General features: G+C 36.3%; 5 protein-coding genes and 5 pseudogenes across 9 annotated transcripts; 8 read left to right on the forward strand and 2 right to left on the reverse strand.

Moving 5' to 3' along the window:
• Window positions 1-5,587: 5,587 nt before the first annotated feature.
• On the forward strand, window positions 5,588-8,459 carry LOC143560332 (uncharacterized). The gene is made up of 5 exons (XM_077048657.1): window positions 5,588-7,419; window positions 7,526-7,727; window positions 7,812-8,005; window positions 8,114-8,191; window positions 8,425-8,459. Exons 1-5 carry the CDS (start codon window positions 5,619-5,621, stop codon window positions 8,457-8,459), a joined length of 2,310 nt encoding a protein of 769 aa, XP_076904772.1. The 5' UTR covers window positions 5,588-5,618.
• A 1,830-nt stretch (window positions 8,460-10,289) lies between these two features.
• LOC143560334 (ribulose bisphosphate carboxylase/oxygenase activase 2, chloroplastic-like) lies at window positions 10,290-13,180 on the forward strand (annotated as a pseudogene). The gene is made up of 6 exons (XR_013140102.1): window positions 10,290-10,391; window positions 10,675-10,970; window positions 11,050-11,155; window positions 11,227-11,312; window positions 12,333-12,805; window positions 12,894-13,180. The product of XR_013140102.1 is annotated as a ribulose bisphosphate carboxylase/oxygenase activase 2, chloroplastic-like (transcript).
• A 2,533-nt stretch (window positions 13,181-15,713) lies between these two features.
• LOC143560335 (ribulose bisphosphate carboxylase/oxygenase activase 2, chloroplastic-like) lies at window positions 15,714-17,939 on the forward strand (annotated as a pseudogene). The gene is made up of 6 exons (XR_013140103.1): window positions 15,714-15,783; window positions 15,884-16,180; window positions 16,260-16,365; window positions 16,438-16,523; window positions 17,088-17,560; window positions 17,653-17,939. The product of XR_013140103.1 is annotated as a ribulose bisphosphate carboxylase/oxygenase activase 2, chloroplastic-like (transcript).
• Window positions 17,940-46,170: 28,231 nt separating this feature from the next.
• LOC143560319 (protein phosphatase 2C 37-like) lies at window positions 46,171-47,921 on the forward strand. Its single transcript, XM_077048645.1, has 4 exons — window positions 46,171-46,557; window positions 46,660-46,980; window positions 47,341-47,446; window positions 47,568-47,921. Exons 1-4 carry the CDS (start codon window positions 46,171-46,173, stop codon window positions 47,897-47,899), a joined length of 1,146 nt encoding a protein of 381 aa, XP_076904760.1. The 3' UTR covers window positions 47,900-47,921.
• A 5,476-nt stretch (window positions 47,922-53,397) lies between these two features.
• Window positions 53,398-56,321, reverse strand: LOC143560320 (putative methyltransferase PMT11; annotated as a pseudogene). Its single transcript, XR_013140101.1, has 9 exons — window positions 55,632-56,321; window positions 55,360-55,509; window positions 54,976-55,246; window positions 54,772-54,882; window positions 54,521-54,680; window positions 54,183-54,440; window positions 53,971-54,093; window positions 53,810-53,887; window positions 53,398-53,712 (listed from the first exon to the last, which is right to left on the reverse strand). The product of XR_013140101.1 is annotated as a putative methyltransferase PMT11 (transcript).
• An 8,548-nt stretch (window positions 56,322-64,869) lies between these two features.
• LOC143560321 (ultraviolet-B receptor UVR8-like) lies at window positions 64,870-68,173 on the forward strand. The gene is made up of 11 exons (XM_077048646.1): window positions 64,870-65,065; window positions 65,151-65,224; window positions 65,310-65,394; window positions 65,756-65,827; window positions 65,925-66,143; window positions 66,225-66,395; window positions 66,892-66,935; window positions 67,341-67,523; window positions 67,618-67,708; window positions 67,935-67,975; window positions 68,051-68,173. Exons 1-11 carry the CDS (start codon window positions 64,870-64,872, stop codon window positions 68,171-68,173), a joined length of 1,299 nt encoding a protein of 432 aa, XP_076904761.1.
• Window positions 68,174-69,680: 1,507 nt separating this feature from the next.
• Window positions 69,681-89,445, forward strand: LOC143560347 (wall-associated receptor kinase-like 20 pseudogene; annotated as a pseudogene).
• Window positions 89,446-91,455: 2,010 nt separating this feature from the next.
• Window positions 91,456-96,197, forward strand: LOC143560336 (wall-associated receptor kinase-like 20; annotated as a pseudogene). The gene is made up of 4 exons (XR_013140104.1): window positions 91,456-91,894; window positions 92,938-93,317; window positions 93,395-93,454; window positions 95,049-96,197. The product of XR_013140104.1 is annotated as a wall-associated receptor kinase-like 20 (transcript).
• A 12,483-nt stretch (window positions 96,198-108,680) lies between these two features.
• LOC143560322 (mannose-1-phosphate guanylyltransferase 1-like) lies at window positions 108,681-110,194 on the forward strand. Its single transcript, XM_077048647.1, has 4 exons — window positions 108,681-108,869; window positions 108,957-109,019; window positions 109,116-109,355; window positions 109,431-110,194. The coding sequence occupies exons 1-4, from the start codon at window positions 108,759-108,761 to the stop codon at window positions 110,100-110,102; spliced, it is 1,086 nt and encodes a 361-aa protein (XP_076904762.1). The 5' UTR covers window positions 108,681-108,758; the 3' UTR covers window positions 110,103-110,194.
• Window positions 110,195-110,432: 238 nt separating this feature from the next.
• On the reverse strand, window positions 110,433-112,325 carry LOC143560324 (CASP-like protein 5B1). The gene is made up of 3 exons (XM_077048648.1): window positions 112,036-112,325; window positions 110,801-110,933; window positions 110,433-110,698 (listed from the first exon to the last, which is right to left on the reverse strand). Exons 1-3 carry the CDS (start codon window positions 112,164-112,166, stop codon window positions 110,498-110,500), a joined length of 465 nt encoding a protein of 154 aa, XP_076904763.1. The 5' UTR covers window positions 112,167-112,325; the 3' UTR covers window positions 110,433-110,497.
• Window positions 112,326-113,180: the final 855 nt, after the last annotated feature.

Raw genomic sequence — 113,180 nt, forward strand, 5'->3', positions numbered from 1 at the left:
GTTTGAAACCGTTCAAACCGGCCGTTGGTTTGATTTCACAGTTAATTTTTTGTTACTTTAACTTTTGGTCAGCCGATTTCAATTTTCAACTGAGTGGTTTTGGTTTTCAACGACAAAAAAACGTTACTAACGGTTTGGCTCACACTTTAATTTAAAAACAATTAAAACCAGACCGCAAACACCCATGCATAAAATGTAGTTTTTTTTAACTTAAAAAACTATAGAAATATGAGACTCAAATTAAAGATAATAAAATGCCCGTTTTTATGATGCAATGTTTTATAAAAAAATATTAGCGTATAAAAAAGTTATGACCGCTCAATTTCGTTAGAGAAATTGGGTTAAAAGTGAAAATAAAAGGGCATATAGGCAAAAGATTAATGGCTATAGTTGTAAGTATTGTTTAAATTTACAAAAGATGATTAAAGTTAAGGGGGCAAAATTGTAACTATATTTAATGATTTGAAAGTGCACGTGATGCTTATCATTCAAAAGTTAATTTGCCTATCTCTCCCTCATTATATATAGTAAAGATAGGAGGGGTGGGGGTGGTCCGTTATACACCTTCCATCACGCGTGATGGCCTCACGAACACCGCCGCCGGTCCCCCCATCACGCGTGATGGGGGTCCGGCCGTGATGGCCATCACGTGGTGAATACCAAGATCAAATCCAACTCAAAATAAATTAACAACCATTTCAATCCAACTCAAAATCAAATCCAACCATTTCAATCCAACTCAAAATCAAATCCAACTCAAAACACTCTCAATCTTCTACTACAAAAACCTATTTCTTCACCACTTCAATTCAAAACAAAAAAATATGGATTTTCCGAGCAACTCGTTTCCGCTAGACACCGATAGCTCTTCGTCTTCGGACAATGACATTGTTGAATGGTTCCCGTTGTTATATAACGAACTTGAAGTCCCGAGCCGTCCAAAGAAAAAAATGGTGGATCGTGATTGTATACATGCCCACGAAGTGCTAATGAACGACTATTTTGTGGAGGAGCCGAAATACAATGACGAGACGTTCAGGGATCGGTTTCGTTTGCCGAAATCTTTATTTTTAAATATTGTAGCGGACATCGAAACAAGCGAAGAATGGTTTCAAGAATCTTACGACGCGAGAGGTAAACGAAGTTTTACGACGCTTCAAAAATGCAAAAATAAAAATAAAAAAATTCCATCACACCACACCACCACCCCCACCAAAATTCCATCACTAGTGATAGAAAGTGGTGGGGTGAGGTGGCACACTTATATTGATGGGAGCAAGTGATGGTTTTTTTAAACCACCCCCACCCCCCTAATTAAACATACATTAAAAAAACTACCTAGGGATACCAACAAAAAATTTTGTATTAGTATGAAACATAAATACAAAGAAAACCCCCAAAATAGCCCATCTACAAAATGAGATTCCAATTTTGTCTCATAAACTTAATATTTCCAAAAATGTCCCTCTCTAACTCATCTTTGACCATGCATTAGGAAATCTAACGCGTCTTTGACGACATGTTAGCATAACACGTCGTCAAAGACGCGTTGGATTTCCTAACACATGGTTAAAGACACTAACACGTCGTCAAAGACACGTTAGATTTCCTAACACATGGTTAAAGATGAGTTAGGCTTCTAAACACGTAGTCAAATATATGTTAGCATCAAACGCATAGTCAAAGATATGTTAGCTTTTTGTTTGTTTGTTTTTAATATTATATTTTTATAACTAGTTTAACTTATATTTGTTTTTCTTTTATAACTTTTAATATATAAAAGTTTTATATTATTTCGAATATACCGATGAGACATGCTTACTTTTACCTACAGATCGACATAAACTAACTCAAACTCTAGCTGTGCCAAATCAATATCGAAATATTCAATAAAATATGACCCTGCTCGGTTTTAAATAAAATTTATGTCGGTTCGTAGATAAAAGTTAACATTTCTCGTCGGTATATTCGAAATAATATAAAACTTTTATATATTAAAAGTTATAAAAGAAAAACAAATATAAGTAAAACTAGTTATAAAAATATAGTATTAAAAAAACAAACAAAAAAGGCTAACATATCTTCGACTACGCGTTTGATGCTAACATATCTTTGACTACGTGTTTGGATGCTTAACTCATCTTTAACCATGTGTTGGGAAATCTAACGCGTCTTTGACGACATGTTTGCGTCTTTAACCGTGTGTTAGGAAATCCGACGCGTCTTTGATGATGTGCTATGCTAACTTGTCATCAAAGACGCGTTAGATTTCCCAATACATGGTCAAAGATGAGTTAGAAAGGGCCATTCTTGGAAATATTAAATTTAGGGGACAAAGTTGGAATTTCATTTTGTAGATGGGCTATTTTGGGATTTTCCCCATAAATACAACACCTCTCTTTTAGGGGTGTTCGGAATTTGATTCGAATTCGAAACATTCAAACTTCGATTCGATTCGAATTCGATTATGAAGATTCGAATTCGGTTTTAAAATATTCGAATTCGATTCGATTCGTATTCGAGTATAGTAATCGAATACGAATCGAATACAAATTCATGATTTTTTATTCGATTCAATTTGAAATTCGAATTCAATTATATAATATAGTAATATATATTTAATTTAATAATTTGGGTCGGATTCGTAAATAATAAATGTTTAATAAATAATAAATAAACCCAATAATCCATACTAATATTTCTTAATTTTACGAATACTTTAATTTGAACTTATTATCATATGGTATTGTAATTACTTTAAACTTATATTTGTGTGTTTTACAATTATGATTATGGTTTTTGAAGATTTGACTAGGTAACATTTTAATCAAATCGAATTTATTCGAATTCGATTCAAATTCGAGTTACAAATACGAATATAATCAAATATCGAATATGGGATATAATACGAATACGAATCGAATAATCCCACTTTTAAATGAATACGAATCGAATACGAATACTAACAAAAAAATAATTTATTCGAATTATTTGATTCGATTAACTTGAAAATTCGTTATTCGATTCGATGAACACCCCTACTCTCTTTAACTTCAATTTAATCTCTTAAAAGGCGACAAACCACACAAATAAAAATTTATTTATTAATTTAAATTCTATATGTCCAGTACTTACATTTCATATAAGAGAATTTTAGTTCTTTTATATTGTTAAAAAAATAAAAATTAAATTAAACCGGTTCTAACAAATAAAAAGTAAAATAATCCATAGCTTAAGTAGTTTATTTAAGACATTCAAAAACTTCAATTTAAAATGGGAAGATCCCCACATATAACAACAAATAGGAGCTTTTAGGTTGGGCTGATAGGTTTCCTCACCTAAGGGTATAGGTGCTTGAATTGGGTTTTCAAATATCATGTTTCGGGTATGGAACTGGCTTCGGATATGACAGGTATTGGCAATACCCAGGTCGAGTTCGGGTATTGTCTCTAAAAACATACCCTATGCATCGGGTTCGGGTCGGGTATCGAACCGGGTATTCTAAAACCAGAATTTGAATACCCTATTTATGGGTATTAAAAAACCCTATTTTTGGGGGTTTTTTTTTTACTTTTTTTCCGTGTATTTCAGGAATAGATTTGATTTTTAAATGGTTGCACTTTTTAAATGTATTTTTCGGTAATTTTGGGTATAGATCGGATATTTAAAAAACCCAGTTTCGGGTATTAAAAAAAAACCCAGTTTCGGGTATGGATTTTGGTACTGAAATGCAACTCTATCCGTAACCTATGGGCAGTGTCGGGCAAGGGTATTAAACACATGATTATAGGTTCGAGTTTTTTATGCATCTCTACCTACGGGTGGTCTCCAGTCCTCGGGAAATAAAGATGAGCAGGTGAGGCTAGTGACTTGTCAGGGATTCAAATTAGTCATTAAGAAAATAAATCACGAGCCTCTATATATCATCCGCCAATACACGATCAAATAGTTACTTTCCAAAAAACAGACAATAACTAGAAATGATTATTAAAGAGAACTTTTGTTAAAACAGTTTTATTAATAGTTTAATCAGAAAGCTATAATTTTAATCTATCCACTTAAATTAATTTGGTTTAATTCTTTTAAATTCAATGCATAAAGTGTAAAACTCAACTATGTCTTATCAAAATAGTAAAAAATGTAGTCAAAGCATATAATAACATCTGTGATCATTTTCATTATCATAGCTTTTCTGTTTTGTCAAAAAGAAAATAAAAAAAAAAGAAGAAAAGAAAGATATAGTAATTGTCGGTTCAAGTTATTTAACCCAACCCGAAACACCCGGGTTTACCTTTCATAAAAACCGTCCATTTATAAATTATAACCATCCAAAACCGAACTGACGACTTTTGAGTTTGACCGCCCAATATTAAAACCCGGATTAAACTCAACCCGGATACATAACCGGTTTATCCGTTTCCCAATCGACTCATCATCCACATATATATTAACCCTAACCTCCATAACTCGGTCTCGCCGGATTCTCAACCAACAACATTCATATTCATAATAATTTCAAGTAAGTTTCAATCATTTATTATTATTATTTGCTGTTCATTTTGAATTGAAGCTACCACACATTTTTGCCCTTAAAATTGGTTTATGCTAATAATGTCATATAATTATTATTAGGAGGTAACAGAACCAGTGTTGTTCATTTTGAATTGAAGCTACAGCAAATTTTTGCCGTGTAGTTATACACCTTAAAATTGGTAGAAGCTTGGAACGGGGGGGGGGGGGGGGTATGGGTCTCAAAATGTATTTAAAAAATCATAAACAAGGGGTGGGGCCGGGCTCAAATTTTTGGTCGGACGGGTAAATTTACACTACGTATAAAAGGTTTTGGGCGAAAAATGGCTAAATTTACACTACTACACGAAAAAACAGGGGGTGGGCCCACCTTTGGTTCTCACTATGCTTCGCCCGTGTGTCTGCTAACAATGTTGTATATTATTATTAGGAGGTACCCAGTGTTGTTCATTTTGAATTGAAGCTACCACAAATTTTTGCCCTTAAAATTGGTACCTGCTGATAATGTTGTATATTATTATTAGGCTGTAACCGGTGTTGTTAATTTTTTAATTGAAGTTACAACACATTTTTGCCGTGTCGTTATACACCTTAAAATTGGTATCTGCTATTAACAGTGGCGAAGCTCGGACAAGAAACCCGGGGGGGGGGGGTTCTCAAAATGTAATTAAAAAAAACATAAACAAGGGGTGGCCGGGCTCATATTTTTGGAAACGGATAGATTTACACTGCGAATAAATTTTTTGGGCGCAAAACAGCTAAATTTACACTACTGCATGAAAAAACAGGGGGGGGGGGGCACCTTTGGCTCTCACTATGCTTCGCCCGTGTGTCTGCTAACAATGTTGGATATCATTATTAGGAGGTACCTAGTGTTGTTAATTTGGAATTGAAGCTATAACGAATTTTTGCCCTTAAAACTGGTATCTGCTAATAATGTTGTATATTATTATTAGGAGGTAACCAGTGTTGTTAATTTTGAATTGAAGATACAACAAATTTTTGCGGTGTCGTTGACACCTTGAAATTATTACCTACTAATAATGTTGTATATGATTGTTAGGAGGTAACTAGTGTTGTTATACGAAATGGCGTCTGATTTAGAACCGGTACCGGTAAATTCACAAAAACATGATCCGGCATGGAAGCATTGTCAAATGTATAAGAGTGGGGATAAGGTTCAGCTTAAGTGTATTTATTGTGGGAAAATGTTTAAGGGCGGTGGGATTCATAGGATTAAAGAACATCTCGCTGGCCAGAAAGGGAACGCGTCTAGTTGTTTGAGAGTGCAACCCGACGTTCGCTTGTTGATGCAAGAGAGTTTGAATGGGGTGGTGGTGAAGAAGAGGAAGAAGCAGAAGTTAGCGGAAGATATCGGTAATTTGAACTCGGGTGAGGGTGATGATTTGTTTGGAGATCAATGTGCGATGGATGTTGCAGCCGAAGGTGTGATGGTTCCCGTTACTGAAACAGAAGGTATTGAGCCGGGGTCGAGTTTGTTGGTGAATCAAGAAGAGGAGGGTGTTGTAAGTAATAAGCGCGGTGTTGGTAGGAGAAAGAAAGGGAGGGTGAGGAAAGGCTCAAATGCTTTAGCTTTGAGTAACGTTGTGTTTGATGATTCGAAAAGGGTTAACCATCAAGTTAGTTTAGCAATTGGGCGGTTTTTTTTAGACGCTGGTGTGCCGTTGGATGCCGTGAACTCTACGTATTTCCAGCCTATGATTGATACAATTGTGTCACAAGGGTCGGGAGCTGTGGGGCCTTCTTATCACGATCTTCGAAGTTGGGTTTTGAAGAATACGGTTCAAGAAGTGAGAAGTGACGCTGATCAGTGCATGGGAAGTTGGGGAAAAAGCGGTTGTTCGGTTCTAGCTGATGAGTGGATATCTGAAAACGGTAAAGTGTATTTGAATTTCTCGGTGTATTGTCCTGAAGGGTTAATGTTTCTTAAATCATTTGATGCAACCAACATTATGGACTCCAGTGAAGCTTTGTTTACTTTGTTTAAGGAAGTTGTCGAAGAAGTTGGAGTGAGAAATGTGCTTCAAATCGTTACTAAAAACGAAGGGCGTTACGTTGAAGTAGGGAAACACATAACCGACAATTTTCCTACCGTTTTCTGGACTCCGTGTGCAATTCATTGTGTTGATATGATATTGGATGATTTTAGACAACTTGAATGGATAAGCACTATTCTCGAACAGGCTAGATCAATATCAAGATTTATATACAATCATAGCCTTATTTTGAATATGATGAGAAAGTATACTTTTGGAGTTGACATTGTTGTAGTGGGCCCTACACGCTCGTCAACCGACTTCTCCACATTAAAACGGATGGTAAGTGTCAAACACAATCTTCAATCCATGGTAACTTCGGAGGAGTGGATGGAGTGTTCGTACTCCAAGAAGGAAGAAGGATACACTACTTTGGATTACATCAGCAATCCATCTTTTTGGTCAATGTGTACAGTAATCACTCAGTTAACAGATCCTTTATTGAGGCTTTTGAGAATTGCGAGCGGAAAAAATAGACCCGCAGTGGGTTATGTTTATGCAGGGGTGTACCGAGCCAAAGAAGCAATTAAAAAGGAGCTTGTTGACGAGAAAGATTATTTGGTTTACTGGAACATAATAGATCGTAGGTGGGAACAACTTCATCGCCATCCGCTTCACACTGCTGGATTTTATCTTAATCCAAAGTTTTTCTACAGCACTGATAACGATATTCATCTTCAGATCAGATCATCTGTTTATGATTGTGTTGAAAGATTGGTTCCCGACACTACGATCCAAGATAAAATTGTTAAAGAGACAGAATTATATCGCGAGGCTGCTGGTGATTTTGGGAGAAAAATCGCTATACGAGGCAGAGATACCTTATTTCCTGGTAATCCAAAATGTTATTTTTATATTCTGATTTTCTTATAATTTTTTTAAAGCTATAATTAGATTAGTCATGTTTTAATTATTGGGTTTGACTGGTTTGACAATAGCTGAGTGGTGGTCAACATATGGAGGAGCTTGTCCGAACTTGGTTCGTTTAGCCATTCGTATTTTAAGTCAAACGTGCAGTTTGGTCGGGTGTGAACCAAACAAGATTTCTTTCCAACAGATTCACGAAACAAAGAATTATGTAGAACACCAGAGGCTGAGTGACATTGTATTTGTTCAATACAACATGAGATTAAAGCAAATGTAAGTCTCGAATGACTCTTAATAATCTGTTCAGTAGAATCTTTTCTTAACGGGAAAGAATTTGAAATAGAAACGATCTTGTAGGTTTGATAACAAAGAGCATGAAAACCCTGATCCCATTTCGTATGACGCCATCAATTCTGTTGGCGCGTGGGTGACGGAGAAGGAGATTCACTCAAATGACATTGATAGGTCTGACTGGATGACGGTTGATCCACCATTAGGCAATGTGATGATTTTGGGCCCTGAAGTAGATGATATTGAAGCCCTTGGTGAAGGTATTTTAAACTTCATTGTTTTTAACTAATTAAGGAGAAAGAAGCGTAAAAGTTACCGTGCTTGATTATAGAGAAAATGTTAATTTTATGAGCATTTACTAAATGCAGGGTTTCATGATCATGAGATTTTCGAAGGGTTAAAAGATGGTGGAACTGAAAATGGTGAAAATAGTGTACAACAAGTAGGTAATCCTTGTTAGATTTCTTTCCTTTTGTTTTTTATTCTTAGTTTCAGACGTTTATTTTGTCGAATTTAATTATGTGAATGATCTATTTTTCTGTTTGTAAAATGTTTTTCTAAAGCCATATTTATGCTTTAACCAAAAGAATAATTTCCTCACATGCTCCATAAAGTGTAGTTGGAAGAGAGATAGCTACATCTTTTATGCTTGAATCTGTTTTTCAAATTTTAATTTTAGAGCTCGTTTTGTTGGATAACATGGTGTTGATGTAAATACCAAAATGGTTTCTGAGATCATTTTAAAAAAATTAGTGTAAGCTAATAATCTTAAAAAACTGGCTCAAACCGCAAAACTGAACCGGTTGTGGACAGTTTGGTCGCTTCAGCTTGAATTTAGTCACAAGGGGTAATCCACTAATCCTAGTTGCGAGGCAATCGTGCTCTTCTTTGTCTCACGATGTGGCATCAAGAACTTCACCGGTGGCGTTAAGGACCAGAAGCTGCAGCAAATCTTCAGTTGTAACACAGGTCCAGCTGCAAATAATTGCAATGATTCAGGTGGTACCGTGTTCTTAATTATCCTTTATTTTGATTAAAATCTTCATAGTCTGATTAATTAGAAGGCATGTGCTTATCCTAAAGAATTAACTGTTTGAATAAGTTCTTAATGCAAATTAGTGTCTGATAGAATGTGTGATGAAATCTTGTTTTGAATATATTCATATGTACTCATGAAAGGCTATCATTTGGCACTGCTGTTAATGTGTTAAGTTCTAAAACCATTAATGGTCAATTGGTCATGGTTCTATGTTTACATGGATATGAGTTTGTGGATGGGTGCTGCCAGCGAGAGAGAGAGAGAGAGAGAGAGAGAGAGAGAGAGAGAGAGAAAAGATAAATCAACTTAGCACGAGAGAGATGTGAGAACGACTGAATAATGGGAAGGTACAGAAAAAAAATGCTTTTACAGTTTCCAATCAATAATCTATATTATTGAGTCTCCTTTTAATAACTTATATGCGCAATTCCATTTGATAACCTATATTACATATAAGAGAATATTGCAGTCACTTGACCCTGGTCCGCGGTACCATCTACCTAGTTCCGCTTTCTTTTTTCTTTTTTTTCCGAAAGGTAAACCTTATTAAAACACCCCGACGGCGGACAACAGCAAACAATTACAACATAATTATGAAAAGTTGAAATTACACCAATCTAACAAAGTAATGGTATTAGTTTTGGATCTATTAAAGAACCATACGTAACCACTGGTCTTTTCTCCCTTCCAAACTCTTCCTCGTGTTTGCAACTGTGTTTGAGAAATGCGAGTCCTTCCTAGCCTTCCAAATGCACAAACACGCTATGATTAGAATGCCATGAATTATAAATTTATAACCTTTTCCTTTTCCTTTGGTATCTGTTTTTATAGATCAAGGATATCTCGAGTTGAGAAAACAAAGATGGGATTTAATTTACGCAAGTTAATTTATTTGAATTTATTTGAATTCATGTCTTATTTAATAAACAATATTTAATTTTCCACATTAGGAATTATGGCACTTAATCATATCAACAAAGTTAAACAACAAAATAAAAAATGTTGTTGGCTCATAAAAGATAACATGACAGCATTTATATGAAAATGAAACCATTATATCAACAAATTGCTAAGACTATCAAATTTAATGACCATATAATATTAATTCTTCTAAATGCTTCAACAATATCCTTTTTATTCCTAGGGAACTACCAAATTAGGATACTCTTCTAACCTCGCATGCTTTGAATACAAGTACACAACTTAAGTGTTTATTCTTTGTTCAAAAAATAGTTAATAAAATTGGAAAAAAAAAGTCTTTAAAAGATGGAAGCAATTAAGCCAAATCTACATTGTGTGGTGACAGAAAGACTGACCTCAAAAGGTCCTTCTTCACATCCAAGTCTATTATGGCCTCAATCCAACAAGCAATATTGTAATGCCACGTGGCATTTCATTCAATCTTGGTTATGTGGCCAATAAGCTTTCAAAAGCCAATCCTTTCCCTCTTAACAATTTTGGTACACGCATTACTACTATAAGTCACAAAACCAACCACCATCTCATACTCACTTCTATTGCTCACTCTTCTCCTTAATCTCTAGCCTTCACCGGAGATCATGGCGACCGCAGTCTCAACCCTCGGAGCCACCGTCAACCGCACCCCGGTACGCCTTTCATCCATCACTTACTATCTTAAAATTAATTGAGTTTTCAACTTTTCATACATATATATAGACTATAGTACTTAATTATAACTCCTAGACAGACTCTGCCAATAGCGCTGCTATAAATGCGTTTTCAACTTTTCATATATATGTAGACTATAGTACCTAATTATAACTCCTAGACAGACCCTGCCAATAGCGCTGCTATAAGTGAGACTATACATGGTACGCTTATTTTTATTAGCATACTAACTATAACTACACATGAATATTGTTATGACAGTTGAGCAGTGGTGTTCCAAGCTCAAGCTTCTTGGGCAGCAGCCTGAAGAAGGTGGTTAACAAGTTTTCGTCTTTCAAGATCTTGGCAGCCGACAAAGAGGTCGAGCACGAGATCGAGGAAACCACACAAACCGAGAAGGACAGATGGAGAGTACTCGCGTACGATATGTCTGATGATCAACAGTACATCACCAGAGGAAAGGGTATGGTTGACTCACTCTTCCAGGCCCCACAGGATGCTGGGACCCACTATGCCGTCATGAACTCCTATGAGTACCTCAGCCAGGGGCTTCGACAGTAAGGAAACTTGATTAGTATTCTATGAGACTATGAAAATGAATGTCTTTGGATTTTGAAAATAATTATGCATGTTTAGATACGATATGGACAACAAACTGGACGGATTCTAAATCGCGCCTGCTTTCATGGACAAGCTCGTTGTTCACATCTCAAAGAACTTCATGACTTTGCCCAACATCAAGGTCGGTTTCCTAGACTAAGCCGCGCAATTTTGAAAAATTCTGTTACATTTTTAAAACTTTTATTTGTTCAGGTGCCTCTAATTTTGGGTGTGTGGGGAGGCAAAGGTCAAGGGAAATCTTTCCAATGTGAATTGGTCTTCCGCAAGATGGGAATCAAGTAAGTCTTGTTTCGACAATCTTTCGGCTATTCGGTTAAACATTCTTTAACTATTATTCAGATTTTGTTAAGTATATTTGTGAAGGCACATATGTGATATCCCCAACATAGTTAAACATTGCTTAGTTTAAACAAAAGTTGGCTTATAAACTAACCGATCGTTCAATGAACTGTTTGTGAATTGGCCGTCAGAAATTTGTTTATGTTCGTTTATTCTAACGAATGAGCATGAATAAAAAATTTTGTTTATTTAGTTAAACTAGGGGTGCAAACGAGCCGAGCTGCTCGCGAGCTACTCGAGATTGGCTCGTTAAAAAGCTTGATCGAGCCAAGCTTCATCCAGCCCGAGCCCGAGCTTGAGCCTTAAAAATAAGCTCGTTTAATAAACGAGTCCGAGCCCGAGCTTCACTTATCGAGCTCGAGCCGGCTCGCGAGCCTAAACGAGCCTGTCATTTATATAATTTTTTTAAATATATATATTATTTTAGACATAAAATTATAATAGAAAAAATATATAAAAATAAATTATATAAAAATAATTGATAAATAGTAAAGGAGCCGAGCTCGAGCTTTGAAAACAGAGCTCGAAACGAGCCGAGCTCGAGCTCTGTATAAGTTAAACGAGCCGAGCTCGAGCCTAGTCGAGCTCGGGCTTGGCTCGTTTGCACCCCTAAGTTAAACTAATGAACAATTAACTCGTTCGTTTACAATAATTTATTTTCGTTTACATACTCATTTAAATTTATTTACTGGTAATTAGTAATTGACTAACAGACAAACAAGACCACGCTTATTTTCTATGCTTATGTTTGTGCAATTATGTTCATTTATGTTTGTTTACAATACAAAACAAACGAACACAAACACATTTGTTTTCTTAACGAGCAAACATGCATGAACACAAAAACAGGTTCATTTAAGTGCTCATGTTTATTCGATTAAAATATAACGACTAAACATAAGTCAACGTCATATTCTTGGGTAAGAGTCATGATTTTGACCTATGAGTGTCTTTCCCAGTCCTATCATGATGAGTGCCGGAGAATTGGAAAGTGGGAACGCTGGAGAGCCCGCAAAACTCATCAGACAACGGTACTGTGAGGCAGCAGACATCATCAAGAAGGGAAAAATGTGCTGCCTCTTCATCAACGATCTTGACGCAGGTGCGGGTAGAATGGGTGGAACAACACAGTACACAGTCAACAACCAGATGGTCAACGCTACCCTCATGAACAATGCTGATAACCACACCAATGTGCAACTCCCAGGAATGTACAACAAGGAGGAGAACCCACGTGTCCCTATCGTCGTCACTGGAAACGATTTCTCAACACTTTACGCTCCACTCATCCGTGACGGTCGTATGGAAAAGTTTTACTGGGCCCCCACGAGAGACGACCGAATTGGTGTGTGTATCGGTATCTTCCGTACCGACAGTGTCCCCAACGAAGACATAGTCAAACTTGTCGATACTTTCCCAGGACAATCCATAGGTAAGTATAGGGTTCGCAAAACTTACCGCCCATTCCAAATTTGAAAACATCAAATTAAGGCTGTTTTTCTTGTGTGTGTGTATTTTAGATTTCTTTGGCGCGCTGAGGGCTAGAGTGTATGATGATGAAGTGAGGAAGTGGATCTCAACTGTTGGTGTTGAAACCATTGGAAAGAAGCTTGTGAACTCGAAGGAGGGACCCCCAACATTCGAGCAACCTAAAATGACAATAGAGAAGCTTCTGGAGTACGGATTCATGCTTGTTCAGGAACAAGAGAACGTGAAGAGAGTCCAATTGGCCGAGACCTATTTGGACTCTGCGGCCCTTGGAGACGCTAACAAGGATGCCATTGAAAGCGGCAAATTCTTCAGTTAGTACTCTTACCTTCAATATTGTGTATGCTTTTGATCAATCATCAATCGTAAAACATATATTAACTTGTAAATTGGCATATGCAGGCGGCAAATAGAAAATGCAGCTGTCTGGAACACTTGATATGATGATGGAAGCTGCATTTATACATCCTAAGGCTTAATGTTAAAGTGTTCTTTTTTCCTAAAGATGTGAAATATTATGTGTTTGCAATGGATTTATAATGTCATTTTGTAAATTTTGTTTGCTGGTAGAACAAGTTGCTTTGGTTTCACTTTTGTACTTTCTTCATTCACATGGGTTCTCAAATGTTCTTCGGTTCCAGGATTCCTAGAAATCAAACTAAAACTGAACCAATTAAACGCATCATTCACCGTTGCTAAAACGTGTCCCTACAGTCAAGACCATAGGTACATACATACATGCATACATGCACACATACGTACTGTGAAGAATGACCAATATTACAATACTTATCAAACCTCATCATCAATGTCCATGCCATATCCTTCAAATCCTCATCCTCGCTTAATAAACATCCTATTTTTAACAACGTTTGGAACTACCCTCAATACCCGAATGACCCTTCCTGAGACGGGATGCCAACCGTCTATACTAATTTTGAGGCTATAGACCTGACTTAACCCGGAACACCATCAAGGAGAAAACCCACCACTATAAGAAAACCCCATTAAGTATGGTTTCGAACCTGAGACCATAGAGATCCGAAGCCCTAACCATCACTTAAATATCCATTTAAAACAGTATAAATGCAACTAATCTACTCCAAGTAAGTGTAACTAATCACTTAATAAGCATAACTTCTAGAATGCAACGATCGCCTAGTTTTACCATTTTGTGTATCATACAGTGACCATTATCGCTACTTGCATTATCAACGATAATAATCGACAACTAGTCAAATATCATGTCCTTGATGGCTAGAAATAAAAACAAAAGTTAATATATATAATTGTGGTTCATGTATAAGCTGTCAAAAGAAGCCCCAAGAAATTTTCTGGTTGAGCTTTAAGATTGGCTTTTCCAAAGAAACTCATAAAAATTATGTGGGCGTGTTTGATCCACAATTTTTTTTTTTGGTGAACTGAAATTTGTTAAAAGAAATTAGATTTGGAAATTACTGTCAAAAGAATTTCAGATTTGATTATAGGGGTAAAGTTAAGAGCCTCTCTGGCCTATCCACTTTCAAACACATTAAGCACGTCATTTCAATTTTAAAAGTTATCCAAACCTTCTTGTAAAATTCTTTTGATCAATCCTGACCCATTTCAATTTTAAAAGTTATCCAAATTGACCCAAAACAACCCATTTGAGTTTGTTTTGCCACCCCCAGTCATAACCCAAATTGCTACTCGCATTTTCACTCTCTTCTTGCCCACGTATACACGATACTAGTATCTCTCTTCTACTGAATCCCTACTTGCTCTCACTCAATATAGATCTAAACTTCAAAGTTCAAATCTTTTGTTGTAACATAGGTCCAGTTGCAAATAACGAGGCTGGGTGTTGTGGGCTAACTTCCACTCCACCTCAGCACACTTTTAGCAAAAATAACAGCCCGTTAATCCACAACATCATTCAAAGTGCCCGCCCCTGCACCTTTTTCATTAACCCACTAACAACAAATCAAACGTTTTCTTCAGATTTTTTTCTTTTGTTTATTTTATTTAATTCTAGTTAACTCACAACGTGATAGTTAAAGGGTGGGTTAGTTAAAACCTACAACGTGCTGTCTGCGTGACAATGACGTGACCGGACATTATGCACTTTTTAGTTAGCCCACAACACATAGCCTTCCAATAATTCAATTGGTACAATGTCCTAAATATTCCTATCTTCATAGTTCACAGTCTCATATTCCTTGACTCCTTGACATAAACTATATTCTTTATCAACTCCCAACAAAAATTTTATGACTAGTTCTTTAAACAAGTAAATTTATAATTTAAATTAGTGTTACATAAAATGTGTCAATGAAATCTTGTTTTAAATAGATTTATATGTACTCATGAAAGGTTCCACCTTATATTATATGCCATGAAAGGCTATAATTTGACACTAGTGTTAATGTGTTTAGGTCCACAACTATTAATGGCCATGGTTCTGTTTACATGGATATGAGTTTGTGGGTATGTGCTGTTTAGTAATATTCATGAAAACACAATTAATTTGAACAACATCATACCGATAAATTTGCTACGGTTGTCATTTTTAGAATTACTTGTTTGCTAAATATAAGAAACGAGTGTGTAAAAGAAAACCAGTTTAGCTTTATTATATGAAAAGCCAAATCAAGATTGTGTGGTGACAGAAAGACTAACCAAGTCTATGGCCTTCACCCAACTACCACTAAGTTGATGCCACGTGGCATTTCTTTCAATCTTAGTTATGTGGCCGTTAAGCTTTCAAAAGCCAATCCTTTCCCTCCTAATAATTCTGGTACACTCATACCACTATAAGTTACAATACCAACCTTCATAGTTCATCCCATACTCACTTCTACTGCAAACTCTTCTCCTCAATCTCCACCGAGAACAATGGCGGCCGCAGTCTCAACCTTCGGAGCCACTGTCAACCGTGCACCGGTACTCCTTTCATCCATCACTTCCTATTTTCAAATTAATTGTGCATTCATGGATGTAAAACTAGTTATAAGTTTATAACCATCTGCCATTGTTGTGACAGTTGAGCAGTGGTGTTCCAAGCTCAAGCTTCTTGGGTGGCAGCTTGAAGAAGGTGGTTAACACAAGACTCCCCATCAACAACAAGAAGTTTTCGTCTTTCAAGATCTTGGCAGCCGACAAAGAGGTCGAGCACGAGATTGAGGAAACCACACAGACCGAGAAGGACAGATGGAGAGTACTAACAAGACATCACCAGAGGAAAGGGTATGGTTGACTCCCTCTTCCAGGCCCCACAAGACGCTGGGACCCACTACGCCGTCATGAACTCCTATGAGTACCTAAGCCAGGGGCTTCGGCAGTAAGTAGTGTTATCAGTAATCTATGAGACTATGAGAAGTGAATGTATTTGGATTTTGAAATTAATTATGAATGTTTAGATACGATATGGACAACAAACTGGACGGATTCTACATCGCGCCTGCTTTCATGGACAAGCTCGTTGTTCACATCTCAAAGAACTTCATGACTTTGCCCAACATCAAGGTTGGTTTCTTAGTCTGAACCGTGCAATCTAAGTTCAAGAAAATATTTATTTTAAAAGTTTTGTTTGTTCAGGTGCCTCTAATTTTGGGTGTGCGGGGAGGCAAAGGTCAGGGGAAATCTTTCCAATGTGAATTGGTCTTCCGTAAGATGGGAATCAAGTAAGTCTTGTTCAACAATCTTTTGTCTTTAAATAAATTTTATTCAGATTTTGCTAAGTATATTTGTCAAGGAACATATGTGATACGCCCATCATAGTTAAACATGCTTAATTTAAACAAAAATTAGGCTTGTAAACTAACTGAACGTTCAATGAAGTAAACAAACGAGCATGAACAAAAAGATTTTTTTTTAAGTAAAACTAACGGACATGAGCACCCATCTTGTTCGTATACAATCATTTATCTTTGTTTACATATTCATTTAAATTTATTTACTGGTTATTAGTAATGCTAATTGGCCTATGTTTGTAATTGACCAACAAACAAACAAGACCATGTTTATTTTCTTTGCTTTTATGTTTGTGCATGTAAGTTTGTTTAGAATACAAAACAAACAAACACAAACACAGTTGTTTTCTTTACGAGCAAACACGCATGAACACAAAAGTAGGTTCTTTTAAGTGGTCGTGTTTATTCGATTAAAACTTAACGACTGAACATTAATAAGTCCTCGTCATATTCTCGGTAAGAGTCATGATTTTGACCTGTGAATTTCTTTCCCAGTCCTATCATGATGAGTGCCGGAGAACTGGAAAGTGGGAACGCTGGAGAGCCCGCAAAACTCATCAGACAACGGTACCGTGAGGCTGCAGATATCATCAAGAAGGGTAAAATGTGTTGCCTCTTCATCAACGATCTTGACGCAGGTGCGGGTAGAATGGGTGGAACAACACAGTACACAGTCAACAACCAGATGGTCAACGCAACCCTCATGAACATTGCTGATAACCCAACCAATGTACAACTCCCTGGAATGTACAACAAGGAGGAGAACCCACGTGTCCCGATCGTCGTCACTGGAAACGATTTCTCAACACTTTACGCTCCACTTATCCGTGATGGTCGTATGGAAAAGTTCTACTGGGCCCCTACAAGAGACGACCGGATTGGTGTGTGAATCGGTATCTTCCGTACCGACAGTGTCCCCAACGAAGACATAGTCAAACTTGTCGACACTTTCCCAGGGCAATCCATAGGTAAGTACACGGTTGGAAAAACGTAACCCCCATTCCAAATTTGAAAACATCAAATTAAGGCTGTTTTTCTTGTGTGTGTGTGTGTGTTTTAGATTTCTTTGGCGCGCTGAGGGCTAGAGTGTACGATGATGAAGTGAGGAAGTGGATCTCAACTGTTGGTGTTGAAACCATTGGAAAGAAGCTTGTGAACTCGAAGGAGGGACCCCCGACATTCGAGCAACCGAAAATGACAATAGAGAAGCTTCTAGAGTACGGATTCATGCTTGTTCAGGAACAAGAAAATGTGAAGAGAGTCCAATTGGCCGAAACCTATTTGGACTCTGCAGCCCTTGGAGATGCCAACAAGGATGCCATCGAAAGCGGCAAATTCTTTAGTTAGTACTCTTACCTTGAATGTTTTGTATGCTTTTGATTGATCGTAAATCATAAAACATATATCAACTTGTAAACATATACAGTCGGCAAATAGAAAATGCAGTTGTCTGGAACCCATGATATGCTGATGATGATGGAAGCTGCACTTATACATTCCAAGGCTTTTTATATTTTTTTTTCTCCGAAGAATGTGAAATATTATGTTTTTCCGTGGATTTTTAATGTGCTTTTGTAAATTTTGTTTCTTGGTAGAAAAAGTCACTTTGGTTTCAAAAAGTGAACTTTCTTCAATATATGGCCTCTCAAATGCAATAACATTTCCTAATGGTGTTCTTCAGTTTCTTCAGTCTAGGTTTGTTTTTGGGATGTAACCGAAACTTAACCCGACTAAATGCATCTTTACACCGTTACCAAATCTTGTTCCCATCCTAAAGACCACACATAAACACCAATAACTAAAACAACTTAATATTACCACAATACTTATGAAACTTCATCATTGTCTAACCGCTAACATCATACCCTCCAAATCCTCAACCTGACTTAACAAGCATTCCTTCAAAACAGTAATGAAGTAACTAATCGAGTCCACCTAATATACCACTATTCATAAATCTTCTAGTACCGGCATATATACTACAACAGTCATAGAACAAACACCTAACAACAGTACCCAGATAACAAGAGCTGATAACGTTCTCTATGCCAGTCAAAGATAATTCATTAAAATAAATCTGTATATTATCAACCATATTCATAAGTGAAATTTGACTCAAGTCAACACATAGCATTCGGTCTAAAGTCTAAACCATGACTGAAGTAGCCCACATAATTGTTAATGTAACCGAGCTTTTTAACAATCATGCCACCGTAAATAACCAATAATGTTGCAGTGTAGGATCAACTGACATGTAGTATTGTGATTAAATTAATTGTGATTACATCATTGCTATAGAATGTAATGTATATAGATCTCATATTGGAGGCAAAAACTCACACGAGCATTTTATCAAACAGATTGTGTGCATGATTGAATACTTATCAAACTTCATCATCGTCTAACGTCATAACCTCACTTAACAAGCATTCTTTAAAAACAGTATTGACGTAACTATTCGAGTCCACCTAATATGCCATTATCCGTGAATCTTCTAGTACCAGCAAATATACTAACAACAGTCATAGAGAAGCAGCTGTAACTTCAATAAACACCTAAAAGCGGTACCCGGATAATAAGAGCTCTTAACGTTCTCTACGCCAGTCAAAGATAATTTATTCAAATTTATCTGACTATTATAAGCATGTAGTATCTACCTTTTCTCTACAACAACTACTTTCACTTAAATAAGTCATCATCATCATCGTACTAATTATATCCCACCAATAACGAAGCTATGGTAGGGTCTGAGGAGGGTAAGATGTAGACAGCCTTACCTCTACCCCGTAGGAATAGAGAGGCTGCTTCCGGTGAGACCCCCGGCTCGATAGTAGTTTTGCATCAAGCTTTGGACATAAGGCACATAATGCTCAACCATCGGCACACTGGTCGATTGGTGCATGTACCCTTGTCTTTCGGCTATCAACGCCACCACATGATGCCTGATTAACCTTCTGCCACTTTTAACGTTATTTTCACAAGATTAGTAAAATAACGTCAAAATTAGTGCAAATTCACTTTTGCCCACCCGAGGGTTCACACATATATATATATTATATGCGCACATCGCAAGCAGAGCGGTTTTCACTTAAATAAGTATTTAGCCTAAAACATGACTAAAGTGACTAACGCTAACGCTAACGCAGCCGAAAGCTCTATACAACTATGCCACTGTGAATAAGTAACCAATAATATTGTAGTATAGGATCAACTGATATATGTAGTGATTGTGATTATAATATTATATAACTTGCAATTACACGACAAGTATGTGAATATGTGATTGTGATTACAGTATTGCTATAGAATGTAAAAACTCACACAGACATTTTATCAAACAGGTTGTGTGCATGATTGAATTTGTGAATATTATTATCACACACACGCACACCTGACACCATTAACGTCGGATTGCAGTTAAGCAAAATGAAATTAACTATGAACGTTGAATTGAATAGAATATACCAGTAAGATTGATGATAACGGATTGAATTAAGTGGTCAGTTACCTGTGTGTGTTGTTAGTTCATGAAGATTCATCATCCTTCAAGAGTACGACAGGGTCCCCACACTGACTTGGCCCGGGGCTAACCATGAAGGCTAGAGTAACACACCAAAGTGTGTGTAACGGATAACGCCTTTATTAGGAGTTGTGTGACATGTGGAGTTGCGTCGTCACATGAATATCATAAATGAAACGTGTTACTGGATAAACTAAGGGTGTAAATGAGCTGAACCTGAGTTTGACTAGGTTCAAGCTCGGCTTATTTAACTTATATGGAGCTCGAGCTTGGCTCGTTTGCTACTTATTAATTTATTTTTTTATATTTATAATTATTTATATATATATTTTTCAGTTATAATTTTATGTATAAAATAATATATATTATTTAGTTATTTCATAACATTATATATATTAATTAATATTATTAAATATATATTAAAAAATTATATAAATGGCTGGTTCATTTAGACTCGTGAGCCGACTCGAGCTCGATAAGTGAAGCTCAGGCTCGGGCTCGTTTATTATACGAGCTTGCTTTTAGGCTCGAGCTCGGGCTCGAGGTCGATTCAACCCGGCTCGATCGAGCTTTTTCACGAGCCGGTCTCGAGTAGTTTGGCTTATTTCCACCCCTAGGATAAACTCACTTCCAATTATTACCCTATCACTATTTTATTATTAAGTTTATATTAAAAAAACATAAAATCATCTCCGCCGTTCATTACCCCACCCAGTTATTACCCGACCAATCACAAAACTTCAACACCATCGTTATGGAGGAACTGCTCCCCACCCCAAGACCTCCAAGGAGGCCCTCTGTGTGTGTTGGGGTGGGGGGGGGGGGCTATTGGTGGGGAAAAAGCGTTCTATATTTTTAGGATAGGATCATCGTTGGTCTTTCTTTCACTGATGATCTAGTGATCTCATTATTTTCTAGTAGTTCCGCAAACACGCAAGCCAGAGACCATAAGTTCTATCATTTGCGTTTTCACTCTCAAAACAAAGTTCTCTTTTATAAAGCAAAGCGTATGGCTCTGAAAGAGTGTGACCTGACGAATGAACACGATCTTTACATAACCAAAAGTTTGTGCAGCTCTCTTAGCCACCTTGATTGAGTTTATGTATAAAACCGCAAACTATGCATTGCGTAATAGATATTAAGTTATAGAAAAACTAAAATTAGTGAAAACTAAATTGAAGGATAATTCATAACCTGTTAATCTGTCAATTATAAAGCACATATTTCATTTGTACCAAACTACCAATTGAAAACTTTAATACATCAATAATTTTATATTATATTATTGCCCCACTACTCAATTTCGCGTCGTGGTGTTACTACATGACCTTTTAATTATAATATGTAATATATAATGTCTTTTTTGTTTTGCCTATGAATCTAAGAATAGTTCAAGTATCCGGTTGCAATATATTAAAAAAAGAAAAGAAACTAAAGTTGCATAACAAACCACGGGTATGAAAATAGCATCTAGCTCAAAAGAGAAAATAAATAAAATAAAGGAAATTACCAATTTACCACTGACTTAATAAATAAAATAGACGGTGTTAGAAAAAAAATACTCAAGTTTTAGAAAAGTGAGTAGTCATTTGCAATAAATTTAAAAACGGTACTGAAGTTGTGTAATTAACTATGCACTAAAATGACACTTAACTCTTAATATAAAGCACACTTTGGTAGACATATGATGTAAGGCTAAGTATAAAATGAAAACCCACTTAAGTTGTGAAAACTCTAAAAATCCATTCTCAACCACATATTTTTAATTAATATTTAAATCTTGTGATCCATAATTAAAGTGAATAAAAAATGTAAATATAAATATAACTTTTTCTCTCTCTTGAAAACATATATAAAAAATTAGTAAAAAAATGTTAAAAAATAGCAAAATATTTTTTTTGATGTTTCGATCTTTTGTATTAAATGTTGCAAAAAAAGATGTTACATAAGGTTTTCGCGGGTTTTCACAACTCAAGTGGGTTTTCATTTTAACCTTACCCTATGATATAAAGCACATCGTTAAAATTTTCAAAGTAAATAAATCCAAATCGTCATGGTTAATTATAGGTTTTGCCAAGGACTCACGGGTAGTAGGTTAATGTACTATACAAACCATATATAGCATTTCATTATCTTCCATGAGCTTGGGATATATGATAGTTCCATAGAATAACCATAAATGTTTGTACACAAATGTACATATCTATAACCCTATGATACGTAGGGATAAAGGTTTTTAGTTAGATGACACCAAATACTTATCAACCCATAACTGAAAAAACTCAAGTACCATGCATCCATTGCAACAACCAAACTTACTAAAATCCAACGTGCATATATCATATGGGCCTTTCATACAACACTTATGGGTTCACTTGTAGCTTTCATGCATTTAATTATTTAATTTCAACTGCCTATAATTATATGATCAAATTACTATCACTCTTCAATATGTACCAACATAAAATAATAACTTGACAAGTTTCTATATATATATATATATATTCACAATACTTGATCGATGTCGGTGAAGCGAAAGAGCATCGTCTCATGGGAAGAACAAGCGTTTGTTGAAGATGCTCGATGCCCACTAGGCGGTTTCATATGGCCACCAAGGTCTTATTCTTGTAGCTTTTGTAGAAGGGAATTCAGGTCAGCTCAAGCACTTGGTGGTCACATGAATCTCCACCGGAGAGAAAAAGTTAAACTCAACCAAACAGTCAACAAGAACCACAATCAAGAGAGTCTTGATCATAACAGTCGATGCCCACTATTTGGTTTTAGGGTTTGACTTGGAATCTTGTTGGAATATGGGTGGTAAGAGGCAGAAGACAAATCTTCTTACACAAGTGACTATGGAGGGTGGGCTGGATCTTGAGTTGAGACTAGCTAACTAGCTAATTTTCATGCATGGTGAATCATATGCTAAGGAAGTATAGTAGGGTTATAACAATAGAGAATGTTTTCTAATGACTTGTTATCATTTTGCTACTCATGTTAGCCCTTTGATATTTTGAGATTAGTTGCAAACAAGTTAATGAAACAAATATATTGATCATGTTTAGTTTCTATTATGTTGTTGATTTTAGTGTTATCGGACTATCACGGGTAATTAGGGTTTAATTATAGATCCAATGGGAGATTACATATACATTGGTACAACTTAAAAGTTGTGGAGTACACACTTGTCCAAGGTTATTGTTATTTTGTTTCGAACATATATGGCTACGGCACAACGTGCCCATTGGTAGGTTTGGGGCAGTGTCCTGGCAGGGTCAAGGGGCTGGCGCCTTGTAGGATCCAAGAGGCGACACCACTGGCTTAAAGGCACCTCATTGGAAATGCATTAGATCGCCAAGGATGGTGAAAAATTTGCAAGAAAAATGAACCTCAAAAGTTACTTGAAATAAGTAACAGCGTTGCTACTGATTAGTAGCAACTTGGTTAGTGAAGGTCGATAGCGACTTTGTAGGTTGGTAGTGACTTTGAAGTTCGGTGTCAACTTTGTTAATAACAAGTACGTTGCGGTAGCATCTTGCACTTAGGTAGAATCTTAGAACTTTGAGACCGATGTAACTATACCGGTTACAATTTAACTGCCATAACTGCTTCGGAAAACACTATGACGTTTCACCCCAACCTTTGTATCGGTTTGACACCTATATAAAAAAAACCACTTGGTCAATTTTCAAAGATGGAATTCATTCGAATTTCACATATCATAAATTCTCATTCTTTGATGTAATCTTTCTGTCTTATCATCTTATTGATTTTGTTTATAAAAGAAATGCTTTAACCTGAAAGTGGACACATGATCAGAAGGCATTTCTACATTTCCTTATGGTTTGGCCATATTACTATGAGGAAAAAAAAATAGAAAATATATGGTTTCTGTTAATTATAGCCCAATCAGTTTACCTAATTAAGGTCATTGCATGAAGTGTGAACTAAATCAATAATAATTCCTGTCAACTAATTAGTGTGAAACCTTTGAAAATGGTTTGCTATATATACACGCTATTTTGGTGTAGTTTTTAATGTTATATGATTCCTATTTGGAGAATGAAACCAACAAGAAGCCACAGGTTATTTCTGTGAAAGAGAGAATTGAATATGTAGTTCATAACATGCCTTTGATATGTTAATTAATATTCTGATAAATGTATTTGAAATAATTAATAATACATAAGAACACATGCCAATATTGTAATTCAAATCTTAAGGAAAAAGTTAAAAAACAAATAGAGACAAAATGAGAAGTGTGAGAATGATTTATGACAAAAAAAGAAAAAAAACAGAAAAGACACCCTAAAAAAGTTCAAGAAGAATAAAAAAAATCATAACTTAAAATATAAATAAAAAACAAAAAAAAAATAGAAACTAAAATGTTTCTCTGTCATTTCCGTTCTAAAAAAAACGACGAAAATACACAACGCCGAGAAAAAATGCACAATGACGAAATTAACAAAACACAAAATTATAAATAAAAAGACACAATAAATCGCAAAATACAACACAATGGCAAATAAAATATAAAGCAATGTTGAGAAATATTATATAAAAAAAAGATACAATGTTAAGGGAAAAAAAACACAATCGATGACGAAAATAAATAAAAAACACAATGATAACTAAAAGACGCAATGATCTTTTTTCTTCAATATTGTGTTTTTTTTTAGAATAAGGAAGACGGTGAAAACATTTTTGTGTTTTTACTTTTTTCGTTTTTAATTAAATTTTGAGTTATTATTTTTTAGAGGGTTTTTTTTTTTTGCTATAATTTTTTCTCATTTTTATCCCCCTTTAAGAAATAATCTGACCTTATGCAAGCACCATGATTTTAATGATTTTGTTAATTAGATATATATGTAAATATTTAGTTAATGATATATAATAAATATTAAGATTTTTTGTTTCCAAAACAATCTAAGCTTTGTTGGTTTCTGGTCACTTGGCCTTCGGAACCATAGATCCAAGCCTTTGACAATGCGACTTGTTCATAGTTCCGAGCTCTTAGTTGATGTTGGGCGTTTTAATAATGAGAATTGTGTGTGAAATGTATGTAGAAATAGTTTAAAAGATTGGTAATTATAGAGTTTAATTTTTCATTTAGAGTTGTCACTGCTCGGTATCCTTGCCAACTCATTATCCTCGCCCGATTCCCACGTGGACACCTTACAGGCTTACACCCTAATGCCCCCAAAAACCTAATGAGATATAGGCAAGCTATGTTATAATTACCGAAGCTTTTTGCAAATATGTTCTATTTTAGTTGTTTTCACTTTTATCAGTTCCCTCAAAAATATGTTGGCAGAGAATATGCCTATTTACTGTGGGAATTTAAACCATCAAATTTATTCCAACCAACCTTTTCTACATGGGATTTTAGGCTCCTGCTGCACTTCTTTATCTTGCACCAGATATTGAGAAAAAAAAAATAAAGAAAATAAAAGGAACATGTGTGTCGAACTACAGAAACAATAAAAGATTTAAATTTTATCAAAACTGTACAATGATTGTCCAATTGTTGTCCATACAAGAGATTAGGGCTGTTCACGAGCTAAGCCGAACCGAGCAAAGGCTTGCTCGTTGCTTGACTTGTTTACAACTGAACCGAACGGCTAAAATTCGAACTAAGCGAAAAACGAAACGAGCCAAGATCGAATCGAACATTTTTTGATCCAACATCGAGCAATATCGAGCATTATTTATTTCTTTTTCAGTCTAAAATTTGAAACAAGTTTTTGAATGTTGTAAATAATATTTTTTTGTATGCAAATTAGTAGTTTTTACACATATGTATAATAGGTTGTAAATTTTTAGAAGAAAAAAGTTTCAAGTGAAATGTAATGAACATGTAAACAAACTTGTAATATTCTGAAAAACTTGAATTGAACTAATGAAATTATTAAATTGACGGAATATGAAAATTTAAAAAGGGTTTAAAAAATTGTATACTTATATTTTATGTGTGTAGTCTATATACTTATATATTTGTTCATATCTAATTATATATAACATAAATTAAAAATATTCAAGCGAACCGAACCGAGCAGACCTTTGCTTGTCGCTTGGCTCGTTTACAAACCGAACCTAGTAGAGCGGCTCATTTACAATCGAGCGAGCATTTTCCGAGCAATTTTCGAACGAGCGACGAACGAGTGTGAGTGGCGAGCGGTTCGAATGGCCTACAAGACATGGTCTATTGTGGCCACAAACCCAAGTTTCGTGTTAGAGAACTTTATGTTAAGCATTTTACCAAAGTTAAAACTGTTTTTTTCTCTCTAGTCACTCAATTGCATCATGTGTTTCAGTGTAGTGAAAGTATTTACAAATGTTACATAATTTTAAAAGTGATAAATTGAATATGTATGAATCTTAATTACTATTTCGTCATTATTTTTTAGCTAAACATTATTAGGAAGTGATGGCGAAGAGAAAATTCATTAAATAATAATCAAGGTCTATTATTCATATTACTTATAAATAAAAAATATAATCATCAAACAATAACCATGATTTATTTTTCATTTGTGCGATGAAAAATTTTAAAAAAAATTTAAATTAGATTTAACAATATAGGATTAGGAGCTAAAGGCTAAAGCACCAGCCCAAAAAAATAACCTCGTATAGTTTTCGGCCTGGGCCCGGATCAAAATGGGCTAAAAGTAAGGCCCAAAGTTGTAGGTTTTAAACGCCTTGTAAGCATAAAAGCCCAAAGTTTCATAAACTTTATACTAATACAGTATATCCAATTAATTAGTTTTGTCGTCAAGTGTATATCTTTATAAAAAGGTAAAAAGAAAAAATGATATCAAATCTTCAACGAGGTATTCTTTATAATTCCTTTTGTAAAGTTAATTTCTAATTAACTACACACTTTTAGTAACTAATAAAATAAAACCACTTTTAAGATATCACTAATCCAAAAAATTGGATCATTTTAAGTGTTTTAACCCAAGTTATCCTGCCCATATGTCGCAGGCTTGTGCCTACGTGACAAGCAATTGTGTGGGCACATTTTATCCAAGGACTACCTGTTATCACTCGGCACTTATACCTATAATCATGGGCCATAATGGAACAGTACACCGTGATCATAAAAGTTGATAAAATCTAGCGTAATACGGGATGACGATAAGGATTTCATGTTATGCTCTATGTATACTCATTTCCAGTGATAATTCTCTCCTACACGTATTTATTATCACGCCAAAGGAATAAGCATGTGACGAGGCAAATAGTATTCTATTTTGCAATAAATCGTCTCACTAAAAGTATCATAAATTCATACCTGCAAAGAATCTAGCCGTAACTGATCTACAAAGACAATTTGCTTCAAACATGTCTTAGTGATCCTAAGACCACCGAAAACAATATTCATTTATTTGATTTTAAAATAATACAATATAATTATTTTTTACTAATCGTATTCGAAGGTCGTACCTATCTTCCAAATATGCCGGACAATCATTTTGTTTTAACAATAATTGCTTTTAAGGTGGTGTTGTCCCGGTTTTGTGGTTAAAAATGTTTAATAAGCCAAATCTTGCTTATTAAGTGACACGTATCCATGTTGTTTAATAATGACTTCATCATTGTAATAATTAATATTAATAAGACCAAGAGTCATAATGTTTGAACTTTGAAGACGCCAAATTGTGTTTGGACTTTAGACTTAATTACAATTGTTGCCTTGCTTTATCATATTTACAAATAATGTCTTTTTCTTGAATTTAGAATAATTACAAAAATCGTTCCTACACTTTATAAAATTACAATAATGGTTTTTTTTAATTGTTATTCATAATTTCATATGTCCTATTTTTAATGTTTCTAATTAGTCACTTCCTTTAAAGCACCTTGCGATTATATTTTAATCATTTATATTTAAACGAACCGGATTATAACATAGTCCTATGTAAATATTTCACAAATTACGAAAATTAATCTACGTACACGCTAAGGCCTGCAGAATTTTACATCCTGTTGTTCATGTGTATAAACTATGTGTATAAACTGTCTATATGGAAAAGGTGCAAATGCCTTGTTGGTGGTTGGAAAAAATGAGGGTTGTTTGGGTGGGTTGAATATATAAACGAAAATTAGTTTCAGAACCATAGATTTGGGTTTCAAACATGGTTGTGTTTGTGTGTAGAAAAAATCGAAAGGGAAGAAAATTAAATGAATTTTTGGGTTTCAACTTCTTTTATAGCATTAAAATCTTAGATGTCTTAGACCCCCAACCAGTCTCTCAATGTGTGAACAAATAGGACATGTTTAAAGGTACGCACTCATCATTAGTGGTGTGATGGTTGTGGTTGGCGTTGAGAACGTTAAGGTGTTGATCAAATGTGATGGTGCCAGTTGGTTGGTTCACATTTTCATTCATCGCACTCTGTTCCTGAAGTTTACTTACGTTGTGTTCCCTAACTCCACTTACACTGTGTTCCCGAGTCTCGTTAAAGAAAAGAAAGGAAACGAAATGAAGAGAAAGAGGTAGAAGTATTCCCGAGTTAACATAATGAAAGGAAAGAAAGGAAAAGAAAGTTTTCTTTTCTTCTTTTCCCTTTATGCATCCCATCACTTTTCCTTTCCTTCACTTTCAATTCTTTTCGTATCGGAAAGAAAGATTTTACCCTTTAAAACCTCATATTTTTCCTTTCTTTTCTTTCTTTTCTCCTCTTAAATGAAACTTGGGAACACAAGTTTTTAACTTTCCATTCCTTTCTTTCACACACAAAAAAAAAAAACCTTGGAACACACTCACTTCTATTTTTCCATTCTTTTTTTTTCCTTTCTCTCCTTAACGTTATGTTCCCAAGTTAAGTTAAGAAGAGAAAAGAAATGATCATTTCCTTTCCTTTCTTTTCATTTTCACTTATTTAACTCCTTTCCTTTCTTTTTCTTTCCATTTAATTCTTTCCAATTTGGAAATAAAACAAACCCACCCATTTTACCCTTTATTTGCCTTATATTTCTTTTTCATTTCCTTTCTTTTCTTTCCTTTAATAAAACTTGGGAACACACATTTCCTTATTTCTTTCCATTTTCTTCCTTTAATGAAACTTGGGAACACAGCACTAATGAAGGAAAGGAAAGTGAAGGAAAGAAAAGGAGGTTTGTGTTCCCGAGTTTCATTTGAGGAAGGAAACGAAATGAATGGATAAAAAGACTGCTCCCGAGTTTAATTTAAAGAAAGAAAAGAAAAGAAAGAAAAGGAAAGTGAGGGATTTTATTGTGTAAAAGCTTTCTTTCCAAAATGATAGGAAATGAAAAGAGGGAAAGGAAGAGAAAAGAAACGAAAGGAATGGAAATATTTCCCTTTCCAATCCTTTCACTCGTTAAGTGAACTCGGGAACACAACGTTATCCGTTATCTCTATATTGACACAAGGAAGAAGGATGTGATCAAATAATTAAAGATGTGTTACTTTGAGGACTATTTTTGTGTAACCTTAAACTTCTAGGGACTAAGTTAACCAATCACACAAAACATGAAGGCAAATTTGGCATGGAAACATGTTTGGTCAGTACGTGTCCTTGTTTGATTCCTTGAACCATTGTCTCTATACTTTTAACGGAAATCATTAGGTTGCAGACAGGTGTGTACGTAGTACTTTACAGAAAATAATAAAATATAGAAGCATAAATCACGTGTGGTGTTCCGTCACGCAATAGGGGTGAATAAGTAAATTTAGAAAAAGGTTGGGTGGACAGCACATACAAAAAAGACACCACGTGTCACCTAGTATTAGAATAGAAGGTGTTACCTAAATCGGGCTGGGTTGGGTTTTAATGTAGGGACACATCTCTAGTCAAGTCAGCGAGTCTCTTTCCGTATTAATTTAACTTACATTTTGTGTGTTTAATATCAATTATCAAACTAGTTTTATGGTCAATAAAACATCAAACTAGTTGTCCAAATTGTTAAGTTACGTTTCTTATATGAAGTTTGGCTCTTAACTTGGTAGGATGGAAGTAGTTGTAGTTGGGTTAGTTAAAAGTTAAAACATTATGTCACTATCTACAAGGCGGTGAGGCTTTAACTAATATAACTATTAACACCTGTGTTGTGGTTAAGTTAGGGGTGCTCACGGTTCGGTTCGAAACCGTGAAACCATCCGAACCGGTCATCGGTTTGGTTTCATGGTTGGTTTTCTTTTTTAACTTTCGGTCAGTTGGTTTGAAAATTTTCAAACCGTAGCGAACGGTTTGGTTTACGGTTTGCACCAAAAACCAACCGTATAAAACCGGACCGGTATGATTTAATCATATATATATATATATATATAGTACTAGAAACATATAATATTTTATAATATTAATATGTGAATATAAATATGCATTAATAAATATTGACGGTAACTGAAGTGAGCTAAGCCAAAGTGTCCAAACCACAATAAACATTGTTCAATGTTATAAATTTTTTAACTGAAAATAAAACCAGTGGATGCTTGTTAGATTTTATAATTTATTAGGAACTTTACATTAAAATACAGTATTTTAGGCATTTTATATAAAATTCCGACATGCCCAAACCGTGAAACCAAACCGGAACCAAACCGGTTTGGTTTAAGAGTTCAATGGTTTGGTTTTGGGTTACGAAAATTAAAAACCGTTACCAACAGTTTGGATACGGTTTGACCTAAAAACCGTGAAAACCGGACCGTGAACACCTCTAGTTTAAGTAGATATTAAATTAGAAAAAAAAAAAAAGAAAAGAAGAAGAAGATGAAAGAAAAAGTGTGATTGGTCATTTGGGGATGACCTCACCAATCACCATTTCTCCCTTTTGGCGCCTGTTAATGTGTTAAGGGCCGGGCATGTCACCTGCTTTACAGCCACACAACAGCCTGCCTTAGCATGTAAAATTACGCATGTCATCGTTTTTAGTTTTAGTGTTACCTGATAAACATTGGTATGAGTATCATAAACAAGTTATTTGCTAAATTACAACAATCGATAATTGTGTACATGGCATGAGAAAGTTTCAGTTTTAGTTGCTGGACATAAGAGATTATCTTTGAAAATAAACATGTTATTCAACACCCACCCCCCCCCCCCCCCAAACCCATTCTTCATTGCCGATGACCATTACTAAATACTCATTTGCTATTCAAAAGGGGTTGCGGAGCAATTTGTTGTCCGTTTGTCTGCCACTTTGTTATAACCGTTTCGTATTTAATGAGAAATACAAAGTATTAATCGTAAAATTTGAGTAGTTATATTCGTATGCAATCTATCTCCTTATTAAACAACTAAATAATGAAAATACCATATATACTAAATACAACAAAAAAAAAGTGCTTAATCTTCAAAGAAATGTAAACGAGAAAAACGTTCTCAATCTTAAAAAGGAGTACCAAATATATAAAGTTACAAGCTTTAGCAATTAGCACAATGCCTATAAACCAGACCCACAAACAAATGGCACTTTTAAGTTCCAAACCGTCATATCTTTCCAAGTGAAATTGTAAAAATGATAAAAAGGAAAAAAATTTCTTTTAATTTTCTCTCTCTTTTTTTTCTTTCCCTTCTTTCTTTCAATTTCTTTTCAAATTGGGAAAAAAATACATTTCCATCAAATTTACTTTTTATTTCTCTTTATTTTCTTTCCATCTGTTTTATTATTTTTCGTTTAATGAAACTCAGGAACATAATTTCCTTCAATTTTTTTTCTTTCTTTTAAAAAAATCTGAAACACAACAATTTTTTTGTCTTTCCATCCATTTCATTTCTTTTCCATTAATAAATAGCTCGAGAACACCACATTAAATCAGACATGGTGAATATATTTATCATCACTATTACCACTTCTATTTGGAGTCCCTTAAATCATACTAGCTATACTCCAGTAGTAGAAGAAGGTTGTATATTTTAGTTATTACAATCAATCATACTTAGATAAGTTGCATCACACTCAAAAATTGTAAAAAAAACCCAACATTAAAGTGATTTATAATATATTCACACTATTTTAATGATGATTGATGATACAATTGCACATGTTTTACATTCTAAGGGTGCCGGACATGTTAATTAGCATGCTGATTGATTTAGGTTGTACAAATTTGACGAATCAAATTAACAAGACCTTTTAAGTATTTGTGTCAAAAACATCAACAATAATCTAAACAAACTTAAAATTATGTAAATCGAATACAACATACGCAAGCTGTTCATCTAAATTGGTCACATGGGTACGTTGGCATGTCAGAATAGGTTGATGATCTTAAGCATTATTGTATTAAGTTGTAAATGAGTTAGACGCCCCGTGAGTAGCTTCGAGTAAACAGAGTAATAGCTTTACATGTGAGTAATTTAATCATATTGTTCCCAAAATTATGTAACCTATAAGTTCTGAGTTGATTTTATATAGGATAAATTTAACAATTTTTGAAAAAAAAAATGCATTTAACTACTCAAAATACAATATAAGACAAATATTTTGTGTTATCAAATTACCTTGTGTACAAATTACCAACCTATTTCGCCCCTAGATTAACACATTAAATGATACATAACATAAGCAAGTATCATTAATTGATTAAAAGATGGATGTGATATACGCAACTAACACATTAGATTACGTAACTTTATCATGATGTGAATAATGCATTGTTGTATGTGGTTGAATTGTACACGTATATTTATTCTTTCCTTCAGGTTTTTACAAATAACTTACTATGTAGGAAAATATAGGAAAATATTTAGTCTTGTGTAATCTTTTACATAAAATAAAATGTAAATCAAAACTCTTGTAATTTGATTTATAAACAAACTATGTACATCATATGACCCTCAATTAACCAATAAATTGAATAAACCCTAATTTAAGTGCAACCAAAATCATCATATATAACTAACTAATTAAAATGACATTTATTTATGAATTTTTATATTGTTGGTTTTGTTTTCTTAGGGTAACGGCATTGATTCTAGAGATCGTGTTTTAGGTTTGTTATGATTATTAATCTTTTGTTTGTGTGTTTATGATTTAGGGCTGTGCACATTTAATATGCCGTTACCAAAACAAATTTGGGAACTTTTTTTCACTTTGTGGTACCCATGTGCATGAGCTACAAGCTTTCATCCATGTGACAGGAGATAGCATTGCTAGTGTTTTGCAGGTTTTTCAAAATGATAGCACAAAGAAGAGGGATAGATGACTCATGATTGCTGGTCATAGTAGTCATTGTAATTTTTCTCGAGATGAAGGTGCTTTGTGTTAGCAGGAAGAGTCAGTTCGCTTGTCTTGTTGGTAACGGTAACAATAGTATTTGACGTGCGTGCGTATTTATCTATGTGTGTGTATATATATATATATACACGATTATAAGTTATAGCATTTAATATACAAAATAAATGTAAATAAACATAGAATAAAGCTGATGGTTGAACTAAATCAAAGATTGGACTGCTTAAAATATACAAAATGCTTACCATTAATTATTTAAAGAAAATAAAGTGGAAGATGCATGTATGTGTTTTTCTGTGTCTTTCGGAATTGGACGGCAATATTTTAAATTTAAATTAAATAAATATAAAGAAAAGAATAAGGCGATGGATTATTATTTATTAATGAAATTATGAAAGTAGAAACGTGTAGGGAGAGAGATGAAGCCAGACCCACGTCAGTGGATAAAGCACGTGTCGTGTTTCAGAGACCTTTTAAAGGCTTTCATATTCTGTCAATCAACCTTGGCAAGTGGTCCCCACATGTGACCCCACCTTCCAACTCGTTCAATTCCTATACACTAATTAATGTCTTTTCTTATATTTTAGTCGACTATTTGTATCACATAATATAAGTTTGCCGTTCAAAAGTAAATCATTAACCTTATTTTCTATTATTAAGATACCATAATTTATCTTTTGGTATCATGTCAAATTCAGATGGAGTAATAAAAGATTGTTTTTAGATTGTGTGGTTAATTAAATTTATCAAATGATTTTAAATACATAAATGAAGAAGGAAATACTGGTCGGCTGCTTAAACACCGGTATGACCTTTAATAGAAAAGGTCTTACGGTTAATCTCTAAAGAGAAGTCATTTGACCGAAGTGTGAAACATACGCTAGTAACTTCCCCATATGAAGAGTTTCCCTGTGACTACCACCCGATGTGAGAATCTATATCGACTTGTAAACAGTAATTTGGAAAACCAAAAATACATAACGATCAAGAGTGCAAGTGAGTGATGGATATGCATTGCCTCGTCAATGTTTATATAACTGAATTAGGGTTGATGCTATTATCATATTACTATGGTCATGAGTAAACATTGTAACTATTCGTGTCAGTGGCACCTTGATTCCCATTGGGTGAGACGAACATCCGTTTTCTTGTATGATCCCTCCTTACCACGTAGGCGTAACAAAGTTCGTCATGGGAACGATCTCTCTAAAGAAAGGCTCGCCAACTATTAGTTGCGGAACACATGGATATGATTATAACATTAATTACAACACTCAAAGGTGTATATCCTAAACAGAGAAGCATTTATCCACCATTACCCATTTGAGTCACATTAATGCCGTATCAAACATGGTCATTATAAAGGGTTTCCACACAACGCCTATCAATTCGACACGAAATATGAAGCTTGAAGAAACACTAATCGACCCCGGGCAGATTACGGATAATCTGGGGGTTAAATAGATGTTTCCCACGAGGGGTTAGATCCGGCGAAGATGGTTATTCTGATAACCTGCAAAACAGACACCGTGAGCTCGTCACTGAGAAGGGGGGGTACCTCCTTGTGACCACCCTCAGGCGTGAGAATCAGACTAGATTGCTCTTGAATATAAGTGTATATTAAGAGAATGACTAGAGCAGATATCAGGTAATATATCAAGATATGAGATATGAGATAAGAAGATACCATTCCAAGGTGTTGGAGTATTTATAGCCGAAGGTAGGTTTCCAAGCAGGTACAGCCGGCTGAATAGTGTTCTTGTTCTGCCAACTGTGGGCTACGCACATGCCATGCTGGTGGTTGGTGGGTAGGCAGCGGCTGATAGTGACCAGGGCGGCTGTGTACTATTCCTGTTCCACCAACTGCAGGCTATGCACGTCCTCCGACAGGTTGGTGAGTAGGCAGCGGCTAATAGTGACATACAGTACAAGAGCGTGCTGCTCGTCATACTGTTGTCAGTGAGCTGTCGTATCTTTGGGCCATACCTCGTCAGGTACAGTACAAAATGTGACAACTGCCCGAATCCGACCCGACCCAGGTACCCGTTTCTCTGATCCGTTTCTTTTTATGATTTAAAGTTTATTATTAATCTTTGTAAATTTAACTAAGTAAAGTGAGTATATTTATTTTTATTTGTTCTTTCCCGCCTCTTTCTCTTCCCCTTTCTTTCCGCCGTCCCGCCTTCCTTTCTTGTCGTCCCGCCTCTTTGTCTTGTCGCCGTCCCGCCCTCCTGCTTAACCCTTAAGCCTTGAACCCTCTTCTTTGCTTGTCCTTTGGTTTTTCCCGCCTAAGGATGTCTGCAGCTCCACGCGCTAAGGAAGCCTGCGTGAAGACATCTTGTTCCTGCAATGCGTGAAGAGAACTCTTCTCGCAGCGCGCTAAGAATGTATGTTCTTCCCGCGATGCGCTAAGAATTCTAGTTCTTCACGCAGCACGCTAAGAATTTGTAGTTCCCGCGGCGCGCTAGGAATTTATGTTCTCGCAGTGCGCTAAGGATTTGTGATTCTTCTCGCAGCACGCTAAGGATTGTTGTGCCAGCCTTCGCGCTCGCGCACTCAGCCTTCTCGCGCTGAACCCTTTGAGTTCTGTTTAAATCTAGCCGTTTGCTTTTGTGTTGTCTTATCTTTTGAGCTGTTGACCTGCTTTGCTTTATGTCTGAAAAGTTACTTTCGGCGCAGCATGCGCACCAACCCCATTGGTTGACAGATAAAGTAACTGACATTATCTTTTGAGGATCTGCTTTTGCCATGCCTTTTTACTGTTCCCTGACAGCTTTCCCTTTTGCTTTTCCTCTTTTCCTGCTGCCATATCTTTTGAGATCTTTTACTTTTTGCTTTTGATATCTTTTGTTATCTTTTGAGATCTTGCTTTTGGAATCTTTTTGCTGTTATCTTTTCTTTTACTTTTGGAGATCTTTTCTAGGGTTTATGTTCCCTAGGGTTTGCCTATAAATAATAGTAGTATTTTCTTAACACTTCACACACTACACTTATTATCTCTTCCTCCCTTTTTGCTCTCTGCCGTTGTCCTCCTGCCGCCTCCCTCCTCTCTTGCCTCCGTCTTCCTCCTTGTTCTTCCTGCTTTTCCGGTAATATATTATATACAATAATTTACTTATTAATTATGCTAACTTATTACCTAGACCTAAAACCGATCGTTGAAACATAATCTTTAATTATAGGTTAACTTTGCTTGTTTAAGAGTTGGTTCTTGCATTATCTTACATCGCATCTTTATCAAGTGAGTAATCTCGTATCTAATCCCTTTTTGTTTTAATGTTTTGGGATGTTCATGTGTTCGTACAAAACTGAGTCTTAAACTGTTTATGAAGTTTTAGTCGCGCAGTATCCCATGTGTTATGGATATTTACTTGGCTGTTATTTGTATGTGTGTATCATTAACCGCTTTGTTCGGCCTATTCCGAAGTTCTCATGGATCCATTGGTAGACACGGGAGAACCTATCGTTTATGATTTCTCTTTTGTTTACACTTGCACAGTTTTCTTGTTTTTGTGCTCAATTGGGAGTACGGATTGAACTATGAGCTATGAATCTAAGGCTTGGTCACAATCTGATTTCACCCTTGTTAGATACCAGATTAACATATGTTGCGCGCAGATTTACTGTTATTATCTATGATTATCTATGATTATCTATGAATAACTATGAATATCTATTAAACTTGATTTCTCACCAACACGCAAGTGTTTGACGTTTATTTTAACACATGTTCAGGTTTGCAGTAGCTGCTTTGAAGCTTGAGGACACATAGGATGTTTACTTTTGTTTTGGACCTAGATTTAAAATGTAACAAGACAAGTTTATGTTATTTGAATATTATGCTTTATAAATATATTGATTTATGTTGATTTATGTTGATTTATGTTCTTTATTTTCCCCGCTGCGCGTGCGCGATAAAATGTGTATTAATAAATATTGACACCAATAGTGTCGCGAGTAATGAAGCAATATGTGGCGCCCCGATGTATAATCCGCCTTCGGTCGGGGTGTTACAGATTGGTATCAGAGCTCGTTGACTTTAGGATAGGTGGTTAGACGTAACGACCTAGAAAACCTAAGAGTCCCCTCTCGCGCATGAGAGAAATCTCATGTTCGCGCGCTTATTGTTAATTACTCGTTATTTATTAAATATGCTGGCACCTACGCAGCGTATGGTTTTATGTTTTATTTTGCGATTTTTCGATTTTTATTCGTTTGTTGGAATTGAAAATCCGAAAAGTCATGGTGATACATGAATAGTTGACTTTCAATTCCCATTTACTTTATGTTTTTGAATTGAAGATTGAAAAGTCATGGTGATACATGAATTGTCAATCTCCAATGCTTATTTCTTGTATGTTTTATATTGAAGATTGAAAAGTCATGGTGATACATGAATCGCCAATCTCCAATACATATTTACTCGTATATTTTAAATTGAGAATTCGGAAAGTCATGGTGATACATGAATTGTCGATTCCCAATTCGAATTCGTTATCTGTATTAAGTTTGCATTTAAATATGTTTTACTTCAGCATTTGATAGCATGTAACTTCGCGAAACAAGTTTTATAAGATTATACTTTGCGCTGAAACCAAGTTATTAACTAAAACTAAAACTTTTATAGAATGCCTCCACTATCAGCTCGCTATCGCCAGAGAGAAGCATCGCGCAGGCGTAAACAGCAACGTTCCCAGGAAATGGCCGCCGCAATAGCCCAAGCCTTAAACCAAAACAATGCTAATACCTCCAGCTACAACATTAAATCCTTTCATGCGGGTAAACCACCCAAGTTCACAGGTCTCGAGGGAGCCACCGTGATGCTCCAGTGGCTCGAGAAGATTGAAAACACTTTCCTCCATACCCAATGCCCTTCAGACAGACGAACCCTCTATGCCTCAAGTGTCCTGGAATCTAGGGCGCTTACATGGTGGAATGGAGTAGCTCATGCGCGTGGCGCAGAAGCTGCTTCTAGCGTACCTTGGGAAGAATTTAAGGATCTCCTAATGCGAGAATTCTGCCCTCCCAACGAAGTCAAGCGCCTGGAAGAAGAATTCTGGAACTTGAAACAGTACAGCGGCGAAGCGCGCGAGTACGCGACGCGCTTCCACGAGCTAAGCTTATTGGTCCCTCACCTTGTTACCCCTACCCGTCGAGCCATCGAGAAGTTCCTTGGGGGTCTCCCCATGGAAATTCAAGACTCCGTATGGGCCAGAAACCCAGCAACCCTCTCTGACGCCATCGAGTTGGCCGCTGTGCTCAGCGACAACCATGTCAGAGCAGGAACCCTGTTCCTGCGGGGAGCTGAGAAGACCAAACCCACCAAGACTGTCCCTGAACCATCAGAAACCAAACCAGAACCCTCAAACCATAACCAGAAACGCAGGCGCAGACAAGCTTACGCGCTTACCAACCCTCCCATTGTCCAGCAACCCATTTATCAATCCCCAGTTTACGCGCCTAACCCACTGTCAACCTACCCAGCACCTCCTGCAGTCCACAACTATGCCTTAACCACTCCAGCACTTCCTGCCCCGCCAACTAAGAAACCTTACACAGGAAACCAACCCTTTTGCCCAACCTGTAGACTTCATCACCCACCTCAAGTCCCGTGTCGACAATGTAACCGATGTGGCCGCGTAGGTCACTCCGTTGAGTACTGTAGAACCCCTCCCGCCAATCCAATTGCGCCAACACCACCAGCCTACCCGCAGAACCCACAACCAACGTACCAAAACCCACGACCCAGGTCGTGCTTTAACTGCGGTGATCCCAGTCATTTCCGGAACGCGTGCCCAAGACTACAAGTCCAGATTACTCAAGCGAATCCGGTGAACCAAATTTCGAACCAAGTGGCGCGAGGCCGAGCCTTTAACATAACAGCGCACCAAGCGCAAGCGAATAATGACGTAGTTAATGGTACATTTTTACTTAACGGTCACTATGCATCTGTACTTTTTGATACTGGCGCCGATAGAAGTTTTATCTCTCGCGCTTTTGAGCAGAAGCTTGCGCGACCGCGCAGCGATTTAAAAGAAGATTTTTCAGTTGAATTGGCTAATGGTGAAACTATTTTAATAAACGCTGTGATTAAAAATTGCACGCTTAACCTTAACGAAAACGATTTTCTAATTGACCTCATTCCTATGCCTCTTGGAAGTTTTGATGTTATCATTGGTATGGATTGGCTCTCGCATAATCGCGCCGAAGTTATTTGCGCTAAGAAGTTGATTCGCATTCCTCGTGAAGATGGTGATCTTCATATCTTTGGCGAGAAACCCTCCCGCGGTCTTAAACTTATGACTTGCGCCGAAGCCCGGAAACTCATGCGGAAGAAATGTGTTGCATTTTTAGCCCATGTGGTTAAACCTGATGGAGAAAAGAAGAAACTTCGCGATATCCCTGTTGTGCGTGACTTCCCTGAAGTTTTTCCTGATGATCTTCCTGGTATCCCTCCCGCTCGTGAAGTCGAGTTTCGTATTGATCTTGTCCCTGGTGCTTCCCCCGTAGCCAAATCTCCTTATCGTCTTGCACCCGCTGAGATGCAAGAATTGGCAAGCCAACTTCAGGAGTTGACTGCTAAAGGATTCATTCGCCCTAGCTCTTCTCCCTGGGGTGCTCCGGTGTTGTTCGTTAAAAAGAAAGATGGATCGTTTCGCATGTGTATTGATTACCGCGAGTTGAACAAACTCACCATTAAGAACCGGTATCCCTTACCGCGTATTGACGACCTCTTTGATCAACTCCAAGGTGCCTCTTGTTTCTCCAAGATCGATCTCCGTTCTGGCTACCACCAGTTGCGTGTTCGTGATGAAGATGTTCCGAAGACTGCTTTTCGTACTCGTTATGGCCATTTTGAATTCTTGGTCATGTCCTTCGGATTAACCAACGCACCCGCCGTTTTCATGGATCTTATGAATCGGGTGTGTAGGCCTTTCTTGGACAAATTCGTGATTGTGTTTATCGATGACGTTCTGATTTATTCCAAGACTAAGGCCGAGCATGAACAACATCTCCGATTGGTATTGCAAAAGCTTAGAGCCGAGCAACTCTTTGCCAAGCTCTCCAAGTGTGAATTCTGGTCGGATGAAGTACAGTTTCTTGGCCATATTGTGAACAAGATGGGTATTCATGTCGACCCATCCAAAATTGAAGCAATCAAGAACTGGATTACGCCATCTACTCCAACCGAAGTCCGTTCCTTCTTGGGCTTAGCTGGTTATTACCGGCGTTTTATTTCGAACTTTTCAAAGATCGCTTTGCCTTTAACAGCTCTAACGCACAAAGGTAAGCCGTATATTTGGGGCTCGAAGCAAGAAGAAGCCTTTCTAACGCTCAAGCGTTTGTTGTGTGAAGCTCCTGTTCTAGCGCTACCTGAGGGAAGTGATGATTTGGTTGTGTATTGTGATGCCTCCAACCAAGGTCTCGGTTGTGTTCTTATGCAACGAGGCAAGGTTATCGCTTACGCATCGAGGCAACTTAAGGTTCATGAAAAGAATTATACAACTCACGATCTCGAACTTGGTGCAGTTGTATTTGCCTTGAAAATCTGGAGACACTACCTTTATGGTACTAAGTGTATCCTCTACACTGACCATAAAAGCCTTCAGCATATCTTTGATCAAAAGGAACTTAACATGAGACAACGCCGATGGAACGAACTCATCAGCGATTACGATTGTGAGATCCGGTATCATCCTGGTAAAGCTAATGTGGTAGCTGATGCGCTCAGCCGTAAACCCAGCCAGCTTAACTGTATCTTGCCGCGCACCCAGCTTCATTTCGCGCCGATCCTAAACGGTCTTGAATCGCGCATTCGCGACTCGCAGCGCGCATCCATCAGCAATGGCAACCTTCGCGCCGAGTTAGCGTGTGGCGCGGAAGCGCATTTTGTCCCTAATCTGAGTGGAATTCTCTGCTATCTCAATCGCATCTGGATCCCTTGTGATGAGAATCTTCGCGCTGATATCCTTTGTGAAGCGCACAAATCTCGATATTCTATTCATCCTGGCGCTGATAAGATGTACAAGGATTTGCGCATTACTTATTGGTGGCCTGGCATGAAAAAGGATATTGCTGTGTTCGTAGCTAAGTGCCTGACTTGTTCTAAAGTTAAAGCTGAACACCAACGCCCATCTGGTTTGCTCGAACAACCAGAAATTCCTACGTGGAAGTGGGAAGGTATAGCAATGGACTTTATTACCAAGTTACCTTTGACAGCAAGCAAACATGATAGCATTTGGGTAATAGTGGATCGTTTGACTAAGTCTGCTCATTTTCTGCCCATTCGTGAAACCTACCATGTTGAGCATCTCGCACAGCTTTACGTCAAGGAAATTGTCTGCCGCCATGGTACTCCTTTGAGCATCATATCCGATCGCGATGGCCGTTTTATATCTCGCTTTTGGAAATCTCTCCAATCTGCGCTAGGAACTCGTTTGGACATGAGCACCGCATATCATCCTCAGACTGACGGACAGTCTGAGCGAACCATCCAAACCCTTGAAGATATGCTTCGATCTTGTGTTCTTGATTTTGGAGGTAATTGGGATTCACACCTACCTTTGATCGAGTTTTCTTATAATAACAGCTATCATTCTAGTATTGGTATGGCCCCATTTGAAGCACTTTACGGTCGAAAGTGCCGTTCACCGATTTGTTGGAACGAAGTAGGTGAAGTTCAAATCACAGGACCCGAACTAGTTCAAGAGACAACCGATAAAATCGCCAAGATCCGTGATCGTCTGCTGACTGCCAGAAGCCGGCAGAAGAGTTATGCTGATCGCAGGCGAAAGCCTCTCGAATTTCTAGTTGGTGATCTTGTTCTCCTCAAAGTGTCGCCTTGGAAGGGTGTTGTCCGCTTTGGGAAGAAAGGTAAACTTGCGCCTCGTTATGTTGGGCCATTCAAGATTCTCGCGCGTGTAGGAAAAGTTGCTTACAAACTTGACCTGCCGCTCGCGCTCAGTAATGTGCATCCAACTTTCCATGTATCCAATCTCAAGAAGTGTTTAGCTGACGAGAACCTTCACATTCCTCTTGATGAAGTTCAAGTTAATGAATCTATGCATTTTGTTGAGAAGCCTGTTGAGATTATGGATCGCGAGGTGAAGAAAACCAAGCGCAGTCGCATCCCTATTGTTAAAGTTCGTTGGCAGTCCAAGCGCGGAGCCGAGTTCACTTGGGAAAGGGAAGATCAGATGAAGATCAAGTACCCGTACCTTTTCTCTGCGCCACCTACTACGAGTTAAATTTCGGGACGAAATTTCTTAAAGTAGGGGAGACTGTGACAACTGCCCGAATCCGACCCGACCCAGGTACCCGTTTCTCTGATCCGTTTCTTTTTATGATTTAAAGTTTATTATTAATCTTTGTAAATTTAACTAAGTAAAGTGAGTATATTTATTTTTATTTGTTCTTTCCCGCCTCTTTCTCTTCCCCTTTCTTTCCGCCGTCCCGCCTTCCTTTCTTGTCGTCCCGCCTCTTTGTCTTGTCGCCGTCCCGCCCTCCTGCTTAACCCTTAAGCCTTGAACCCTCTTCTTTGCTTGTCCTTTGGTTTTTCCCGCCTAAGGATGTCTGCAGCTCCACGCGCTAAGGAAGCCTGCGTGAAGACATCTTGTTCCTGCAATGCGTGAAGAGAACTCTTCTCGCAGCGCGCTAAGAATGTATGTTCTTCCCGCGATGCGCTAAGAATTCTAGTTCTTCACGCAGCACGCTAAGAATTTGTAGTTCCCGCGGCGCGCTAGGAATTTATGTTCTCGCAGTGCGCTAAGGATTTGTGATTCTTCTCGCAGCACGCTAAGGATTGTTGTGCCAGCCTTCGCGCTCGCGCACTCAGCCTTCTCGCGCTGAACCCTTTGAGTTCTGTTTAAATCTAGCCGTTTGCTTTTGTGTTGTCTTATCTTTTGAGCTGTTGACCTGCTTTGCTTTATGTCTGAAAAGTTACTTTCGGCGCAGCATGCGCACCAACCCCATTGGTTGACAGATAAAGTAACTGACATTATCTTTTGAGGATCTGCTTTTGCCATGCCTTTTTACTGTTCCCTGACAGCTTTCCCTTTTGCTTTTCCACTTTTCCTGCTGCCATATCTTTTGAGATCTTTTACTTTTTGCTTTTGATATCTTTTGTTATCTTTTGAGATCTTGCTTTTGGAATCTTTTTGCTGTTATCTTTTCTTTTACTTTTGGAGATCTTTTCTAGGGTTTATGTTCCCTAGGGTTTGCCTATAAATAATAGTAGTATTTTCTTAACACTTCACACACTACACTTATTATCTCTTCCTCCCTTTTTGCTCTCTGCCGTTGTCCTCCTGCCGCCTCCCTCCTCTCTTGCCTCCGTCTTCCTCCTTGTTCTTCCTGCTTTTCCGGTAATATATTATATACAATAATTTACTTATTAATTATGCTAACTTATTACCTAGACCTAAAACCGATCGTTGAAACATAATCTTTAATTATAGGTTAACTTTGCTTGTTTAAGAGTTGGTTCTTGCATTATCTTACATCGCATCTTTATCAAGTGAGTAATCTCGTATCTAATCCCTTTTTGTTTTAATGTTTTGGGATGTTCATGTGTTCGTACAAAACTGAGTCTTAAACTGTTTATGAAGTTTTAGTCGCGCAGTATCCCATGTGTTATGGATATTTACTTGGCTGTTATTTGTATGTGTGTATCATTAACCGCTTTGTTCGGCCTATTCCGAAGTTCTCATGGATCCATTGGTAGACACGGGAGAACCTATCGTTTATGATTTCTCTTTTGTTTACACTTGCACAGTTTTCTTGTTTTTGTGCTCAATTGGGAGTACGGATTGAACTATGAGCTATGAATCTAAGGCTTGGTCACAATCTGATTTCACCCTTGTTAGATACCAGATTAACATATGTTGCGCGCAGATTTACTGTTATTATCTATGATTATCTATGATTATCTATGAATAACTATGAATATCTATTAAACTTGATTTCTCACCAACACGCAAGTGTTTGACGTTTATTTTAACACATGTTCAGGTTTGCAGTAGCTGCTTTGAAGCTTGAGGACACATAGGATGTTTACTTTTGTTTTGGACCTAGATTTAAAATGTAACAAGACAAGTTTATGTTATTTGAATATTATGCTTTATAAATATATTGATTTATGTTGATTTATGTTGATTTATGTTCTTTATTTTCCCCGCTGCGCGTGCGCGATAAAATGTGTATTAATAAATATTGACACCAATAGTGTCGCGAGTAATGAAGCAATATGTGGCGCCCCGATGTATAATCCGCCTTCGGTCGGGGTGTTACACAAAAGATCCTCCAGTATCGTACGGACTGGCTTATTTGGGCGGGAGTTTTCCCGGCTTTGTGCGGGAGTGTTCCCGGCTTGCTCACTCATTCTTCAGGTGACATTACTGAATTATTTAAGAGTTAAGTGCCTTGTGCGTGTAGCCTTGCTGCACAGGTAGCCTTCCCTGATGGCTTGTATCCGCAGCTGCTCGTCATACTGTTGTCAGTGAGCAGTCGTATCTTTGGGCCATACCTCGTCAGGTACAGTACAAAAGATCCTCCAGTATCGTACGGACTGGCTTATTTGGGCGGGAGTTTTCCCGGCTTTGTGCGGGAATGTTCCCGGCTTGCTCACTCATTCTTCAGGTGACATTACTGAATTATTTAAGAGTTAAGTGCCTTGTGCGTGTAGCCTTGCTGCACAGGTAGCCTTCCCTGATGGCTTGTATCCGCAGCTGCGGGAACAGGCGGAGTACTTCACCATTGGGAGGCTTTTCCTGCGGGAACAGCTTGCGTACTGCGCGTAAGGACGTCACGTCTCTGAGCATAGTGGGTCCTGCGGGCCCTGTTGGTTTCTGCGCAGACGTCCCTATTCAAGGGGTTGCGAGTTTAGCCTTTGCGCAGACGTCCCTGTTGAATGTGAGTCTTGCGGGTTCAACTGCCCAGACGTCCCTCTTTGAGGTGAGTCTTGCGGGTCCAACTGGGCTCTGCTGGGACCTGCCTCTTCAAAACTCATGTGGATGATGTATAGAAGAAGATGAAACTGAAACTAAAAGTGAAAATAAAATGGCGAAACCTCAATCAAGAAACTGAAATACGAAAGATATGATAGGGGTAAAATATCTTAAGTGGGTCAAGCTTTTTTGCATAACTTTTTTTCATAATTTCATTTTATTTTAATACCATTTAATTAACAACTATCAGATTTTTATTTTCATCATGTCAATAAATAATTGAATATATGATTATCAATTAAAACTTTGTCTCTAAGCTATATACATTATAACATTATTATTAAAAAAAAAAAACCATTCCACGTAATCGAAGAAAAATCTTTTTTGATGATAGGTCTATCGTTCGTAGATCTTTTCTCAATCAATTATATAATTAATAACTTAAAATTCAATGCGCCAAATATACAAAATCATAACTCTTAAAGAAAACGGGTAACATTTCGGGTCATGAGTCACCAATTCAGCCCCACAACACTGTCAAAAAAGGAAGCTAATTTGTTTTGCATAACCGTGTTGACTTCTCATTGGACCACGTTTCACCTCCATGAAAACTACCCACGTGTACCCTCAGGATATCACCAGCATAAAGATTTTATTTACAAATCAACGGCTAGGATTTCACCTCGGGTTTCAGAATTCTACGTCACACCAACTATACATGTCGGGTGGGTCTTCCCGTGACGGTGACGGGCAGCTGTCTGGTCCCACCACTCTTCCAGCAGGTATAATATGATCTCTCTTCCCTTACACCCCCTCACATATTATTGTTTTTGCTTTTCTCTTGTTATTCAATTTCATTAATCAATTTCAACATCTTCAAAGTGATCAGTTGCAAAGTCTGAAATCTGACCTTATGGCCGGTATGTGTTGTGGTGTTGTTGGCGAGACAAAGACGCCGTCTACGGTCGAGCCGCAAAGTAGACGGCGTCGGATGGAGATTCAACAGCTTAAGTTATTCGCAGCAGCTGCTGATTCTAAAAGTAAGCGAAGAAAGGTTTTCGAAAAATTGGATAAATCGAACGAATCGAAGCCTGACCAAACCGATTGCTCGGGAGCATCGGATTCGTCTTCGGAGGTTTTTGATAAGAAAACCTCCAGATTTGGGCTTACGGTGGTGTGTGGAAGGAGGCGAGACTTGGAAGACGCGGTCGCGGTGAAACCGTCTTTTTGTAAGACGAATTCACCGGATTTGGAGGATTTACACTTTTACGGAGTGTATGATGGCCATGGATGCTCACATGTACGTGACTAATGACTATCCAATTAAGAAATAGAATATCTTGAGCTATGTATTATTACAACGTAGTGATTTGGTTTTATGTTATCTAATTATGCGACTCAGGTGGCGATGAAGTGCAAAGACAGGATGCACGAGATAGTGAAGGAGGAAGTGAAGAAGTGCGAGAACTCGAAATCGATTGAGTGGAAGGAGACGATGGTGAAGAGCTTTACTCGAATGGATAAGGACGTAACTGAATGGAGCAGTTATGATTCGAGCTTAAATTGTAGATGTGAGCCACAAACTCCTCAGTGTGACGCGGTTGGATCTACTGCAGTTGTGGCGGTGGTTACTCCTGAGAAGATCGTGGTTTCCAATTGCGGAGATTCGCGTGCGGTGCTTTGCAGGAACGGTGTTGCTATACCTCTCTCGACTGATCATAAGGTATAGCAATTAGGAAACGGTTTCTCGGGACTTGAACCCATGACTTTTAGCGGTTTAAGAGACTAAACCATCAGCCAGGATGTTTAGTGATGTTTTTTAGCCTCTTAACAGTCATTAAGAGGCTGCTTTTAATGGTTCATAACCTTTTAGGCCTTAAGTTTTAATGGTTAAGAAGTAACCATTCAGAGGTAGCCTCTTAACCATTTGGACTTAAGATTGTCTTTTAACCGTTAAGAGACTATAAGTCATTAAGAGATAACCTCTTAAAGACTGTTAACAGGCTACCAAGCAGACTACCAAATAGTTCCTTAATTTATTTATGTGAATTAGTTGATTTGATAAATTTGTTTTTGAATGCAGCCTGATCGACCCGATGAACTTGAAAGAATCGAACAAGCTGGAGGTCGTGTTATTTACTGGGACGGCGCTAGGGTTCTCGGCGTTCTAGCGATGTCAAGGGCAATCGGTATGATCTATGCTCTATGTTCTAAGTTCAAATTATTTATCTTAGATTTTTAATATCATAAGATCTAGATTAATTTTCAATAGCATTTTCGATAACTAATATTGTTTATGTTAATTATCAGGCGATAGCTATTTAAAGCCGTACGTGATACCCGAACCTGAAGTAACAATAACAGAACGAACAACTGAGGATGAGTGTCTTATCATAGCAAGTGACGGTCTATGGGACGTGGTATCAAACGACGTTGCATGTAGTGTGGCGCGCATGTGTCTGAGCGCGCATAAGGTTCCATCGCCACCGCGGTCACCGGGAAGCGTGTTAAATGTCGCCCGTGGTGAGAGCTCGGATAAGGCGTGTTCTGATGCTTCTATACTTTTGACGAAATTAGCCTTGGCTAGACATAGCTCGGATAACGTTAGCGTGTTGGTGGTTGATCTTAGAAAGAACTTATAACTTATTATTACTATTATTTTTTATTTTTAGTGATTTTTTTACATCGATCCATCGAAGATGAACTGTTTGATGTATTGTTAATGTTATCGATAAATATATAAATGTATAGTTTGGAATCAAAGCAATATAATACAATTTAAAGTTTACAATCCTTTGATTTATTTATCATGAATTGAATATGTTTTATTGTTTATAGCAAATGAGTATTAACTTTTAACTCTTAAGTGAAATGGTGAATGAGAGGTAAATTGAATATTTTGGCTGTCGATCGCAAGGTTTCAAATTCGAATTCGATCTCAACTAGATTTTACTATAGTGTTTTTTCGGACGGTGGCTTTTTTTCAAAACAAAAGATATTGGGCTTGGTTACCCAACGTTCTCTGTGATCGTAGGTGTATGACGTCGTTTTTTACCATTTGGTTGTCACTAATAACCAGATTTATTTGTTGGTCGTTAAAAAAATGTTTTCTTGTTTATACTTTATTATACTTTATTATTATTATTATTATTATTATTATTATATTAATTAAGTCGTGGCATATATGATTGTTATTCAAGAAAATATGCTCGGGTCTGTCATGATTTCATGTTCAACTTTTTGAGACGTAAAAGACGACTCTTCTTGTTAATCGGTTACAAGTGTCACCAAAGTATCACGTAAGTTAAAATTCGAAGTACAAAAGAATGGTTTGCCATGACTTTTTGACTTTGTTATTCTTATCCACGTACACTTGTGTTACTCCCATTGGTACAGCACATATAAATTTATACATTCATATATTCTTGTTGGAAGTTAGGGTATATCATATTATCATCGTAATATTCAATGATTTATTCTAGTCATATATTCTTTATTTTTTTGACACGATACATTTTGTTACATGGATGATTGATTGCCAAATAGATTTGTACAATGTACAGATTGCAACATGCATTTAGCATGACTAAAATTACAGTTAAATTTTTGTTCTTTCTCACAACATTCATGCATAATCACAAAATCTCGTATATCATTGTATACGTGTACATTACTAGTTTAGTCTCTTTCTTGTCTAATCCGTTCAATATATATCTACCACATCAACTAGACCCATGGGTGTGGCGACGTGCGTAATATGCGCGGTTCGATGTGGGTAAAGCCTAAAGCCGCCCCGGTGAAACACAACTCTTGGCATGCATCAGTGTTGTGCATGATATTCTCTACGTGTGGATGTTGTAAAAACAAATCTAATTCTTTTCTTTCTTCTACTTTTTTTAACCTTGTAATTAACTACAAGCGTCTTAGTTCGTTTTCAATAATAACTGCATGTTACTTTTTTTTAAATATGATTTTACAATTTCGTTTATCTTTTCTTTATAAACATCCAGATATAAATTTCATTGAAATTTGTTATATTTATTTACTAGGTTAGAGCCGTATCAAACACGGGTGAAAAATATAAAAAAGTAAAAAATTATTATATGTAATACGTAAATTCAATTGTTTCATATAATAATTTTCATTCATGACTTTTTTTATTAAGTTTTTGATATATTATGCACTATGATTTTAAGTTGAAAACCAAATATTAATGTTTGATTTTATCCAAATAAAACATTCATACTGATATTGTTATATTAAATATTATGTGTATAAAATGATATTTATAACAACATGTTGTCAAAGATTTAAAAACTAAATTACAAAGACTTATTGTAAAAGAAAATAAATAAAACTAGATTATATTTTAATATAAAGAGAGAAACGATAAACAATCTTAAATGGTTATGTTAAAAAGATATGAGAATACAATATCATATTGTGAATAATGAAAATGTTAGCAATTAAATATAATTTTGGTTTTATACTTGAAGAGAAATCACATTTATATATGTTAAGTCAAGAAATTAAGCACCATTTTTATTTAATGGAGTTCGTAAACACATTTGTTTTGAAACATGAGGTCTTGGGTTTGAAACCCGTATCACACATTAATATAATTTTCAAAATTTTGTAAAGCTTACGGGTCATAGGTTAATAGGAAAGCGGGCCATGGATCATAATATAATAGGAAATAGTGACAAGACATCTACTTGGCATCCTATATGGAGTGCCTAGTTAAATGCCATGTGGGCATTGTGTTGCTTTAATAGTATAGTTCGATTAGATTCTTTAAACTGTTTTACAATTTTTTTGATCTCGTATATGACTTTAACTATTTCACAATTTTTTTGCAATGTTTTTATCTAAATTATATAAACTGTTAAAAGATAAATATATTATCTTTATTTAAAAATTACCTACATGGCAGTTTTCATATACGATGTGAAAAATGAAATCAAACCCAGCTTTTATGGTTTTATATGAAAATGGTATGAAAATGATGTAACGCTTACGTGTAACAGTTTTCACACCCCTTGAATCACACCGCTACACCTCATAACCTTATGTGTTTATTGTCTACTTGCATCATCTTTATTTCAAATTAAATATGAATTGAATATGTTTTGTTGTATGATATTTGAATATAATATTAGTCAAAATACATGATTGCTGTTCAAGAATATATGCTAGATATATCAAGATTTCAAGTTCAACCTTTTTGAGACGACTCTTTATTAATCGTTTACAAGTGTCTACAGAGTATCACGTAAGTTGATATTCCAGGCAGAAAGAGATATTACTCTTGACTTTTTGACTTTTTATTCTTTTGCACGTATGTGCTAATTCATTCATTGGTGCAACACACGTATAAACATTTATTCTCTTTTAATTTTAGAGGTTAGGTATTTCAACTTTTTCATCCATACTATTAGTTATTACTATATAATGCATTATGATATATACAAAATAATTAATAAACCTAATATTAAATATTTCCATTGTCGAGCGGAAGTAAACCGGATGCTAAGACTGGATAACAAAATGAAAACATAAAGCCAATAATAGTAAGATGTTTAACTTTTAAATTGGACGCTTAGACTGGAAAACGAAAAAGAAAACATAAAAACCAATAATAATAATAAGATAAACATGTATGCTTCGAGGAGAAGTAAGGCAGACGCTAAGACTGGGAAACAAAAAAAAAGAACATAATAATAATAGTAGTAGTAGTAGTGGTGGTAGTAGTAATAGTAGTTTCTAGTGGAAATAAATTGGATGCTAACATTGGAAAACAAAAAAAATGTAATAAAGATTATCGGTTTCAATTATCGGGTCCAAAAAGTAAAGAATATGACTTGTTGACTGAACATTAATCAATCCTAAAAAATTACTCACTCTCTATCTTAATATGCATAACTTTTAGTTAAACTTCAAGAAAAAGTTTGTTCTTTTTAACTATCAGTTCTATAAGACAATGCAACTATTAAGCCATGTTATGACTTATGATTAAGTGAATAAGGACTAGGGAGCATATATTAAGTTCCCAATTAACAAGTATAGTTAAAAACTTGCATGCAATGCAAGAAAGTCCAAAATGTATACAACCAAACAAAGTTCAACTTTATGGGCCAGAGTTAATTTTCAGTTAGTAAGTTATTAGTTAACAAGCCCAATATTGAGTCATTTTTTTTCCCCAATTCAGAAACTACATATTAATCAAATTTGGACTTTTAGGACTCTCACAATCACATAAGTGCTTTAACAAGTGAGTTTCTTTGTTAATCCTGCATTTAAATGTTTCCACTTCTCATGCCCAAGTGGCCATGGCCCTACCCTCATGGGTTCATGACAACAAAATTAGTAAATCATGATCATAAATAGGATACTGATATATAAGTCCAAACTTCGTCACTGCTTGCATGTATCTTAATACCGGATACCAATACCATCCTTGACATCACCTATGTGTTTACTCTGCTCATCTTTATTTATTATTTACCATGTGTTTCTATATATCTTATCTTTTATAAATTAAAAAACACACATATATTTTAGACCTAAGAATATGAATCATAATGCTTGTCAACTTATTTTTTTTTAAGTACGAGCATTTGGTGGATAAGACATAGACCCCATAAAAAGAACAGCATGTGTAGTTGCTTTTAATGGTTGGCTGTTTTAATTGGTTATAAATGGTGTTTGTTCATCGGTATATATTTCTTAATTTATTCTCTCTAGTGTTATATGTCACATGAACATATCTTCTTGGAGAATAAAATTTTCATTCCTACCACAAATTCATATTCCAAGATAAAAATGGTCCCTTTTGCATTAGTGTCAAAGAAGCTAAGTGATATCCAAAGAATCACTCATTTTCCATAAGGGTGTTATAAAAGAAATGGCCTTTTTTTTTCTTTTTTTCTTTTTTTCTTCCCCATAATCACAATATATTCATTATTTGGTAATTTTGATAGGCGGTTGTGTAGTGGTGGGAAACCTAGGAACCCGGTCTTTTTTCGGTTTATATATAGTCTACACTATTGATTTAATGAGCGAACTTGTTCTTTTTTGACGAGCGAACCCAGTAGAAAGGTGAAAGAAGTAGAAAAAAAAGTATATTTGCTTCGTTGAATCTTTACTTATGGATTAGTTAGGGTTAATTGTGTTTTTGGGTCATTTCCAAGCCCAACATATTACTTTTAACCTTTTTTACACATCCCCATTGATTATTTATTTTTCATTTAATTTATTTACTCAAAAAAACATAGATTTTTGTATTTGAAATTTTCTTATTTTTAACGATGACAAACAAAATCATGATAGTGTATTGCATTCTATTTATCCAATTTTGACCTGTCCGGGCCAAAAAAAAAACCCTTTTACGCCACAAAAAATCAAACATCGAAAAATATCGAACTCATATAAAAAATCGTGGCTGCGTCACCGTTTGTATTTGGTTTTTGCACTTGATTATTAAGTATTTTCTTCTTTTTTTTTGGTATTTAATAGAAGTATTCAAGTAATTTTGCAACCGAAGAAAGAATAAATCTTTACTTTTAAATAAAGAAACAGATTACCTATTTATTTTAAAAGTAAATTGTTTTTTTAAAGTGATTGTTGTAAAATGTAAATGCATATATTTATGGCCCAGCCCAATGGTTTTGCACCTTTACTTAGGTAGCGATGCATCATTGTATTGTGCTTCTAATTTGGGTTTAAGGTTAGTACTTGATTAATATTTTGTTTTAGGAGACATCATTTGAAATATTTTTAGTTACATGTTTGCTGCTGAGTTATCCTACAAGATAAAATATTCGGGCAACTAGTTATGGTAATTGCATAAACTGATAGCCATCCGCCTCTTAGCTCCTTGCTAAGGGTTCGGTCTTTTTCGATATTAATACGGCACCACCGTTAAAAAAATAAACGAAAAATGAGTCAAAAGGCCATACAATAGGGAACGAAAAGGTTGCATCGAATGTTTACCAGAAAAAATCTTGCACATAATATAAATCATACATAGCCGTTCAAAAAAATATATAATCATACATAACTAGTAACCAGTAGCTGACTAGGATATACAAAAGCTCATCATGCTACAATTATATAAAGCGTAAAATTGACCTGAAAATGACACCCTTAACCTTTATCCTCTGTAGTTTCGTTTCGAAAATACAGAAACCTGAAGCAGTTTGCTCTTGAAGAATATAAAATAAAAAACCAAATATGCATTACCATGAACTTTGACTATCGAATGTTTTTGTCACCCGTCAAAATCCTATAACTTGCGTGTGGGCCTTCAGCGGTATCGCGTATTGCCACACGCCACCCAATAGCCTTCCCAATTTCCTCAAGTTCACCCATCACTGAAACTGAATCACGAATGTATACACGTCCCCCGGGTCTCAAAATTCTATCCATCTCAAGCATTATGCTTGAAATGTTGCATCTGAGAATATAATGAATTAATAACTTCAGAATTACCCTATGCCTATTTAATATTATAAATATCATTTATTATAGAAACTTATGGGCATTGTACATACCGTTTTTGCTCAATAGAGAAGAGACTGGCTGCATGCAAGAGATCATAGGTTCGTGGGTATGTATCGAAAGACTCACACCTAACATGTTTGAGTGATCAAGATTATTTTTTTATTAAAGAATTTAAACAATATAAGTATTATATAACTATATCATAATATACCAATCATGCATAACTCCTAGAAGTCCACGGTCGTAGATAACAGGCAAGGTGTTCGAACTGCTAACAGGAACAACATTCATAACCCAACAATCCAGTTGATTGGCAATTAAGGCTGCTGCAAAGCTGCAAAACAAAGAAAATAAAAAGATTGGTGTTATAAAGAATTAGTTATACAAAAGTTTTTTACAGCAGATGGGGAAAGACGAATATACCCTCCATATCCGGCTTTCATGTCCATCACGTTTCTAAGCTTGAAAGTGCCCCAACGTAAAGCTCAAACATAGCTATCTATTATTTCTTTCCAGTATTTTGCTTCTGCTTTAAAAAGATCGTTTCTTGACACATACGCATCAAATTGTATGCTTTGCAGCCGCTGAGGTGGAATATCTAATCGTTCGGGCCATTTGGTAATATTTGCTCCAGATCCGTCCTCAGGTAGTCGAGATATACATGGCTTCAAATCAACATACCTGGAGTGAAATAACTTAATATAGTTGACTTTGATTTCCATCAAGAAAAAATAATAGACTTATAAATATATTTAACATACCAAACGTCATCTGGGTCATCTTTCTCGTCACACAATGGCGGTAGAGTCCCCAATTCACGATTCAAATAACAACTGTTGTTAAGCGGTTTTTGCCATATTGCAATGTATCCCTCTTTCTTTACAAGATTCCAGCAAAGACGAGTTGTTAGGTTAACCATTTCTGAACAAGAAAATATAAGTTTGGTTAAGATATATACTTTTATCTTTGATAAACGCACGTGTTACCAATAATATTAAACAAAAATGGTTACCTTCCCATTGTTCTTCCAGAAGAGGTTCATGCTTATAAACCGGTTGTGCAGCCCAAGCAAAATACCCTCCCGCTCTTAACAATCGGTTGACCTCAAGTAACAAAATCCCATCTTCATCCCGACACATGTAAAAGATATAAAGATGATTAAATTGTGCCCAAACACAAAACTTGCTGTTACATAACATGTGAGCGTGTGACTTACCATCACGAGTCCAGTTGACTCGACATCTTGAGCAATGAATTAACTCAAAAGCTTGACTCGGGTACAAAAGTCTCCTGGTTGCAAACGCAGCCACCATTGCAGGCACGCCACGTTCTAAAGCAAACTGAATCTGGTTCTCGTGCACATCTTTTGGCGCTACCGACATTGTGAGCACATTTCTTGAATACAAATAAGCACCAAAACTCGCCACGCCACATCCGACATCTAATGCAACTCGCGTGTGGTTTCCAAACGCAATCTCGGGAACCATCTTCCAAAGCATTCATAAATAGAAAAATTAGTTCATCATAACAGTAAATTAGAAATATGCAACATTACAAATATTAACAAATATTAATAACAATAATAATAATAAGAATATACCTCTTGAATCTGATCCAAATACTTGTCTGCACCATGAATAAACTGTGTACCGCCTCCCGGAAACTTAAACTTATCCTTGTCTACATTAACCCAATTCTGCCCACCCTTATATTCAGCTAGCTGTGGATGTGGAACATTACTGTACCACACCTATATTTAAGTACAAAATAAACATATCATTAAATCATTAATCTACCAAAATGTTAATATCAATCTCTAAATTCTAATTAATCACAACATATGCAAAACATAAAACTAAAGAAGACCATCACCTCATCGCGACTCGTCGGCCACGGAATCTGTGCCTTGTAACCTTTCGGTGCAGGCACCAAACAGCTCAACACCTTATCTTTATCCGGACAATGCCGCTCAAATCGTTCCCCTTTGTCCGTCGACTTCAACGCCTTAATCGCCTCGTCATTATCCAAACACGGAATATACTCCCTCATACTCATCAGACACGTCTCAAACTTCGACACCCTAATCCTAACCCCTTCACCCCCATCCACCGCATTCGTCTCATTACTCCGAGTATCCACCGCATCGGGATCATACTCCCCCACCTCAAACTCATCCCTCATCACTCCATTCTCATCCACCACCCCTAGCCTTTGCACGGCCGGGGGAGGCGGTGCAAAGGCTGGGGGCGGTGGGGGAGAATGAGCAACGACACTAGACGGTGGGATTGCAAGTAGCTGCAATTCTGCCTCCCTAGTGTCGTTAATTAACGACTTGACGTCGAATGTTTTGTTGAAATTGGGGGAAATCGAAACCGAAGGGGTTTCGGAAGGTAGGTCTGAATTAGAACTGAAAAATAATAATTGCTGGTAAGTGTCATCAGACCAGTGTTTACCTAAATAGAAAAAAGCTAGGGCTACGAATGCGAATCCGGCAGTTTTAACAAAAACTGGCGATTTGAACGGTATAAATCCCTTCATGTTTACAAGTATTATTATTATTATTATTATTATTATTATTATTATTATCACCAGATCAAATCTGATAATAATATAGCTAGATCTGTGTGAACACACGCATTTTGTTCACTATAATCGATAGCTTATTTCCTGGCAGCAATTCAGTGAGGCGAAGTGTTGAAGTGGGTCTAGTTGATGTTATTATATATGTATATGTATAAATTTCTGTGCCTATAACCAACGAATTGCCTTAAACGAAAGCTTAATGTGTAATAAGATAATAAATAGATACCACGTGCCTGGTGCGAATTCAGAATTCAAGAAGACGAACTGTTGAGTGAATACGTCTGAAGATCAAACCAAGATTGAAAAAGGGTGAGAAACAGCTAACATGGCCTAAGGCGATCTTAGACGTTATTATTATTATTTTATATTTTATACCATGTTTAGATTTCGTATGGGGTGATCCAATGATCGTTATTGTTATTGTTATTGTTATTGTTATTGTTATTATTTCGTCATTGGAATATTGATTTTAAATAATCCTAACGGCCTATTGGTAAATATCAGTCCCAACTTTACACTTGTCTGTTGACTGTCCCAACTATTGATGTATTTGGTTTTAACGGGCTGCAACTAACGGATGTTAACTCCGTTAGTGATTTGCTGACGTGGACCTTCTTCTCCGGCCGGAAACCTGCAACTCGCCTCCATTCTCCCTAATATTGTTACGCCATCTCTCTCTATCTTTCCCCTCATTCGAAACCTAATCGACGTGCCGCCGTTGTTGTCTCCGGCGAAGTCCACCCTCGTTAATCGTGCACCATTTCGTATGGGGTGATCCAATGACGAAAGACCATCACGAGCTGGCCTAACACAGTTGTACGGAGCCTTTAAATGTTTCCAAGTTATCACCAGTTTCGGGGAACCCACCTGTCAGAAGGCCACTGATGGTAAAACTCGGACGCCGTCATGATCGAACTGGAGATCCCAAAGATCTTATTCCTTCATTGAGCCACACATGCTTGGGTCTCAATTAAAAAAAACCGTGTTTCCTTACACTGCACCATATTGGAAAGATACAATGTTTAGATTACTTGATAGTTTAAACTTTAACTTGGTAAAAGACTTTTATTTAAATGATAGTTTCGTACTCTTAACTAGACCTGCTCTTGTGCGTAACTGCTCTTAGTTGTATGTTCAAATAGCTCCAATTAGAAATTAGTTTAAAAAATCTTACACAACATGCACTTCACACAACTTTCCATGCAAGCAAAGTGTCGTGGGTAGACCTGATGATACAGTTCGGATACAGTAGGTTTGATATGGGTTATGCTCGACCAAGATGATCGGGCTTAATACCATATTTTTTGATTCTCTACAGACATTTGTTCCCATAATAAAACCACAAGGGCATTGACCAAAGTTTGTGTTGCTTTAACTACATTGCTCCCTAACTGTCGCACCTTATTTGAACAAGCAAATAACTTTAGATCTTCTTCTCCCATCAACCGCAGCTTAAAAACACTCAATGGATTGGTCTTGTACGTTCTCACTTCTATTTACTTTTATTATGTTCACATCATAACATGGAGCTTCTTACTAAATGATGACTTGGTATTGGATAATATTGTATCCACTTGTAATATAATGGTGTTGGCTTTTTAGTTAGCCAAATGGTCTCTTAGGTTCTTCCATAATAGTATTTTGAAATTTGAATTAATAGTTGAATTTGGTCTTTTGTTTTGTTATATTGAGTTCAACACGCTCACAAATGATGTGCTTCAAATTGATACGTTTAAATTACTAGAGAATTGGGCTAGTTGGAGTATTGGGCTGTTGTATATTGGTTTGTCGTGTATTTTAAAATTTAAATGACTAGTTTATTAACTGAAGTTTAAATGCTTATATATGTATTTATAAGGCCGGTTAATATTTTGGTTTTTGGTTTGGTTCGGTTCGGTTATTACTCACCTCTTCATACAGTGACTGATTGCTCCTTCATATAGTGACTTGCGATCTGAGTGTGAATTCGCACACCCTCACGGCCTCACTCTATAAGCTAACTACCATTATAAGGTATATAACATAGCCCTTGATTGAGTTTATTTTTTATTTAACCTTTATAATAGATATATATCATAAATGCGTTACAATAATATTGTTTTATGATTTGCAAAGATTTTAATAATTTTGGATGACCAATAGTTTGTTAGGACATTGTGTTAATTGACTTTATGACAAACTATTTACTTGATTTTTGTTATACTGTTTTAATGTTTAGTCTATTTGTGAAACTTGCTTTGGTGAGACTTGTTAGTTATTAGGTGCTAGTTTGGGTAAGACTTGTTTGAAGTTACGTGATTTTTAGATGCTAATGTTAAATTCCGTGATTGTCAAAAAGATAAATTAAGTGCCAAAGCCCAAAAGATGAATTAAGAAAGAGCCCACCAAAACCGTGATGTGTGCAAGCTGTAAAGTGAAAAGCAGGTGTTGGGTGATGTGGCAAAAAGCCATGCATTAAATTTTTGACCTGTAATCATCAAATTATCTACTATCTAACATATATATAAATGGTAACTTTGGTGTCGCTAAGTTATTATTGGTTACTTGACGGCACCTTACTTGCTCATGACATTTTATGCTTTTTTTTTTGTTTTCATTTTAGTACTGTAATGAACATAGCGAAAACCGAATGAACGATAGTTTCTTTTGTTTGTTTTAATTCTGATAACGAACCGAATTCGCATAGACTTACTGCGTCAATGCCCGGGACTAGGGGTGTTCATCGGATAGGATAACGGGTTATTCGGTTCGGATTTGAAAATTTTGGAACCCTATCCGAAATCCGATCCGATCCGAATTAGAGACATTCCTATCCGATCCGAATTGAATTCGGATGGATTCGGATCGGATTCGGATAATCCGAAATTATCCGAATAATCCGTATAACAAATATACAAACTTAAGTTTTATTAAATAAACATACCAAACTAGAAAATAAAAATAAAACACTACAAGATAAGGAAGTTAAGTAGTGTTAGAGAGTATAACAACGGAGTGTTATGACATTTTTGTCTATGGTGTGTTAGGTTGATCGAATTAATAATGAAGTTATGGTTATAAAGTTATTGTAAATGTTAATGGACTTGGTTATATACACTAATAACATGTTATATATTCAGATTATTCGGATATCCGAATAATCCGAACTATTCGAAATTTTTTGAAATCCACGTCCGAATCCAATCCGAATCCGAATTAGTTATTCGGATATTCGGATCGATCCGATCCGAACATCCGAATAAGAATTCGGATCGGATTATTCGGGTTTTGTTTTCGGTTTGGATTTCGGTTTTATTCGGGTTTCTTGAACACCCCTACCCGGGACCGACAATGATCAGGTTTTACCAACGCCCGAGTTACCAACCGACACCACCCTTTGCTCCACTCAATTTTTATATTTTTCCCTGTTGTAGCTTCGGTACCATAACAGACGTAGCCAAAACCGACCAATTTTGTTTCCAGTTACCGTCTCAATGCTCGAGACTGACAACGCTTGAGTTTTACCGACCAAACAAACACTGTGTTAAATAATTTATATTTTTATATGTTAATTTGACGAATATATGTTTTGGGTTTAACACTGAATCCGCGTCGACTCACCGACGTAATTCTCGGACTTTACCAATGTTCGAGTTTTATCAACACATGATTTCAACATTAAGATTTTACCAACTGCCCTCGTGCAACGCGCCGGTACAATACTAGTTTTATACAACTAATTTGATATTTTGAAAACGGTTTTTTATTTTGTTCGTTAAAAGAAATCACTCCACAGGAGTGGATAATGGATAACCTCTAGCCCTCTAATGTTAATCAAGTGGCTAGGATGACGACACCAGAACCAAATGACATCTATGGATGATGAATAACCATTGGGCTATAAACAATACCTTAACAATACCTTCTTCAACACACGTTCAAGATACAAGATTGGGCCCATCATATGATTATGGGCCATGGTGTTGGTACACAACCCTAATAACACTAAACCAATTATACATACGTTATTATGAAAGGCCTGTTTAATCTTATACCGTACTAGTGGGCCCATCGTATTATAATGTTCCATCTATCTATAACAAGAAAAAAAGTTCATGAAATCACCTGATTTTGTGGTTATGATCATATGTGGTACAATGATAACCACAAGATGGGTTCATCTCAAAACAATTTGGGCCGTTCATGATCCATAACGTGGAAGTATTGTGACCTTTGGCCCTTACCAAGATTTAAGGGTTGGGAACTTGGGATGTTTCATGATAATTGATGGTTCATATTCTTTTAAGAGAGAAAATTTGTAAGTATGATGGTAATTAGGTGAAACTTTTAGTGGTAGCATAGAAGAACCATAGACATATTAATTTTGATAACCAATAGAAGTCTTCTGTAAATTCCAGTCATTTGAACATTTGTTATTCCAAGTGGTTATCTTTCTTAGCATTTGATTCTCCTTTAATTTTTAATAATTTATGTATATTAACTATTAAGGATATGACGTTTTTTTTTTTATTTTTGGCAATAAAAGTATTAGTTTTGGGATGCATATGTTTTTAGTTTTATTTTGGGATGCAATACTTGCTCTTGTATTCAAAACATGTTCGCCTTTGGCGTAGAGCTTGCTTTATATACTTTAAGTGCTACCAACGTGTAGTATGAGACCTATAAGTTTTCCTTTGACGGAAATTTTTGAGGTTGGTTGTCTATCTTTAAAATTTAAATATATTCGGGAGTATTAGAAGATGAAGCCGCAACTTTCTTTTAAGAAATCATTCCATTATATTATACAATTCCATGAATTTACAAATTCAAACCAAATAATTTGAAGTATATGTTCAAGCTAACACTAACAGTGTAGTATATATTTACCAAGATAGAAACGTGTGGTATAAACGAGTTGAGGAATTTCTATTTGTTCGTTTGATGTGTTGCTTATATTTTTGTTAAACGGGATTAGCAGCAACTCGTGTGTTTTGGTTTTCACTAGATGGGGCTAGCAACAACTCATGTGATGATTAAGGACGTGATTCCTTCATTCTAGTTTTCGTTTATTCGTTGTAGTTTCCATTTGTTCGTTTGACGTGTGCTGCTATTGTTTTCACTGAACAGGGCTAATAGTGACTCGTGGCTTTTGTTTTCACTGGACGTGGATAACAACGACTCATGGGATGATTAAGAATGTGATTTCCTCATTCTAATTACCGTTTGTTCATTGTGTTTTTCATTTGTTCGTTTTGGAGTGTGTCGTTTTGGTTTCCATTTGTTCGTTTAAAGTGTGCCGTTTTTGGTTTCGCTGAACGAGGCTAGCAACGACTCATATATATTTTTTTCACCAAACATGGTAGCAATGACTCGTGAGATGTTTAAGGAGGTGATTCCCTTATTCTAGTTTTCGTATGCTTGCTGTGGTTTTTGGTTTGATCGTTTGAAGTGTGTCGTTTTTATTTTCACTGAATGGGGGCTAGCAGTGGCTTGCGGGCTTTTGGATTCAATAAATGGTGCTAGAAACAACTTGTGGGATGATTAAGGAGATGATTCTCTTATTCTAGTTTTTGTTTGTTTATTTTGGTTTTCATTTGTTAGTTTGAAGTGTGTCGTTTTTGTTTGCACCAAATTGATTAACAGCGACTCATGGACTTTTGTTTTCACTGAATGGGGCTAGAAATGACTCATGGGATGATTAAGGATGTGACTTGCTCATTCTGGTTTTTGTTTATTTCTTGTGGTTTCTAATTGTTCGTTTGAAGTGTGCCACTATTAGTTTCACAAAACGGGGCTAACAATGAATCGTGGGCTTTAGTTTTCAATGAATAGAGCTACCAACGACTCAAAGGATGATTAAGGGTGTGGTTCCCTCATTCTAGTTTTTATTTATTCATTGTGGTTTTCACTTGTTCGTTTTGATTATCATTTGTTCGTTTGAAATATGTAGCTTTTGTGTTCATTGTACGGGCTAGCAACGACTCGTGAATTTTTTTCACTGAGCGGGGCTACGTTAGCAACGACTCGTGGAATTTTGTTTTCACTTATTGGGGCTACCAACAACTCGTGGCTTTATTAAGAATGTGATTCCCTCACTGTAGATTTCGTTTGATCGTTGCGGTTTTCATTTGTTCGTTTTTTGTTACCATTTGTTCGTTTGAGGTGTGACGCTTTTGTTTTAACTGAACGGGGCTAGCAGCGACTCGAGGAATTTTGTTTTCACTAAACGGTGCTAGATACGACTCGTGAGATGATTAAGGAGGTGATTCCCCTTATTCTCATTTTTGTTTGTTGTGGTTTCATTTGTTCCTTTGAAGTGTGGCGCTTTTGCTTTCATTAACAGGGCTAGTAACGACTCGAGTGTTTTTTTTCTTTCGCTGAATGCTGCTAGCAATGACTCAGATGATTAAGGGCGTGGTTCCCTCATTCCATTTTTTGTTTATTCGTTGTGGTTTTCATTTATTCGTTTGGTTTCCTTTTGTTCGTTTGAAGTGTGTTGCTATTATTTTCACTAAACGGGGCTAACAACGACTCGCGAGCTTTTGTTTTCACTTAAAAGGGTTACCAACGACCCAGAGGATGATTAAGAACATGATTCCCTCATTCTAGTTTTTATTTATTTGTTGTGGTTTCCATTTATCTGTTTTGGTTCCCATTTGTTAATTTGAAACGCGTCGCTATTGTTTTCACTAAATGGGGCTAACAGCAACCCCTGGGCATTTGTTCACTGAACATGGCTATGATCGACTCAGAGGATGATTAATGACGAGATTCCTCGTGAACTACGTACTTGAGTACGGGTTGATAAGAAATCTAACCGAGATGAGCTTAAATGAACTAGTGTCTAAAAATAACTTGTTTGGAATTTTACATTTCAAAGTTTTGTAAGAACATTAAAATGATATGAAACATGAAGTAAATACAAAACATGTAGGCAAAACCAATAATCAATGCACATTATATGTTACAACATTGGAAAGTTTTCTCCTGCATAGTTGCATTTGGGTGTTTTGTTACAAATCAAGTAATCAAGTACTATAGTACCATTCGTACAAGATATTTTGAACTTAAATTTCATAATAAACAATTTGAGTTATGCTAGTGGTGTCCTACAATGTTCATTCTTTTAAAATTTAATGTTTATTCTTTGTATTTTCATAAAGAAGATACATATATCCAAAGGACCAAACCATAATATGTCTAAAAGGCTTGCTTAATTTGATACCGTACTATTGGGTCCACTGTATAGTACTGTTCCACATAATAACCAGATTTTGGGTCATGGGCCCCATGAAACAATACATTTGTGGTAGCCACAAGATGGGTTCATTTCAAATTAATTTTGGGCCGTTCATGATCCATAACGTGGAAGTTTTGTAACCTTTGGCAACTTGAAGCGTTTTGGATAATGGAATACTTATTCATGTATTTAAGGAACTAAAATTTACGTGTATGAGGTAAAATTTACTGTTTTTTTTCATAGAATGTGTAGGGAGCCACACAAAAATCGACACATGTATTCTAGGCTAGGGGGATAAGCATTGTGTATAATTACGAACCAGATTATATATTTGTGTAGCAAGTTATACGGTAGCATGCCATATTGTAATTATGTATTGCATGCTAGGTTATATGATCACGTATCCTTGTTGTAATTAAATCACACAAAATAATTACGTATCACGTACATAATTACTGACATACTATCTTAAAAATTTGAGAAACTATATATACCAATAGTATACTCATGATAAAAAATAATAAAAATTCTCTATTTTATTATAGTATATAGTAGTATATATGTATATACACCTTATCATGATAATAAAGTTATTCGATTTAAGAATAACAAAATTTAATCCCAAAAAATTACAATGATGATTATTTCCTTTTCTCCTTCCATCCCTATCCTATTAACATAGCTATAAATTTATGAACTAATATAGACCCAAAAAATTGTCATTTAGAAAATAATAACTACATAGAAACAGAATTAGTAATCCACTAGACTACAATAAACTAAATTAACATGAGTTAGTTTTAATTACTTGTTAATAATTTTCCATTACTTAATTTTAACAACTAAATTAACATGAGTTAGTTTTAATTACTGAATTAGTAATCCACTAGACTACATTATTCATTACAAAGCCTGATTAAGGTAGATTTTTTTTATCAAAACAATGTGGATATTATAAATAATTAAATATAGTAATTATACGACAAGATAATCTTTGTTTATCTGTGATCTCAGTGCTTATGTTATGTCACAATCACATAATCAAAGAAATAGAAAAAGTATTATAATTTTCGTTTCAGATATTACAAGTTTCAAGTATTAACCACACATTTGAATTATATCAATACATTGCATATGCGTGTCACATTACACATCTATCAAGTAGTGGACCAAAATATATTATATAACAATGACCCGAGTTTGACATTTGTGCCCACAACCCAACCATATATATAGCATTCTCATGCTATGTTTCAAACCACTGTCTGATTTCAAAGTATAACAACAACATCAAGCACACACAATATTATGAAAGGTGGTGGAGTTGAAGGCAAGGCAATGAAGATGAAGACAGTGTATATGTTGGGGTATTTACCTGGGGCGTTACCTCAACGGTCGCCTATAATGTCTCCAGTGGAAGTTAGGCGCCCGCAGTCAGCTGACGCTGGTGAGTTCTGGTTGGACGTTTGTGGCGGTGGGTGTGGATTTGCTATGGCCATTTCAGGTGGGTAGCTTTTATTTATGTATTGTTACTTTGCATATATTTATTCTTATCCGCATCACTATTATAATTGGATCCTTTATATTAGACACTGGGAAGCTAATTACATGGGGTTCAACCGATGATCTTGGTCAAAGCTATGTGACATCAGGGAAACATGGGGTATAATATTAAAACACAAGTTTGATGTATTTTCTTCTACTTCTTGTGTTTCACATGTGAAGTTTCTTTACTTGCTTTTGTTAAGGAAACACCGGAACCTTTCCCTCTTCCGAATGACGTTTCGTTGGTGAAAGCTGCAGCCGGTTGGGCACATTGTGTCTGTGTAACAGGTACCACTTATTGGTCAAAGTTAACTAAATAACGTTGACTTTTCGTTTCACAAAATAAACATGTGTTTTTCGCATGTAACGTATACACATGATGTGGCATCTGCCGGCCACATGGACAACCTAGGAGTGTGCCATGCGGACTCCGTGCACACTTGTCAAACGATTATGACCGCATATTTACTTTTTATAAAACGAAAAGTCAACGTTTATTATGTTAACTTTGACCGGTCAAATATTCATTATTTTCTTGATTTCCCATTACTTTAATCTTCATGTAATCCTATATGTTGAGCCTTGAGACTATATATACTTTTTTTTTCATATATAAATGAAAACTAAAAATCTAACCTTTTGTCTTCAGTGGCAGGAGAGGTTTATACATGGGGTTGGAAGGAGTGTGTCCCATCTGACAATCCATTTTTTACTGAACAAAGTAATATCATTTGAACACAATCATATTGCCATTACCATTAGTATTACTATTACTTTATGGTAACTGTTTACTAACCTTAGTTTTAATTATATTACAGTGAGCCCAGCTCACTCAGAGGTATCAAGATCCACGGATGTAGTCGTGGCGCATGAAACTACAAAACGGAGACGTTTAACATCAACTAGCCAAGCAGGCGAAAGCTCGTCATCAGGCGATGAAGACCTCTCAGCTTTACCTTGTTTGGTAGCATTCATGTATCCAGGGGTAAAGATATCCACAGTTGCTGCCGGTGGGCGACATACATTGGCATTATCCGGTATCATTTTATTCGTTTCTTTACATAACATAAGTTTTTGTAGTAGAATTAGTATAATTGTGATCATTTGTGGAAGTTTAGATATAGGACAGGTTTGGGGTTGGGGGTATGGAGGTGAGGGGCAGCTCGGTTTGGGGTCCCGCATTCGAATGGTATCTTCTCCGCGTTATATACCTTGCATTGCCACATCCACCCCTGGAACTTATGTTACGCGGATTGCTTGTGGAGGAAGACACAGTGCCGTGATTACCGGTAAGTTTTTCTGTTTATATATTCTATACAACATTCCTTGTATGTTGTACTAGTTTAGAAGATTGTGATGATAGTGATATATATATATATATATATATATATATAGTTTTAGGATCAAATACAAATCATTCTTAACATGAAAACAGCGAAAACCAATTTGTTATTCTTATTATATTTGTTTTTATAAGTGTTTGCTGTTATTTTTTGTTCTTATTTGCTGATTTCCGATTATGAGGCGTTATAATTATTTGTTAATTTGCATTTTGTTGTTATTATTAGATTTTGTTATTATTTTGTTGCTAATTTTGATTATTTTATAGTTATTATTGTTTTTTCTTTGTTATTATAAAACATTGCTTATGTAGATTGATATTGTTTCCTACGTTTTCATATTAAGATTATTTTGTACATGAGCCTTCCCATATATATATATATATATATATATATATATATATATATATATTCATCTTTTTTATTTGATATGTGTTTGTTACAGATGCTGGGGCATTAGTGACTTTTGGTTGGGGACTCTATGGACAGGTGACATTAATTTCTTGTTTTTAAACAGTGTCATGTACCAAATGTTTTTAACTTTTTATCTTAATTTCTATATATGGTAAATAGAGTATGATATAATTATTATATTTTATCTTTCTATATATGGTAAATAGAGAATGATATGTAGTTTGCACTTGTTACAGCCTTTTGTTTCTTTGAATTAGATTTTCCTGATAACAAATTTTTTTAATTATTAGAAGTGATGAAAAGAAAGCAGACTGATCAAGTCTGAATGTTCAAGATGAAGATCTATGTGAAAGACGATAAAAAACCACGTTTAAAAAAATTATATTTATATATGTTTATATGAGTTTCTGTTTTTTGTCACAGGTTATTTGGTAGTTGCATATCAGGAATATTCTAATTAAATTGTGATTATATATATAGTGTGGGCAAGGAACTACTGATGATGAGCTAAGCCCAACATATGTATCATCTTTGCTAGGCATCCGCATAGATGGCGTTGCTGCGGGTCTCTGGCACACAATCTGCATTTCAGGTGATGGTAATGTGTACGCCTTTGGCGGGAATCAGTTTGGTCAATTGGGTACTGGCACCGATCAAGCCGAGGTCAGTTTTCTTCTTCTTCTTATTAAATTGTTACTATTAGTTGTTATAATCAATATGCTTGTTGCATACTTGCTAATATGTGGTTTGTTGTTAGACCTTGCCACGGCTTTTAGACGCACCTAGTCTTGAAAATGAACACGCAAGAGTGGTATCATGTGGGGCCCGACACAGTGCTATTGTTACAGGTATGTATTGTGGCACACTGTTTCTTTATAGAGAATATGTTACCTGGATTATTATACTGTGCACGGATAAAAAAATTGTTGGAGAGGGGGTATCAGTGGGAGCAGTCTCTCTATCCATGGGTTAGCGGAAAGGTTTATCTGTATCCCACGCTAACTGATATTTTACTGGTTACATTTGTTTGTTCGAATGGTTATTACGGTTTTCTTTTTATTTGAATTTGTGAAGACGGGAAAGTGTTTAGCTGGGGATGGAACAAGTATGGTCAGGTACACATCCCTCACTTAACCAAAGTTAATCCATGGTTACGTTGTGTCCTAATAACAACTCATGACTACTTGCAGCTCGGTTTGGGCGATCTAATTGACCGCAACATTCCATCTCAAGTTGAACTAGACGGCTATGTACCAAAAGCCGTTGCGTGTGGCTGGTGGCACACACTTGTTCTTGCTGAATCACTTACCTGAAGAGTCACCTCTTTGGTACTACTAGACAGCTACAATAGATTTGCTCTTTCATTAAGTACCAAGTATATGCATATGTACATACATTAGTATGCTTGCATGTACAATCATATGTATGAATATGCGATTATCATTGTTTAAAGCTTCCAATGCTTAAGTCATTGTACAAATATCAATAAAACTTTATGTGGACCAGGTGCATGAATCCACACTTGCAATATTTTCAAAATTATAATATTCTTCCAACCAGACTTCACATCTGGTTTTTTGTTGCATTGGTACAACTATACATAGAGATTGTCACTAATTATTATGGGATCATAACTTCTTGAGATTTTCCATTATCAACTTCCATCCCAAAATACAAACATCATTCTTTAAAAACACACAAAAAAAAAAAGAAATCGCCCAATAAAAAATTCTAAAAACATCAAAAAACGTTGACACTTGACACATCATCACCATGTTACATTTGCGTTTTATATTCAATAGTCAATACCCACCTTCATCTTATTTTTTCTAATTCTTACCCTTGAACCTTTTTTTAAAAATAGGCCATAAAAATAATGCCCACAATAGGTAAATATTGATGACATATAAAAACATAAAAAAACAACTCTTAAAAACTCTTATTGTGGATGTTCTTAGATTTCTTTGGTCATGTTCTCATCGTAATAATGAATAACCACTTTTGGTATGCACCGACAAGAAACTTACAAAGTTGTAACCAACAACTTGATCAACAGCCTACAAATACTGGACTGGTCCGGTTTTTACTTTTTATAAATAAAGTACCATATCATGGTAAAAAAGAGTCAACAAGACAACAACAAGCTATTTGACATAATATAGTCCTAGTTTTCATACACCATAGAGAATAAAGATTAAAACAAATTACAAAGTAACTTATTTACTTTTATGTAAGCTTCATTTACAGAAAAAAAGGGTATCAACCACGATATTTGAAAAAGAATATGATCAACCAAACTTTGCATTAATAATTCATAATATATATATCATGGGGTTTGGATCAAATACAAATGAAATTAACATGTTAAACGTGAGAATCAAGTAGAGTAATTATGTAATTACATCATAGAGTAATTACTACGTAATTACTCTATGATGTAATTACATAATTACTCTACTTGTATATATAATTACTCTACTTGATTCTCACGTTTAGCACGTTAATTTCATTTGTACATTAACTTTCCCCATATACCATGAATAAGAAACATAATCTACCTATAATTAATTATAATAATAACATTTGACTAGGACCTTTGACTAGATAATACATACTCTAAATTATCCAATTAATATGTTTCTAATAATAGGGTGTAAAAGAGAACAAATTTATGTATAAAACCACAATACAACATAGGTATACTATCTTTGACCAACAAAAAGTGCCACAACTTAATACAAAAGGTTAACAAAACAAATAAAACCATATATCTATATAAAGACCCATCTCATACCTTCATAGAAACCAATGTTTTCAACAATGACACCCAAATCCATCTCCGTTATCACGCTCACGTTAGCACTATTAACGCTAGCGTGCGCCCGTTTCGCCTCTTCCGCCATCAATTGCCCCGACTGCGGCTCCACTCAGGTCCCATACCCTCTCAGCATAGGACTTGGTTGTGAAGACCAGTCATACAAGATTCGATGTGATAAATCAGGCACCCTATTATTCGACACACTCAATAACACCTACCCAATTGCCTCCATCTCACCATCCACCAGACGGTTTATTATCCAACCGCCAAACTTCATAAACAACAACAAAACATGCGTGACATCCGACATATCCTCCCACGGGTTACAACTAAACCCAAGCTTACCATTCAACATCACTAGTAGCAACACTATATTATTCCTTAACTGCTCCGAATCTATTCTAAGGTCACCATTAAACTGTAGTTCAACAAGCCTTTGTCACTCGTATATAAACAGTTCTAGTGAAGCGTCTGCATGCGCTGGAGCCTCGATTTGTTGCACGTTTCGAACGGGTGGGTCAGTGACCGAGTACTCGATTCGACTGAGGGACGAAGGGTGTCAGGCGTACCGGAGCTTTGTGAACTTGGATTACTCGTTGCCCGTGAGTAAGTGGCCCGAACCCGGTGTGGAGATTGAGTGGGCCCCACCGCAGGTGTATGTGTAATACTGTAATAGTAGATTTCATTGGGACTACGTAACTTTTAAAATTTATGTTTGAAAATTGAAATAAATGAAAAACATTTGTCTTTTGTTATTATCTTTTATCAAGATCATGCATCATAGTTAGTTAATTGCGCTCACGTAAAATCATTCGTTGAAACTAAGTTAAAATTTACAAATTATTCAACTGTATAAACATTTATTCATATTTGTGTTTTACAACAATTTCTGTCAGTGTGATTATATATGTGTGTTATCTAAGGTAGTTGTAGGTATATTGTTGGTTATTTTAGTGTTATTGGATTAACTTGTCGATCGAGGAAATAACGTTAGATTAAACGAGTTAGGTGACGCGGGAGTGCGGGCTTGATTTAATTCTAATGTTATTTGGGCTTTATAATAACATTGGATTTATTATTTTAACACTTGGGCATAAGTGTTATGTTAATTGGGTTTAATTAATTTAGGCCTTATTGTTTTAATAAAAACAATATGATGGATTAGTTTATATAAAGGCCTATGGTTATTATTTTGGCCATGGGGTTTTTTCCTTATTTGAATGTGTTATCGATCGATTGAGATAAGATGAGAACAACGGTTACAGGGTTCACTGGTTCTTCATCCATATACATGGAACAATCAAAATTCAATTTCATGTGCAGAATTCTCTGTCTTATCCGATAAATCATTGTGGTAACCCACAAATAGGTTTATATAATAGTGATTACACGATTCAGAAAATAATCCAGGTTGCAATTTCTTCATCTACAATCTCATACAAGATTACCAGGTTTGTTTGTGTGTTCAATTGATTGATTTCTTGATTATAGACTACACATATATACAACAGTAACTAACCACAATAAAAAACGTGTGGTATAAACGAGCTAAGGTGCTCGTGAACTATTCGAGATTGGCTAATAAAAAATCTAACCGAGAATTGAGATGAGCTAAAACGATCTTGGGTCTAAAAATAGACTTGTTCAAATTTAAATTTAAAACATTTTTGTAAGAACATTAAACAGATATGGGAAAAAAAAAACAATAATCAACGTACATTAAATATGTTGCAACATTAAAACAATTCGTACAAAGATATAAAAACTTTGATTTCATGATAAGCCATTCCAGTCATGCTAGTAGTGTCCTACAACGTTCATTCTTTTAATCTTAATGTTTATTCTTTGTATTAATAAGAAATTAGTACCAACCAGCATTGCTCTAGCAGTATCTCGGTGACTTTCTTTAATGGGAGGTCATTGGTTAAAGTATCTTTCGTGATAAAATGTCGTTTGCAAGCTAGAAGTTTTACTATCGTGACCTTTCGTGTTGTGGGTTTCCTCTGAAATTGGTAGGGTCACCAGCGTTGTGCCGCTGTCTGCGACCACGGACGTTTGCGGCCCTTTTGCCTGTGAGTGCACCCAGATGACCAGGCTTTTTTGATCGTTAAAAAAAGAAGAAATTAGTCCACGTGGATACTGGATAGTCTCTGATGTTGATCAAGTGGCTAGGATCATGACACCAGAACCAAATGGCATCTATGATGTAAAATTTGGCTACAAACATGAAACAACACCCTTTTAACACATGTCATAGACTCATAGATACCAAATTGGACCCATCATATCATATCTTGGGGCATGTTGTTGCTAACACACTAACACAGCCCTTGATTCCTTGAACAATAAACCAACGATTATATGTCTGAAAGGCTTGCTTAATTTGATACCGTACTATTGGGTCCACGGTATACAGGGCCGTCCCCAAGAGCTTAATGGTCTTCGTGGGCCTTGCACAAATTATAAATATGGGCCTCAAAATATATTAAAATAAATAAAAAACTCATATAATATATAAAATATATTCAAAGAAACTAAAAAATTATGGGCCTTAAACCTCGATGGGCCTTGCACAATTACCTAGCTCGCACATGCTCTAAGCCGGCCCTGACTATATAATACTGTTTCACTTAGCTAGAATAAGATAAATAACCAGATTTGGGGTCATGGGCCCCATGAAAAAATACATTTGTGGTAGCCACAAGATGGGTTCATCTCAAATTAATTTGGGCCGTTCATGATCCATAACGTGAAAGTTTTGTAACCTTGGCCAACTTCAAGCGTTTTGGATAATGGATGTGCCATAGTCCATATAGAGGTGTAGAAAACCGGTTTTAAACTCAAACCGAACCGGTTTATAAACCAAACCGGTTCGGTTTTTAAACCGGTTTAGAAGCAAGATAGGCCGGCCTGGTCACGTCAGTTCGGTCCGGTTTATAAACTGGTTTAACCGGTTTTAAGTCGGTTTGAACCGGTTTTCCTCAATGGTTTGGTTTTAAAACCGGTTTGATAGATGTTAAGGAAAACTGGTCCTGAAACTGGCGGTTTGGGTCGGTTTGGGAACCGGTTTGGGTAAAACCGGTTTTAAACCCAAACCGGTTCAGTTCGGTTTGCCTAAAACCGGTCCTAAACCGTTTTTTTTATACACCTCTGGTCCCATAGATCATAATACCTCTTTATTCATGTATTTAACCTCTAGTCCCATAGATCATAAAATTTACGCGTATAATATAAGTTATTTTCGTAGAAAGTGTAGGAACCCACCAAAATCGACGCATATATTTTAGGAAGGGGGGGGGGGCATATAATCACATATCAAGTATTCAAGTTCTAATCACATACAATGTGTGTTTTGAAATATATTACGTATCACATGTCAAGTTGTATAATCACGCAAGTCTATTATAACTACTGAATTAGCATGGGTTAATGTAAATTACTGAATTAGTAACCCACTAACTACATTATTATTATTCGTTGCAAAGCCTGATTAAACTAGCATTTTAAAGCAATGTGTATTTTATAATTAATAAAATATATTTATAGGATAATAGCTAATAATTGTTTATCTGTGATCTCACTATCTCAGTGCTTATGTGACGTCACAATCACATAATCAAAGAAATAGAAAAGGTATTATAATTTTCGTTTTAAGAAACAAGTTAGAGCATCTACAACTGTGCAAATAGAACAATTTGTCCCGAAGTATAGATAAGGTATTTCAGAAAGCCGGTTTCGGGTATTGGAATAATTGGTTTTGGTTTACTGGTATTAACGGGTACAAATATTCGGGTCCGGTTCCGGGTATAAGTTTTGGTACTAAACTGCATACCCTACTGGTAGCAAGGGTCGGATAGTAAAAAATAAAAACCTGGGTATAAAAAACCCGGTTCTAGGGTTTTTTTCGGGTCCAGTACTAAGTTTCGGGTTTTTTCCACACCTCTACTATGACTTGAGCAAGCCTATCTCAATCCCATTTTTTAACCCCCCCCCTCCCCCCCCCCCCCCCTTTGTTCATACATATTTCTCTTCCAACGGCATAAACAAGTGGAGTCATTTCATTTTATATCAACTCAATAGATGCTCGAAATGAATAGCTAGCATATAGAGTTTGAAACTATGTTTGTGATGTTTAATAAATGAGTCCGGGACTAAGATTCATGTATTGAGCTTGACTAGCCTCGTAAGCTTAAATGAATGTTTATTTCACGAAAAAACATTTTTTTTTTGCTGGTGGTGGGTGGGGGTGGCTCCCACCCCTGGGTTAGAGAAAATGTTTGTCTCCATCCGATGCCCTAAGACCCAACCAATGTATACGCTAACGTTTGTTTGTTTGTTCAAACGGTTTAAATTACTAGTTTCTTTTTATTTGAATTTGTGAAGACGAGAAGGCGTTCTGTTGGGGATGGAACAGGTATGGTCAGGTACACATCCTTCACTTAACCCGATCGAGTTTATCTGGTTGTGTCCTAATAACTGTAGGAATCTGTTCGCGTATAAAAATAAAACACTTTTAATAAAATGATTACAATACAATGAACCAAACCTATCTAGGAAAGCAAGTAAATTACAATACGAATTACACCGGAAAAAATTAAAATTACAATACAATTGAAATAAAATAATGCAAGAAAGGCGTAGAAGAAAAATGGTGTCATGGTCTTTGTGGCTGAGGATCGTGTTTTACTCGGGGCCCTTAAAACAAATTCCGGGTCTCTCCACGTTTTGTTTCCCATGGTACAACGGCCTAAGCAATATGTACTGCCGAGGAGGGCTCTAGCACCCGAATAGTACCTTAAAGAAAATAATGAAGATGATCAAGAATGTTGGAATTTTTTAGGGAGAAAGTTGGAGAAAACACAAGAGAGAATGTGTTATTTTGTGTTTTTTGTATATCTACAACCAAGGAGCTCCCTTGGTATTTATACTAGTAGAAAGTTGAAACCATTCAACCATCATTAATGAAAAAATTGAAACACTACAATCAACATTAACCAATGCATTTAAGTTTTGACCAAAACTTAATGACATGTTGAATGGCCTTGACTAAATCAAAGGTGTTTCAACTAATCATATAATAATATAAAAGAATTCACAATTAAAATATATTTTATTTACACAAAATTTTCCAACAATCCCCCACATGTGAAAATAAAACTCATTCATTTCCACACATTTTCCAACAATCCCCCACATGTGAAAACAAAACTTATTCATTTTCTCATTGAGATCAATCCATACATGCAAGTTTCTTAGATTCAATTCAACGGTTGAGCATTGTAGGATAGGTAGGTGTTACCCTTTGAACCTTACTTTGTGAAGCATACTTAGTCTCCTAGCGGTGTGTAGACATGATGTCTTTGAACATACCCCCGTTTATGTAGACGACAATACACTTCACACAACACTCTCCCTGGTCTGGTCAACCCCTCACTGTCATGTCCTATTATGGTCCTGGAACACTAGCTTGGTTCTGCGAGAGCTCTAGGATTTTTGCCCCAAAATCCATTCGAACCGACCCTAGTTCTCTCTCACATAGGTGATTCTCGCTCGAATCATTAAAAGCAATAGGTTTGTTGATTAAATCATTAACCTTTATTATACTTATCTTAAAAATTGTCACTACTTATCGCAGGAATAGACTAGGACATATTTAAACACCCTTATAGTTTAGGGGGTATATGTTATAAAATATACTAACTTCTATATAAACATATATATCAACTTGCCCCCATAGTGACCACCCTTAGATATATAAATTAGTTGTCATATTGAACCTAGATCTTGGGATCTCCAGTCAACTAGGTTAGGTTACCTCCATATATCTTTTTCCATGGGCTTTAGTCTCATTCCACAACTTGATATCTCATCAACCCTCGGGTTGTTGGATCCATAGACATTATCTTTGACTTTGTAAAGTCAACAATGATAATTTGTAATTGAGATAAGTTGCTTTAACGTGTTATTGACTCACAAGTCATTCTTGCCATTTGTCATTCCTAAGACTATAACTCATAATCTCTACCTACATCGTTTAGTCTTTACAATTACATGAAACGCTCTTCAAGGCTCAACACGTTTCAATCATGCCTTTGGTAAACTATATCAGACATCTACCAAGATTCTGAATGTTACCAATTGGCATCCAAGTCTAATATTCTAGATAGACTTGTTATGACCTTGTCTATTTCACTTGGCACATGTTTGCAATCTTTAATTGGATTACCAACATCCTTATTGCCAAACATTCCACATTCTTATCAAATTGCAAGTTACCCCCACATTTAAGTCTTATTGGATAAACTTATCCAATCACTAAGAGGGGTAATGAAAGGTTCTCCCTTTCACGCGAGGATTGAGAAAGCATTCTCAAAGACCATTTCAACATACCATAATGGGTTGTTTCTTAAATGGCTCATCCCCCACATTACTTACACTTTGATCCAGTTTAGGCAAATATGCCTTAGTGTGAGCTTCCCACATTTACTAGCGTATGAGTTCTCCTCATGATCTAGTTATCCCGTTTTGACTTAATGAAGTTATACTTATGGTTTAGCCCATATAAGAATTCCTTCTTGTGTGTACCCATATTATGAATGCTTTCTAAGTTAATTTAATCTCCGCGGAGCATATAAATTAACAAGTACCAGTCTAGCATGCTTTAGACTACAATACTTTAGCATGTGAATAGAAGATGCATCATTTTGATTCTTCACAACCTCAAGAGATACGGCACTAACTCTTGCCAACATTCATATATTGGTTTAGACAAATTAATGAGACTTTATTCATCATCCCAACACCTTGGTATTAGGAAAGTCTCAAAAGTTAAATTACGTTACGCAAACATACTTAACTTCATTAGTCAAATTAATATGCTTTTGTTCTCCAAATTAAGATGCGTGGACAACCAAGATGCTGGCTACCTCCTAAGGGAAGTGCACGAGGGCATCTGTGGAGTACACGCAGGTCCACGCGCTGTTGTAGCTAAGCTAAACAACGCGGGATACTTTTGGCCGGGGATGCATACGGATGCGCTGGCATACATCAGAAAGTGTAGGTCTTGCCAGCTCTACGCACCCAACACGCATCGCCCGAAGAATGAACTTGTCCCAGTCACTTCTTCATGGCCATTTCAGAAGTGGGCCATCGACGTGACAGGCCCATTTCCCACAGCAGCAGGGAACGTTCAGTTTCTAGTGGTAGCTATCGATTACTTCACCAAGTGGATAGAAGCAAAACCCTTAGCCCAAACAACCACCAAACATATCAAAAAGTTTATTTGGGAATTCATTATTTGTCGTTTTGGACTTCCACAGAACTTGGTGAGTGATAACGGCACCAACTTTGCTGACAAGAAGCTACAGAAGTGGCTGGAAGAACTTCAAATCACCCACACCTTTACCTCAGTGGCACACCCGCAGGGTAATGGTGAGGTAGAAAGAGCAAATAAGAGCATCGTCGACGGCATAAAGAAAAGACTCTTGGAGCATAGATCTGGCTGGGTGGACGAAGTTCCACACGTCCTTTGGGCAAACAGAACGCTGAAAAAGGCAAGTACGGGAGAAACCCCGTTCAGCCTTACTTATGGCACTGAAGCCATGGTCCCGGTCGAAATTGGTCTACCCTCACCAAGGGTCTTGACTCAGCCAGAAGACAATGATGCAGAAAGACGGTTAGACCTTATGCTAACCGAAGAACGCAGAGACTTAGCCGCAGCGCGTGAAGAGAACTACAAGCGACAAATGCAAAAGTACTACAACACGCGGGTAAAACTCTGCAACTTCAATGTCGGAGACTACATACTGCGTAACAACGAGGCTTCGAACCAAGAGCGAACAGGAAAGCTGGCCCCGGTCTGGGAAGGGCCATACATTATCAAAGAAGTTTTGGGAAATGGCACATACCGGCTCGAAAGGCTCGATGGCACCCCCATCCCAAGAACATGGAATGGAGCTCAATTACGCAAATGTTACATGTAGATCAATTCCAAACTTGTAAAGAAAAGGCCTAGAGCCACTTCTAATGGAAATGATTCTCCCTTATCACATTGTGTTGATAGCCTTACCTTTATACTTATGAACTTTCCACACTGATATGCCGGTATTCACCGCATAAATAAGCGTGCAAAGAAGTAAGTCGTTGTGTGTGGAAGGCGGCAAAACCCGCATAAACATAAAAACGGAAAAAATTTCTAAGGAAAAGATGAGAAAAACCTTCACGCAGGTCAGATATAGGTAAAGTTTGGCCATCCTAAGTGAAAGTGACGGTTTTACCCGCACAATCATGATAGAGGAAGCAAAACTTTTAACTTATTATCTACCACGTTGAAAGGTTAACCCATCCAAAGTACTTAGGAAATTGCTAAGTTAAACTAGAATATGCATGAGCAAAACATATAAGGTTTACAAGGCAAGGCATTAACAAAAGATTTATATTCCATAAAAATTCAAGTATTACAAGAATGGCTGGGCACATACCCGCATACAAGAATATAAATCTATAAAAAAATAAAAATCTATTCCAACGGTGGAAAGGGATCTAAAGGATCAAGCTTCAGGACCACTCCCACTTGAACCCGCACCATCAGTTGAGTGTGGCGGTTCAAGGAAAGCCTTGAGAATAGCTAGCCCATCATCAGCAGCAGCAATCTCGTTCACTTTCTCCACCACCGGATGCGGGAAGGCAGCATACTGGTTCACTGCTTGGTCATAAGCAGCTTCAGTATCCACGTCATATAGAGGGAAGTTGGAAGGCGGGATGCCCTTCTCAACAAACCCTAGACCAAGCAGGAAGCCAGCCTTTTCCCCATCCTCATGAGAAGCGTTGAGGGCCGCGCTCATGGCATCGTCATAAGATGTGTTCGTGAGAACCCGATGCACAACCAACAAAACAGAAATATATCAAAAACTCTTCTAAGTGTAAGGAAAAGCGTAAAAAAATTATGAAGCTGCGCATACCTGCGACAACGCTTCTCGAAGAAGCCATTCCTTGGTGACCAGAGCCTCCTGGAGGGCAGCTTGAGCTTCATCACGGGCGCGTTCGGCTTCGTTTTTAGTAAGGTTGGCAAGCAACACATCTTTAGCTGCAGCCTCTTCAACACCCTTCAGCTTACGCTCAGTGTGGTCAAGCATGCCCCTCTGGTCCAAGATCGCTTGGAGCTTCTTGGCGTCTTCCATGGCTAAGGCATCATGAGCCTGCTGGAGCTTCTCTAATTTGGATTTAAGTTCTTCAACTTCAGTGCGTAGAGGCTCAGGAACAGCTTCAGCCTTGGTGGCCCTCTTAGTTGCGTTCCGTGCAGTTTCCTTAGCCAACCGAAGCTGTTCGTTAACAGCTTGGGTAGCCTTGGAACGGGCCTCGAGCCGGGCCTGAACTTCAACCTCGAGGGCCTTGAAGGCCTTCTCCTTTTCCGCAGCAATGGCGGCAAGTCTCCTGTTCTCCTCCCGGATAGCCCGCGCCTGAGCCACTTCCTGGCTACGCGCCGTCTTTAACTTGTCGTTTTCACGACAAAGCAACTCGACGCGCGGCTGCATCCGGGCAAGGAGAATCCGAAGCTCATTCGTCAGCCTACCCTCCTGGTAGCTAGACATGGCTTCCCCCAACGCACCACTTGGGGCGGCGTGGCGTGCCCATTCGACACAATCCACAGCAGTCCGGAGGGTCGTTCCCCGGCGGATACTCCACCGAGGAGCGTACACCTCGTTGGAATCACGAACTGCAATAAAAAAAACAGTTAAAAAAAAAGATGATAAAAGGGATAAGGCCAAAATATCCCCACGCACCTGTAGGGTCGACAACAGGTCGATAGGCACCAAACCCATTACCTGAACCTAAAGGATATCCATCCAAAAGGTCAAGGAGATGGGAAGGAGGCAAAGATGGGCTAGAAGCCCCAACCCTGAACGTACCTGAGGGACCGGCCGTAGTCGCCGGCGCCGGAGGAGGCATTGTAGAGGCCCCTGCGGTAGAAACCAACATAGGTGAACTCACTGGAGGTGAACTCACAACCGTGGCCGTCGCTGCGGAAGAACCCGCAGGAAAAACCACCGCCGGCTCAGTGAAGGATTCCATGAAGATGGCATGACAGCCGGCGGGGATGATGTTACAGTTGGAACAGTTGCCTCAATGGGATGAGCAACTGAACCAATGCTGCAAACAGGCGCAGCCGCCTGGGTCATCGCCTCGGGTAGGTTGACCAAACCTACCGTCATGGGTCCAGAGATGCTCCTTCCCGCTCCACTCTGGAATTCGGTTGCATCCACGCCTGCACGAAGACAAGATATATAAGTATGATGGCGGAAAGATATGCAGTTAAGCTGAATATAATTTATACTTACGAGTTTTCTTGAGCTTGAAGGTTCTGACAGGCGGGGACGAACCCGATGGAGCCGGCCTCTTCATGCCGGTCACCGTCGTCGTACTGGGCTGCCCGGAGGTGACGGCTGTCTCAACCTCCGGAACAGTGGTCTCACCATCACCAGGGTTCCCCACTGCCTCCTCGCTCTCGGTCTCCGAGTCAGACCGGTTCCCCTGATCGGCAGTGGAGGCAACCTTCGACTTGCCCTTCGCGCCAGCAGCCTTCTTCTTCCTCACGAAGAAAGGACCATCTACGGATTCCTCATCAGAAGATGACAAAATTAGAGGAATTCCAGCAGAGGTTTGAGCATGGAGAGGGCGGGGGTTAAAGAAACCCTTACCTGGCCGCGTGGCGCTCAGAATCTCGTGGCCTGGCGGGTAGACCTCCACAAACCGATCCGACGTTTGCTCCAGGATGGGCAACTCGTTCTCATCAAGAGCACGAGTACCCAGCCGAGCGGGACCACCGCTCTCACGCGGTTGCAGAAGCGACTGCAAGTTGTTTCCCTCTGAAAATAAAAAGAAAGAAATGGTTAGAACAAAAACCCTAAATTAGCAAATAATATGAAGCATACCGTAAGGGATATAGTTCAAACCGTATTCGAGGACGATGGGAATCTGTGACGCCTCTGCCCCAGCATCTTTCCACACCCGGCTCATACCCATCCCAAACTCCGCAAAGCGGTAAACCGGAGTCTGGATCCGGGAGATCTTGGTAAACCATTCCGCCTCCTGGTAGTTGGAGGCGTGAAGGTTGGGGAGTGCTCTCCCGTTCTTGAATGTCATCGCAATAGGGACGACACGGGCAGAGATATAGAAGAACTCCCGCTTCCAAGACCGAAGACTGCGCTCGGTAGCACAGATCTTCAAACCCTTGATCCGAGTGACCAAGGTGTACCAGCCTTAGATGCACCTCCAGGAGTAGAAGGTCATCAGGCGGTCGACGCGGGGCTCCACACCCAGAATGAGGCACACCCATTCAAAATGGCGGATCTTGGCGATCGCCATTGGGTGTACCTCCGTCAAGTGCACACCGTATTTCTCCAAAACACGGTATACAAACTTCGTCAATGGGAACCTGAGATTCCCATAGATGAAGAATGCAGCATATACCCCTATCTTGCCTTTGGGGGCATCGTACACCGTCTGGTGAGGCTCAGGAAACTCAGGCTCGAAGGACTCGAGCATGAACTTCTTGACGATGTACTGATAAAGGTCGACGGAAAGAGCACACTGGCACTCGCCAGCAGTACTCTTATCGTCCTTGTCAGACGTGGACGTCGGGTTCTCGGAATACACGTCGGACTCTTCAGCAGTAACTTCATGATCGTGAATGGAAGACATGTTTTAGATGTAAAGAAGGAACGATTTCAGGAGAATGCTCGACAAAAGTAGAGTATTCGCCGGAAATCGCTTAGAAGAAGAAGTGAAAGTGAGTTGAGATGCATCCTCTCCCCCCTTTATATACTCATCGCAATGAATGCGATGAATTTAATGCGGGGGAGAGAGAGAAAAGCGCAGGCACAATGAGACGACGACACGTGGAAAGCAAGCTGGCAACAGCTGTCGACAAGACGCGCGCCCTAAAACTCGCCCCCACGCGCCTGAAAAAGCGTCTGGATTGACCATATACTGTCACGTCGCCATAACTTCCTGCACGTCCTGAAACTGTCAGAAGAAACCGTCGGAAGACGCTAACGTCCCTTCAACAGTTTGGACTGTTCTTATCCTTTCACCAACTCTTCGAATTTCAAAAAGATTCAAAAAGACTCAAAAATAAGAGGAAATATACCCCCTTACCTTGGGAAGTAAAAAACCATAAGACAAGTGCGGGTACAGTGTCAAGGCGAAACCCTTCACATACTTAGCACTTGCAGGGAATTGAAGCCAAGAAGGATCTTATGGGCCGTGCTTGCGGAAAGGGAAATAACACCTCCGCATAGCGGGAACGTTGAGAACTAGCTTGTTTGAAACTTCAAGGCGGAATTGGTGGTTTAACATAACTGATCACTATGTCCAAAACTACCAAAACCTCGTGGAGAACCTATACAAGTGAAACTCAACGCTCCCGACTTGCGGAGAGGTTAAACACCTACACGCATCATAACCAAAGATCAGGCAGAAAAGTCGGGAATTTCTGCAAGTGACATTAGGAAAACCGCGGGAAGAATCCCCACGGAAAACCTTAAAAAACAAAAACCTCTTTCAAAACCCCTTGCTTAAAGTCCAAAAGTTCACCTCACTAATTCATGAGAAGAACAATGGACTGGGGGGACTTGAAGAGGTAGGTCCCCGCAAAGCCCAGTTGGACCCGCAAGACACACCTTGATAGGGTACGTCTGCGCAAAGACCAACTGGTTCCGCAAGACCCACCATGCTCAGAGATGATGACCTTACACGCAGTAAGCCAGCTGTTCCAGCAGGAAAGCCTCCCTTGGTACAGTACCCTGCCTGTTCCCGCAGCTATGGGTACAAGCTGAGAAGGAAGGCTACCCGCACTAACAGTAAAGCTACACGCATAAGGCACTAACTCTTAATACTTCAGCAATGTCACCTGAAGAAGGAATGAGCAAGGCGGGAATATTCCCGCCCAAAAGAGCCAGTCCGTATGCTTCTGGAAGATCTTTTGTACTATACCTGCCAAGGTATGGACAAAATAGACAAGATTTGACCAAAGCAGCCCATGAACCAATCACAGGGTGACAGCTCACCGACAATAGTACGAGGAGGAGCATGCTCCAGTACAAAATGTCACTATCAGCCGCTGCCTACCCACCAACCCTCATCGTGGCACGTACATAGCCTGTAGTTGGTGGAAAAGGAATAGTACACAGCCGGCCATGTCACTATCAGCCGCTGCCTACCCACCAACCACCAGCATGGCACGTACGTAGCCCACAGTTGGTGGAAAAGGAATATTATACAGCTGGCTGTACCTGCTTGGAAACCTACCTTCGGCTATAAATACTCCAACACCTTGGAACGGTATCAAGATATATCATCTGATATTATCTTATCTTCCCTAGCTATTTCTCTCAATATACACTTATATTCAGAGCAATCTAGTCTGATTCTCACGCCGGAGGGTGGTCACAAGGAGGAACCCCCCCTTCTCAGTGACGAGCTCACGACGTCTGTTTTGCAGGTCATCAGAAGAATAACCATCTTTGCAGGACCTAACCCTCGTGGGAAACATCTACTTAACCCTAAGATTATCCATAATCCGCCGGGGTCACTTAGTGTTTCTTCAGTTCTCCAAAAGCTTTACCATTTACTCATAAGAACTTCAAGCATGAGTATTAAAACGAGTTAGTTTGGTGAACACATTCAATATAATGAATGTTACCCGTATAAGATCACTAAAGTTTGAAATATAGTCAAGTATATTGACTATCAAACAAGACAATTGCATGTGCCTAAAGTGATGTATACATTTCCGTTGTTTGTTTCGTTGAAACAATGTATTGGGATACTCTCCCAAAATGAAGGATAAATCCTCCACATAGTTCAAACAACATTGATGGTGGTAGACGCAACTACAAATCCATCGTTATTGTAAGTCTCCTATAATAAATCACACACGGTTTATTAAAGTCATTTACAATAATAACATATATTTCTTTCATATATTATAATTCACAAATGTGAATCTTCACAATGTTGATACTCTCAACATATCTTGTATCCATGTTAATACACTCATCACATGGTGTGTGATGTCTCATCCTTAACATTTAATCATGGTGACAACTCACAAATTGTCTTTGTAAAAATATCTTCTTTCACTATTCGTTATATTATAAACATTTGATTAATTTCTATGTATGGGTTATCCGAAGATATTGAACCCAAACAATATTTGAAAGTAAATCAATAAATTGCTATAGTTCAACGAGTATCCATCTCTAGTAAGCTTACTAGAAAATATTATACCCTTTTTGAGACGTTTGGGAACATATAAATTAACTCTCAAAATTAGGATACTTAATGTAGATAACCCAGTTCTACATTTTCCTGTTGATGTCCAACGACCATCAATAAGTATCATGCTTCTCTTAGCAAGAAGATAGTTCTTAATTTTGAATCATTTTTCATAACAGAATATATACTTCAAACAATAAGAACTATCCACAAACACCAAATGTCCATATGATTTCATACATATCCGAAATCGTTCCCATGATGTCTTCAAGTGATGCAATTAGGCTCCCCCGCACAAGAGCTCTATGCAATCACAACATCACTCATTTGAGGTTCTCTCTCAGTGGTACTCCCACATTGAACAACTATTAACTACACGCACGTAGTTACATTTGAACAATTTAATTTGTTCATAACAACATCAAGTTGTTTAAAACCGTTCTAACGTCTTTGAGTTAATAAAAATTATTATGTAACGCGTTCGTTATAATATTTATGCAACTTCTAACTTGCTCGTTAGAATATTAACCGATTTGACAAAACCATTTTTTAAGACCCTTTGGTTTATACAATAAACTACGTCTAACACGCTCATTAGAAAATTAAACGCTTTAAACAAAACGTATTGAAGCCTTTAAATCGTTTCTAACACGCTCATTAAAAATAAAATAAACGTTTATACAAACGTTTTTATAATTTTGGTTTTACAAAATCAAACCCTTCTAACATGATCGTTAGAATATTAACCGATTTCTTATACAAATATAATTGTTTCTAACACGCTCGTTAGAGAATATAAATGCTTAGACAAAACGATTTTCAAGGCCTTTGGTTTGTAAAATAAACTGTTTCTAACACGCTCGTTAGAAAATAAGATGTCTTATACAAATATAATCATTTCCAACACGCTCGTTAGAAAATATAATATATTTAGACAAAACCATTTCTAGGCGTTCGATTTATAAAATAAACTACTTCTAACCCGCTCGTTAGAAAATTAAACGCTTAGATAAAACGTTTCTATAAATTAACCATTTCTAATATGCTCATTAGAAAATTAACGTTCAGATATCAACGTTTTAAAAAACTTTAGTTTATAATAAACCGTTTCTAACACGCTCGTTAGAAAAGTTAAATATTTAGACAAATATTTTAAGGCTTCGATTTATAAAATAATACGTATTTAACACTCATGTTAAAACCGTTGACGTTTACACAAAACGTTCATTTATTTTATAACATTAACATGTTTCCAAAGCGCATGTTAGAATGTCAAACGTTTACAAAACATTTTAACCAATATGAGTTAAGAAAATACACAATTTTTAACACGCTCATTAGAGAGTAAAAGTGTATAAGCCTTTATTATTTAACAATAATGATATTTTCTAAATGTTTGTTAAAACTAAACGTACGCAAACGTTTTATGATTTAGAAAATATCTTTTCTAAGACGCACATTAGAAAATACATGTTCCAAAACATTTGAAACCAATATTATTTAACAAATAATAATTTCTAACACGCTTGTTAGAAAGATAAAACGTTGACAAATGTTTTATTATATGGGTTTTTCAAAACATACTCATAAAAAAAATCAAGTGTTTCAAAATGCATTTTGAAACATTTATATATTTTTATATATGATTCGACTTAACGAAACATAACCAAAACCCATAAACTCGAATGTCTTTAATCAAAACATTCATTTTCGGATTCTATATTGTTCTCCAATAGTTAATCCGACTCATTTTTATGCATACATGATTTGTTTGAAAAATTATAACGAAAGTTTTTCAAATAGACATATATTTTTAACCATTACAATAATCCAAGATCCTCATATTGTTATTACTTGAAAATAATAGATTGTTCTAATAATTCAATATCCTCATATTCTTAAAATAACGTTACTCGATTACGATGATGTCATTTTTTTTGAAAAATAAACTATGCAAAGTTAGTTTTTCAGAAATACTAATAGTGGTCGCTCCCACTAAATTAAAGTTACGCAAAACTTTTTAATCCGAACACTCGAATTAACCCACCGAAGGTGTTCTAAGTCCAACTATGAAGGGACCAAACAATGGGTTTTTCCAAGAGTTTAGAGTTAAAAAATCCGAATTGTGACCGGTTTCCGTTTCTACAAAGTCGCTCCTTTGAATAGAAACGAAAAAAAATGTTTTTTTTTAAAACACAACCGCTTGAAACAAAACTAGTTTGAGTCACACGAGAATGTTTTGAATACACGAACGGTGATTTTTAAAAAATTTGTTTTAAGATTGTAAAAATCCGTTCGCGTATAAACATAAAACACTTTTAATAAAATGATTACAATACAAGGAACCAAACCTATCTAGGAAAGCAAGTAAATTACAATATGAATTACACCGGAAAAAATCAAATTTACAATACAATTGAAATAAAATAATGCAAGAAAGGTGTAGAAGAAGAATGGTATCATGATTTGTGGCCGAAGATCGTGTTTTACTCGGGGCCCTTAAAACAAATTCCGGGTCTCTCCCCGTTTTGTTTCCCAGGGTACAACGGCCTAAGTAATATGTACTGCCGGGGAGGGCTCTAGCACCCGAATAGTACCTTAAAGAAAATGATGAATATTATCAAGAATGTTGGAATTTTTTAGGGAGAAAGTTGAAGAAAACACAAGAGAAAATGTGTTATTTTGTGTTTTTTGTGTATCTACAACCAAGGAGCTCCCTTGATATTTATACTAGTAGAAAGTTGAAACCATTCAACCATCATTAATGAAAAAATTGAAATACTACAATCAACATTAACCAATGCATTTAAGTTTTAACCAAAACTTAATGACATGTTGAATGGCCTTGACTAAATCAAAGGTGTTTTAATTAATCATATAATAAAATAAAAGAATTCATAATTAAAATATATTTTATTTACACAAAATTTTCCAACAATAACAACTCCTGACTGCTTGCAGCTCGGTTTGGGCGATCTAATTGACCGCAACATTCGAACTAGACGGCAATGTGCCAAAAGCCATTGCGTGGCACACACTTGTTCTGCTCTTTCATTAAGTACAAGTATATGCATATGTACATACATTATGCTTGCATACAATCATATGCATGCATGTTATCATCATTGTTTAACGCTTCCAAGGCTTAATTAAATCAATAAAACTTATTAATGTGGACAAAGTGATTTGAATCCACTATTGCAATATTTTCAAAATTATAATATTCTTGCATACCAGGCTTCATATCTTGTTTTTTGTAGCTGTTTTTTGTTGCATTGGTACAACTATGCATAGAGATTGTCACTAAATTATTATGGGATCTTAACTTTGTTGAGATTTTCCATTATTAACATCATTAGATTTCTTTGAACTTGTGCCCATTGTACTAGCCACTTCCGGTATGCACCGACAAGAGTGCGTTGTAAACTTGTAATTAAGCTTGAAAGTTACAAGTTGATCAACAACCTATAAATACTAGAGTACTGGTTCAGTCTTTTGTTCTTATTACCTACTTAACAACTTTCAAATGAATGTTAACTTCCCTGAAAGAATGTTGTTACTTGTGGTGATCTTACTGGTGCACATGACCACTTGTGCCAGGGCTATACACTGCCCGAACTGTGGGACCACGCCCGTCGCATATCCACTCAGCACCGAACCCACATGTGGCCACCAGTCATACAAGCTCTGGTGTGACAATGGTGTGTTAAAGTTTGATACACTCAATAACACCTATTCCATAACATCAGTCTTCCCAAGAAACCAAACTCTTGTGATCCAGCAGCCGCGTCTCTTAACAAACACTTGCGATACGGCTGACCATTCCACCAATGGCATCCAGCTGAACACCTCTTTACTCTTCACTATTTCACATATTAATTGTATTAATCTTTCTATTGAGTTGAAGTGGGTCCCACCACCCGAGCCACCTTGTAAAACAGAAGCGTGCTGTGATTCGACTTCCATTTGTAAGGCTGCTAGTGATGGAGCATTAAAGTGCTTTTGTAAGGCTAGATTTCACTGGGACGTAAGCGGCCAGTGTGTTTCAGGTAATGAACTAATGATATTATGTAGAGTGCAGGGGTGGCTCGTGGGACAGCTAAAACAAGTTAAGGCTTTAGGCCTACACTTAATCAAGGCCTCCAAATCCAAAAAACCTTTATATATAGATATATTATAACGGGTAAAGTTAACTCAAAGTAATGTATTGGTGTGGCGGTAGGCTTGGTTGTTATTAAGTATAGGTTATGAGTTCAAAACTTGTAATAAGTAAACATTTTTTTCCTTAACAATTGTGATGAAAAAACCACAAAATCTTGTTTCGATTTAGGCCCTCACATTCGTTGGGCCGGCCCTGGTAGAGTGACAAATTAGTTAATGATTCTGTTTATTGCAGATATCATAAAAATCAAACCAAAAAGAATAATACTTTTGGCAACTACAATGTGCATTGGTGTGACATTATTGCTATCAGTTGTATTCGCGACAATAATGCTCATTCGCTGTCAAAGAATCAAAGCCAAACAAAAACAACTTGCTCATGAGCGTGAAGAGATGGTAGCATCGGGTGACGGTGGAAAATCTGCCAGGAACTTCACCACCAAAGAGATCAAAAAGGCAACAAACAACTTCTCATCAAGCGGTCTTCTCGGTGTAGGAGGCTTTGTTGAACTGTATAAAGGTGTGTTGGACTGTGGCATGGAAGTGGCTGTTAAATGCGCAAAGGTTGGTAACACTAAAAGTGTAGATCAAGTCCTAAACGAGGTCCGAATCCTTGGACAAGTCAACCACAAGAACCTCGTACGCCTTATTGGTTGTTGCATAGAGAAACAACCGTTGTTGGTGTACGAGTTTATTCCAAATGGAAGCCTTTTTTATCACTTGCATAATAAAAAAGAACAAGCGTTAACATGGAGTCAACGACTAGGCGTTGCTTATGACACGGCCCAAGGGCTCGCATACCTCCATTTCTCTATGTCACACCCTATTTACCGTCGTGACGTGAAGTCTAGTAACATTTTACTTGACCATAACCTGAAAGCAAAAGTAGCTGATTTTGGTTTGTCGAGACTAGCTCATGCGGACTTAACCCGTGTGATGACTTGTGCTCAAGGTACATTAGGGTACCTTGATCCTGATTATTATTGGAACTATCAGTTGACTGATAAAAGTGATGTATATAGTTTTGGTGTATTGCTGTTGGAAATGCTGACATGTCAAAAAGCTATTGACTTTTGTAGACCAACTGATGATGTAAACTTGGTAGCCTATGTTAAGCGAATAGTGAATGAGGAAAGATTGGTGGATGTTATTGACCCAATGCTTATGAAACACGCGACATCCTTGGACATCGATGGTATGAAAGCATTTGGGTTCCTTGCAATGAGTTGCTTGGAGGAACGAAGAGAAAACCGACCTTCTATGAAAGAAGTGTCTGAAGAGATTGAGTATATCATGGGTGTCGTAGATCATCGTCATTCGTCGGGATAGGTCGCATAAAGTGTCATCTGATATCATGTTTTGTCAGTCATTTTATTAAGAGATTTAATCATGTTTCGTGTTCTAAATATGGAAATAACAAAAAATTCTGTAATTTATTATGTATTATTAATCAAATATATAGCGATTCGAAAGAGAGAACAACATAATAAATAAAAACGCAATATATTCTCAGTTAATAGGAAATATGAATATTTTATATTTCCCCATAAGTTTGACGATAAAATTTATTAGAATATGTTGAGGAGTTGAATACTTGAATGTGATATGATATGTTTGACCAATAAATCTTCTTAAAGTCAACCACCATGACATCTTATCAATGCTGCAACATTATTGTTTTTTTTTCTTTTGGAAAAGTCAACCACCATGACATCTTATCAATGCTGCAACATTATTGTTTTTTTTTTTGAAGCTCACAATCATGTTGAAATTGCTATACTAAAAAAAATTGCAATAAAGTGACAGTTAAGCGGACACAACTTGTGCCGCAATCCGATTTTACTAAAGACGAAGCTTTGAATTTTAGGGACTATAAAATTACTATTTATGATTCGCTGAACCCTGGTCAAAAAGACCAGCCTCCGGGTCAGGAAACTGAATGTTTCATATTCCCTAGAGTTGTATATCGCCTTGCATAAAACATGTTACTTTTTTTTTTTGAACAATCAACAAAATTTCATTCAAAAAATACTAGCAAGTCGCTAGAAACACCAATACAAACGACAAAGCGTAAATACCGCCACCAAATAAGACAAACAATGGACAAAACCAATAAAATAAGCCACCTAACCAATGTTTTAAAAACCGGCATGTACCGGCCGGTTAAACCGGTTATACCGGATTTTCGTAAGACAACCAATATTTAAAGCCCGGTATTCTTGGGCGGTTTGCTAAAACATCGTGCCGCCGGTTTTTTTTTTTTTTAAATACTGGTTTAAACTGGCAAACCCGGTTTTAAATCTAAAAGATTTTGATATTTTTTACGGCCCAGATTTTTAAAATGAATTTTAACATAGCAGATAAAATTAAAATGAGTAAACACGGTAAACGACGTTTATTAATGTAAATCCAATGTTGTATCATGCAAATCCACCAATTTTGTATCATAGCGAATAAAATCAACCAATTTTGTATCATGCAATTCCAATGTTTGTTTCTTTACATCTTTTGTACTTGACTAATTTCGTATACAAAGTACAAATTTTCTATCTGACTCGACTATTGTTCATGTGTGATATATAGCTCACATTCGATGTTTATTAGTGTACTTTTGGGTTGTTTTTTAATTGAAATTGTATTTATATGGAATTATAAGGTACAGATTTTTAAAATGAATTTTAACATAGTAGATAAAATTAAAACGAGTAAACACGGTAAACGACGTTTATTAATATAAATCCAATGTTGTATCATGCAAATCCACCAATTTTGTATCATAGCGAATAAAATCAACCAATTTTGTATCATGCAATTCCAATGTTTGTTTCTTTACATCTTTTGTAATTGACAAATTTCGTATACAAAGTACAAATTTTCTATCTGACTCGACTATTGTTCATGTGTGATATATAGCTCACATTCGATGTTTATTAGTGTACTTTTGGGTTGTTTTTTAGTTGAAATTGTATTTATATGGAATTATAAGGTAAATTATTCATCCCGGTTTAACCTCCCGTACATTCCGGTTATACCATTTTCAAACTAAATCCGGTACGAGTAAAATGCTAATTTTTAAAATATTGCACCTAACTATGCCCATTACACCGAAAACTACATCATGCGTCCCAAACAATACAAACAATGGACAAAGCATGTTACTACTCTAGAATATGTGAACATTATCCTCTGACATTTCGTAATAAATTTCACCAGAAGTAATTGAGAAGATACATCATACTCATACATACATCATAGATGTACTATCTTTGACCGCAAAAGTCAAAGTAGTCCCATAACTTATTACCAAAAGTCAACAAAAACAACACCAACTAAAAACTCATTACATAAACACCCATCTCACACCCTCCTTCAAATCATTTTTTTCCAAAATGGTGGCCAAATCCATCTTCACGTTAGCACTGATCCTAACATGCGCCGGGTTCACCTATTCGGCCACCCGTTGCCCAGACTGCGGCTCCACCCAGGTCCCGTACCCTTTAAGTACGGGACCTGGGTGTGGAGACCAATCATACAGGGTTCGATGCGACGCATCGGGTACCCTGTTTTTCGACACACTTAACAACACGTATCCGATCTCCTCAATCTCACAAAATACCCAACGGTTTATTATCCGACCGCCAAGGTTCATAAATAATAACAGCACGTGTGTCACAACTGACGTGGCATCCGAGGGTCTGCAACTGAACCCGAGCTTACCGTTCAATATTACCAGTGGGAACACTATTCTGTACCTTAACTGCTCTGAATCACTTCTGAGGTATGTTGGTGATTTACTAGTTTACTTATAATAATAATAGGCCCGTCACGCGTAAGTGGTGATCCGGTGGGATCTATTTGGGCGAATGGAATTTATTATTGTTGTAATGGGTTTACGTGGTTGTAATTTGGGTTTTAGAGCATGTTTGGGATTAAGTTTGAAAAATGTTTCTTTTTAGAAAGCCAATAAGCTAAAATTTGTTTGACAATCACAGATATCTTTTTTATATTAGCTTGTTAAAAAACAGTTTTCCAAAAGCCCTCAAAATCCTGCTTTTCAAAAAGACTTTTTGAACTCAATCCCAAACATGCTAGTTGTTGGTAGGGGTGCAAACGAGTTGAGATACTTGAGCTCCAAAAAGCTCGAGACGAGCTGAGCTTTTTTGAGCCCAAGCCTCATATAAAGCTCATTTAGTTATTGAATCTGCATTTTTAAGTTTTCCTTATGTGTATGAAGTTATTAACACTTTACGGTTGAGCTTTGGCTCGTTTAAGATACTAAACGAGCTCTGAGCTTAGGCTTGTTTAAGGTTTTTCTCGAAATATATAAAAATAATAATAAAAAAGTTATATAAATAAATTAATAAATAACAAACGAGCTGAGCCAGAGCCTTAAGTGAAGCTTATTTACTTATCCTGCCCGAGCTTGAGCCTTGTATGTCGTTCATGCTCGCTGAGCCTTAACGAGCATCGTGCATTTTTAAGTTTTACTTCTCTGTATTAAGTTAACATACATAGCCGAGCTCGAGCCAAGCTTAGACTCGTTTAAGGTTTTTCTCAAAAATATATAAATAATAAAATATGTATATAAATTAATTAATAAATAGTAAACGCTTGAAGAAACAACTCACACGCTCAGGCTTGGCTCATTTACAATTTATTGGCCAAGTTGGGTCACTGTTATAAATACGCAGCCATGATAATGGTTAATGTATGAGGGATTATTATGATCGGGTTTTGGGCTGGTTTATTTATTATAATAATGCGAGAGTTCATCCTAAATGTGTTTGTTTTATGTTTCTGTATATCAATTCGTTCTTGAAGGTCACCATTAAACTGTACTTCAACGAGTCTTTGCCACTCGTACATAAACAACTCGGCTGAAGCGTCGTCGTGTGGCAGAGCGCCAATATGTTGCACATTTCAGCCGGGTGGGTCGTCAACGAGGTACTCGATACGAGTTAGGGACGGCGGGTGTCAAGCGTATAGAAGTTTTGTGAATTTGGATTATTCGTTGCCGGTGAGTAGGTGGCCTGCTCCTGGAGTGGAGATAGAGTGCGTCCCACCGCCTGAGCCGTTGTGTAGTACACAAACGGATTGTGATGCTAGCTCTACTTGCGCGCCATCGGGTACCCGTAATGTTAGTAGGTGTATGTGTAATAGTGGACTTCATTGGGATGCTGTGGCTGGAGTTTGTGCACTAGGTAGTTTGTCTAAATGTGGTTTATTTTTTATTTAGTCATTTGGATTTTTATAACATTTTTTCTAATTTTTTTGACAGATGATACTTGTGAAAACAGAGGAGATTGCAGCGACTCAAAGCGGACTGCGCTTATCGCAGGTATCATAGCGTCTCACTTTTGCTTAAACACTCAGTTCAAGTCTTAGGGTAACATTTTTCATGTGTCATGTAGGCCTGTATAAGGTTATACGGCTCGTATGATAAACTTTTTTTTGAACGACCAACAAAGATTAATATATTAAAACTAGCAAGAAGCTAGAAAAAACAACCCCAAAGTACCAAACAAGAAAGAACATCCAAAAGTAAACCCCCCAACTTTACACTTTAAACCGACACCAATTTTCCTAAGTAAGACTCCTCATCTTACCCAAAGGAACCCCATAACTTTTATTTCCTCCATCAAGCCCACTAAAAATGTTTATTTTATACATGTCCTTAAAAAAATAAAAGGTTTTAGGTTTTATATGAATCATTTAAGGTGATCTGCAACAGTTATACATCATGTATAACCTTATACCGCATTAGTATAAACAATAACAAGTTTAATCTGGATCACTATAGGTCAGCTGGTTTAAATTTTAAAATGAATTTAGCGAACATTGAATAATTTGTTAGAAGTATAATAAATTAATAATGAAAATCATTTAAAAAACAGGGTGGTCCTACTTTTGGCCCAAACACAATTAATAATATATTTCTGTTAAAATCATGTGGGACCAACGACCATATATTTCTAAGTCAAAGCCGTGTTTTTAGGTCAAAATTAGACACCTTATGCAAATCATAATAAAATAATTGTTTTCTCTAAATGATTGCTAATGCTTTTGTACCCTTGTATGTTTGAGTCAAGTGTAATTTTATTACCTGTGGTTTGTTCAATTATGCAACTTTAGTATTGTTTTTGAATTTATTGTAAATGGCTACCATATTTTTCTAAAAGTTGCAATTTTACTACTTTTTTCTAACCCCGTCTATTTTGTCTGTTAAGTCAGGGGCAAATTAGTAATATTGATTATTTTATTTATTTTATCTGTTGAGGTAGGTGCCATTTTTATACCTGCGGTTTATTCAGTTACACAACTTTAGTACATTTTTTCGAATTTATTGCAACTGGACACTTTGATTAATCTATCTATCTATCCAAAACTAATCTAAGTATCCAGTTACAAAAAATTCACAAATAGATACCAAAGTTGCATAATTGAACAAACCACAATATGAAGATGACACTTAGCTCAAAAGAGAAAATAAATAAAATAATCGAAATTACTAATTTACCCCTGACTTAACCGAAAAAAGTAAACATGGTTAGAAAAAAGTACTAAAATTGCAAGTTTTAGAAAAGTGAGGTAGCCATTTGCAATAAATTCAAAAACGGTACTAAAGTTGTTTAATTGGACAAACCACATGTACTAAAATGACACTTAACTCTATATGTTCTCATACAAATATTTTGGGTTTATTTTCAGTAAATAATATTTTTTTTATCAAATATAACGACAAGCACGTATTTAAAATTTAATTACGTATAAAGTAAACTATTATTTTCGTCCGTGTGTTTTGATCATTTTCTCGTCATTTTCATTCAAAATCTTTTTTCATCGCGTGACGAAAAGAGAACAAAATGACAGTTTACTCTTACGTATATACATTTAGTTTTTGTTGTAACGTTTGTTGACGTTTCGATAATCAGGTTTGACCTCCGGCCTGGGATCAGCACTCGTAGCAGCCATAATCGGCTTCCTACTCTACAGACGTCACCGCCGCCACAAAGAAGCCCAAGCTCGCCTTGCGCGTGAACGTGAAGAGCTACTTAATGCAGGTTCAGGAAAAACCGCCAAAATCTTCACTGGAAAATAAATAAAAAAAGCAACCAACAACTTCTCAAAAGACCGGCTCCTAGGTTCCGGAGGATACGGTGAAGTGTACAAAGGCATTCTAGAAGATTCGACTGTCGTAGCCGTCAAATGTGCGAAAGTTGGGAACACCAAAGGCACTGATCAAGTCCTAAACGAGGTCCGAATATTATGTCAAGTTAACCACAGGGGTCTGGTTCGCCTTTTAGGATGCTGCGTTGAGCTGGAACAACCGTTGCTGGTTTACGAGTACATCCCGAATGGTACCTTGTTGGACCACCTAAAAGGTCGACACAACGGGTTCTTGACGTGGACGACCCACCGGCTAAACATTGCGCGTGACACAGCCGAGGGGCTAGCCTACCTACATTTCTCCGCGGTCCCACCAATCTACCACCGAGATGTCAAATCTAGTAATATTTTACTAGACGAGAAGTTAAACGCGAAGGTTGCAGATTTTGGGTTGTCACGATTAGCTGAGGCGGATTTAAGTCACGTGACGACATGTGCTCAAGAGACGTTAGGGTATCTAGATCCTGAATATTATAGAAACTATCAGCTGACTGATAAAAGTGACGTGTACACCTTTCGAGTTGTGTTGTTGGAGTTGTTAACGTCTGAGAAAGCGATAGATTTTAATAGAGAGCCGGATGATGTGAACTTGGCGATTTATGTGAAACGGTTAGTTGAAGAGGAAAGGTTGTTGGATGCGGTTGACCAGGACTTGAAGAAAGGTGCTAGCAAGTTGGAGCTTGAGACGATGAAAGCGTTGGGGTTTCTTGCGGTCGGGTGCTTAGAGGAGCGTCGACAAAATAGGCCTTCGATGAAAGAGGTGACTGAGGAGATTGAGTATATACTTAGCATTGCAACGAGTAAACCCGAAGATTAAAATGCATCAACTAGACAGTAATATTAAGAATATTAAGATGCTAGGAGTAAGGATATTAGTGTACAATAAGTTTCATTTGTATGATGCGTCTGTTGAGTATTCTATCTTTTTGTTCATATTTTATAAAATTGCATTTACTCTTTTTGTTCATTTTTTTAAATGTTTCACAAAGTAGGATTACATGTGATATTTAAAAAGTAAAAGCCATAGCTTTTGGTTATATAAGATATAAATATAAACTTCTTTTATACAGTAAATTTCAAATTATATAATTTGGATTTTAAGTTTCTATTAACCTTTTGAGGTTAACTTTTAACTGGACCATCTACTTATTAGTTATTACCACGATACCACCTACTAGTAGAGGTGCACAAATCGGGTTTTTCTAATACCTGGGTGGAACCGGGTTCGGGTATGACCGGGTATTGAAAAATCAGGTATTGGCAAAAACCCGGTTCCGGGTATTACCGGGTACAAATCGGGTCGGGTACGGGTTTTGGTACTGAAATGCATACCCTATCTGTACCCCGTGGTAGGGTTGGGTACGGGTTCGGATAGTAAAAACCCGAGTATAAAAAAACCCGGTTCCGGGTATTTTTTCAGGTTCGGTTTTTTTTTTCAACTCTAACTAGAGTAACTAACAAACACAATTTCGTGGTTTATGGAGTATGGACCAGGACCACCACTTCACTTTTATATGCTTTTAGAAGGCCCATTTCATGCAATGGTCCATTGGATCCACATGCTAATTATTATGTAAACAGATAATATTTTGAAATATAAAGTAGAAAACAACAAATATGACAAGTTGGAGGTATGTGAAAAAAAAAATAAAAAGGAATAGGCCCCAAAAATAATTTCGTTTATAAACAACACCAACATCCACTTTTACACGTTATGTGTCGAATTTAAAGTTTTTCCAATTGATCGAAAGTTAGAACTCAGATAGAGTAATTTAATGTTAAGTTTCGTAACATCATGACTATTGACACATTTACATAAACTTAAGCATCTTAAGTTTGGGATGCCCTTGTGCTATCTCGAGTAGTTAATCCTTGCCCTTCCACCGCCCTATTCATGAAATTTAATAGAAGGCATGTACAACACCACAAGTAAGAATTACTAATGTGTAAGTTCATAGCTAAGTGAGACATACAATCTCCATATCAAAACATCAAAAGTCACAAAAGAAAAATCAACATGTATATGACACACTGGGTTGTGCGTACATACATTTCTAGTTTCACACCGATGCATCGTAGATTAGGGGCAAGGGACATAGACATAACGCCCAGGGTACGCCCCTCTACAACACAAAATCAGTTTTTTTAACCTTAATTTGCCATGCTTGATTCCACACATGTTGCACATGCATTCATTCACCATCTTTGCTAGAATAATGAGTTTGTAACAAGTTCTAGTGACCATATTAATAGCATTTCCTATTTTATTATTATATGATCTATTTCATATATTAAGATTTTATAACCTCAACAAAATTGGGTCATAATATAAACTAGATAAATTAAATGTCAACTAGGAATCTCATTGGCAAGTTAAGGGGCACATTTAACTTCCTTGACATCATTTGCATCCTAATATGTCAATGGCAACTTATGAGTCCACTAGTTGTATTCAACTTTCAACATTTGTTATCAATTAACTTTGGTTATTAAATGTCATCCTTTATCATATATCAAGTTGTCAAAACAATATAAATTTTATTGACCTTCCCATTATTCAAATTAATACCATGTGATTCTTGTCTCAACTAAAGTTCACAATACAACCCTTAATTGTGACTCTTAAACAACTCTTACTGAAACTTAATACATCATATTTATCTAATTCTTCTTTATTCACTATTGAGATTGAGATATTAAACCCCTCTTAACATCTTTAGGTTCTATTTGTTTTTGCTTAAAGGATCTGTAATAGGCTTATGTTCGTAAGCGTGCAGACATAAGCTTCTGAAGACAATTTTTTTTTAAATACATGAAAAATGCTTTTATGTTCTTAAAAAATAAGCTAATATTCAATTTTTTTCAAGCTTCTTCACTCTACCAATACCCACTGTCCACCATCACCCACCGTCTGCCACCACCACTACCCACCACCACCCATCACCCATCGTCGGCCACCACCACCGTTCACCACCTACAACCATCATTTACCACCAAGAGTCCACCACCATTGTCCACCACCATCGTCCACCATCGTCAACCACCGTCCACTACCACTATCACCGTCCGCCACCACCACCCACTACCACAGTTCATACATCACCACCAATTATTTTAGCAGTATACAGACATTAAAAAAACAAGCAGCCTTCTTCTTGCAGACTACAGAGATTTTGTCCGTACATATGTGGTCCGTAGACTCCAGACATTTTAACCTCTGAAAAAACAAACAACACCTTACTAAATTTATTTTAAAATTTTGCTGAAATTTGTATGTATGTTAAACTGTCTAAATTTATTTTAAACCCATTTACTTTTAGATTTAGATGAATTGGGTTAAAAGCTTCAAAAGCCGGACCTTGTTGTAGTCGTTTTATGTTAAAACTAGTATAAATGGACCATCGTTTATGTTGTTAACACGGTTGCTTCCATTTGACTTTATTTTGGTATCTTTGCTTTGGCTATAATATATTTTGTACTTTACTCCTTGTATATGTATGTGTCAAGAAGGGTCAATTTTGGTACTTGGATCCGAGTAGTCGTCAGAAAAAGGTAAAGTCAACACGTCATGTTCGGCTCATCTAGAAAGACCATCCGTTAATTTGGCATAATGTTTTCTTAGAAATTTATTACTTTACTACTGTATATAATTTTTTAGAATTTTTGTGCCGCAAGTGCCTTATTGGGCTACTTTGAGGCACCGTATTAGTCTGTGATTTTTTTTTGTTTAGTTCAGCTGCTATAACGAATGTAAAGGAAATCGACCAAATGCTAAAAAAAATTTTGTTTTAGTTCCGGCACTATAACGAAGCTGACGGAAACCGATCAAATTCGAGTAGACTCGTCGTCTCAACACATGTGACTGACAACGCTCGTGTTTTACCAATGCGCAAGTTTATCATCCGACGCACCCCCCCCACCCCCACCCCCACCCATTGGCTACTAGTCCACCTTCATATTGATATTTCTTTTTCAGCTCCAGTACCGTAACGAGCGTAATAAAAACCGACCGAATTCGCGTTGAATTACTGCCACAATGCCCGAGACCGACAACGATTGTATTTACACCGCCTGGATTTGCCGACCAAATAAACATCGTTTTAAATATTTTGTTTTTTATATGCTAATATTTTTATATGTTAATTTGAAGAATTAATTTTTTGGGCTTTATACTCAAACTTTACCAATGATGTCTATACCCTAACGAACGTAATCGATACTAACCGAATTCGCGTTGACTCATCGTCGTGACGTTCGGGTTTTATCAACGTTTGGGTTTCAACGCTACCCAACACAACACGCCGGATAGAAGAGCTAGCCTAATATAATACATGTTGCCGTTGGTGTTGGATCTAAATGCTATATTTTTATATTTATGTAATGGTTACCGTTATTAACATATTTTAAATAATAATCAATCAAATGAAGGTAGGATGACACGATGACAAGTTGTCAGATGTGGAGCATGCATGGCTTTCGATATGCTGTAATTGTCTGCTTCCATGTGTTCCAATTTACAACCGACACTACTTTCTTCTCTCTTTTAAAATTTAGTAAATATTTGTCAAACTAGAAATAGAAAAGTAAAATAAAAATGTTTTGACTAAAAAAATACTTCTGTAAAACGAAAAGTATGAATGAGATATCATATATCCCTTGTACTGATTATATATGTAAGCAACAAGATAAGAAAATGTGTAATTATTTAAACTATTTTTTTCTAATTACAAATGTTTCCATTTAAAATTCTCGTGACATTGTTTCTTTAAAGATTTGAACCCACCACTTTATTATGTTACGTACATTTGGGTTAGTTTATGTAATGTGGATTTATTTTCCTCCTTTCATTTTGGGTCCTACTAGGGATACCAAACACCTCTTTATAAGCCTTGTTAGGGCTATACACTCTATACGTTTCGTATAGGCCTATGCGATGTGAGGTTTTTAACAAAACATGTCAGTGTCTCTAGAAAATCCATTTATTTTATGAAACTAAAATATATATTCCGATAGACTTTAATATTAGTGAAATAAGTGTTTGCCTTTTAATTAAAAAAATATAACTTCTATTTATTAAAGAGTCGTGCTTACATCGAAATAGAAGACAAATGGGTAGTCATTCCCACTTTGATGAGGTGGTAAAATGACTAGGGTGTTAAATTGGAGGTCAAGGGTTCAAACCCCATAGTATACATATATTTAGTCGTATGTCAAGGGTTCAAACCCTATATAGTATACGAATGTTTAGTCCCAATGATATACAAATATTTAGTCGTTCATAAAAAAAAGACAAATGGATAATAGATTGCATTGCTAGCACTCCTTGCATAAGAAAACCAAATTATTTGAAAATTATATTCCTAAATCTTGGAGTATAACTCATAAAATTGATATCATGACCTGGTTGACTTGACTATGTACTTTCATAATCTCAAACGCAAGAACACCAACAATATAAAATGCAAATGATATAAACACGTGTTGGTTGTCAAGACACTCATATAAACACATGTTTCCCTCATTCATATGATCATATCCATCTAAAGACCAGGGGCGGATCTACAATGAAAACTGGGGAACCACCCGAGTTTTGAAATAATAGTGCATTTATATATAGAAAATAATTAAGGAACCACCTTATAAATTGGAAAGGAACCATCTAAAAAACATTTGAAGCACCTCTCCAGATGGTAACATGTTGGTTTGTTAACTTGGAGGTCGCAGGTTTGATTCCGGTTTTTGGAACTTTTTTTTTTCTTTTACTAACTTACCCTAACATCAGTTAGGGTTCATAACACCACACAGCGCCTCTCCATGGTCTAGGTTGCCTGAAATCATTATTGTCTCAAAACAGATGTGTACTTCATAACTTCAAACTCCTATCAGTGTTTATTTAAATTTCTTTTTCGTCTTCTGTAAATTTAGTTATACTAAAATAAACTTGATAATACTAAAATGACTATTTGTCTCACAATTTCTAGTGCAATGTACATACACGAGTCATAACATACTTACAAACTCAGGTATAAATGAAAATATATTGAAGATTAACTTCCATCCTAGTCTATCACACATTCCTAATATTTGAATACAAGGGTGTCTGGTACAATTTAACACTTAATTGAGTACATGAAGGTAATGTGCATGTTAAGTTCTAAGTTCAATATGAAGAGAAATTTAAATAAACTCATCTCCGTCACTCCGTCGGCCACTCATCCCCGTCACTCCGACCATCGCGAAATGCCGGCAGCCTCACTCTGTCAGCCACTCAGCCCGTCAACCGTCCCAGTCTTCCTGCCACTGCCTACTCTTACTCGAATCCTCTTATTCTCCCACTTTGAAGGTAAGTTTACATTCATAATTCATTGTTAAATGTTAATTGTTCTTGACTTCTTGTTAAATATTAATTGTTCTTAATTGTTAACTACTTAATTGTTAAGTTATTTGTTAAATTTAATTTTAGTTTGTTAGATTGTTGGTTTTAATTTGTTAGTTTGTAATTGTTGATTTGTAGGTATTATGAATTTGAAGAGATTTTTTCAAAGTGAACCATCAACCTTGGATCATCATCTTCAAGTAAACCGTCAAAAATAAATTTGAATGATCTACCATGGGATCCTTCCGAAAGGCAACCAATTTCATCTTATCACCCAAGTCAAAAAGGTAACATGCGGTATCTCTTTTATTTATATATCGTATTTTTATTATGTAATGAATTTTCTCCGAACCATCGAACCGACCCGGAATTTTTATACCCGAGTCTATGAAATTGAAACATCTAAAAGTAGTGCACCACCCAAAAAAAATTCCTGGATCCGTCACTGCTAAAGACCAATATGTCAGTTGGTTTGACTGTTAACCTTTACTTTCAACGGGTTAGTCAAGAAATTCATATGTGTTTATTTCTTAACCAGAATCTTGACCCGTGTGAATATGTCAAAAAAAAAAAATTGGTTGCACCAGAGTATAAGTTGGAGATGCTTAGCAGCTAGTGTTCGATAAATATGTCTTAAATTTAATCCTCTAATAATATGTATGTATATATCTATCAACAATAAACTATACCCATGAATAAATACACATTATGAAAAATGTAGTTTAAAGCACTGTTTTGAAACCTGTCATGGCCCGGCCGGTTGGACTAGGACCAGGACCTATACCGGGCCGGGTCAAAGTATCAGGCCCGTTTCTAAAAGCTAGGTCGGGTTTTTCAGGTGAAGGTCTGTCCAGACCCGATGACCCGTCTGGTGAACCAGAAAACAACTTTATTTTAATTAAACAAAAATAGTGTGGACATTGGGAATTAAACCCGAGCGCATGATTGAAATTAAGTATTGCTGAATATTTCACTAACAAATCAACCAAACTACATTTATGTTAGTATAAATGAAATATAAATGCCATATATTTTATAAAAAATATGTGTATATGTACATGGAAGTTGGTTATGATTATATATATATATATATATATAATATTTATATTTAGTTATTTATAATGTCATCCGGGTCAAACACCGATACGCCCTTCCAGGTCATGTGACAGGTCGGTCCGACCTTTAACCCGGTAAAGCAGGGATAAGTGTTTTCGATACGGGTACCGATTGGTACCGGTACCGAATCGGTACCAAGTTTTGAGTTTTCGGTATCGGTATGGTACCGGTATTTCCCGAATTTTTCATGAAATACCGGTACCGAACCGGACATTTCAGTACCGGTACTGGTACCAACAATTTCCGAATTTCGGGATCGGTACCGGTACCATCCCAATCTCATCCCTACGGTAAAGCGTCCGGATCATGTATGAAAACATTGGTTTAAACATTAAAAGTCCAAAACTTGCGGGTCCCGCTGACTTTCGAGCATGCCCACATGTGAAGCGACGTTTTCATCCGTAACCTTCTACACACAAGCAAATCTATGTGTGATACGTACCCACGTAGCCATATCCTCACTCACGTGACATCCATGCAACAACACAACCTTCATGTTCACTAGCATTATGTTTAGTTACAGTTTATTAGATTGGTTTCTTAATTCCACTATGTCCATGTTTTTAGTAGTTCATGCATATCCACGTTTCACTTTGTAAGCCTTATAAAAGGCCTCATAGTTTTGTTAAATGTGAAGAAGAAAATTAGTAAAGTAAAATTATGTGTTGTTCTCTCTATTTCTTTGGAGTCTAACCCGCTCAAAGTGTCACTATATTGGGAGATTAGCCATCTTGAATCGGCTTACTATCAATGTGCCAGTCTTCAAAATACACCTTTGTTAAATAAATGAAAAATTAATAATAAATTGTTGTAAGCTTTCTTTTAATTTTTAAATAGAATATAGCTTTCGTAATTAACATGAATATGTTTGGCAAGTATAATGGTTAAATATTGATTTATATTTAAAGTTACAATGACAACCTAAATTTTAAAAATTAGAAACTTGTGTCAGTTGCCAAAAAGACAATGAATTGAAGATTGACTAGGTGCGTTAATTGACATAAGAAATTAAAATTTTGAAGAAACTTGTCTCAAGAATTAATATTTTGTTGACTTTTGATTGAGATAAGATGAAATTGAATTATAAAGATGACACTGTAATGAATAATTAGTACTTATAATCAATGCAATAAACTACTACTAATAGTAATTGAAAAAATAATTTCTATGCCAATAAATATCTAGTAAGTATATTTTGAATATGGTATGATATAATACAATATGATCTATAACAATATAATAATATAACATAATAAGATATGATATTATAGATAGTTATATACAATATTGCTCATGGTGATTACAATAGCAATTATCACAATTGATGATTATTAAGTCACTATAATAGTAATTATACAGATAGTTTGTGTTATATGTTTATTACATGGTTTTAGTAACACTAGAAGTCATGAAATTTGTCAATTAAGTTATATAGTGTTTCCATATACAATAAAAAAAAGGTCCTACCTACGATAAATAAAAAGTAAATCACATTGTGCGGACCAATAAGAAGAATACGAAGGATGCTCATGGTCTATTTATCTTTTAACAAAAACAAAAGTAAAATGTTCTTTTAATTGAATTTGGTATTATTTTAGCATCTACTAGCAACAAAGACCAATGTACAAGTAAATTTGTTGTGGTTTTTTAAGGTCATGTGCAATGAAACATTATATGGGTGGATAAAAGCACACACATCATTCCTAGGAACATCATGGGGCGTTATAACTTATAAGGATATGAACGTTTTTACAATAAAGTTCATACTTTTCAAATGACAATAATTGAAGGGTATCAATGGGCATTATTCATTACACATGTTTTTTACTAAAAAGAATGATAATAATGCGATGAAAAATGCCTCTTAACAATACAAATAACTTATAGTGAATGGCGAAAGCTACTCTAAATCTACTCAATATTGTAATTAATCAAATTATTAAAATATCACTTTTTTAATTAAAGTTAATTTTTTTTCTTAACAACACACCCCTCTAGAGTTGAGCAAACAAGTCAAACTTGCGAAACTTGACTTGTACAGTTGTACCATCCATTTAGCAGTATTCTTAAAACTCAGAAACCGACCCTATTATAAATAACCAAGTCTGATTTGATTCGAGCCACATAGATCAAACCCACTTTATACTCATCCCACACCACACCATACCACAATATAATAAGGATAACATTGTATTGTACCAAGAGGTACTAAAGAAAGTAAAGCAGTAATAAACAATTGTGTAACAAATGTACCTGTTGACAAATCTAATCAAAATTATTAATGTGGAAATATACCATACACCTATAAAGGAGTATATATAATATATGAGAGATTTTAAATAAGAACAACTTTAAGTTTTAAGAATTTGAAGAACTTAGTGTAATAATTTTTTTTACACATTCATAATATATGTAGGTTACATACATGTAAAAAAATTACAAATTTTTTTACGCACCGAGTCGACTTTTTACGCATGTGTAATGGACGTAAAAGTTAGTGTAATCAATTACATCTTTATTCTCTCTCCAACTTTGACTTTTTTACCAGATTTAATCCCAACCACATATTCCGATCCAGTTAATTAAATGTGTGGCCTAGAATATAGTTCTTAAGTTCTTAAAACTCAATATGGTTCTAAACAAATCCCTCCCCATATATAATATATATATATATATATATATGTGTGTGTGTGTGTGTGGATTTTTATATATTTTCTATTCCTAAACTTCATCAATTACATGTTTCTCAACTCTTAAACTCAATTATATATATCCCCTTTTATATAAAATTACCTATTTACCCCTCTTCATTTCACAATACCCAGTTCCTTGTTCAATCATGATAACCAACCATAAGAATACGACTACTTGCAATGGTTGTTTTACATTTTTCGTTTCAATATTTATATATTTTTGGATTTTAATTCAATTATTGTAAGAAAGTTAATAACATACCTTAGAGTTTGATAGCGAAATGAGTTTCACAAATAAATGAGATGCTATATCTATTTAAAAGCTATCAGGGTTTAATGAGACCCATAATCCGCTTATATTTTTTTACTATAAGATTGTTTCTTAATTATAAATAATATCCTTAAAAAACGGCTATTAATTTAAGTATATCCATATTTTATAAAATTTTCATATTAAACATTTGGTGGTATAATTTTGAATATAATGACATGCTATAATCCGTTTAAAGGTTATCTGTGTCTGGTGAGAACCATACCCGTAAATTCGGGTCAAATGTAAAACCAAATAGTTTTTTTAAGATTTAGTTTAATATATTTAAGATATATAATGTAAATGAAAAAATATATATAGATATCGATTATAAATACAGCAAGGCTGTGTTCATCACATCAATCATCAACGACGAAGCGTGTAAAAACCCATCCCTGACAGCCAATCCAAGCTACCCTCTGTATCTTGTGTACAGACTCTAATTCCAATTAATTAATTAATTAATTAGGGCTCTTATTATCTTCAATCTCAATCCATTCTAAACAGAACAGAGGATTCAAAGTATTCATCTTTATCACCACCCAAGGTAATTACTCATTCATCTCTTTGAATCTTGAATTTGTTCATGATCTTGATGCAGCCTGTCTGTTTGATTTAAGTTTTATGTGAATTGAATTCAACAATGTGGGTTTAATCATTTCAATTGCAATTGAATTTAGGAACAGATCTGGTGAATCTGTGTTGGGTGTAACCATTTGGATTCAACTGATTGCATTAAGATGATCAAGTATAGGTCTTTGAACTGATCATGCCATTATATCTTCACAAAGATCTAAGATTATTATTATAATATAAGGTGTTTGAAATGATTATGCTGCACACAAGGTGTTTGATCTTAATCCTGTAGTTTTTTTTTTGAAAAGCTAATTAATTGACTATTTGTATCATTTTTAAGGTGGATTACTTAATGAGTTACATTTTTGTTGAGTTGTTTATAAATAAATTCTTTAACAAGAATGGCCCGAAGAGGTGTTACCTCGGCTCGGGCTGGGCTCGTTTACTGGATTACTGTATTAGTTAAATTTATATATTTATAATTATTTTTTGTGTTTTTTAATTATAATTTTATATATAGCTTGATATAATATTATTTAGTTATTTTTAGCATACCTTTTCATATACAATAATTATTATTAAATAAATATGTATTAAATAATAATAATAATTATATAAGCAATAGGCTCGTTTAAGCTCACTGGCTGGCTTGAGCTTGATAAATGAAGCCCGGGTTCGTTTATTAAACAAGCTTATTTTTAGGCTCAGGCTTGGCTCAGTTTGAGTTTTTTCGTGAGCTGGTCTCGAGTAGCTTGCCAGTGGCTTGGTTTGCTTACACTGATCTAGACTTAAGAAAATTCTTTAAAGAAGAATGAAACTAATAGTGTTTGATCTTAATCCTGTAGTTCATTAATTGACTATTTGTAACTATTTTAAGGTGGATTACTGTCATGAATTGCATTGTGTTGAGTTGTTTGGGAATAAAATTCTTAAACAAGAATGAACCGAAAAGGTGTCACGCCTCGGCTTGTTTACTGTATTACTGTATTAGTTAAATTTTATATATTTTATGATTATTTTAGTATTTTTTTAATTATAATTTTAGATATAGCTTGATATATATATATATATATATATATATATATATTATTTAGTTATTTTTATCATTTATCATACTTTTCATATACAATAACTATTATTAAATTAATAGTTATATAAGCAATAGGCTCACGAGATGGCTTGAGCTTGGTAAATGAAGCTCGGTCTTGTTTATTAAACAAGCTTATTTTTAGGCTCAAGCTAGGCTCAATTCGAGCTTTTTTGCGAGCCAGTCTCAAGTGGCTTCGCTTGTTTACACCGATCTAGACTTAAGAAAAATTCTTCAAAGAAGAATGAAACTAATAGTGTTTGATCTTAATCATGTAGTTCATTAATTGACTATTTGTAGCAATTTAAGGTGGATTACTGTCATGAATTATATTTTTGTTGAGCTGTTTGGGAGTATAGTTCTTAAAGAAGAATGAAGTCAATGTCTCAATGAACCAAAAAGGTGTCACATCTCACCAAAGCGAAGCAGGATCTAATAGTGACCGATTGATATCGGACTTACGCGATGAAAATTTAAGCTTAAAAGTAAAAGAGTATAAGTATGAGCTATCAAAACTAAACAATTTTTAATATAAACAGTAAGGCATGTTTACAAATTTTTAAATTTCCATTATGTAAGTCTGGTATCAATCGGGCACAATCAGGTCCTGCTTTGATGGCTGACAAAAGGTGCAACACCCGACCTCTCGTACCAACCAATCAGGTCCACGAGGAGCTTACAGATTTGTTTTTGGTTGCCCGAGCACACTTCACTGTGGAGTTCTCCTCTCATCCACAGCAATTGCGCGTAAAACACGTTGACAATATTTGAGGTGGTGCATTCCTTATGGCCTAAAACACCTAGCCAGTAGCTAGTTTAGATTTTCATTTTGACTCTTGATGTTACATTACAGTTAAAATGGTAATGAATAAGATTAATAAAAACTAAATTTTTCATGCCACCTAATTGAAGTCTGCATTAAATCCATAGCTTGAGCTTCAGCGTGTTGCATATCTGGAATGCTATCTTATTCACGTGATAATGCGTTTTTAAAATTTTTATCGTCGGTTGTTGCACATAATATCTGGCTTTAACTCTATTAAGTCCTCAACAGTTATCTCTCAATTCATGCACAATTGATTTCAAGACTTATCCTTTCCTTCAATGCTATGAACGCGTGTCAATTTCGATGTCCACCCGGCAATCGAATCACCGAAAGATTTCTACTTTTAACTTAATATAGCACTTCTATCATTGTTGCGTATATGACCATCTTTCTTAGTTTAGCACTTTATATAGCATTCCATGTATGCATTCACATTGCATCCTTTCTTTTAGTTTCTGATAACTCTTCTTTTGCAGAAAAAGCTTAGCAGCATGAAGGCCCTTATTCTTGTTGGAGGCTTTGGAACTCGTTTGAGACCGTTAACTCTCAGTTTCCCAAAACCACTTGTCGATTTTGCCAACAAGCCCATGATTCTCCACCAGGTGAATATTAAATTATAATTTAATATTCACAAATACCCTTTTTTTTGAAAATTAATTATTTAATATTATGTTTATGATTTGTATCAGATTGAGGCTTTGAAGGCTATAGGAGTTACTGAAGTGGTTCTGGCTATTAACTATCAGCCAGAGGTAAAGTTTGAAGCTTTTTATATCTTTCTTTTGAATATTATACAATTCATGCAAATTTTAATTTAATCTTTTTTCTTTCTCGCTTTTTTTTTTCAGGTGATGCTTAACTTTTTGAAGGATTTTGAGGCAAAACTCGGGATAAAAATCTCGTGTTCACAAGAGACTGAACCACTTGGAACCGCAGGCCCACTTGCCTTAGCCCGAGACAAGCTAATCGATGAATCCGGTGAACCGTTTTTTGTTCTTAACAGTGATGTGATCAGTGAATATCCTCTGAAACAGATGATTGCATTTCACAAATCCCATGGTGGTGAAGCTTCTATAATGGTCACCAAGGTAATTTAAGTTTAATTTTGTAATGAATTTGATAAAATTATTATCAACTTAATTGATTTTGAGATACATGTATAGGTGGATGAACCTTCAAAATATGGTGTGGTGGTTATGGAAGAATCAACTGGTCAAGTCGAAAGATTTGTTGAAAAACCGAAAGTGTTTGTGGGTAACAAGATTAATGCAGGGATTTATCTACTGAACCCATCGGTTCTTAACCGGATCGAATTGAAGCCCACATCAATCGAGAAAGAAACGTTTCCGAAAATAGCATCTGAGAAGTTGCTATATGCTATGGTCTTACCCGGGTTCTGGATGGATGTTGGGCAGCCCAAAGATTACATAACGGGCCTAACGCTCTACCTGGACTCGTTAAGAAAGAACGAGCCGTCTAAACTGGCTACCGGGTCAAACATCGTGGGCAATGTTTTGGTTCATGAAAGTGCTAAGATTGGTGAAGGGTGTTTGATTGGGCCTGATGTGGCTATTGGGCCGGGCTGCGTGGTGGAGTCGGGTGTCAGGCTGTCCAGGTGTACCGTGATGCGTGGGGTCCGTATCAAGAAACATGCGTGCATCTCGAGCAGTATTATTGGGTGGCACTCGACTGTTGGGCAGTGGGCCCGGGCTGAGAACATGACGATACTTGGAGAAGACGTGCACGTGTGTGATGAGGTGTACAGTAACGGGGGCGTGGTTCTGCCCCATAAGGAGATCAAAGCGAGTATCTTGAAGCCGGAGATAGTGATGTGAAGTTGTGTTGTGCTGGTGTATCTAGTTGGTGTTTTCTGAGGTTTAGTTTGTGTAATGTGTGGTTTTTGTTTTTGTTTTTTTTTTTTTTTTTGTATTTATGTTTTTTAAGGTGTCTTTTGTTCTATAAGGGTGTGTAAAAGTGTTAAAAGACCTCATTAGGCATTAGGAGATGCAAAGATCAAATGTTTAAAAGTATGAGGTTTTTGTTGGTTATATGATACAGTCTTTTGTGTTATAAATGTTATTTTATTTCTTTATTGATATAAATTATTTTTTAAATAACCAATCTATGTGAAACAAAGTTAACCAATCTATATATCAAATTTACAGTAAAAGCAAAAGCTCTACACTCTACACCACAATATTTACAGCTGAAAAAACTTGCACATTCAGAATCAAACGGTCGCCAACAACCAAAACATGACATATGACGAAACAGCAAGAAGAAACCACGCCACGAAAGCCAAAACTATCGAGACCTGGAACGTGTTACATGCCAATGCAGACGGTAATCTACAAATATTTGTGTCTTTTATGAACACAACCATCACTCCTGCTGATGAACAAGCAGCTGCAAGTGATAGTATCGCTGTCACCTGTTTACAAATCATAATAACCAAATTCACAATAATAATAATAATAATAATAATAATAATAATAATAATAACCAAATTATATGAAAAAGTTAAAGTGCTAACCCAGTCACCAACAACAATAAGGCTCAAGAAGATATGATTATGTAAATCTTTTTTTAATCTTAAAGCAAGAATATCAAGGCAGGCAAGTCCAAAACTCCACAATACTTGAACTCCCATTGCTGCAATTAGAAAGCTGTAATGAACCACCCAAAAGTTAAAAAATTTACACCTACAAATGTAAGTTAAAAAATTTATTATTTAGCTAAATTTTGGGGCAAGTTTCCACTATTAATGTTCATCAATTTGATGTTAACTACTTAAACATCAAACTGATACATAAACAATAATAGCTGATATCGAAAGCCCCAAAATTAGGGGTGTTAAACGGGTCGTGTTCGCGGGTTGGTAAGTCCAACCCGACATGACACTGAAAATAAAAAATGAACCTAACCAGAACCCGAAAAACGTGTCGGGCACGTGCACCCAAACACAACACACATATTCACGGGTTGACCAGAGCATGACGGTTGGACCCAAAAGTTAGTTTTTTTCACATATTAATACTTTAATTTACATTTTTAAAGCAAAAGTTACAAAGTTACATTAAAAAAATGACATTTTAGTTATAAAATCTTTTGTCAATTCTTTTCAAGTTTTAAATTTTAGCATAAGATACTCAACAAATTTAATTCATTACATATGATATATTTAAAAAAATAAAATATAAAATAAATGGGTTAACCGGGTCTACCGCGAACGCACCAGTTCGACCAGAACCCGGCCTATTTAGCTAAATGGGTTCGCGGGTTTGACCAGAACCCGTTTATACCAAACCCAAACCCGCAAATTTCGTGTTAGGTTCGTGTAGTGTTTTTGGTATATTCTCACCCCTACCCAAAACTGACCCGAACTAGACCTGTTTGACCCAAAAGTTTTTTTTTCCATATATTAATACTTTAATTTACATTTTTAAAGCAAAAAATAAAAATTTATATAAAACAATGACATTTTAAATATAAAATCATATGTTAACCTCCTTTTTAGTTTAAATTTTTAATGTAAGAAACCCAACCAATTTAACTTAATACATAAAACATATTTATAAATAAAATAATAAATAAATGGGTTAAACGAGTAAACCCGCGAACACATCAGGTTCCACCCGAACACAACCTGTATAGCTAAACGGGTTCACGGGTTTGACCCGAACCCGTTTATACCAAAACCCGTGAATATAGTACAAGCATACTCCATTAAAATCTATGCATCCATGTATGATTGAGAATAAAACATACCAGAAAGAAGTAGAAGTAGTGAATCCAGAAGCACAAGACATAACACCAAGAGAAGCAGCAGCAAACAAACACTGACATGTTCTCAACACAAGCCCACTGATGTTCCCAGGACTACCAAACAATGATTTCATCTCTAGTATCTGGATCTTGATTATTGTGAATATTATTATATTATGGTGTTACATTCCTATAATTGTAGACCCCAAATATGTCTCCATCATGCAAAGAATATGCAAAGCAAAGCAATTATGTCACCAACTTTATAGAAAGTTTTCATGTGTCACTTTTAAAGAAGTTGTAATTAAGTTGCTGACTGTGTAAAGATTATTATTATTAGTTTGTGGTTTTGGTATAGATGATAGAATGCAAATGGATAACTTAAATAACAGGAAAAGTGTTTGGTGTTTGTCCTTTTATGGTTACCAGAAAACCCATTCTAGCAATCATTTGTAACTTTAAAACATTTTTTTAAAAATTTGTTTATAGTGAAAATATAGCCAAAACTAAGTATGGATTATAGTTGAAATGGAACTAAAAATTTAGAAAGCTGATACATTATAAGAAAAATAAGGTTTTTAACAATTTGTTATACGAATTGTTTAGCACGGATTGTAAAAGTGAGCTTTATTGAAACTGATTGATTTGACAATGGTGTGTTGTGATAAATTATACGACCCGTACATGAGGTGATATATTTACAACAATATACGTGTTTACTTTTTAATATATTTATAATATTTATTATAAATAAAATAATATTTATAATATACTTTTATATTATACAAATACTATTAAATTTATAAGAACGTGTTCGTTTAAGATAAACAATTTATGTTTAAACTTCACTAGAGCTCGTTTCAAGAGTGATTAAATTCAAATTCTGATGAGCCAACCTCGAGTAGTTTACAAGTGGCTCGTTTACAACCAGAACAAAATCACCATAACGCATTTGAGATTTTAATCTTTTGAAAGGGCTCACTTGCAAGTAGTTATCACACACAAAAAAAGTTACTTCTTACTTGCAAGTTGGTATTTTAAAACCAGATTTGTGAGAAAACCATATGCAGTTTACTTCACAAGGAGAAGAATGAAACCAAGAGAACAGAACAAGGTACACGACACATACACCGCAAGAAGCAATTAAA

Source organism: Bidens hawaiensis, unplaced genomic scaffold, assembly GCF_021521415.1.
Source record: "Bidens hawaiensis isolate Kalapana, Puna unplaced genomic scaffold, B.hawaiensis_p1.1 tig00020325_1, whole genome shotgun sequence".
NCBI classification, from domain to species: domain Eukaryota; kingdom Viridiplantae; phylum Streptophyta; class Magnoliopsida; order Asterales; family Asteraceae; genus Bidens; species Bidens hawaiensis.

Bases quoted from the DNA above. Each gene is read 5' to 3' on its own strand.
- LOC143560332 (XM_077048657.1), top strand. From the start codon at position 5,619: ATGGCGTCTGATTTAGAACCGGTACCGGTAAATTCACAAAAACATGAT. The intron at 7,420-7,525 runs GTAATCCAAAAT...GTTTGACAATAG, and splicing joins CAGAGATACCTTATTTCCTG to CTGAGTGGTGGTCAACATAT. The intron at 7,728-7,811 runs GTAAGTCTCGAA...ACGATCTTGTAG, and splicing joins AACATGAGATTAAAGCAAAT to GTTTGATAACAAAGAGCATG.
- LOC143560319 (XM_077048645.1), top strand. From the start codon at position 46,171: ATGGCCGGTATGTGTTGTGGTGTTGTTGGCGAGACAAAGACGCCGTCT. The intron at 46,981-47,340 runs GTATAGCAATTA...TTTTGAATGCAG, and splicing joins CTCTCTCGACTGATCATAAG to CCTGATCGACCCGATGAACT. The intron at 47,447-47,567 runs GTATGATCTATG...GTTAATTATCAG, and splicing joins AGCGATGTCAAGGGCAATCG to GCGATAGCTATTTAAAGCCG.
- LOC143560321 (XM_077048646.1), top strand. From the start codon at position 64,870: ATGAAAGGTGGTGGAGTTGAAGGCAAGGCAATGAAGATGAAGACAGTG. The intron at 65,066-65,150 runs GTGGGTAGCTTT...CCTTTATATTAG, and splicing joins ATTTGCTATGGCCATTTCAG to ACACTGGGAAGCTAATTACA. The intron at 66,144-66,224 runs GTATCATTTTAT...GTGGAAGTTTAG, and splicing joins ACATACATTGGCATTATCCG to ATATAGGACAGGTTTGGGGT.
- LOC143560322 (XM_077048647.1), top strand. From the start codon at position 108,759: ATGAAGGCCCTTATTCTTGTTGGAGGCTTTGGAACTCGTTTGAGACCG. The intron at 109,020-109,115 runs GTAAAGTTTGAA...TTTTTTTTTCAG, and splicing joins CTATTAACTATCAGCCAGAG to GTGATGCTTAACTTTTTGAA. The intron at 109,356-109,430 runs GTAATTTAAGTT...ATACATGTATAG, and splicing joins CTTCTATAATGGTCACCAAG to GTGGATGAACCTTCAAAATA.
- LOC143560324 (XM_077048648.1), bottom strand. From the start codon at position 112,166: ATGAAATCATTGTTTGGTAGTCCTGGGAACATCAGTGGGCTTGTGTTG. The intron at 110,934-112,035 runs GTATGTTTTATT...GGTTCATTACAG, and splicing joins ACTACTTCTACTTCTTTCTG to CTTTCTAATTGCAGCAATGG. The intron at 110,699-110,800 runs GTTAGCACTTTA...ATTTGTAAACAG, and splicing joins TTATTGTTGTTGGTGACTGG to GTGACAGCGATACTATCACT.